Raw genomic sequence first — 144,179 nt, 5'->3', positions numbered from 1 at the left:
ATTTAGTTGGTGCAGCACACTAAATCAAACTATAGCTTTAAACCAAAAGGAGAGAATTTAGAAAAACATTTTCCTCCATGTTTGGAGATGCTCAAAAGACAGTATTTCTTTTTTTCTGATTACAGAAATTCCAATGTATAGACTTTCTCTTAGGTGAAACAATGAAGACCCTCTGCCCAACTGTAACATGTCCCTGTCTGATCACTCCTTCAAATCTCTGAAATATCCTGCCAATTATTGCTGCATTTATAGACACAGAGCAAAATCTGAGGTTAAGGTTGGGTTCATACAGCAGGGCAGCTATTCTCCTGCTACACATGGTTTCTGATAATTTTGGAGTATTAATAATTTTGGACTTATTAAAACTCCTGGGAAGAAAGCGGACACTTTCAAGTCTGTAATAAATTAAAGAGCAGGTCAGCAAGGTACAGAGAGCAAAAAAAAAAAAATGTTATTTCAAAGAAAATGCATCCCATAATGTCATATTTCATTAGCTGATTTTTGCCAGGAAAATCAGGCCTGATAAGATCACTTGGAAGGGTCATTTTTTGGCTCCAGACTCTTGTATTTTCCTTAGCTAGATTAAAGCTCTATGGAAATCAAGGAAGTTTTACCTCTCAGTGCTTTGAATGAGTACCCTGATGAACAAAATTCCTTTCTGAGATACAAACTATGCTATTGTTTGTTAAGATCAGCAATATTGATAAAATATTTCTTAAGGAGAAACTTTTTTCTTTAAAAAGCTTAGTGTTTTGTTTCTTACTGTTTTAACTAAAATGAGCTTTTTCCTTCCTACGCAATGGAAGGAGCCATCTCCTATTCTTTACATTGGCAGAACTAATGATGTGAACACACTCGACCAATCACATTGCCTTGCATTCCTCAAGCACTCGTGGGAATCTATTTCACAGTACATGCTGAAGTGTCAAATGAGGTCATTTGTTGCTTTAGTGAATACCTGTACCACTGCCATTAACATTATGTGTTGAAATGCTGAGTAGCACACTATCTGAAACACACTGTAGAATCTTTGTCACCTTTTCCTCAATCTGTCATAATTAAAAGTAACTATACGTAAGTAATAATAAAGGTTTCTGTAGCAACACTAACTCTCCCACATTACATGTCAAATATTTTGATTGTAGATTAAGTCTTTAAAGAGACAGTTGAACACACAGTTAGTGGAGAATGAAAAAGAAGAAGTCAGCATTAAAATTAACTAGGCTAGTCAGAAGAGCAGTGGTTTGCAACAAAAATATTAGCACAAGCTATATGTAGAAATCCTTGTGAGCTCTTACAAGAACCTGTCCTATTACACTCCAAGTGTCTCTTCACTGTCCATAGAGCCCTCTAACACAGATAGCAAGCTCCAACCTGTATTATTAAACATATATTGAAAAAACTTGTATAGAGGAAGACATATATCCACTACTTTAGTCCTGAACCCCAGTTTATGCTGCAGGATACCTAGTTAATGTACTAAAATAATACTGAACTTGAGGCCCATGAAGATGTCACTGGAACAAGGCTAACTATGAAACCAGAAGTAAAGAGCATGGGAACAATCTTAATGTCATTCTGTGGGGTGGCCCAACATTCACATTGCATGCCAGGGTTTACAGGTATTTTGGGTCTCTGCCATGATAAGGGATTATTTATAGAATCATAGAACCATAGAATGGTTTGGGTTGGAAGGGACCTTAAAGATCATCTAGTTCCATCCACCCTGCCATGGGCAGGGACACCTCCCACTAGACTGGGTTGTTCAAAGCCCATCCAACCTGGTCTTAAACACCTCCAGGGACAGGCCATTCACAGCTTCTCTGGGCAACCTGTGCCAGTGCCTCACCACCCTCTGAGTGAAGACAAAGAGTCCCTCACCATCTTTCTTGGTCTCCATTCTTCATAGGAGAGGTGCTCCAGCTCTCTGATCATTTTTGTGGCCCTTCTCTGGACACATTTTAACAGGTCCATGTCCTTCTTGTGCTGGGGGCCCCAGAGCTGGATGCAGTCTCAAAAGTGCAGTGCAGAGGGGAACAATCACCTCCCTCACCCTGGTGGCCACGCTTCTTTTGATGCAGCCCAGGATATGGTTGGTTCATACCGAGTTTTTCATCCACTAGTAGTGGATGTCCCTTTTTCATTTGCAGCCTCACTTATATGATACATGCCGATATGAAGGGTGGCCATTTAAGTTAAATTTTTATATATATATACATAAATATATATGTTTCTTTGGGTTACATTTTGTTTATACTACAATTTTTTTATAAGGTTACAGTCTTTTAATATACAGTCCATTTTTGACCATATGTAAATACTTAAATGGTTTAGAGAAAAGTGCTGCATAGCCAAATCTCATTTAGTAATAAGGTCAACTGTAGTTCTCATCTAACAAAATATTTAAATACTGGCAGTACTCTAAGCATGCAGTTATTTCTTCTGATGATGAAAATATTGTGCATGAACTTAATACTGAATTGAAGCTATATAATGTTTCATCTGTGCTTGTTGTCAAGACACTGTTACAGATGCTTTCCTGTAAAGGTTTTGGCACACTGCAAATTTGTGCTACAAGTGGAAACCAGTCCTTCTCTTGCCCTTTTCTCAGTAACCCTCCCCAAATCTAGTGTTGGAAAAGGCCAAGGCTTAGAGACATGAGAAAACTAGGATAATTAAGTCCTTGGGAAACAGCTTTGGTTAGGTGCCTCCTAACATTTGAGTGCCTAAATCCCTTTGCAAAAGTGGGTCTCAGTGATTTGCTGACTGGCTTTAAAGTGAACAAAACAAAATAAAATTAACTCTTAATTCGCTTTCCCTCTCGTCTTCCCAGCAGCCTGTGTTTAAATGCTGACATCTAAAACAAGATTTTTGGTATGCCAGAAGCCTAAATAACAGTTACTTTTTACACTTCAAAAATGCACCAAGGAATATAAAAGCAGATTTTTATTTATTATTATTATTTTTTTAAGACTGCAGTGCATTAGGTAGGAAGGATTCAAAGTTTGGCAAGATACTCATGTTTTTTTGTATCAGGGGAAAATAACAATAATCAGTATATGTTACCCTTAAACTAGCAAACAGCTTCAGTTTTATTATTATTATTTTTTTAATGTCAATGAAACCTAATGAGGAATTTTAACTTCAGCTCAAGATCCTATGACAGAGATGAAGTAAAGTTATATGATCCTGTGAATGTACATTAATAAGGCATTAAACAGTACTGGGCAATCACACACCTTTTATTTAAGCACGAGTAATGTTTATGTTGCTACTACAGCCAGAAATGACCTAAGAAGACCACATTTGGATTCAGTTCACGTTTGTAGTAATGTTTAGGCTGTTATCCAAGTCAGAACCAGAGATTCTCTTTCCAAAGGTTTTCCTTCTAGACTATTTCTCCTTGTACTGTAAACCTTTTTTAAGATCAGTTATGTTAAAACTGGGATGAGAAATTTTAAGTTTCTTCTGAGTTTGGGTTCAAACCACAGCATTTAGGCAGGTTTCATTCCAAAAATCCCATCTGTTAGTGGTCTTTCTCTCCTCTTCCCCAAAATAGTATTCCTTTTTATTAGAAGCTGAGAAATCTTGTCTGTGAGAATATATTTTATTACTTTATACAAGCTGAGTGAATACCTGGAAACGTGGCTTTTAATTTATCAGGTACAATAGCAATATTTTCCTATTTACCTGTCTGTTTAAAGTTCATATAAGCTGGTGAGAACTTCTAATGTAGAGCTTATAAGATTATTTTACTTTTATTTGTGTAATTTAAAAGACACAAACCATCTTACATGCTTATAGCTTGGGCTCACATTTGGTTTTAGATTGACACTAGTTAAAATACTTAAACTTCCTATCATGGACAAAGCTTGTTATAGGGAGCAGCTCTGGTATTCTCCTCAAAACGATATGTATGGGTGAGATGTTTTTTGCGAAGTATATCTCAATTGGAAAGAATTACTTTTCTCAGCATTTCAGAATAGTGATCTCTTCAGTCTTGCATCAGTATTCCACAGGGAAAAAAAAAAAAAAGGGAGAAAGAAAGAAAAAAAATATTTCAATTGCTTCCATTTTCCCACTACTTACTAAAAGCTGCGTGACACTCAAATGCTCTGAGGAGAGCCAGATTAATTAAATAAATATAAACAGCCCATTTTACTGACAGTTTGTCCTGCTAAATTTGGGTTTCTTTATGTTTACACAGTGGTCCCTGAATCATCCTGCCTTCTGGAGAACAGCATGATGCACTACAGAGAAAATTCTTAAACTGAAAATCACTGGAAAAATCAATGGACAGCTGAGTCCTCTAAATGTGTATGTGGAATGAAAGATTTTGAGAAAGAAGCAAGCTTTCCCAGGGCCTACTGAGAATATAGAACATTTATCTAGTATGATAACTCATAGTCAAGGCCAATACTCAAAAGATCAGTTTCTAAAGAAGCTTGCAAAACTCACTAAACTCTTTCCTCTTGTCCTGGTTCCAGTTAGGACAGAGTTAAGTAGCTCATAGTAGCTGGTAGGGTGCTATGTTTTGGATTAGGATGAGAAGAGCGCTGATAACATGCTGATGTTTTAATTGTTGCAGAGCAGTGTTTACACCAGGCCAAGGACTTTTCGGCTTCTTGCTCTGTCCTGCCAGCGAGCAGGCTGGGGGTGCAGCAGGAGCTGGGAGGGGACAGACCCAGGACAGCTGACCCAAACTGGCCAAAGGGGTATTCCATACCATCTGGCGTCATGCTAAACAATATATAGGGGTGGCTGGCCGGGGTGGGGGGCTGGCTGCTCGGGGGATAGGCTGGGCATCGGTCAGCGGGTGGTGAGCAATTGCATTGTGCATCACTTGTTTTCTTACACATTATTATTGTTAATACTATTACCATTATCACTATTATTATTATTATTGTTATTATTATTTTCCTGTCTTAATAAACCGTCTTTATCTCAACTCACAGGCTTCACTTTCCCGTTTCTCTCCCCCCATCCCAGAGAGGGAGGGGGGAGGGTGAGCGAACGGCTGTGTGGTGTTTAGCTGCCAGCCGGGTTAAACCACAACACCTCTGAACAGGATCAACTTTTCCACAGATCTTTTACTTTTCCTACTTTTTGCTTGTTTGTTTGTTTGCTTCTATTCAGATACCATAGAGGAATTCCAAGCTCCTTTTGAGGAGCTGCCTTACCTTGCAGTTTGCCAGGAACATGTATATTTCCATTCTTTTTTATAGGTCCTAAAGGTTCTTTTGCATGCTTAGATCCTTGCTGTCAATGGAGCAGACACTTCTGCCCAGTTATCCACAGCATTACTTAAGTTTTCTATTTTGTTACATACTTTTTTTTTTTTTTTTAATCAAACTGTATATATATAATTCATTTTGGCTTCCACTGGGTCATCCTATCTCCGTTGTTATTTTATAGGCCATTCATAGGGCAACAACCAAACAGTTCATTATGGAAACATCTTTTGGACTTTTATATGATTTTAACTTTTGAGATGGCTGCACTTCGAAGACTTTTGGAAAACCAGGCACATGATCCCTTTCCTGGTTGTCGGCTCAGTCTGGCTCAGACTGTGACCCCAGCCAATGGATTGATTGCTCGTTCAATACAACTGAGCATCAGTAAGGATGCTTACCCTAGGTCACTATTCCTTTCTCGCTGCTCAGAAAATTCAGTGAGATAAAAGCAAACAAGGTGAATTAACTAACTCACCTTAATCACAAGGGAGAGCAGAGGAGGAGGCTCTAACCTTTTCTCTCTGGTGACCAGTGATGATATCCAATGGAACAACATGAATCTGTGTCAGGGGAGGGTCAGGCTGGATATTAGGAAAAGATTTGTACTTTTTATTTTTTAAAGATTTGTACTTTATTTTCTACTTGGTAACGTATCACCAAGAACACATTGGGAAAGACACATATTTACAGTATTTCTCTTAGACAAGAATACTTTTGCTAATTGCTCTGTGTGGATGGAATTTGCAGGCACTGCTTTATTGTCATTGAAACTTAATAATTAGGTCTTGTCACAGTGAACATAACCCATTGACTTTTTTCACCAGATAGGTGATAGAACTTACAATCTCCTCCCTCCTTAATGTCTGTCCAATATAGCAGCCCTCATCACCTTCAATGTCAGCATGAACTGCATGTAAAATGAAAGGGAATTTTTTGCACACATGCAATACTGCCATACAAATGTTTGATAAAATGGCTAAAATAGTGAGTCTGGATTTCTGTAGGTATTTCTGCAGCAGTGTTTCTGGATTTTGTTCACTTCATGACTGGGGTTTAAATAACTGCTGTTCAGCTTTCAATGACAGGAACTTGCTTTTTTATGGAATTACTTTTTTTTTTGTGGTAAAAATCTTCTGTCATGTTTTTTTCTAGTCACCTTGTGCAAAGGTAGAGAAATAAGTCTGCAGTCTTAAGAAATATCTCTTTCAAACAATCATACCTGCATGCTGTAAAATATCTTTTGTGAATGTTAGTAAGTCTTATTTGAAAGTACTGTTTCTGCGAGCTCTTCAACCACTACACCTTTCCCCACACCTCCCTATCTCCCATCTGCATATAATTTGCATTTTTCTACAGCAGTTTCCATTCTCTTTGGCTTCTTAAAAGTAAAGGTCTTTGTTTCCCTGGTTCCATTTTATTCTCTGCAGTTTAGGTAACACTTACCACCTAAATCTTGCCCAGGTGTCTGTACTATTTTCTCTTGCTTTTTATCTAAAACCATCATCAGTACCCTTTTGTATTCAGAAGACTGAAACATGAAAGTTGTACTTCAAAGGAGATCATAAAATATTGTTGAAGTAACAATTTACCAGAAAGCTGGCAACTAATCTTAATAAAAATCTAAACTTTAGTAAAAAGATGTAGTTATCTGTAACAAGTAGCAGAGGATGGTAAAAACTCAAGTCTTTGTGGAGTATTATACTATATTATTCACTTATAGAAAACACTGTCGTTCACTGACTTCAGCTGGATTCATCTACATGCTCAAGTGAAGCACTCAGTCAGGTTTCATGGGTCCACAGTGGTCGATAAGAGACGTTTTGCTCCTCCTGACCTTTTAGCACAGAGCTTCTGTTGTGCAATGTGGCTATGGCTTAACCACAGACAGTACCACTCTATGATCAGTTATGAACCTCTCTAAATGTCCAGTGAAATTGTACAAATCAGACAACTATGATTAATTGATAGGGTTTAAATTTGGTCACGGAGTCAGATTTATGATCTCTATATTTAGGTGGTCTCTTTAGTTAACTAGTTGGGCCCAAATAACTAGAATAATTTCTTTATTAGTTCTGAAACAAACAAACAAACAAACAAAAACAACAGAAGCTTGGAAATTCAGTGCTCCTTAAACTGTAAGTAGAACAATTATTTGCTTTTGTTTCAGAAGTGAACTATATCCTGTAAAAGTTACATTGGATAGTAAGAATTGACATGTACAGCAAAAAGTGTTTATCCGAGAAGATGCCATGTCTGCTTAACTACAGTCTACAGATGTGCCCAGCAGCTGTCAGTCTGTTGGAAAAAAAAAAATGGGTGCATAAAATGCACTAAAAAGACCAGTCAATGTTAGCAGTGGGGTGGAATATAGAAAGGTTAGTTTAACGTACAGTGATAATTTCTTTTAACCCACTACCATCAGACCAGCCAACTCATTGAGCCCATCAGCTTTTATATAAATCTCTCAAATCACCATTCCACCCTAATTAGGATGACTTAGTTAACTAATAAGAGTGAAGAAAATGATTAATCTACCCTATACGTTTTGTATTGCAAGCACCAGTGAATGATCACTCTGTCCTCTCTCTGCATTTCTTTGGAAGTTCAGGTGGCAGAATATGTTTTTGGATTGCAATGAGTTTGCATGATGGGAAATATAAGCAAATGACCAAATTGTAAACTCACTGTGGTATTAAAACATCGTTTAGTTGAGTGAAAACTAAGATAGAGGTATGTTTACTTACTTAATTAAAAATAACGTGGGGCACTTTGAAACTGGTACAGAAATATGAATTTTGTGGGGTTTGTTCTACCTTCTGATCTCTCTTCTGGCTATAATTAAGAAAAAAAGTCAGTTGATAAAATGCAGCAGATGGCAGTAATGTACAAAGGAAACATGATCCTTTGCTTATCTCAGGATTACTCTGAGCATACAGACTTCACCGTTCCTCACATTGACTGGCTAGCCTAGGGCTGCTAAATGCCTCCATTTTACTTGTCTGGATTTCAACTGGCTTTAGTATATTTGTCAGCAAGTGTCTTAAATCAAGAACCAGACAGGAAGATTCAAAGCTGAATGCTTTTACGAGTTCAAAAGAACATCACTGAGATGCTGTCAGCATAAATAAATAACCTGAAAAGAAATAGCTGCTGATATTGAGACACACCTATTCAGAATAAGAACGTCGTCCTGACTTCATTTTAGATATATTTATAAAGCACCTGCAACAGTGATTAAAAGGTTGAATCAGACAAATCCAGTTTTCTGGGTTTTAAAGAGCAGTGTTCCAGGGATTCGTATCTTTTTGAAAGAGAGCAGTATGACTATCCTGAATGCCATTAGGATATGAATTTCATGACACACTTCCTGCAAAAGTCATAACAACATCCATCTAAAATACAGCATGCCTTATTGAGAAATGTTAAGTACCACCTATGTGTTTCAGGAGATGATATAATTTCTAGCATCCCAAGAATATATGGCTAAAAATAATAATAATATAAAATCCTCTGTTGTTTCATACTGCTCAGATGACCATTATGAGGGAGGTCCCCCAAGGACCACCTCTGCTCACCCTCTTTTCTGTCAGGTTAGTAATTTTGGGCTCTAATGTGCAGCCTGTCGGGTTTGTGCTGGAGTGGTGCATGACAGTTTGGTGTTATGGGCAGCTTCAGCAGGACTAGATGAACAGTGCTGAACCTGATTTTCAGCCATTGCTGTTCCCAGAAAAATATGAATCAAAATCAAGACCAGTGATGACCTGTGTCACTATGTTGGGCTGTGAACTGTAGCAAGGGGGTTGTGGCCTCTCTGGTGATTCTGCTGGGGGGTGGTGAGAGCCAGTATTGACAGGGGGCACAAGCTGCGGGGTGGTTCAAACATGAATTGTCAGATATCATGATTTATATATGCTCAGACTTCAACTACCCCAGAGCTACTTTTCAGAATGCACAATTTACACTCCTGTGAGTCACACGCAGCCAATACAATCCTTGCATATTCTACTGATGTAGCTGAAATCCTGGTGTAGAGATTTCTGTTTGTCCAATCCCAAGAGTGCAGCCATTACCAGTCAGTCTCCAAAAAAGTGTGAGCATGGATTTGAAACTAGGAGTTAGGAAGGGGGTGGTTTAATTGTATGCTTTGGTTTTCTTGCCTTTTGGCCCCATGATTTTATGTCTGTTACAGGTGGAAACGAACTGTTGTGAGTTGGTAAAGCCCGGATGCACAGCATGACTGCCGTCTCAAGAAGTAGAAGGCAGTAGTTAATGGAGAGTATTAAAGTTCCCTTGTTTTCCCCAGTGAATCTGGCCTTGATTTTGAGGGCGAGGAATGTGCTTTAAAAGAAAGGCCAGATGAGATCTACTGTTAGTCACAGCACTCATTAAAAAATGCACACAAAATGTTCATTTTTTCATTCTGTCTCAATTCGGCTTTCCTCTGGCCCAACTGCAGGGTTTGCTTAGGCTTTCCTCTCTCTCAGGGATGCCACCAGTGATCAATATTTGGGTAAAGCGTTTTAAAATGCAGAACTGATGCTGATATTGGATACTATACTTTCTTGATGAGCTGTAAATCTTCCTTCTCCTTTATCAGTGACCAGGTAAATAAATGAATGACCCAACATTCACTTATTAGAAAATAAGTTTCTCTCTCTCTTTTTTTTTTTTCTTTTTACATGACAGCTAGACTTCCTTTCTCACAAAATCACTGCCACAGCAAATCCCCTTGCCAAAAATAAATAAATAAATAAATTGTTGATAAAAATGACGGTTGTCTATTGAAAGCCAGCAGTGACTACAATATGCTAACAGAAACTATGCTGCAGATAGAACTTATTCTACAGAGCTCATTGTCTTTAGACCAGTAACACTAGCAGGGGAAATAGGGTTGAGTCTAAGCAGAAATATTTTGATGAAGAGAGGCTAATCTAGCAAGGGTATTGTAGAATTCAAGTCTCCAGATGGTAACTGTTGTATTACAGAAGAGAAAAAAAGCAGAGCTCAATGTATTTTTCAACACAGAAACCTGAAGAAAGACAACCTGGTATCTTTTCTGTCTGGGTGGCCTCAGTTCAGACCACTGACAATGATACTTCATTTTGGAGTGTGATGCTTTCCATGTCACAATGAAAAGATAGTGTTCGCAAAATTATTCTTACTATTCATAGACCTACATAAGTGGTATTTCTCCTCATGAAAAAAAAAAATTTGGAATAAACTAGTCAATGAAAACGGAATGATTTTTTTTTCATGATTTTAATGATAACTAGGAGGCCAGCCCATTAGAATCTATCTAATTACCTCATATGGCATCTTTTATTCTTGGGTGGGTATTTGCTTAAAAAGTATATCATAATGTTATTTCCACTTAGAGACAAAACAAAACGCTATTTTCTATCAGTATTGTGATGAATGTAAATGGATCCTACTGGCTGTAAAATAAATTAATTTAAATTATGTAAGAAACTGTCCTGTTCTGAGATGTATTTGGCATGAATTTCTAAGTATTTATGACTAGGCATCTACAGGTTTCATAGTAATTAAGACATCAGCTCTTTAGTCTTTAAAAGGAAGACATTACCACACAATAACACAATATGAAACAAACAAACACAGGGAAGATATAAAAATTACTAACAGAATCTCAGTTATCTTGGATATGTCCTTAACACGAAGTTGAATATTTCCATTTTGCCCAGCCAATAAGGCATATAGGATAGGATCTGTTACTGCTAGCTAAATGCGTAGATACCCTTTGTTAACAGAAAATGTTTCTTCTTCCTCCATTTTGTGGATCTTAGTTTTAAGCTATGCCTGTTACTCTACTTTAGTATCTTTTAATGGCCTATTTTCTGTTTTTACAAGGTATATCACTTGATGCTTTCTCAAAAACACACAACAATTGCATTAAAAGAGGTATCTGAATCAAATTCATAATCTAAATACTCTCAATTTTTGAAAAACAATTCTAAATGTAGGTTTTCCTTGAACATGGTAAAATAGAAATTATCTGTGATAAGCCATACTGCAGAGTTAGTTTTTGGGTCATTGTGTGTGTAAGAAATGAGGTACTGCTCAATTTCCTCTGCAGATGAATGGAGAGATATTGAAAAGGATAATTACAAGAAATAGTGACTCAATGAGGGAGAATATATTTTCTTTAAAATAGCAAAATGCCGACAAAATGCCAAAGGGACAATGAAGATAATTCAGAAAGAGGAGTTATGAAGGAAACAAATTTCAGTAAGTATAAAAAAACAAACAACACAACAAAAAACAATTAAATTATGGTCCTAGAGATAGGTATTCCTGCATGTAGCTGTATCTATTCCTGCTCTGTAGGAAGCAGGAAAATTTAATCAAAAATGAGAAACTCAATGAATTACACTAATTTGTTTTGTGGATGTAAAAGATGTGCAATTTATAGATTTTTTAGCTACTTATTTTATTACTATTTTAACCATTTTACTTTAAATCAAGCTATATACTAATTACGCAGACTTAAACAGAATATTAATTAATAGTGACAGTTAAGCCTGAATATAAATCAAGATGTTAAGTGAGTAGTCTCAGTGGACATTTAAAATTAGCATTTCAGTGTAAAAGTAGATCTTGATCGCAAGCTAACCAAAGAACTGCAGAAAAAAATATATATTTTTTTGAGTATGAAGGGTGTTGGCTTTTATATGGTTGCATTTAGTCATGCAATACATTTTAATATACATGGATTCTCTTGGCTCTCAGCTCTCTGTAAGTACCCATAGCAAGTAGATTTTCTTAATGTCTGTCAAGACGATGACTGTAGTTTTGTTTAGTTTAGTTTAGTTTTGGTTTGTTTTGTTTTGGGTTGTGTTGTGTTGTGTTCTGTTGGGTTTTTTGCCCCCATTCAGATAAGAACCTGGCTAGGATTACCATGACCTCAGGACTCTGGATGGCATTTTTACAAACCCCTCACTGACAGCAGCCGTGTATCTGCCAAGTGCGATTCCAGCAACATATTTCAAGAGCATTCTGCTGCCTGCACCCCTAGCAGACGGTATCACAAGTGCCCAAACAGAGCCTCGCATTTTCTCTGTCCCTGTCATCACATGGCATTGCTTACTGACAGTGATCTGAGCACTCTGTCTGCTTCACATACTGCTGCTGGTAGAAAGATACAGGAATTAGAATTTAGATGATAATTCCGTTAGGGATTTGCAAGTCTGAATAAAACCCAGCTGACTCTCCATCAGCTCTTCAGCTCTACAAGGCTAACAGTAAAGGGTCTAGTTTCATCAGCAGTGCACACATAAAAAGTCAGAGAAAACAAGAGATACTTCATGTAGTAAAGTAACTTTTTTTAAAAAATGTGAAAGACAATCCTTTGTATGTTCTAAATATACATCTGTTATATAGTAGTCTAAAAGTAATATTGTAATTGTGAATACAATTATAGTAACTGAGGCTTTTTTGTGAAAGTATCTTTATAATTTAAAACAAAATTACTATTTTTACATTGGTTTTGCCTGCACGAACAGAAATAAAAACAGAAAATAACACTCTTACTTAACTTAGCATTATTATTCATATTGCATAACTTGCAGTATTTTATTGTATACATTAAAAAGTACATAATCCAGAAGGAATGTACTATAACACACTATTCGACTTTCCTGCATGAAACAGTAAAACTGAACTTAAGTGAAGCTACTATGAGCATTTTTATTCTGATATCTAATTATTTTTTACTTTGATAAGAAACAATGATTGAAGTTAGACAACAGTAGAAAGCAGCAAGAAGTTTTAAGTGCAGTGAGCTGTGGATTTTTCCTTATGATTATTATCATTTCCTTGGGTCTTGTAGGGAATAGTTGGAAATTCTGAACTACTTTACTTCTTAAATATGTATTTATACTAGACAAAAATTACCCCAGGTGGCCTTCCTTTTGCACCTTGTAGCTCAAGTGATCTCTTGGCTATCCATGGACTCTCTAGACCACGGATAATTTCACATTTAGCAGAAGAAGTCTTCTGATATATTAAATAGTGAATGATCTGCTAATGCAATTAAGCAGAATTTTATTCCATCAATTAAAGACAGACTTTATGTAAAAGTTATTTGCATCATATTAACTTGGAAACTGGACTGGTTATGTACTTAAGATAACTGTAAAAAACAACACATATATTTGTGCTTGTGCCACTGCTTTAATAATTTTACATGTTATTGACCTGTTTCAGTTACCAGTTAAACAGATTATCACCAGTCTTGTTTATGTACAGAAGCACTTCCTTTAGTTTAAAGAAGAATTAAATTATACTCGGCCGCGTCTACAACATCTTGGGTTCCACTTACTTAAGCTTTGTCTTTTCTAGTTATTTTTGTAATATATTGTAGATGATTTTATGTCTTAGTAGATGTATGTGGATAAAGAATAATAATTGCATTTACAATAACTTACTTGGAGACACAGACTTCTCCAGCAGAGAAGTCTGCAGCACATCAAATCTTGATCAGATAGTTTGGACAGGCCAGGATGTGCATGCTGATGTGAGCGGCAAAACTCCAGAAGCCATGGACATACGCAAGTATGTTTTCTTCTGGGCTTCACTTATGATAATAATTTCCCAGCTATAAACTTTTCTCTATGTTACGCTTTTCTTAAAATTCTTTCTTGGGGTCTGGTTATATGACATTGAATTAGCACAAATTTGGGGCAATCCACTACTTGAGACTGATACCATACATATAAGGGCTTACGATATATGTCCTTCTCTAGTCACACAACCGCGAAGGAAAAGAACATTAGAAATACACTTTGCCTTACTATTTTCCATATTGTATTGAAAAATCCTAGTGCTTTCAACTGAAATGCTTAAAAAGGGATTATAATTGTATTTTTACAAAAAATTAGTACCTTCAGGTTAAGGCATATGTGCTGCACATACTTTTTAAAGGTGCCACTACAGCAATTGATCTGTTTCAGCCAGCTGCAATCCATAGTGAACTTGAAAGCTGTAGTAAATGTGGCACACATTCAACAAAGCACTTAAGCCTCCATGTAACAGATGTTGCTGAATAAGGACCTCTAACTTTAAGACTTCATAACGTGTGCTTTGTATGAACCTTCTTTAATATACACAAGTATATACAATCATAACTTCTGCTAAAAACAGCCTATCTGTAAAAGTAAGAGCCAAGTTTTGACATTGTTCTCTGGTCCCCTACAAATATGCATCTTTACATTTTTCTCCTGATCAATGTGGAATTAGCAGAGACAGCAGATTTCAGGATCTGGAGGCAAAGCTTTAGGCATGTAAGTAAGCTACTGGCTGGTTCTTTCAACAAGAAGCGAAGGCAAACAAACTTGATTTCATAATTTAAAAAGCAAATTGAAATTACAGATATCTGTTTCATCTTTCAATGAAATCTGACAGTCTACAATTGTTTTTAATCAGCCACACAGCAAATGTTGCTGTAATTTTGCTTTAAAGTATATACACTTTTTAAAGCAGAACAGCTGACCAGCTGTACTCCAAATGTCCTTAAGCTTTTCCAATCTATTACACATTTCATTACATATTTTGGATGTGTATATAATGTGTAGCAACAAGATAATAGGTATTGGTTCCTTCTTGGCTGTTTCAGACCTTTATGTAATCACATAATTGTAGTCTTGAAGCATCTCATTTATTTGTTAGGCTTGAACTGCAGTTCTTAAAAGCCAATCATAAGGATGCTCAGGCAAGATAAAGAGGATAACACATACATTTATCTACGTGTGGGAGTAAAACACAACAATAAACAGAAAATAATATCAGGAAAAAGTAGCTGAAAACCAATGATTAGAAAGGATAATCCAATAAAATAAGAACTCATTGAAAAATACCAGTAATTCTAAAGCTGTATCATCCATATTAAAATGCAGGACTAAGTACTCCACAAGAGTGCTATGTAATCTGTCAAAATCAAGGCTTTCAAAGTCTTATACCAGACTAGTATTTGTAACTTTTATTCTTTTCAATGATAGATGCTGTTCCTCACTCCTTTTCCCTGTGAAAAATGGTATGTGTATGGATTTACACAGTTGTGATAAACCCATCAGGAAATGGATCTAACAGATCAAATGCACTTGGAATTATTATAACATAAAGCCATTTGTGTGAAGAGGTTATTAAAAAAATCTTTTCCTTGGAAGACTTTACCATGAGCCATCCAAAAATCTCAAATAAGTTTTCACTTAAAAAAGAAATGTAAGTATTTTACTTAAAAATATTTAGGCAACAAACCACTGAAACTCTTGGATGAAATGAAGTGTCATATACTTATTATATAAAAGTCCCTATGAAGTATGAAGGAAAACAAATGTTTTACAGTGGATATAGTATGTTTGTTGGTTTCCAACTTTAGACATCTCATCTGACTGATTTTCAAAAGCAAAGCATTTGAAAACAGTCCAGAAAATGATTACAATTATTTTATTAAAAAAAAAAAAAGGCTTTATTAAAATCCGTCAGGCAGACACCAATAATGTACTGAATTTTGAAAGGTACTGAACTGCTGCACTATTATTGTTTTCTAGTGATAACACAGGTGCACAGTCCTTTCCAGAATTTGTCTCAGTATCTTTGACTTACAAATATAATATTTTATCTCCTTTTTATTTGTTTTCTTTTTTTTTTTAATTTGTATAATTCAAAATAACTTGTTCCTTTCATTTATTCCTCAAAATTATTTCTACAAGCAGTAAAATAGCAGATATGTTTGCTTACAGAAAATTTTGTTAACATTAAGGAATGAAAACACATATTTTTGGTTCTTTACAATGTTAACATTTTAGTCTATTCCATTTTAGATTTAGGCACACATTATTTCCTAAATTAGGATGCTGGCAGCTTATGAGGTATGACCACATTTCACATGTTGCTGCATGCAACATTAAATGAGCTTAAAGTTGGACTGTGATTAAATGATTTCATAAAATTTGAATTTAATATTTACTCTAGCACTGGATAAAAACCACAATGGCTATGCAACAACTGAACCAGAAACACTGACAAACTCTCTGATGGCTCGAATGTATTTACAGCCTCCAATGAAGAACTTTGCATTGGCAGGCTGTCACGCCAGAGCAGGTACTTTCTCTCTGAGCTGCTTTAATCTCCTCATGTCTTACGGGTCCTCTACCTCACAACAGCTGATGCAAGGTCTGCATAGAAGACACAGCCAGAAGAAGCGTATGCTCTAATTCAACAGCCCTGCGATCACAGGCCCATTCATGTGGACAGAGCATGCACTCACGAGGATCTCTGCGTCCACTTGTGATAGTAATGACTGAGGAACCACTGCTTCACAAAATATATAGTCAGTTCAATGGCCATTTTTCAGAAGATAAGATCACTGTCTTAAAAGTTTGCAGGTCTTTGTGCAAACTCTGTTGAAAGATTGCAGCACTAAGGAAATACAAACATATATATGTATATATATATATGTATGCACATACTTAAATATAGAAGGGAAAAAATAAGGCTAACTAGACACAATCTGTCTTGAGTGAAATTTTGGAAGAGATTTTTATCTGTCCTCCCCTGCTTTCACTTGTTATTATGTCAAACAGAATTTTAAAATAACAGAACAATTAAAAACAAACAAACAAACAAACCCAACCTGCAGAACTGCAGGCTTTTTCTACAGTCCTACAGTATCGTAATATTGCACACATAACATGGCATTGTAGATATTCATGAAGAAGCAAAAACAGGGCCCTCTATACTTTTTCAATTATACCTAACTATTAACTTTTATACTGATATTTAGCTTGTATACATATTATCCATTTTCTATCATCCTGGGAGTATGACTGAGCATTTTTCAATCTTAGGTTCAACACAACCTCTACTTTGATATTTAGGCTGTTCAACAATTGGGATTAAATCCTCTTCTGATCCCCTCCTCTGCTATTCTGTGAATAGTGCCTGCTTTGGTTTTCTTTTCTTTAAGTAAAAGTGAATTCTAGCAAGAAAATAAGACTTGGGGAATTAAAAAAGCTCAGAGATTAAAAAGGGTCAAATGTTTGAAATGAAACATAATACATTTCGTAGTAGCTGGTAAATTGGTGTATTCTACTGTCTATTTGCATTACTCAGAAAAGCCTTGACTTCTTTACGCACCTACCCTTTGTCATTTACTGAAACACACGAATTTTAGAAACATACAAATTTTTTGAAACATACAAATTTTAGAAACTATAATGTGATGCATAAATGGAAAATAAAGTGCTGTCATACAAATTCTTACATTGCTAATCCTATGGAAATGGTCAGGATTCAAAAATAATTTTACTGCCCTTAGTTATGGAAAAAGAATCCTGAATGATCAGATACTTAAGCTCTCCACTTCCTTCTGCAAGCTGTTTTTTCTTTAGCACACACTGCAGACTTACATAAGAATTTTGGGACTAGCTGTTAATTTGAAACACTCACATTTTCAAGCCATGTTTATTTGCAAGCTCAGTTGAAAATGCAGCTCTAAGATTGTTGCTACTAAATAAATCAAAATTATGTTCTTGGCAGACAACCTCAACTCAAAGACATAACTAGGTAGGTCTTCAGGTAGCAGCACAGTATTTATCCTAATATAGCTGGGAATATTTTGTAAATATTGTTTCTATCGCTCCTTTCAGGCAAATTTAATATCCAGTATTAAGCTCAGAAGAATAATAGTAAAGGTTCAGATGTTTCCTCCCTTAAAGAAATAAACAAAAGCAGACAACTCCCCCAAAAAATCTTTTTATTAATATACACTGCACAAAACCAGTTCAAGTCAAACTTTTCTTATATTCAGCAAGAGTATACAACAGTAGTCATCAATCATATTATAAAACTACTTTAGAAAGACGTCTTACCACTTAACTCAGGTCCCAGACTTCAATTTACGTATTACTGTGCATGATAAGTTGTTCAGATAATGAATTGTTAAATATCACACATTATTCAATGAATAACAACATGCCAATTAATGCAGATACTTCAGCAATCCTTAGAAAAGTACACATTTCAAAGCTCCTTTAGCAGAGGTGTTGAGAATCCTCTCATTAATAACTTTTTGTGTGTTGTTCATTTTGGGTTATGAGTAGAATTAAAAAAAAAATCCTATGGCATAGAATTGTTCTATAATTCACTAAAGCGTAATGTTAGCAACCACAAAATGTAAATATTAAGCTTCTACAGCAACATTAATTTGGTCACAATGTACATCTGGTTTATTTTACAGTACATACTAAACAGCAATATATAGCAAGCAATGTATTCAGTTAATTTTACTATCAAGTTGTATATTATTATTATGCACAGGTCTAATTTTATTTTTCCGAACAAGTGTGGGCAGTTCAGTTGGTTGGTTCCAGATGTTTATATCTTATTCTCAAAAATTGTGAAGCTTCTGGAGTTTGGGGCAGGTTCAATAAACCTGAGGAAGTGTAAGAAGGAAAACAGGAAGAGAAAGACTTCCTCCATTCACTGTAGCACAGCTGGCATAACAACATTAACTTACACATTTTCTGACTTACATTTTAACAGGGCAATTGTATGTGTGTGTGAATGTAGGGTTTCATTTTCATCTTTTTTTTTTTTTTAGAAGAGAGAGTACAAATGAAAACGCAAAGCCTTCTGTTTATGCTTTGTCTAATGAAGTTAATTTGCTGCTCTTGAGGTGGTACTTGCTGTATGTTGGACAAGTCACACATGGATAATTGTGTTTCAACTGTGCAGTTCACAAGAGCTCTCTGAATGTTCGATCTGTCTTTCAGATGCAACTTGAATCTCCAGATTAATAAAGTTTCTATTTACTGGCCTTCAAAGGTTCCTCAAAGAAACACTGTGCATACAATACATACTTGAGTTACAGCTCTGAGAATGTGTTAGGTTTACTCAAAGCATGAATCTAAAGCTACTCATGCTGGATATTCCTACATCACTGTACACACTGGTTTTAAACATGCAGCTTCTGGAATGAGGCTGGCAGTTTTCTGGTCCCCTGAGTGACATCAGACAGTGACAACAGAAGTGTTTGAGCTGGTGAAATAGATTTGGATAGCCATACTGCATGTCAATGGGTAGCTGTCAAATGGCAGCAGTTCTTTATATGGATCCCCTCTGTATTCACACTAATGTGAACTTCTCAACCCGTGACAGAAACTTCCAAAAGAGGCTTTATGAAAGACCACATGAGGTGCAATGGGTGGGTATGTATTTGACTTTATGCTGTGAGGAAACATGAGGAAAATTCGGTTGAGGGAAGTGATTGTCCTGCTCTACCCTGTGCTGGTGAGGCCTCACCTTGAGTACTGTGTGCAGCTCTGGGCACCACAGTACAAAAAGGATGTAAAACTGTTGGAGAGTGTCCAGAGAAGGGCTACAAAGATGGTGAAGGGCCTAGAGGGGAAGACATATGAGGAGTGGCTGAGGTCACTTGGTTTGTTCAGAGTGGAGAAGAGGAGGCTCAGGGGGGACCTCATCACAGTCTGCAACTTCCTCATGAGGGGGAGTGGAGAGGCAGGTATTCTCCGTTATCACCAATAACAGGACCTGCGGGAATGGTGTTAAGCTGAGGCAGGGGAAGTTTAGGCTGGACATCAGGAAGAGGTTCTTCACCGAGAGGGTGGTTGCACACTGGAACAGGCTCCCCAGTGAAGCAGTCACTGCACCAAGCCTGTCTGAATTTAAGAAGAGATTGGATTGTGCACTTAGTGACATGGTCTAAACTTTTGAGCAGACCTGTGCGGTGCCAGGAGTTGGACTTGATGATCCTCATGGGTCCCTTCCAACTCGGGATATTCTATGATTCTGTGAAAATTCTGAGCAAGGTGTAAGAGGTATGGGTTAAGGAGGCTGAAAAGCGCAGCATTTCCAGAGGGTAGTCCATTATCCTTAAAAATCCTATGCTCAAAAGTATTCACCAGGTTCTCATTTGGGCAAGCATCACTGTAAGGCCAAAGAACACATACAAAATGAATCATTCACATTTTGATTTACTTTCGTCTATTAATCTAGTTAAAGAAACAGACTGCAATCTGGCACCTGAATGCTGTTGGATGTACTTCTGCTAAGCTCCACGATCTATGGTAGATGTTGTGCCACAGCCAGGCTGTGACCTTTTGAAGATCTGCAAGAATTACATGCAGACAAGCATTTGCTTGCTGTATGGTGTAACTGACATGGCACACTGCCCTTCCTTATCTGAAAAGTTGATCCAGCTGTGGGCAATGTTTCTATCTCCACGTTTGGCCTCCTGAAACAAAGATGATGTGATTTAACTCCTACTTGTGATACTGTATTTCAATTTTGCATTCAAATCTTCCAATAAAGAATGCATTTCTTTAAAAACAATTTTACAAATTCACAAATTGAATATCAGTGACACCTTAACTATGGTAAGTCTGACCACTCTAATAATGACATCTTAAAACTTACTTTTCCCTTGGTATCAAAAATACTTTATAAATATTTATTAATCTTATCATCATTTTCAAAATGTGAGAATTAGGTACATGAAGTATAGTTGCCAAAAATGACAAACCAAATCAAAGGAAAAGTTAATCACATGTTCCTTATCACTGGACCATATACTTTTCAGACCTCAAGCTCCCAGCAATCAGTCCTGAACTAAAGAACGATGCTGAAATAACCCCTAAATCCTCTTATTTGAAATGAAGTATGTATCTTATAAATACTGTTTAGCTTTCTCTATCCAATAACACTGTTTGGAATTGGTGGTCAGAAGAATATTTGCCAATTTTCACCTGTTTATAAAACAGCTACTACCAGTAGCCCTGGAGATGAACACGTGTTTGGATTTAAGAGATCAACTAGAAGATTTTTGTTGTTTACTACTCAGATTGAAACATAGACTGATAACTCTCAGTTTTCTATAGAATATTTTTGCCATGTAAAACTATTTCAATAATAGTGGCCTTTGTTTACCTCTGGATTTAATCATTTTTGGCCTGAGTGGAATACCACTCTAGTTCTATAACAAAATATATAACTAAACCATGTATAAATAAAACATGTAGCTTAAATCAGAGCAGAAGCCACACAATTTGAACTTTGACAAAATTTGAACTTTGGTCTTACATCAGTGATTAATTTTGCTTATAAAGTCAGATAGCTCTTTTGGCTACATAAATCCACAAAAATCCAAAAATTTTTACTTTCTTTAAAGCCAGTCACATAGTTTAAGACATCCAAATCAAGCTCAAATATACTTGGAAAGATGGCAGCATATGCAGAATATCAGCGTTCAGTCACAGTTTGTTTGCCAAATCATGTCCTTCTCTGGAAGACTGCCATCCCAAACCTGGAGGATGTAAAAAGGAAAGGATTCCTGTTTTTTAAAGAATGGCAAAATGTTGTCAGATCATAAGGTACACCAAAAAATACTGGCAGCTGCTCAATTTACCGAAACCCTCTGAGAGAGCACAATGCAGATGAGCAGGCAAATTTTAGCTTAGGATCAGGAAATATCTTCTACTGGAAAAATCAGTTTACATGCAAGAAAAAGCCTGAAAAGCTGTAGGGTTAATTATGTAATATACATATGGTTCCTATAACCTCAGTTTTCAAATTCAGTGTAATTTACAATAATTAAAAGAATTTCCTAACATAAGTCAGGACATCAGAGTTGTTAAGATGCAGGTAACTACTACTGTTTGATATATTTTTATCTGAACTTTCATACTACTGTAGTAGTACCACATACTACTGGAAGTTATGGTCTTTTTTTTGTTGTTGTTACTTTTTATTTTTCTGAGAAAAAGGACAGGGCAGTGAAGGCCAGTGGGCCTTCACAAAAATAAATAAACAAATAAATAAATAAAACAAAATTAAGTATTTCAATAAGGAGGAAAAAAATGTTTTTCAAGACTCTAGATTATTTCTTTATATCTATGCATCATACCTATTATGTGATTAAATTTTAACAGCATAATGTTGACTCCTGTTTTCTTAATTGCATGCAACTGTGAAATGAAAACTGAAAATAGTGAATGATTTATATATGATAGAACAAGGTTTTATTCTGCTTTTGTTTGTGCTAGATAAAGTAGTAAGCTTTTAGGGTGCCAAAATTACTGCTAGCCTTGTTAACTACTTGGAGAAAACAAAACAAAACAAAACAAACAAACAAAAACAAACAAGCAAACCAAAACAGCTGACATAGCCAAATCTGTTCCTTTGTGAAAGTGCACCAAGACAAAAAATCATTTCATCGTCAGATAATTCTTCAGTTTGTATTTCACAATTAGATTTGCAATCAACAACAGATTTGATAACGTCACTTGTAACACTAATCCTGGAAGACTGAGTGTGCCTCTCAGGCTTCCTGACACCCGTGGACTGAAAGCAACCTGTGGAACAGTCGATTGTCCAACCCTGAGTTACACATATGCAACTGAAACCAGATTTTGTCATGTTATTGTTCCTTTTTTTTTTTTAATTTGTCTCCAAACTACATAACAAGTTTAGCTCTATTCTACATATATTAATATTCCAAACACTGAGCTCATTAGTCTAATCAAGAGATGGAAAGTCCACGCAAATGTACGGATTGTTCAGCATCCCTGACCCCACTCATTCACACACATGCAGTAGCCCTACCATTCATTCATGCATAGAAATGATCACAAAAGCAAACAATGACATGCTCACTCATTCACTTAATTAGTTAGTCGCTGTTTCATTCACTTGGTTGACTCAGTCCTTCATACTTAAATCTTTAGAATTTCATCTCATTTCACAATGAGATGCAGGAGTAGTGCCAATTAAATTCACTTAAGACTCACATAAATTGAGAAAATCAGAATTACACTGTCAGTCTGGTTGATACCAAACTTCATGAAAAAAATTCTCAATGTAACCTGAATGTATTTTAAGGTCTTAAGTAGAAATTCAGTGCTGCACAGGCCTCAGCTAACCATCTCTTTTTCTCCTTTTTATCTTGGCTGCTTTGAAAACAAAAGATGAGATTCTGCCTTTGGTACCATTTCTCTAAGTAAGCATTACTGAGAACAAAATGTGGTCTGCTGCATGTAAATTATAAACAAGAGTTTAACACTTACATATTTGTCAGCAATCTATCCTCCATAAAGCATTTCTCAGCATCAGTCTGTGCGGACACTCATTTATTTCAAAATTTTCTTGGCTACAGTCCAGTATATGTACTTGGTCACTTTAAGTTCCTTTAATTTCTCCTAATTGTGTGTTTCATATCCAGCATGAAGGATTCAGAGAGAAAAGTGATATAGAATATTTCTAAATTGTTACACCAATGGCCTTTTTTATTCTTTGTTACAAGTCAGATACAAATTCCAACTAGTGATTTTTCCATTAAATATCTGACCAGAGTATTCAGCTGACACCTAAAATATATCTTTGCCAAATCAACTCGTGACCAAGTTCTGCATTCCTGCGTGATGGACTCTGATGTACAGGTATGTTTGTTTTTGTATACATATATGAACACAAAATACAAAAAACTCATTGCATCCTCTGATTTTAGAAACAGAACATTATTCTCCCAGCAACAGCTTTCTCAAAAGCAGCAGTAGAGTGATTTTTGGTTTTACCATTTTGTTCTTCAGAAATAAATATATGATAAGGAACCATATATTTGACAAAAAGACGGCCAAATAACTACAAATTATTTCAACTAGTAAGTAAACTAATTGTCAAAAAGTCACAGTACTGAATGGGTCTGCATAATCTGTTTTTGAAATTTACATTTATTTGAGAATGCTTTTACCCAGAGCTAAGACTGAAAAACAAAAACACAGGGGGTGCTTTCTGTTGGAAGGGACTGGCATCAGCATCTCAGCTCACCACAGGCTCTTTACATGCATGGCAGACAAGGAACAAGGAGCTGACAACATAATATAGTTCCAAACATCATAGAAGATTTCTGCAACCGAGGCCCAAGGGATGAAATTTGGAATATGCTATCATTTGAAAATGCTTCTGAATCACAAAAATCGTCATCATAACACTAACATGTTATGGGTTGCCATAAGCATATTCAAATAACATACTTGTACTGTGTACAACTCCACAAACCTTTGTGAAGAACATCTTACTTTTATGACTTGCATCTGACAGTTTATTCAGTAGACGGATAATTACCTTTTTACTTTCAGTGTAAACTATTTACCATGTATCTTCTTAAATTGTCTTTTTTTTTTTTTTTGGACAATATAATTTACTAATTCTGGAGAGATTTAACAGATCATCAAATACACTTACAAAGCGCAGATATTCCCAGTCTTGTCCAGTAAATGAGTGTTTTCTTTTTTCTTTTTAAGTTTAATTGAGTTAATGTTGCTAAATGATATTTTCATTTTCAACTTTTATGAAATTACTAACCTGTAATATGTGAGTTTGTGTGTACATACACATAGTATGCATGATTATCATACTAAAAAAAGTTAGGTAGGGTCAGTGCAAACACCTTCTACTATTTTAGATATCATGATTAGGCAATTCTGGCACAGGACTGAGCCTTTAAAACAGAAGAGCTGGAAGTTGGCATACGGTAAATATCAAAGGGAGAATGAGAAGGGGCAAATGAAGCTTAAAATGGAGGCGTATGTGTGGAAAATACATAGATAGATGGGAAAGTGACTACGTTTGGAAGTAACGCTTTCTGAGAGGTGGAAGGATAAACAGAAGGAAAGAGATTTCACAATTGCATTTACTTTTGCAAACAGTCTCACTTATCACTACAAGTACCTTGTGCCTTGCTGTCTGAAGAAGTACCTTCTGCAGTTGAACAAGATTTGATTCTAGTCAGGGAACTCTGTACATCTGCTGCAGTGATTTAGTTACTGCCACCGAAGAATTTTCACCTCAGAAGTGGAATACTCAAACAGAGCTCAAGTTTTTAATCTTGGATGTGGCCCAATGGGATAACCATCAACTCTCACTGAATGCCCACCTGAACCACTAAATTTACAGCTCTTTCTGTTTGGGCAAATCCTCCCCTGTGGATGGCATTCCCAACAATATCATACAGCTACACTGCCACATACATGTGGAAATAGGGAAGGGGATCAGGAATTTAAGTTCTCAATCATATGCTTTCATGACAATTTTGTTAAGTTTGGCCATTTAGACCTTAAGATGGTTTTAATATATCAGTAAATACAGGTCAAGGAAAAAAAAAATAAAGTGAAAGGTAAAGAGCAAGCAGACAAGGATGGTGAAGTATTTTTCCTACAAAACTTTTCCAACACAACACAGCAGCCTCTGTGACCACAAAATAAAGAAAAGTAGATTCTTTAGAGTGAAACCATTGCTACAGATAGTTTTTAAAGTCAAATTATTTTTTAATTGAAGCCAGGGGAAGTCAATTAATCCTTTTCATGAATTGAAATAGATGATCACACGCAGTAAGCTTTATCTCTGCATGTAGAGAAAAACAGAAAGTCGCCTACACTGCTTCCCTTGTTGTATAAAAACATTGTAGTTTTCCTTTCAGCAACATTTCTTCTTAGCCAAAATGATACTATCCTGTATTTTACACAGTGCCATAGTTTGAGTTAATTGTGCTACTCTCACTTCCACCTTTATTTGTCTTGCATTCCCTTTCCTTAAATTGGATGTTTTGTAGTATAAATGTTCTGTGAATTCAATATGACAGAGCTGAGGTGACCAGCATGCTGAAAGTACTTATACTTCGTATAAACTGTATTACTTACCTGTATTATGATCCATGAGATGAACACTTAGTGAAAGGTCAGGTATCTTTAGTTACTCGGACGGAAAACTGATGTTCTCAAAGAGCTAAGAACCAGCTGCTTTCATTATCCTTCACAGCATCAACTTCGGACGGCCTGTAAATGGCACAGAATCTGCATCTTCCCCTAATAGCACTACATCAAATCTTTGCCACATTTAGCAATGCACTTACTGCTATAGCTTTTTTTCATGCACACATGCTACTCAGTTTTCTTGGTACTCTGGTGCTAGTACTTTGAGACAGTAATTACACCTGCACTTGCTGCTGTACACGTATATGGCACCCTGACTGTACACACCTCCCAACCTTCTTTTGGATATGAGAGTTTCCAGGTCCTGAGATAAGTGCATCAAGTCAAATGGCAACTACCAGTCTGGTCGCATGACAGGGAAAGAGTCTAAAACAGGAGCAATCTCCGCTAGCAGGGATGCTTTGAGCACGGGGCTTCTTTTGGAGGCATGTCTCCAGGTGCACGCCTGTGCCACGGCCTCTTTCCAACTTCTGTGCCCTACGCATTGGGCATGTTGGGTTCAGGAGCAGACAAGGCCACGGCGCTGAACTGCAAGTGTGTGGGAAACAGGGGAGGGCAGATCAGGAGGCTCAGGCACAATACAGTGTGCTTCGCAGGTCTGAAAAGCACTGGTTCAGTGGGGGTACGTTGTGCATTGCGGTGACTGTTCTCTTCATCTAGCCTAATGGCCACTGTGTCCAAAGTTACTATGGCTGATTATCTGAGTATTAAATTCAATTCTAATGGGGAAACATATAGTAAATGGAAAAGCAGAAGTCAGAAATGATTTGTGAAACAGGACATAAGGTTGCATTTCTTTCAGGGAAATTAGTCCATAAGTACCATTGAAATGTTATGGCAAAAAATAGTTGATCTCAAAATGGCTAGTTGCAAAACATGGTCATTAATTGTTACTAAAGGTTAACATACTAAAAGAGAAACTTTATTGATAATAACATAAAAATAGCCAACTCTTGTTGTGTACGTGCTGACTTGTACAGTGTAATTATTGCAGCACATAATAGTTTTATGCTGTTACAAATTCATCATTTCAGGCTGCGCTTTTAGTTCTGTACATACGTTTCCATGTTTGTAAAAAATTTGTAAAATCTTACCAAATTAACATGGTCAAAAATTCAGGATTTGATCCACAAAAGAAGCTAAGGTAACCAGAAAAGCATGGCTTAGTGTTAGGAGCTGAAGGAATATTGAATGTGAAACATATTTCAAAGCAGACATGGAATGCATTAAAAAAAATATACACTCAAAGAAACAAAACCTCAAAGAAACAAAGACCATACTTCTGAATGGCCTATCATAAGAAATATTATTTGCAGGCTTTGCTTGTAGGGCAGTACGGTGGTAGGTACAACAAGGAAAGGGTGTGCATTCTCTTTCTCTCCCCATCAAAGAGCAACTGAGTTCAAAACCAGGCAGACTGAACCTTTCGAACTGTGTGACTAATACGTGAAGTCCACCAGACTGCACCACAGAACAGACCCACCCAAAGTCTATGTGCAGCTTTGCTGAAGCTAGGTCTCGAAGGGCAAGGGAAAGTAACGCTGTGATAAGCAAATCATAAGGTTACCAACAAGAATTATAGATGCAGTCCCGAACACACTTGCTTTGGGTGGCTTATGGTGGGGGCAGCCTGGCTGCGCCTCCCCTTAACTAAGCAGGACAGACAACACAAAAACAGGCCAACATTTGTGGTTATTCCTGGCTAGGGGAGTTCTCTAAGTGTCTTGCTGGATCCCCCAGACAGATGGAAAAAATACCATGTCATTCTGACTGCAGGAATCAGCATATTATCAGGATAGTTATTTCAATAATAATACACAGAGAATAGTCTACGTTTTATAAATACGACCTTTTTAAAATGTCAAAATCTTTAAAAAGAAATCACTCAGCTGTTAAGTTTGCCTTTTAGTGCTGTATCTCTTTTTCTGTTTTCATATGTCTCTTTATCCAAACGGTGAAAGAGGCACAGAAGTACATCCCGATGCAAGCAATCATAATTAGGAATATCCTGCAACGTTGTTAAACAATTCTTTTCACGTCTAATTGATATTAGTGATCCAGCATTAACAAATCTTTATTCTACTATTTCAGTCATGCATAAAACATGAACAAACTTGTTTCATTAATGTATTGGAAACATGGAAAAAGCTCTTCCAGAATGTTATCTATATTAAAAAAAAAAAAAGGGAAAGGATTTCAACAAATTCCAGAAACAAGGTCCAAAACAAATTTGATACTTTTTTCCTGAGTCTGACTTTATTTTCATTGTCATGTCAAACATGTATATTTCTTTGGCATTAGCTACTTTTCTCAGAAGCACTATTACACACTGCCATCAGAATCGACTCCTTTCAGAATAACTCGTCAAAATACCAGATTTCATAATTCTTTCAGAAACCTTTGTAACATTTTAGCCTAGAGATCTGGTATGAATGTCTCTTCATCAAGCAGATCAGTGTTCAAGCGACATACTTTAATCATGAAAATACACAGAAACGGAAAACAATTCAGGTAGTTTACTTTGTGAAACCAGAAAGTCTATAAGCAGCTCATTGCAACATTAAACACCCGTGTGCAGCAAAAAACAAACAAACAAACAAACAAACAAACAAACCAGCTGTCAAAATTCTCTGGGTTGTTTGAAACAGCCAGGACGACCGATCAGAAAATCAGTACTTAATGGAGATCCTCACTGAGGAGATTCATCACTTTAAGAGTCTAGAACTGTGCCTCAGAGGAAAGATTGTTTAACTACAATGCAAAACAGAAAGAGTAATTCATTTCAAAATGTGTTTTGTTTTTCAGTAAGCATTAGCTTGTGATATAGCAGACGAATAATTTTCTGTGCAAGAGAGAAAAAGCTAGCTGTACTGCAGTCTAGTTCACAGCGTTGGTTCTACAACAGATTTGTCCACCTTGTGACTGAGGTACTACTTAAATCAAGGTGCCCTGTGCTTATTTAGTATTTTTACTTTTTGACCAAAACCAGATCTCATGAAAGGCAATTCTAACAATCAAAATAAATTACAAATTCCAAGCTGTGAAGAGACTTGGTAGCCATTTTGGTGGTGGCAGCCATCTTGGGGCAGAATAGATTTAAATAGCTGAATTTCCAGAAATGACTAATATTTTGCAAAGTTGACAGTCGTAATATAATCTTGAAAACTGTCAGCTATTCCATGAGAACTGGGGGAAGGGTATGGCAATCTATCACTCTGTGACATGTAAACATAAGAAGAAATTATTTCTGTTGCACATTTTTTACTCTTACCAAAAAAAAAAAAAAAGAATAAAATAAGCTCCTAGTAGACCCCCCTTTTAAAGATCATAAAGCAAATGAAGAACATACAATGACAGCTCGTGAGATTTCATTGCGAATGTAATATATGATGAAGTTTGGAAATTTTAAGTGCTTACAGGTGGAAAGACAGAGGATGTAAACGCACTCCAAGTTATCGCCTCTAAGAATAAGAGCCCCGAGCCCCGTGTGACTTGTAACCCAAGTGAATGATGTGGGAATGGGGCTGTGTTTTTCGAGACGGGAGTTTTGTCACTCAGGACCTCATCGCGGTGCGTGGTGCCCATTTTCGGAGCCTGGCCCACGGACGAGGCATGGTCACGGAGGGCGTCCCAAGCCGCTCACAGCAGAGGGGGACGGCGGCACCCGGTAACAGACAACGGGAAGAGACGGCAAAAGTGAGAACACGGCTCAGGGTTTATTCCACGTCAGAAACCGACACCGGGCGCGCAGGAAGGAGTTACGGTTACAAGGGGAGGTGAAAGATCGCGGGGCTAACTTGTCCCTGCAATTTTATTTTCACCAGTGAAGACACAGAAAGGTTGGGCCGGGCAAAGAGGGGGAGCGCCATGCCCCGCTCCCGAGGAGGAGCACGGGAGGGCTGCGAGGAACCGCGCTGGGTGCCGGCCGGGGGGCGAGGGGCGGCTGAGGGCTGGCTGAGGGCTGTGCCCCCGCCCCCTCCCCGTCCCGCGCACAGCAGCCGTTAGGGCCGTTACCGCTCCCACTTTCGAACTGATTCAAACCGGGGCGCGGCCCCGCCCCGGGCCGCCAATCCCCTCGCGCCCCCCGCCCCGCGCGGCCCCGCCCCCCTCCCACCGGGGGGGGCAGCGCGAGAACAAAGAGCTCCCCCTCCCCGCCCTGCCCCCCCGCACGTGGGGCGCGAGACCTCGCCCCCCGGCCCGCCCCGCGCCGCGCCTGATTGGCGCGGGGGAGCCCCCCGTCCGCGCCCGTCCAATCGGGGCGGCGCGCGGCGCTCGCCAATGAGCGCGGCGCCGATTGGGCCGCCGCGTTTGGCGCTCGGTGCGGGAGGGTGAAGCCGGCGGCCGGCGGCGGCGGGGCGGCAGAGCGGGCGGGAGGGCGGCGCGGGCGGAGCGGGGCCGGGCTGCCGGCGGCAGCGGCGAGAGGCCGGGGCGGGGGTGAGTAAGCGAGCGAGCCGCACGGTGGGGCGGGAGCGGCTATTTATAACCGGGGATGGGGGGCAGCGGGAGAAGGGGAGGGGGCGAGGCCCCGCGGCGAGCCGCCCCTCGGCCCCGGCGCCCAGCGGCGGGGAGACGCGGGCGCGGCGGTGGCCGGAGGAGGCGTGCGCGGGGCGCCCTTTGTGTGCTCTGGCCCCGGCCCAGCGCCGCCGTTCCCGCGGGGCCCTGCCCCAGGCACGGCCGGGGGTCCCCCCCTTCCCTCACCCCTCTGAGATCCCCCCCGTGGTGCCCGCCGGGCCACGACAGCCCGCACGGCCCCACCGGGGCAGCCACGGGGCTGGCACGGGTCCGCCCGGCCGCGTGTGTCGCGCCGTGCCGGAAACCGGGGCAGCGGGGCTCCGCGCGCTATTGTCCTGCGGGGCAGCTGCTGCCGGGCGCCTCCTCTCGTCGGGATCCTTCCCCTGGCCTCGGGGGGCTCGGGGCGCCTGCTGGGCGGTCACCCCGGCGGGCTTCCCGGTCCCTTGGGACTCCGGTCTGCCAGGGCGCTGCGCCCCGGTTCATAGCTGGGTGCCTGGGGTTAGCTCTAACGCGGCCAACCACGGGCGCACAGAGCAGCCTCTGAAGGCAGGAGGTGTGAAGGAGGGTGCTGGACAGGGCTGTCCTCGAGCAGCACGCGTGTGGTCGGAGAACGACGTAGAAATCGGTGTGTTGTAGTAGCATCGTGCGTGTGGTTTTCGTGTCACCAGGTATTCGCGGTGATTCAGAAATTACTAGTAGCGGGCTGAACGTAACGCAGCAGGAGTGGAATAATGGGCTTGTGCCTCGCTGAAGTCACCTACGCAAAGTTACAAAGCGCTGTCTTTATTTTACTGGAACTGGAGAAAAGTTTTTTTTTTTTAACTGTGGGGCTGAAAGTTCAGATGCTTTGTCTCTAAGAAAAAGCATGTAACAATTTGAATGAAGCTGTTCAGTTGTTGCAGGATAGATTTGTCTTTGTAAGTCTGGCGGCTGCAGATCCAGCTGTTACGAATTTGGTTCTTATTAACGTGTGTTTCAGTGAAGGTTCTACCAGTACTTTTAGTGAAAGCTTCACTTCTAAACTGGGATTTCCTCACAGTTAGGTTCTCTCTTTCTCAGGGGTTGGCACATTCAGATTCTTTATGTGATTTACAAAAATTTATAAGTCTTTATTAAAAAAAAAAGTCATTCTTTGTTTGTCCCCAGTGTCTATATCAAATTGAGAATCCGGGGAATGTTTATTTGTGGTAACAATAAAGCATCTTCAGAAGGGTGAGTATTATTTGTCCACAATGTACAATAGCTATTCTTGCTTTAGATTAGATTATTAAAATATGACTATTAAAGATGTGCAGTATCTTTCAGAAAGCATGCTTCTAGTACTTCAGGAAATAGGACTGAAAAGTTTTATGTGATGTGTCGAGTGTTTGAACTTTGATAGGTAGTGGTTTATCACTTACTTGCTTTAAGTTTATTACATCAAAATGTTACGCGTCTTGTTACAGAGTATTCCTTTTAAAAAAAAAAAAGGGAAAAGTACACTTTTTTCTTCCTCTATTGATAGCAGGGATTGAAGGGTAATTAAAGGCTAAAGAACATATGGAGAAATCTGTGATAGTAAAATGTTCTATGAGGTGTCAATAGCTATTTTCTTCTGGATCATTGTAAGAATTCAAGATTGTAATTTAGGACAAAAACTGGGGAGAAGAAAATTAAGACAGTTTTAATATGTAATGTTACCATGAAAAGTGACAGACACTGAAAATCCCTATAATCAAAAGAAGGTAAAATGTCTTTGCTCAGTTTAAAATGAGCTAAAACAGTAGTCTTGTCAGCTTAGGCTGGAGACTGGAAATTCAAACTTTATTTTCCTTGTATTTTTCCTCTCTAGTAGCTAGAATTGCCAACAAGCTGAAATATGGTAAGTGATTTCATTGAAGATATGTCTTTAAATGGATTTATGTTTGTTCTGTAACATTGCAGCATTCATAGGTGAAATGTAAATATATTCCTGCGCTTCTGCTTATCTGCAAGGAAACTTTGGCTTCATGAGCAGGGAATTCGTGTAGTACATTAGTGAATGCAGTGACTGTATAAATGGAGAGTGCAAGCTAACTGCTACTTTCTGTAATCCCTGAATAGCTGGTGCACTCTAAAAGTCCTCTTGAAATTAGTAAAAAAAATAAAATAAACCTCTCCTTGTCACTGTTCACAAAAAGATTCTGCCTCTTTAGCTGTATACGTCATGTATTCATTCTAATAAATTCACAGCTGTAATGTGAAAGTTGAACAACATTTTTAAATGGCAACACTACCGTCATGGGGAAAAATTATTTTAAAAAATGGCTGCAGTACTGTCAGAAGGTATATTTAACAAATGTTTGCTTTATGTTGTTCTTGAGCAAAAGTAAGGTGGAAAACTTTAGTGTTGTCTTATGAATGTTCTGTAGTTCTGTGGCTAGCTGCAATGCATTGTAGCTGACTTGGAGAAATATCTGAAATTTTAGGGGGAATAAAATTTTCCCCAGCAGAGATCCTGAAAATCTCAGGAACAGGATGTGGCCTTTGCTAAGCAAGGAATATTCAGAAGTTTACTGAATCAAGTAGGTCATCTTCACAGAATTACGCACCCAAGGAAAATTCATTGTACCAGATTTAAAAAAAAATAATGTTGAAAAAATGGACTACATACTGTGAATATAATTCTTAATGGTTTCATAAATTGTTTGAATAGCACTTACCTTAGGAAACAAGACCACTGTTAACAGAAGCTGTAGGACAATAATAGGAAGATTATTTTTAACTGTAATGTTCTCTAATGGTAATGTTGCTACCAGCCTTCTAGTTTGCTGATAGTATGGAGGTGGAGAGTGGTGCTAAGCTCATTGAAATGATGGCTGACAGCATCTGTGCTGTCTATATCTCTAAATGTATTTTATATGTGTATCTGTACATTTAACATGACTTGCCATTCTGGAATATTTGTGTTAAATCAGTCTTTAAATGGCTGAATTAGTCTAGTGATGACATAGCTCAGGTGGTAACTTCAGTTAAGCTTTGTGCTTGGGAGAAGGAAAGGTGAGATGAAGAAACAAAGCCTTGTGTAAAACGGAAAGATGTTTTACAAGGGAAAAACAAGGATGTCAGTTCCAATTTAGCAGATTGCTTGGATTTGGTTTTTAGCTCTAAGTATATGCTCAAGATTTTTGTTGAGTTAAAGATTGAAAAGAAAACAATGTAAAGAACTATTAAATAGGTGTTCTGTCTGTTCCCACAGAGATCAGTTAAAGACTCTGAGATGAAGCTGTGTATTGCTTGCTATCTGTGCATGAGGTGAAACTCAAGAGTGAAATTTTGTTAAAGGAAGAAGTAGGTTCTGTTGAGGTCCAAGCAAGCAGCACTGAAGTTTTCTAAAAACACAGCAGTAGCAATGCAGTTTTCTGTAACTGATAATAGTAGGTAGGTAGTTTGTTGCAGGCTTGTACTGGCTGTGCACCTAGATTCCCATTAAGACTGTGGGCTTGAAGTCTGGGTCCTCAAATGACAGTGAGAAAACTACCTCCAATATTGGAGTAAGTATTTTAAATTAAAAAGGTAAATTTGGGTAGCGGCAACTCTAAGGAAGGGGAGTGAAAAGTAAGATTTTCATTTGCATATAACACTGACAATTTCAACATAATTTTAAAAAATAGTGAAAAAGAAATTCTTAAATATTACTAATTATTTAACCACAGACTTGTAAGTTGGTTTCCATTTAAAGAAAAAAAACCAGCAGAGGATGTCTTTTAGACGTCACTACTGTGTCCATAAAAAAGTATAAAAAAATAGATTATTGTGGATTCCTTATTTTAGGAATCTTTTGGTTACCTGGCTGAAGTGTGGATGTAGAGTGTTTTGGTGATTGTACCTCTGTTCAATTGGTGAAGAGCACTATTGTCATGGAAAGATTCATAATGCATACAGTGCTTCCTTTCTAATGGTAAAATCAGGAGTACTTTTAAGGTGAGAAGACCATCTGGAAATGTAGTTAGATACCAGGCATGTTCTAACTGCTGCAGATAACAATAACTATGCACTGATGTGAGTGGATCAGTGCAATGTTGGCAATTGCTTGAAAATGTGATGTAGTACTTCAAAAGCTTGTCTTTCAGATACCTCACTTGTTAATATAATCTTAGATAAAGCTGTCAGTGCTGCTGTCATTCTGTATGCAGGTAAAGACTTCTTTGATATGCCATTTCAGGAGTACTTACGAATTTGCTATTTTTTCACCTTTTATATATGCGTATGGTGCTGGCTTAAATGATATATGTGTAGCTATGCAAGCAAAGTGGTGCACATTGCAGTCCACACTCTGGGCTTTCTAATATGTGAACTAAAAATATATTTGCAGGAGAGTGTGATTTCCTTATGTGTTTATTTTATTATTATTTTTAATCTAGACCCAGGCTGTTTCCTTTGTCAATTTCTGTTGTATCTGGTTCCTTCTTTCATTCTGCCTTTTTCATGGTTGGTTCTGTTTCTCTGCTATGTATTCTCCCTTTCACAGCCTGTGTTCAGTTTAAATCTCAAAGCCATTAGACATAACTTAAAGAAATAAAGTATTTGAAAGGAAGGAAACTCAAATCTTACTAGTAAGTGTGTGTGTATTTTAATTGTGAGCTGCTTTCCTTTCCATGTTTCTTAGGGTGAGTGGATCTGGTAAATTGTGTATTTCTGCTGCGTAGGTGTCTGATCTTACTTTTAACTAATAAGATGAAATGTTAGAGATGGAACTTAGTTTGCTTTTTCTGTGAGAAATCAGGTTTGTTTTAGAAAGACCTGATATACCTGCAAAAACTATACCATGGCAAACGGATTAGAGTCACTAAGTTATCCTCTCTGATTTTATGATACAATTTATAACTAGGAAGAATATAAAGTCTGTCCATTGTGATAACTTCTTCCAGCAATCTGCCTGCCAATTTATGACACGTTTTTAGCATTTTTAACAAGTGTTTAGTGCAAAGTTGAATCCATTGTTTAACTATTGGAAGAGAAGATTGACATATGTTGTTTTAGTGTTAAAATAGTTTGACCATTACTGGTGTTCAGTATATCATTGATTTGAAACCAGGGAACATAACTGGTTCCAGAGCCTTGGAACTACTCGTAATTCTCATCTGTAGCCTAAGGGAGCTGAGTTTTCACTGGAGTGTGGTTTTTTAAGTTAAACTGTTTCTCATTAATTCCCTTTATTCTTTAAATAAATATTCTAGAAAAGTAGGATCTTTATTTTTCCCCCTTTATAAGCAATATTTAATCTGCTGATGGATTAATCACTGTATGCTTTTTAGAATAGGGATGCTATGCATTAGACCCAGTTATTTTGAGGGCTTTAAGGATGAGAGTTGGCTAAGTAACTCTTTTGGTTGCTTTCATTGTTTGAAGTTTATTTTGGAATTTCTCAGACAACTTACAAATATTCTAAATACACATTCAGCTCCAAAATTTGACACACTTATCTGCAATAAATTCTATATGAACTGTCTGCATACATGGACATGTAACGTCTTTGAAAGTTTAAGCTATTTGCCTATGCAGAGGAAGAAGTATGTTATAGCTGTTGAACTGCTTAATTGTTGTGTGGCAGGATTTTTTCAGTTTGGAGTGTGGTTTGCCTTTGTGTGTGTGAATTGAACTGAATAACTTTTAGATATTTTAATGTTTTTAGAGTAAAAACAAAAAAGGTGTGTCCGCAAAACTAGTTAGGGTGGAATAGACACTGAACTCCAATTCACACCCAAAATTATTTTGCCTGTGTAGACATGCCTTAGGTGCTTGCAGCAAGTGCTATTTTTTCTGCCAGATTTATCCAGGGTATCAAAAAGGTTTGAATTTTAAGAGGTGGAGGTGTTAGGCAGCAGAGGTTATTTGGAATGTACAAGGGAGTCATCCAACTCATCTGGGCATCTGAATGAGTGTGAGGGGAAAGATTTGGAGGTATGCATTTGAGCAACTAAAAGTTTAAGTTTTATGTCTAAAACTTGACTGTCTCTTGACAAACAGCCAGGCTTCATCTTATGTTAGAGGTGTGGAATGGTTTTAATGGTGACTTATAAAGAACATGATAAAAATCAGGCTTGAAACTCATTGCTGTTCTTCTATTTGGAGTTTTACTTTTTTTGGGGGGGGGGGGGGGGGATCCAAATAGTCTCACTTGTGCCTGCAAATATAGTTAAAAACATAAGAGTAGATAAAAATAAAAAAAGCTTTATTAGTTGATACATGGTGATTTGCTGATATTGCCTTAACTGAAGTGAGATTTCACTTCCAATTTTGGTTTGATCTTTCATAAAATAAAAAAAAAATCCCTGGTGGTTATAATTTCCCTGTTTTCTACTCACCTTCCCCCACATCCCCAAGTACTTAAGCTTGTCATTTTCATTTCTCAAACAGTATTTTCCTAAAAGTATCATATGTTTAATTGTTCTGGGAGAAATATCATTGAAATGATTGCTTCTTACATGGTATTAATTAATTACATTTTGTCTTTTTTTAATTTTATTTTTTTAATCCTGAAACTGTTGGGATACAGAGGAAGGAATTCATTTTTGAAGGGAAGCTTTGAAAGCTACAGGTTAGCACGAGCGTACTGCTTCAGAAATCTGGTAAAGATTTATATTTACATATATTTAATGGCTGTCTGAAAACAAATCAAACTTTTTTGTCCTACTCATATTTAAGGAAAAGTATATTAGGAACCTACTGAAATTTTATATTAACAGACTATTTGTTTTCTTTATTAAAGAGAATGAAACTCTCTCCATTGTCTTTACTAGTAAATGTCCTAAATGAAGGACTTCTGTCAAGTGAGATGGTTTAAACGTAAATCCAAAGGCAGTGTACTACTGGAAGAAAAAAGTCCTCAAACCGATGTCTTCCGTCCTTATGGTTGGTGGAAAATATGCAATAAACTGCATTTCTGGTACAGTTCTGTTGTTGGATTTTACTCAGGTGCTTCATGTTTGATCAACCTGTAGTTGGCATGAAAAGTTTTAAAAATAACTGGGGAATTTTGTCAAGACCATGTGCATTCTTCACTGTTTTGTTTGCCCTCTCTTAAACATGTTTGAAGTAGATTGATTACAATTATTTTAGATACTAAAAAACCATTTGGGATAAATTTTATGAAGTACTTACAGAATGTTTGGGTTATTTATAAACTCCGAGTTTAACATCCTGGTGGATAAAGATAAAGAGATGTTAAATAACTGGTTGTTACATACCTTTGATAGCTTTCTAACACAGAAAATAAGATTCTAATGTAAAAATAGTAAAAAAGGTATAAATTAAGATTCCTCCCCTTTTTCCAGGAAGGAAGAGGGAGTGGAGGAGTGTTTCCTCCTCTTTCATATTCAAGATCTCCTCGTTCTTCTCTTTCCCTGTTCCATGCCTTGGTAAAGGTGGCAGTGTTTTTCTTTTTTCTTCGTTTGGGGTTTTCTAATATCTGCCTAGTCAGTTTATAATAGTGGTAGAAACTCCTGAAAAGAATATAGCAACATATAAAGCAACATAGTGTTAAACTGTGTGAATGAACTATTAGACAAAAGCAAGAGAGAATGAACTATTAGGAGAAAGCAAGAAATAAAATACTATGGGAGGCAAGCTAATACATTTAAAAAAAAAATCAGGGGGGAAATGCTTGAAGAAAATGTCAGTTCTTAGAGCACTAGAACTGACTTGTTTCCTTCCTGTCTTGATTTACTCTGATGTAAGCATCTCAGAAAATAGTGGTATGAGTTTTAGTATGAGTTGAGCGCATTCAGAAATCAATGTGCAGTCTTAGGTGTTTAGCGCTCTCAGGAGGAGTTGGAAATTGAATGTGTAAGGCCAGAGTTTTACAGTGTGGTTAGGTGGGGACAGTAGCAGTGGATGCTCACTTTTCTTCAGTCAAGAGACGTGAGGTGTTTTCAGCCAAAGGACTTTCTCGCTTCTGTCAGTGACTGGCTACAAAAATACTCATGCTGTCGGGAGGGAAATGATAGCACAGATGCAGGAACAAGTGGCAGGTAAAAGTCTTTTTGTAGCAATGCCAGCAGAAAGTAGCGGTGACACTTGAAAGTCCAAGCCATCTGTACAGGTTTTGTCTGGTATAATCTTTGGTCAGTGATGAGAAACCTTTTTTGAAAAGGTTCACTTAAATGTTAAAAATAGATGAGAAATGATGATTGATTAAAGACAGCAGATGTGCCCAAAGCAAGCAGAAGTCATGAGTTAGGCATGGGGATGAAAACAGGGTTTTCTAACCGGTTGGTAACTGGACTGAAGGTTAGAATTCCTAATATCTAAAATAAAAGCATATCCTAGCAAGGTCTAGGGATGCAATGCAGGACTAGCTACTGTGAAGTAGCGTATATAATTACGTTATGTGGCTGTGACAGAGAACAGGCATGTCATGTCAGTGAGTCTTCTGAATTGTGGTTAACTACAGTGGCATCTCAGTGAATCTGCTGCTAGGTTTGATAAGTCAGTGACTGCATGTTTTTAATGATTTCTGTTGTTTCTTCTGTTTTTCATAAAATGAGAATTCGTACTGCAACTTTTCATAATGCCAGGGCACTTGCAGACCTTTGAGTACGTTGCAGAAAGCATAACTAACTTAGTTATCTCTAAGCAATGTCACACATGATTTATGTTTGCCATTTGTATCAGAAGTTACAGTAAAGGATGTATGCAGAATGAGGCCGTCAGCCTTATTCTCATAGGAAAGCTGTAATCAGCCATTTAAAGGAAACTGATTACATCGATCAGCTCAGTTACAAGGTTTTGCCTATGTTATAGTGAATTAGTAACTACTCCCAACTAGTCTTAGCTTGGGGAGTAATACTGCAAATAAACAAGTATGCATTACAGCTAATTACTTTATTCAGCATATGGTCATGCAATTTCTAGACTAGGACACAAAAGGTAACAGTATGAACAAGTGAGTGAACGGCGGGCTGGCAATTTTGACAGAAGTATGTAGCTTAATTGGATTAAATACATCATGAAACTGTATTCGTAGTTCAATCATAACCGTTCATATAGCTGTAAGAAAAAATGACGTGTATAGTAATTTTGTGTATGATGGCTATGTGGATCAAGACAGCATGCCAAAATAGTGAATATGCTGCAAAGTAGTGTTTTTTTAAAACCTCTTTTGAAAGAGTGATGAGATGTAAAGGATTATTCCTAATAAATGAATGTGAAAGGGTGAGGGACCAGTTTAACAAAGAGTAAGTAACTTTAAAACTTGAAATGTAAAATTGATTTTTTTTAATAAGAAAAATTGCTGTTGTATGTTCTCAGAATTACTCAATGTTTTTAAAGCTATAAGGATTTACAAACGCAGCAAAAAGAAGCTGGTGACTTTAGCATCAGACTGAATGCAATAGGACTGGAAAGATTCTGGAAGTGAAAGCAAAAAAATCAGTTGCTGACAAGGTGAAAATATGCTCCTGGATGAGTAATACCATACAGGTAGCTGTAAAAGGGTGAAAATATTTTCAAGTAGCAAAGAAAAATGTTTTTGAACTTTGAGCTGAAATTCTTGCTTAAAGAATATAGAAAAAATTGTGAATAATCTTGAATATCCTGAAGTATCAACTGGGAACTATTAACTTAAGGGGCTGCTGGGATAGTAACAAGGCCCAGAGAGCATTGTGTTTGGGAAGAATAATTGAGAAGGCACAGCTTTTCATTTGCAGGGAAGCAGGTCACAGCAGTTGCTTACTGTGCACATGTACTCCTTGCTCATTGATAGCTTCTAGAATACGTTTAGGTTTTATTTAAAAAAGAAACTGAAATAAAAAAATAGTATTTAACATTCCAGGGTAAAGATTGGGCTTCTGATCTTAACCACACCAAGAACAAAGTAAAGCTTTATTCGCTTAAATTACAGTAAATAAAAGGTTGGCAAAGAATGACACTTCAAAGGCACAGAAGTTGGGCTATAAGAAGAACTCTGTTAGAATATGAAGAAGGCTCACTTGAAAAACCAGCCCTTTACAAGTCTTTCTCAGCTAATTTTCCCTCTACTTTTTCATTTTCCTTCATTTCTCTAGTCCTGCTCCCTTTGAAAAAGAAAAACAACAACAAAACACCTTTATTTGGAGTTGAGTGAGAGCCTGTTACTCTGATACATTAATTCCAACAGTGAATGATGGTTTCTTGAAGTAGAACTTGCGAATTTACTACTTTGACTCTGTTCTGGTTTTAGAAAAAGTGATCTTTTTGCTTTGTCTGGCTTTGAAAGGAACACTGCATCTTAACTTCTTTATTTTAAAAACGTTGGTAAGTTTATGGAGAGTGTGAAGCATTGTGGTTAGAATACATTTCTTAATTAGTGAAGAGCTTTCTTTGCCTTTTATGTTTTATATGAGGAGGAGCTAAAGATTCCAATTGCTCTGTTAAGCAGAGACAGACTCTCCAAATGAACAAACGCAATCTTGTAGTGGGAAGGAATATGTGAACTAATGAGTTGATGGAGTTGTTAAAGGAGACTCTAGCACAAGGGGTGTTTACACTGAGAACAATCAGTGATAACATACCAAACTAAAGATTGCAATCTGATTAAGCTCCTAAACACTTTAATTCAGAAATTACTGTTCCCTTAATGTTGTTGTTTCCCAAATTGTACATGTAGCTGACTGAAATATCAATTTTAGAGTGTAGTGGTGAATATTTTCATCTTCTGAAATATTAAATTGGAATTTAAACAGCAAGCAAGCTCGGTAGCATCAGCTTTAAAAACAGTGTGGCCCTTGGTTTTGAGATGGCAGGCCCAATTCAGAATTTTGTTGGCTCGTAGAATAGTTTAGGTTGGCAAGGAAATCTGGAGGTTATCTGATCCAGTCTCCTGTTCAGACAAGGCCAACACTGAAATTGCATCAGGCTATTCAGTGTCTTTTCCAGACCACTTTTAAAATGTTTTTGCGAATGGAGATTCCAGAATCTCTCTGCTTAATGTGTTCCTGTGCTGGACTGCACTCGCTGTGAAGTGTTTTCTCCCGATGTTGAAGTGAAATCCCTCACTGAGTCTTGCTTGTTGCCTTTTGTACTTTTGTTTAGCACAGATTATCATGTCTCCGTAGAAGGGCTAGAGCAGTACTCAAGTTCTGTGGTCATCTGGGTTTAGTGCTGATTTGTATGAGACAGCACACTGTTCGTGGAATTCCTATGTATTTGTTTAAATTTGTGAAATGACTTCCAATTTTGATAAGGCCTTGAAATAGGCGAAAGTGTAACATGTTTAAAAGAGGCTGTTTAGGAGTTTGGATCCCTCTGTAGTTTTCTTCTATTTTTTTAAGAATAGACAGAAACATATCTTGAAGCCTTAGACTTGTACTAATAATAGGAAATGGAAAATAACTTTTGTTAACTGTTGATTTGAATATAGAGAGTTGTTGTGAATGGCTGTCATGGGATGTATGAGGCAAAACTGAACTGGAAAGCTTGCACTAACTTCTCATTTGTTATAGACATCTTCTATACCTGTCCTCCACTGGCAGCTAACAGAGGCAAGTTACAGACTGTTTTGCCACTCACTGCATCTTTTTCAGGGCAATCTTTAGCTGATAGAGTGAGAGCGGGAAGCACAGTTCTTGAAAACTACTCACACAGAAGTACTTTGCCATGTTAACTGCTTTGATTGTGCATAGACTTGTAAAGAAAAAAAATTAGTGTGAATAGTATGTTACATGTGGTATGGAAAATAAATGTTCCAGTCTAAGGCAAGTTGGGGAGATGCTCAAGCAGTTTACTGGTATTGACAGAAAGAGGCTTTGCTTCATAGCTGTGACCCTGCCTGCACGGCTCTTCCCTGCCAGTTTGTGTGCTAGCCCTGCCAGCATGAGTAATTTTGACTTTTTGGTCCAGTTCAAGACCAGTCAGTGTCTTCTGAGGGGAGAAAAGGTCTGATTTAGCAGAACTAATCATCACAATCAAACTTAGCGTATTTGCCCTGTAAATTCTATCAGAGGTGCAGAGGTAATGTAGGCAGATAATGAAGAGAAGAAATGTATGCCGTTTTAAGATTTCATTGTCCTTCCCAGTTCTAGCCAAGAAGTACATTAGGATATATGTCATCACCTTCCAAAAGCAAATGGATATGTGAATGTGCTGTTAAGTCGTGGTTAAGTTGGAATGTTCTTCCTCAAAATTAAATTGTATTAGGCAACTGTTAATACATTAGTAAATAGTGATTTTGCATGTTGGGGAGGAGGGAGTGCACTGGCCTTGAATGTGACAACTTTTAAGCTGTTATCTCAAAGAAACAATACTGTAGCAACAGACTGCCAGTTTTGAAAGGATTTCACTACTTAAAATGTATTCTTGTGTTGCAAATGCTAATTGCAAGTAACTGACAGTACTATAATAAATAGGAGCTTAATTGCGATGAGACTGCTCATAAGAAAAATGTCTTTTTATAGCAGCAGACCTGCTTTTGGTGCTGCCGTATTACCTGGAAGGTCTGTCTGTGGCTGTTACCCATCTGTCCGGGTGTTAGGGCTGGTGCTAACATGCGTTGGTGCCCATGCTGCTATTGAAACACAGGCTTTTAATTCTACTTGTAAACCAGGGGTGTGCTGCGAACTTTAAGGTAGAGGGAAAGGAGTCATTCTGAGATTGGGATACTTACTTTCACATACAGACATTCCTCTTTAGTTCAGGGTTACGGCATTGGTATATCTGAAGAAGTTAATGGTTCTTCTCCATACGTTGTTAAAATTAGTTTTGTATTTGATGATAGCTTTTCTAAGAGTTTCCATCTCTTGAGTAGTCAAGAAGGTTCTTGCAGAAAACGGAATCTTACTAGAATTGGTCACGAGTGTTATATTAGCCTACATCAGCCACAGCCGCTGTCTGTCAGAGTGAGGAAGGACAGATGAGCTGTTTAGAGTTACCTACATAGCCTAGATTCATAAATATATTTCTTTTAGATATTGTCAGAGTGCAATAGAGGTTAAGCCTTTGTAGGCAATGACAAGCCTCTTGGCTTTTATGTGGCCAAAGAGTGGCAGGTCTGGCATGGGTGTCTTACTGAATGTTTCTGGTTGGCAAGGATAACACTTAAGTACTGGTATAACTGTGGCAGTGATACAGTGTGGCTTGACAAACACTTCTGTTGAAGGCAGGCTGGCTTAAACTCCTAGCCTCTCCAATTTCAGTTCTTTGCCTCTTGTTCCTACCCCTTTCCCTCGTGTTGATTCAAGTATTCCTGTGGCTGCTGAACAAACCTGCCTGTGGAATTGATTTTGTTGAAAATTTGTATTTGAAAACCTAAGTGTGTTTATTTTCTGGGCTGTTCAGCCAGATTTTTTTTCCTGACCTAGTTTGATTAACAGAATCATAAGCACTTAGATCTTACAATAGAGAAGGCTGAGTAGAAGTGGAGATGAGGTGTGTGGGGCCACTGATACAAAGGATAAATGATGTCTTTTCTAGGTGAAACTGACACTGAATAATGTCTGAGGAAGATAGTTTAACTTGATGATAACATTTAATAAAAGTCTTATGCCTAAACTTAAACATTCTCAATGATAAAGATCTTCAGCATATGGAATAACGTAAAGTATGTTTTAAAACATAGATAGGAATTTTTAAGTATTTCTTGGTTAAACAAATTGAATTGCACTATAAACTTAAAATACCATGTTTCTATAAGATATTACAGTAAAAAAACACTACAGTTTATTCTCATCTATCACTGTGACAAATTTTGTAGAGTGAATGTGCTGTAGTGGAAGATTATTAATAAACTATGCTAATCTTTCCAATGTTGTATTTGACCCAGAGATTTTAGTTAGTCAATGTGGTTTGGTGTCTGAAATGCAGAAGCTGACAGTGGAGAGCTGACAGCCTTGAGAGTATTTTTCTTCCCATGGAAATGAGAACATGCTATTTTACACAGATAAGTTTGAAAGATAACTGTTTTTGTATTGCTTTAGAAAATGCAGAAAGTAGAGTAGCAAGCAGCTGTAAATCTTCTAGGCATAGACAATATGCTACGAGCACATGTTGCGTGCTCGTAGCACAGGTAAAAAGGCCATTCAGGTGCTGGGGTGTCTTTTCCCCTCACCCTTTAACTTGCATAACTTAGTACAGAAGAAGTTAGCAGCTTTGAAATCACAGAAGTAAACATTTTTTCTTAGTTTGCCTGAGAGAGTAATACTGTTTCTTGACCAGAGTTTTTTCGTGAATATCTACACGGTTAATAAAAGTTTGGAATAAATGAAGGATGCAGATTACAGCAGTTACTTACAATTAAATTTGACATCATTTTTTGAAGTCTGGCAATATGTATATGTTGGTTTATTTTTAGGTGCTTGATAATTGTAATAAGAGTCTGCTGGAAACTGCTTACTCTGAAGGCCTTTAGAATAGGTTCATAAATAGTATTGGCTTGTTTTGCATTTAGACTGCATGAAGTAAAATACTAAAAATACATTTCCAAGAGTTTCTAAGTAATAAAGTTTGGTTTAACATAGCTGATATATACTTGGCTGTAGCTGAGCAATCATTTAGTAGTATTTATATATTATGTTGTTATACTACTTTGTGCTGTATAAAATCCTGTAATACGAAGATCATTTGAGTTTTTTATTAGATGGGCTTGGAAAGTTAAAAGTGCTGTGAAGTTAGACCTTTAGGTATACACTGAATGCATTGATGTTGGTAATTGACATTTATTGTCTTGTTTCTTTTCTAGTGAAGGTGAGGCTGTGGTTTTTTGTTTGTATGTTTAGGCTTATGGAGAAGTCTTTAATCCTTTCTCCTTCCTGTTGCTAAAATTCTGCTTTTTGGGTTGAACATGAATTGTCTTAAATCATGCTGTCTGAACAATTTTTTTCTAATTTGAAGAAAATAGCATGGAAGATGTGGCTTTTGTAATCGAACCCAAGTTTTGTAGATGAGTGAAGAAGTTCAATAATGACTTCAGATAGGGTTTAATATACGGTAATTTTGTCATTAGTAAAACGGAATATGCGTAGTCTGAGGGACATGTGTGCTGTCTGGATCTGATAACAGCTTACAGCTAAAGAGCATGTCTGCTACTCCAGAGCAAACTGATGTATAAAACCAGGGCCTCTTTATGGTATAATGGCACGCACTATTTCCTCCCCTGTGGCCCCAGCATTGGCCAAAGTTCCTCGCAATTCTCTCCTGATTTGTAGCTGTGCACAAGTTATGTAGGGCTCCAGGTGGGGTCTCAGGAGAGCAGAGTAGAGGGGGAGAATCACATCCCTCAACTTGGATGAGTATCTTCGTCATGTAGTATTGAATCTAATAAGTTTATGCCATTTGAAGTGACAGTTCATGAAGCTAGCTGAGATGCATGCTTTGAGCTTACTAGTGCATCAGTCCAAAGAATGTAATGACAGTATGTCACCGCGTTCATGTTGTCACTGAGGTGGGAGAGGTCTGGATGTGGGATGTAGTTTGCTGAGCAGGTCTGTGGAGTTCAGTAAGTTCCCCTACTTCTTGAAGTTCTGAGAAGTAAATGTGAAAGCTCTCACATTTGGCTTTATGTGAGGTTCTAGTAGTAGTATTTCCTCCCACCCTCCCCAAACTGAATTATTTTATTCTTTCATTACTCTAGGCAACAAAAGCATTATGACTTGATTGTTCATTGGTTTGCGTCAAGTTGCATAGGCACTTTGTCTGTTGGGTTTTGTATTCTCTTCCCCTCACCCTCAGCATTGAAACTGTTGGTTAAGAGTGCTCCTAAGTGCATTATTGTTTCAGAGTATACATACAACTGAAGTATATGAATAACATTTTGAGCATATATGAAATTCCAAAAAAAAAAAAGACTTGGAAGTTGCGCTGTGCACAGTATGTTTTAATTCTTAAATATCTCCAAAAAGAATTTCTGAGTTGTCAGAATATAATGTAATATTGTTACAGCTTAAAATATTGTGTAATATTAAGCATAGTTACAGAATTAATAATATTCTCTTATAAGGGCAGACTCCCCTCACTTATGCTGTCATGCTTTACAATTTCTAACTTTTTTCCTGAAATTTGGCAGGGTAGCCAGAGGAGCTTAAATATAGTCTTTGACAGCAGTATGACTGCTTGAATAGACTGCCTAATTTAGAGCATTATCCACGTGATTGTTTATTACTGATGGGTATTGCCAAAGCGATTGAAGAAAAATAGGATGTTGTTTTTAAATAAGGCTATTTGTATGTTCTGTAGGCAAAACAGCAATATGAATGGATATTTTTCTGTACTTGTCTCTTGTTGTGAATTCTAGATGTATTGTATGTACTTTGGCTGCTGACATTTAGTAGTTGTCTGATTTAAGCTCATGCAGTTTTTAAAAACTTACTGTAAAGCATACGGATCTTGTACAAAATTTCATTATGAAATGCTTAATGGAGTTTATTTAGTACAAGCATGCATGCTCTAGGACACTTGCATATTTTGTTGTTTTTCATTTCCAGCTAGGCAAGCATGAATGGAAACAGAAAAGAACACCTCTGTCTGTTCTTTTTTTTTCTTGTATGGTTTTTCTTGGTCATGTTTAGGTGGGTTTGGTATATCTCATTCCTAATACCATAGTTAAGGCTCCTCATTGGTCAAAAAGAGGCATCATTTGTGTTACTTTTTCTTTTGATGATGCTCTGCTTCAAATTGTGTTGGTCCTTCCATTAATATAATTAACACGCAATTCTACCCACCTGCATAGTTAATACTATGAAATTGCTATAGCTCAGGGAATTAGTTGTGATATTATTGGTAATGGGAAAAATAGCGATGGTGTGAGAGCTGGAGAGAAGAGTGTAGGGACACTGCTATATGGAGTAGGCAGTGTGGGGTCACCTGAGTTCTGCAGTCCTGTGTTGTGGAAAGACTGGATAGCTTCTGCTCCGTGTCGGACCTGAGGATTTTGTTTAGGTGTGGCATATGCATCTCCTTGCTTTCTGTGGTGTCAGGATGATTGCCCAGTCTGGAATGGGAGAGTTCATCCATCTTTGACATTACCAAGCTGAAGCTAGAACTCCTTTGATGTCTCACTGCATTTCCCAGTGCTCCCTCTTCTGCAAATAGGTGCAGGGAGCCCTGGCAGGGCTTTTCTCTGTAGTGTGAAGCCAGGTATGATCAGGCAAGGTTAGCTCAGGTTCTGCAAGGAAGTCATTCTCTGCTTTGGGAAATGAGCTTTCTCTAGAGACAAGATAGAAAACTGCTTTAGAGTTGCGCTTTCTCCTTTTTTTTTTTGGAGATGAGATAATCTGCTTATAAATAATGAGAGAGTTGACTGTATAGTCTCTTTCTTTTAGAAAAAAGTCTCGGGACTGAGATCTTGAGCAATTACTCAGTTTCTGCAGGCTGTTTCATCAAAGAGGATGAACAAATGGGAAAGAAAGATTTTAAGCAATAGAAATAGCAGGATTTGGAAAGGAAAATTGAGAAGGACTCGATTGGGGGCTATCTGAATCAGACTCTTGCACAAAGATGTTCCAGAATCATGTTTTTATTTGCTAAATGTAAATTGTTTAACGTTACGCTGTCTTAAGACAGCTTTAACTATTCTTAGATGAAATTTAGCTTGTGATATTGTAGGGAATATTTGGAAACTTTTTAATGAAAAGTTGAGTAGTTTTTACAAATCAGTCTTAAAAATCCCTAGCTTTTCTGTTGTGCAACCTGAGCTGCAAATCCCATACAAAATCATTTAATGAAAATGTACAGGCTTTTTTCTTGTGTAGTAAAGTGCAGTTTGTTGCAGCTCAGAGTCGCATACAAATGTGAACAGCAGAAATTGTAGAAGAAGGTGATTTGGAAAAGGTTTTCCTTACACAGAGGTACTAGTGCAAATGAATGAACAGTAGGTTTGAGAGAGCACCTTTACAAGTCCTGGATTTGCTCCAGAAACGAAGTTTACATTGATGTTTCTCCGAAGTCCTTTAGTTCTCTAAATTACCTCCATCCCTGAAAGGAAGTGTCCAGCATCCTTCTGTAAGAATCCATCTTTGTCTGATTTTTTTCCTCTCCTAGCAATGACCCAGCGTAGGCTGTCCTTGTCTGTGCAATTTATTAGCCCAGTTTCTCAGGCTTAGTTTCTGCATAGTTGTTTTTTTTTTTTGGTGGACCTTCTAGTTGGTGTTAGGAATTGTCTATGGCATTTTATTATAGTCCTAATATGAAGATGCACCATGGGAATTAACTCTGTCCTCTATGAAAATGCATTAAGACTTTCTCCTGAGACATGGGGACAAAAAAACAAAACAGTGTATCTGTTAAAATGTAATGTAATACTACTTTGGTAATGTTCAACTGCCCAGAAACTTACAAATATGGTTCACTTGGCTTGCAAAACTGCTGCTAAAAAAAGCAACAATAATTGAAAACAGTTTTTTCAAAATTGATATTATACAACCCTGTATCCATAACGCTTTGCATTTTTCTTAGCTGTAATTTTTGTTTAACGTATACATGTGTATTCTTCCTCTCTACTCAGTGCTTTTTGTCTTACTATGGACTTGCCATTTAAAGGATGTTTCTAATTTTTTGTATGCATTTGACTTAATGCATTGCGTGTATCCCAATGATCTTTGCACACTAACATTATTACTTTATCTTGAGTTGTTTCCTACTGTTGCTTATACTAAGTTGTAGCGTATTTCTTTATTTTCTAGGATTTTTTTTAATCTGTACCTTCAATGCTAAATTAGTTGTCCATGTTGTGCCTCAAATAGCAGCTTGAAATGTGTTTTTATAACTCATTTGTTATCAGATGAATGACCTGAGTGTGTAGTATTTTAAAAGGAAGCATTTGTCTTGTACATTATGAATTACTTTTCTCCCCATTTTAGCACATCATGTAACCATGATGTTCATTACTGAGTAAATTGAATATACTTGTTTTGTTTACTAGATGGAGATATTTCTCTCTGGTCTTAGACTCCAATTTTGGGGTCTTCTGAGGCAGTATTTCAGATCTGTGATAGAATAATGGGAATTCTGCTTATTTTATTATTATTATTAACCTAATCATGTAAGTTTTCCATGCAGGCGTACTTTTGATTAGGGCTTAGCTGGCAATTTAATTTTAGTTGAGAATGCTTTTTTTAGACCTGAATCACTTATCATTTTCCAAAAATCTAAAATTAAAAGGACTGTGCTCAATGCAGCATTAAAGTAAACATAAGCTGTGCTTTGTTCTGGTTTTAATGGGATGTGCTACTTTAGTGTTGTCAGCTGGTTTCATTTATCTTTTGAATTCCTTCATACTTTTTACATGTCTTTTGGCTGAACCCTGAGATGATTTTGATATTCTATATTACCTAAAAATTGAGATTGTCTTTCTATTATTTATTCCGTTTTTGATTTATTTCCAGTTAATGGGATGTTTTTCCATATTTTTCCTTTGCTTAATTTAGCATGTAATACAATGCATTTGCTTTTTTATAATATAACGGCTTTTATGCCGTTCTCTAGTCAATATCATAGTGCATTTTGAATCACCGATTCTTTTTATTGTACTCTAACATGAATGGATTGTGATTTTTCATTTTTATTATCTTTAATCTTTCTCCTGTAATCACTTGTGTTGTGGTAAATGAAATACAGGTAGATTCTACCTGCTGCCTTGAGGCATGGAAACACATCAGCTGTGTTTGACTCCTTTGCTTTAGGCTGACCTCTCCCTGCTAGTTTACTGGCCTTCCCTTTGTGTAGTCAGATTCTCTTGCATTATGGGAAACATCATGTATGCCTTGCCTTTTTTTCCCTCAAAGGATACTTCCCATGATTTGGGTTAGCAATTTTGCTTTTTTTTTTTGCTGTTTTCGATCTCAACCTGAATATCCAGCATGTTTTCTTTCAAAATATTAATGCCTTACATACAAATGTGTGAGGCTCTTAGACTATTACTTTTTGTTCAATGATTACATTGTAATCATTGTAAATTGATGTAAATTATCACAGTATCACAGATTTCTAGGTTGGAAGAGACCTCAAGATCATCGAGTCCAACCTCCGACCTAACACTAAGTACTCCACTAAACCATATCCCTAAGCTCTACATCTAAACGTCTTTTAAAGACCTCCAGGGATGGTGACTCCACCACCTCCCTGGGCAGCCCGTTCCAATGCTTAATAACCCTTTCAGTAAAGAAGTACTTCCTAACATCCAACCTAAACCTCCCCTGGCACAACTTTCGCCCATTCCCCCTCGTCCTGTCACCAGGCACGTGGGAGAACAGACCAACCCCCACCTCTCTACAGCCTCCTTTAAGGTAACTGTAGAGAGCGATGAGGTCGCCCCTGAGCCTCCTCTTCTCCAGGCTGAACAAGCCCAGCTCCCTCAGCTGCTCCTCATAAGACTTGTTCTCCAGACCCCTCACCAGCTTGGTCGCCCTTCTCTGGACTCGCTCGAGCACGTCCATGTCCTTCCTGTAGCGAGGGGCCCAAAACTGAACACAGTACTCGAGGTGCGGCCTCACCAGAGCTGAGTACAGGGGCACAATCACCTCCCTAGTCCTGCTGGCCACACTGCTTCTTATGCAGGCCAGGATGCTGTTGGCCTTCTTGGCCACCTGGGCACACTGCTGGCTCATATTTATCTGACTATCAACCAATACTCCCAGGTCCTTCTCTGCCAGGCAGCTTTCCAGCCACTCATCTCCCAGCCTGTAGCTCTGCTTGGGGTTGTTGCGCCCCAGGTGCAGGACCCGGCACTTGGCCTTGTTGAACTTAATTATGACATAGTATTGAGAACGTGACATAGTATTATGACATAGTATTGAGAACAAACAGGTTCTGCATTGATTTTTCTTTTCAAGATTATCATGATTTCTGGTAGAACTCAAATCCACTTGGTACAAAACTGCTGAAAATTGAGCTCTGCCTACAAAGATCTTTAAATTGAATAAGTCTTTACTCATGACTGCCAGGTGTGGTGTGGTGTGGCAGAAGTTGTGGCACTGGGCATTTGACTCAAGTCTGAAGAGTACATTTTTCATCTTTACTTATATTGTACCTTAATAAAGGCTAGAATTGTTTCTGCTCAAATTGATTATGTGCGTTTGAGAAAGCATTTTTTTTTCTTGGGCAACTGGACACTTAAGCCTTTCAGCCTCTGGCTATTGTGAGCTGTTCAGTGAAATATCATAGGTTGTTACAGTGTGACTCTGGAGTGGAAGCAAGTCTTCAGTGTGGTAGGGGCTTTGTTTATGAATGCTGTCAAAAGAATTGTCAGTATGGGTGCAGTATATGGTCCTTGATTTTGAAAAATGCTGAGCAGATTTACATGTTCTAACAGTTTCTATAATATAAAAATACAACTTCAGTGCCAATGGTTGTGAAACATAAAAATGAAGCACTTGGTACTAGCTGGGTGATCAGTAAAAGTAGAATCTGTCTTGTTTGCAAACAGCTGGACAGTTTAGTTGTTCATAGAATACCTGAGAAAAGAGCGAGGTCTGTCTCAACTTCTTATGTATGTCTGAATTTCTAGAACTCCTTGGCAATTGAGTGGCTGACTAGGAAGACTGTACTTGGTACATCTGTGCGCTCGAAATCTACTCTAGAAGCCTATTGCAGGATTTACAATCTTAACGACCCTTCCTGTGAGGAGGGGAAGATTTGTCTGTCTTGAACATTGCTGCCCAGAATCTAAGAATCTAATTTGCAAGACTGCTTGTATGGATTCTAACCTATCTCTTTGCAGTGGGGGTTTTAATTTGTTCTGCTTTACTCCTTTAAATACATCAGATACTCCTAATAGCTACATAAAAAAGTGCTTAAACCAAATGTGAATGGTCCCCATGATTTGTAACTAAAATTACTTTTCTTCAGTGTCTATCACTGATTCTTAATTAAAATTACTTTTTCAGTGTCTATCACTGAAGTATGGATGGTGGTGGTTGTTGTTACTTAGACTGGGATGGTGTTCCAGGTGTATGATTGAAAGGAATTAGGTATGATAGGTATTAAAGGAATATCTCTATCCTGCATTTCCCATCACTCTAACTTCCTTTGTAAGCAGAGGGGAAGGGTTTGGTAGTATTAATGACATTGTTTCTTGCAGGATAATCATGGGTCAAACCGGAAAAAAATCTGAGAAGGGACCAATTTGTTGGCGAAAGCGTGTGAAATCAGAATATATGAGGCTGAGGCAGCTCAAGAGGTTCCGACGTGCAGATGAAGTAAAGGTATGTTATCTTTTGGTTCCATTGTTTAAAAACTGATATCAAAATCGATTTTCTTCTGAAGTATGAGTTGGATTGACTATGAAAGTTGTCCCACAGTTAACAACTGCAATAACAGTTTCATGAAGTATTTTGTTAACATACTGAATCTTGTCTTAACTCTGATATTAAAAGTAGGTGTGATACATTTGTATGTGATTGAATCCAGTGTGCTAAGTATCAGAAGAGACTGGAGAGCAAGTATGGCAATTCCTTTAGCCACCTACTCTTTCTAATTCTCTTTAGAATTTAATTCCATGTTAAACCTGTAAGGCTCTATATGTGAGAACTTGGTTTTAGTCAAAGAAAGGGATAACAATCTATTACAGAGCCTGACTGACACTTAAAACTGGGACAGTTCAGTGTTGAGCCACTTCTAAATTTTTTGGTTTTAGTATATGTTATGATACCTTAAGATGTTAGCAGATGAGTTCATAGTCTTTGATTTATTTGTAATGTTTACAATTGTGATTAATTTTTAGAGTATGTTTAATTCTAATCGTCAGAAGATACTGGAAAGAACTGAAATATTAAATCAAGAATGGAAACAACGTAGGATACAGCCTGTACACATCATGACTTCTGTGAGCTCATTGCGCGGGACCAGGGAGGTTGGTTAACATGTGTTGTGGTAATTCCCCTTACAAGGTTGTTAGCATGTTTTAATTTTATTACAGGAAATTTGGCTGTTCTTTTAATTTTTTTACCAGCTTGATATGACTTTGCAACTAAACAATTTTCTTACAAGTAAAGGAGTTATTTATTACTTACTTCCATCAGATTTCTGTCTGGAAAACGCTAAATAGCAGGCTACTTAGCTTTGAGTGTCCCATGAGACAAAATTTCTGATAATACGTGGACTTACTTCAGCATCCTTTAATCATTTTGTCTCACTGATATTGGGAGTCTAATGTTGCTTCCATCAAAGTTGTTCCCCTGTGGTACAAATGACTAGTTACTTTAGCTGTTATTGAGTTAAAACACATGAAACCTGTGAACATACTTATTTGAATAAGTCTTCTTTATACTTACAGTTGTTTAAACCCAGGTCCTGAAAGGAGTTGGTACACCCTTCTGTTGCATATTCAGACTAAATACTAAATTTGTGAAAAAAGCTTCCATGATTCTGATGCTGATTTGAACACCCAAATTGGCTGTCATGTTGGTAGCTGAAACAGTGGTTGAAGTCCACTCCAACTTCCAACATTCACCCCAGCTTAATTTATCTTGTTTATCAGTTGCTCTTTAGACACTTCAAACTTAGCCAGTTTGAGGATGCTTCATGTGTAATTATCTGAAAACCTAACTCTTTTCATTAGGCTGAGAATGAAGACATTACTGTGCACAGGTTTATAAAAAGAAAAAAAAACCTTCCTATTCAAGGAAATTTGTCAGGCTTTTTTTCTCAAATTTTAGAGGGAAGCTGATATTCTCTATATCAGGTGCATTTTGTGTGCCTGACTGTTTTCCTCTAAGCATGATTGAATGTGCAGCTCTCAGGTACAGCTCTACACCTATTATATGGCACTGTAGGATCAGAACTTCTCATAATAACTGAGAGGTATACATCCAGTTTTCATTTTTTGATAAAGATCATGTCTCACCATTCCTCGATTGCTCTTTTTTTTGTAGCTTGATTTACTATTCTTTTATTTTACTTTTTTTGCCTGAATTGATTTCCTGCCTGAATTGATGGAGCACACTAATTACTGCATTCAAAACCAGTCTGTCTCCATGAATTAGAAGAACTCTACTACTTGACTTAAGATTGCTATAATTTATAGTGGGAGAAGTGAAAGAAAGAAGTAGTATGGGAGGTGTTGAAAGATTATTTAAGTCTTTTTCTTTCTTAATATGCTAAATTTCTTCAGAGTTGTATAGGGTAATGTCTAGAAATTAAATTACTTGATAGAAAGGATTTTAGAAACCTGATGTTCTTGATGAAGTCTGTAGGGCCTTGCTGATGACGTAGGTTTCTTCCAATGCCTAGTGCAGTTAGCATCAACGAGAGACTATAATGTGTGGTAGCCTAATAAACATCAAGCTGAGTTTCATACCTAAACAATGGGGGAACATAACTGAGACTTTGTACTAAACACCTTGAGTCATTTTGACACAGTCTAAGATTTCTAGTTCCAAAGATAAAAGTAATGATTTTCTACTTTTGTATTTTTCTTTAAACGAAAAATTTGCTAGAAGGCTGCTAGCTAGAAAACTAAATGTTAACCTGAAATGGCAATAAAGCACTATCATAGCACAGTGTCTTGAGTATTGATATACAGAGCAGAAATCTAACTTCATTGCCTGTGTATTTAAAAATAAAATAAAAAACCTGGCTTGTATCATTCTACTGGGGTACTGTCTCTGTATACTGTTTGTTATATTACTTTGTGTATTTCTTTAGAAATGTGAAGCTCTGTTCATCTTTCCCTTCTGGAAAGGAGAAAGATCTTTTGTCTCCACTTCCTTTTTTCCTTTCAGGTAGCTATGATAGCTGTTCTACATTTTGTTTTACTTAACTCCAAAGCTTCCTTGTTGTACTTTCCCTAGCATTGTATTTTCCTATCTGCTTTTGTCTGTAACATTTTTTAGGAGTTTTTCATCCTGCTGTTCAACTACTTGAGAAGAGCTGATCCGTATCTGTTATCTGTTGAATTGATGGAAGAATAACCTAGAATGTGTTTGTATTTCTGTGGCATGTTTATCCTTTGGAGGCTGCATACACATTAAAATTTCCAAAAAAACCCCAACTCATTGACATGTCCAGAGTTGCATATTAAAATGTTAATTTTTCCTCTGCTCTTTGTAAACAGTGAGCATAATTAAAGGTTTGGGTATAGTATAAAGATATGCAGACAGTAATGGGTAAGCAGGGCAGGAGTTAACAAGACATAAGTATCAATTTCCATAAGATGTCTTGCTGTCATTAAAGTAAAATTTTATTTTTTAACATGTATCATACATGATTTCTGCAGTGTATTGATCTAAAGCCAAGGGAATTTTCATCTGCCTCTCTGGCTTCAGTAAATACTCTAAGACCAGTGTAGCAGCAGCAGGTACTAAATCTCTTCTGAGGTACAAAAAATGGTTTATATGACAGGCTGAATAGTCTGAATAAAATACTAAGTATCTAACACAGCCACTTAGTATTATGTGGAGGAAAAAAACACGTTCTATTGACAAAGGTATTAAAACATAAATAATTCCTGCATATTTTTCTTGCTAAACCTGTTCTTATGCCATACAAATCTGAAGCATTTCTCAAAGGCAGGTCTAGCAAATTTTGACAAACACCATTTTGTTTGTTGTAGAGTGATTTTTGTGATTTTTTTCCCTGAAATTGATATATAAGTGTAACTTCAACCTTTTATTTCAGTGCTCTGTTACCAGTGACATAGATTTTCCAAAACAAGTCATCCCACTAAAGACTCTCAATGCTGTTGCTTCTGTGCCTATAATGTATTCTTGGTCACCCCTTCAACAAAATTTTATGGTAAGTTTAAAAAGGTGGTGCTAGGAGAAATGTATGGTGAAAAGAGAGGGGGGTTAGTTTTAGAAATAAAACACTAATAAAAGGTATTACCAATTGCAGAGTAAACCTGTGTTCTTAATGGCCCTCAGTATCTCTACAACCTTGCTGTAAGTAAAGCCTTACAGTATTTAATTTCATCATAGGATGGTTTGGGTTGGAAGGGACCTTAAAGATCATCAAATTCCAACCCCTCTGCACTTCTCACTAGATCAGATTTGTTTTGGGCCCCCATTCAACCTGGCCTTGAACACTTCCAGGGCTGGGGCATCCACAGCTTCTCTGAGCAACCTGTTCCAGTGTCTCACCACCCTCTGGGTAAAGATTTTCTTCCTAATGTCTAATGTAAATCTCTCCTTTCTTAGTTTAAAACCATTACCCCTTCTTCAATCACTACTCTTTGACAGAACTCCTGTGCAACTTTCTTATGGGCCCCCTTTAGGTACTGGAAGGGAGCCTTCTCTTCTCCAGGCAGAACAACCTCAACTCTCAGCCTTTCTTTGTAGGTGAAAGAAGAGGTGCTCCAGCCCCCGATCATCCTCGTACCCCTCATCTGCACTTGTTCTGAAATGTCCATGTCCTTCTTGTGCTGGGGACCCCAGGGCTGAACATAGTATTCCAGGTGGGGTCTCACAGGAGCAGAGTAGAGAGGGAGAATCACCTCCCTTGACCTTCTGGTCATGCATCTTTTGATGCAGCCCAGGGTACAGTTGGTGTTCTGGGCTGGAAGTGCACATTGCAGACTCATGTTGAGCTTTTTGTCAACCACCACCCCCAAGCCCTTCTCCCAGGGCTGTTCTCAATCTATTCTCCACCCAGCCTGTGTGCTTGGGATCGCCCCAGCCCAGGTGCAGGACCCTGCACTTGGTCTTGTTGAATTTCGTGAGGTTTGCACAGGCCCACCTCTTGAGCCTGTCCACGTCCCTCTGATTGGCATCCCTTCCCTCCAGTGTGACAACAGCACCACACAGCTAGGTGTCACTGGCAGACTTGCTGAGGGTGCACTTGATTCCACTGTCCATGTTGCCAGCGAAGATGTTAAACAGTGGTTGTCCCAATACTGACCCCTGAGGAACACCACTAAGCACTGATCTCCATGTGGACATGGAACTGTTGACTCTCGAAGTGTGACCATCCAGCCAATTCCTTACCCATTGAGTTGTCCGTCCATAAAATCCATGTCTCTCCGACTTAGAGACAAGGATATGGTGGGAGAGAGTGTCAAATGCTTTGCACAAGTCCAGGTAGATGTCAGTTGCTCATTCCCTGTCCATCAATGCTGTAACCCTATTGTAGAAGACCACCAGATTTGTCAGGCATGGTCTGCCCTTTGTGAAGCCATGCTGGTTGTCACCAACCACTTCATTTTTCGTGTTTCTTAGCATAGTTTCCTGGAGGATCTGCTCCATGATCTTTCCAGGCACAGAGGTGAGACTGCCTGTCCTGTAGCTCCCCAGGTCTTCCTTGTTTTCCTTTTTTTAAAAAGGGTTACGTTTCCCCTCCTCAGTCACTGGGAACTTCACTGCACTACAATGACTCCTCAAAAAGGATGGACAGTGGCTTAGCAGCTACATCTGCTGGTTCCTTCAGGGCCTTTGGATGCCTCTCGTCATGTCCCATGGACTTTTGCACTTTTACATTCCTTAGATGGTCTTTAAAGTGATATTCTCTTACAGCGGGCAGTTCACAATTCTCCCTGTCCCTGCCTTTGCCTTCTGGAACATGGGTTGTGTGGCTAGAGCTCTTGCAGGTGAAGTCTGAGGCAAAGTCACTGAGAGCCTCAGCCTTTTCCATATTCCAGGTAACCAGGTCTTATGTCTCCTTCGGGAGAGGGCCCTCAATTTCCCTAGTCTTCCTTTTATCACTGACATACCTATAGAAGTCTTTCTTGTTACCCTTGATGTCCCTGGCAAAAATTTAATTTTAAAAGGGCTTTGGCTTTCCTAACCTGATCCGTGGCTGCTCAGATGATGTCTCTGTATCCTTCCCAGGCTTCCTGTCCTTGCTTCCATCCTCTGTAGGACCCTTTTTCAACTTAAGTTTGGCCAGGAGCTCCATGTTCATCTATGTAGGCCTCCTGGTGTTTTTGCCTGACTTCCTCTTTGTTGGGATGCATCACTCCTGAGCTTTGCGGACGTGATCCTTGAATATTAACTAGCTTTCTTGGGCTCCTCTTCCCTTCAGGGCTTTGTTGCATGGCACTCTACCAAGCAGACCACTGAAGAGGTCAAAGTCTGCTCTCAAAAGGTCCAGGCTAGTGAGCTTGCTGTGCTCCCTCCTCACAGTCCTCTGAATGCAAACCTGCACCATTTCATGGTCATAGTAGCTACGGCTGTCCTTGATCTTCATGTTTCCCACCAGCCCTTCCTTGTTGGTGAGAATGAGGTCTGGCACAGTGCCTCTCCTCCTTGCTTCCTCTGTCACTTGGAGAAGGAATTTGTCATTCATGCATTTCAGGAACCTCCTGGATTTCCTGTGCTCTGCTGTGCTGTCCCTCCAACAGGTATTGGGGTGGTTGAAGTACCCCTGAGGACCAGGGCTTGCGAATGTGAGGCTGCTTCTATCTTGTCTATAGAGGGCCTCATATGCTTGTTCTTCCTGATCAGGTGGCCTGCAGCAGACCCCCACTATTTTGTCCCTGCCCTCCTGTAATCCTGCCCCACAAGCTCTCTTACAGCTCCCTATCTGTCCCCAGGCAGAGCTCCTTGCACTCCAGCTGCTCAATGACGTAGTGTGGTTCCCCCTTCTTGTTTCCCATGTCTGTCCTTCCTAAAGAGCCTGTATCCTTCAGAGCCATCCCACCACATCCTTGTATTGCCAGTGAGGTCATGGCTGTGCAGGCCTGTGTGCCTAACTCCTCTTGTTTGTTCCCTGCGCTATGTATTAGCGTAGAGGCATTTGAGTTGGGCCCCTGATGAAGCTGACTTACTGGCTGGAATTTCTTTTGCTGCTCTTCAGGTGCTCTCCTGCTGAACCGTGACCCTTCTTCAGGCTCTGGGCATCTATTGCTGACATGAACATCAGACTGGGGAGGAGCGGGATGGGCTGAGGTTCCCCTCCCCTGGCAACTTTAGTTTAAAGCCCTCTTCACCAGCTTTCTCAAAGCCAGTCCCATGCTCCCCTGGCTGTAGCATCAGTCCTGTAACTATCTGTTGATTTGACGGATTCAACTGGCCCTTTCAAACCACTTCCCTCTGATTGGGAGGACTGATGAAAAAGCTGCCTTTACTCCTGAGTCCTTCACTGCTGCTCTCAGGGCTCTGTAATCCCTCTTGACGCTCCTCAGACTGCTCCTGGCTGCATCACTGATGCCTGCATGAAACAGCAGCAGTGGGTAATGGTAGTTAGTGTCCAAGGCTTGGCAGCCTCTTGGTGATATCCCTGATACGAGCCCCTGGTAAGCAGCAGCCTTCTCTCAAAAGTGGATCAGGTCAGCAGATGGATGCCTCTGTACCTCTCTCTCGGAAGAGTCATCTGCTACTATCACCTGTAGTCTTTTCTTAGGTGCACTATATTTAATATAATGAGAAATATTTTCTGAGGGATGTGACTGTCCTTACGTAAGACAAGTGGCCAACATACCTGTAGCAGAATAATAATTCTTATGTACTAAAGAGATCTCAGTCCTGAAATAGTTTCCCCATGTAATGGTGATCTCATATAGCAACTGGAGTTCAGCCTTTTTTCTAATTAGCTTTACTGTATATGCAAACTCTAATGTTAGATTTCTGATAAAGGTGTTTGACTTACTTGAAAAGCTTAGCTTATTACAAATCTTTGTCACAGCATTTTGTATACAAAGGCTTTTGCTAAAATGGTTATGATGGTAATCACAACAAAGCAATTTAAATAACTAGTTTTATCAGTATAAGTACAGAGTTCTTCCACACTTTTTTCTACTTGCTTTCAATTTGTCAGTATTTGGGTATTTGCACTGCTGCAGAATGATGATCAGCAGGAAACTTTGCATTGTCTATTTTCCTAACAATAGAAGGCTCTTGAAATGCTGGAAAACACAGCTGAGTATCAAGGTCTGTAAATTCTACTGATAAAACTTTAGGTTATTAATGTGGTAATTCTGGATATAGACAAAACAAATCTGAGAATGGCATTTGGATTAAATAGTGTGAGGCATGTTTCTGTGCTATCTGTTTAGACAACTTGAATTTAGAGGCTTTCTGTATCATGTTTTCTTATCTCTAACAAAGGAATGAAAGGGTGGTTTCTATCACATGTTGCTGAGAGAAGCAAGGAAGAGAGAATGAATTTAACAGTGCAAGCTTCCTAAAGCTAGTTAGCTTATTGTGCTTCTATAGTAGAAGTTTTGTTGCAACACACTGCTGACCTTAATGTTAGGAGTTGTTGTCAGCATCTTGAGCCTTTCACAACTAGTGCAAAAAGTTCTTAAATAAAGATGGTTTTGTTTTTAGTTAACTGTGAATATGCTAAGTGGTGAAGCCAATTTAACTGTTATCTAAACAGTTGTAGATTATGAAAACAGCAGTGGCCAACTGAACATGCAATTTAACAACGATTATGATCAAACGATTTTACTAGGTAGAGGATGAAACTGTTTTACATAACATTCCGTATATGGGAGATGAAGTGCTTGACCAGGATGGTACCTTTATTGAAGAGCTTATCAAGAATTATGATGGGAAAGTACATGGAGACAGAGGTGAGCCCAAACACTCAGGTATACTAATCACTTCTTTCTACATAAATAATTTCTGTCAGTTTTATTTGTTAAGGCCTGATACTTGATTGTTACAATAGTATCTCTAGAATGCCTGTGCTGTGTAAATGTTGGATAAAATAGAAATCCTTATATAAATATAGTGACTTTCATTTTCATAAGGCTACAAAGTATTCAAGTATGGAGAAATTAAATGCATTTTTTTTCCAAGACCATAGAGTGATTCATCATAATGCCTAAGCGAAACATGGAGAAGTTTTTGGTGTTCGATGTTCAGGGCTTTTGAATATAATAGTGTAACATACAGATGTGTGTCCTGCTTAGCAGAAAGTGGCAGGAGAGGCATGCAAAACTCTGATTATTACAACACTTACAAATTACGTTCAGTAGACCAACCTTCTATGGGTTTTGATTTTCTTCCCTTACCTTCAAGGTGTAAATAACTTTTCATTGGTTATCACAAATTAATTGTATCAGAGAGTCATAGAATGGCTTGGGTTGGAAGGGACTGTAGAGATCCATCTAACTCCAACCCCCCTGCTATGGGCAGGGACACCTTCCACTAGACCAGGTTTCTTAAAGCCCCATCCAGCCTGGCCTTAAACACTTCCAGGGATGGGGGGAGGACAGTGTCAAATGCTTTGCACAACTCTGGGTAAATAACATCAGTTGCTCTTCCCCTATCCATCAATGCTTTAACCCTGTTGTAGGTGGTCACTGATTTGCCCTTAGTAAAGCCAAGTTGGCTGTCACCAATCACCTCATTTTCCACGTGCCTTAGCATAGTTTCCAGGAGGATCTGTTTCGTGATCTTTCCAGGCAGACATGAGACTGACTGGCCTGTAGTTCCTTGGGTCTTCTTTTTTTCCCCTTTTTAAAAATGGGAGTTATTTCCCTTCTTCCAGTCAGTGTATATGTACCTATCTACAGTATGTATAGGTATTCACATGTATAGTTTTTTCTTGAATCAGTAGATCTGCTTGCTCTGGGTATCCACTCAGAATGGCTTATACAAGCCTAATTTTATAGTTGTAAAAGTTTCTCTGACTATTCTGCTTCCCCTTCTCAAAAACATTTGTCCTGTTCTGCTCCCTGCCCACTCTGTCCCAAGCAGAATCATTTCTTGCAGTGCTGCTTCTTACATTCCTGTTAGTGCAGGAGTCACTAAGGAGGAAAACTACATTTCTGAGTATATTCTGTGTCACTCATGAAAGTTAAGCCTGTGATTCAATAGTAAACGTTACTCAGTCCTACATCAGTCTTGCTAATGTCTTCAGGATAGATGGTGCCTTTATATTTCTTGAAGAACATCACTGTTTTTTGCCTTTGGATAATTTTACAAATTTACTGATTGTTGTTGACACTCTTGTCAGAGAACTGATTAGATCAAAATGTTGACATTACTAATAAATGTATTATATTACTGATTTAATTTATTATTGAGTCCAGCTTTAAAATTAATCTCCTTTCACTGCCTTGAGTCCCACGTTCATGATGGCAATAATTCAGGTCCTTTGTACCTGTATATCAAAAGTCAAAAGAATGCTTTTTATTTTTCAAGTAACTATTTGTTTGTGTGGCTATAATGAAATTTAAATGCTATGGAAATCTGTAATCCAGAGGCATTTCCTTTTATTTATTTATATTTTTATGTATATATATATTTGTGTATATATAATGAGCCATAATTATAGAATAGTTTTGTAGTTGCACTTTTGGGAGAGAAATTCTTACTAATCTATGTGGGTATGTTGAGAGTCTGTTTAAAACATCCAAATACCTGCCTCTTTCCATTATATGCATATTAATAAATCTATGAGCTTCCTTCAAGTTACAGTGTGACATCCACCCCTGTTCAAGTTCAGAAGCAGGGTGAAAGCACTACAGTTGCCACATGGTTCAGTTATTTTTTGAGAAGTAACAGCAGTATGTCAATGTACAGTTTTCCTCTCTGCAAAAATGTCTGTTTGGGCATCTGTGCTGCCCTTTGAGTTTCACAGCAGAATCTGGGCTAAAAAGCAGATACACGGCATTGTATCCTTGAGTTTTCTTGTGAAATTGTTGTTTATATTTCCTTGCCAGTGACATCTACAGTAGTGGAAATAGATGCTAAAAACTACCAGCCAAAAGTCTCTCTGGGGATTCCCTATCTGTCTAAGGATAGTTTCATAGTCTGTTTGCATGCATTGGCTGTCTTTGCATGCATAAGGCTGGCTTAACCCAACCACATTGGAACTGGGATTCTGGTATAAAATCTCTTAAACAATCTAGCTAGTAACTCTACTCTTTAAAAAAAAATCTATCAAGGAAGAGAGATTTATTCTTGTTTACTGGCATGAAGAATGGGGAGTTGAAAAAGAATTTTCAAAAATTTTTCTCCCCATCCTGGTTCTCAGGTTAAAAAATGAATACCAAGTATTTTTAATTCTTCTGAGTTCATACATTGAAACGAAGAAGGAAAAATACAAATTTGTTTTTCATAACTTACAGCTTTTGCCATAATTCAAGTGTAGGGAGGATTAAAAATATTTCATATATACCATGTGCTTTTCTGTTCACTCCCAATTTTGCTGAATTTCAGAATGTGGATTTATCAATGATGAAATATTTGTTGAGCTGGTCAATGCACTTGGTCAATATAGTGATGATGAAGATGATGATGATGGAGATGACAATCCTGATGAAAGAGATGACAAGCAAAAAGATCGGGAAGGTAACAGGATGGGTATGTCTGTCTGCAGACTTTAAAATTTAAGACCAAAAAAAGCTTTTCTTTAATCACTTGGTAAATTTGTTCAAACCCTTCAACTTAATAGTTTTCAGATCTAAAGTAACATCATTTTCTTCATCATTTCCTTTGCCATATAGTTCAAGAAATTTAGAGAGAATACTACAAAACATGCTTTTGTCAGCTTTTGTTTCTCTCCAAATTGAGACAATCAAATGCTCAAAAATCAGTTGGGAATCTTTCTAACAAATGCTTTGGTAAGCCTCAGAAAATGAAATAATATTATTCTTAAGTAGACAGTTCTGAATTGCCATCTCCATCTGCTGGTGAAATAATGTTTTCTCCAAATTTCACTAGTACAGTTCTGTCAGCAGGAAAGATCACTAAGGCGTTTAATTTAAATTCTCAGTAATTTAGAAATAAAAACCTTTGTTTCTTTTTTTATTAGGATTTTGGCGAAGTCCCTCTTTGAACACCTCCTTGAAGTAGCAAAGGAGCAGAAATATAATTTTTGTTTTTGTTTTCCAAAATTTTGCTTCTTTGACAGAGAAAGAAAGTCATCCACCTCGGAGGTTTCCTTCTGACAAGATATTTGAAGCCATTTCTTCAATGTTTCCAGACAAGGGTACAGCAGAAGAACTGAAAGAGAAGTAAGAAAGTATTTCTTAGTATATATTGCTGTGTTGAATTATGAAACAAAGATTCCTTGACTTCATTAAGTATTTGTTGATAAGGAATGGTCCCCCTAGCTTCCAGGTTCTGTGGCTGTTGTGTAACTAGTGCAAGTGATATTTGAAGGTAATTGGCTGTTCTCTCCAATTGAGCCAAAAAATAGAGAGGTTTATTAGCTTTCTTTTCAAACTACTGAAAAGTGGGTGCTTGTGTATGCTTAATGCCATTTTCTTGAAGTGGTAAAATAAAAGCTGTTTAAAAAAAGCTACCTTTTTCGTATTAGTAATATATATATGAAGAGGTGAGTTTCAAAGTAAATGCATGCGTTCCTAGCAATTTTATACTTGTGTTAATGAGTATAGAACTAGCGTGTCATATTACTTGCTGATGAACCTTTCTAGCTGACACATTACCTACAATTTTTTGTAAAAAAAAATTGTCACTGAAAACAGAGCGGTAATTGTAAAAACTTGTTTTTCATTGTACTGAATAAACAACTTGTATTTCTTTTCCTAAGATACAAAGAACTCACTGAGCAGCAGCTTCCAGGAGCTCTTCCTCCTGAATGCACACCAAACATTGATGGACCAAACGCTAAATCTGTTCAGAGGGAGCAAAGCCTACACTCTTTTCACACACTCTTCTGTAGGCGCTGTTTTAAATATGATTGCTTCTTGCATCGTAAGTACAATTGTATTGTGCTTGTATCTCTTGCTTTTTGCAAGTCAGAAAACTTAACATAAGATGCAATACAGAAGGAAGTAAAGAGAGATGAAAGCATTATTATCACTAAAATTTACAAAAGTAATTTGTCCATGTTGACACTATTTTGTAGGGAAAACTATACCTCAGAAAATTGAATGCACCTGCTTGGGGTTTATGCTTTTTGCATTTAGGAATGCTTGTAGAATTGCAGGCTTAGACCAGCCTGTGATGTTATTTCTATTTATCTGGTCTTCAAGAGAACTACCCTTTTTCCCACTATTTCTGTGTTACACCTTTGCAGTTTGTGCAGAGAAACTGAGAATGGAATATGATTCTGTATAAAAATATTTGGTTATTCAACAGACTTGCTTTGTCTTCTAGGAGGGAGAATGAATATCCATCCACAAACAGTTTTATCTTTCATTCTCTCAGGTCACTTGCACCTGCCTGATGATTTGAAAAAGAATAGTTTCAGACAGTTGAATTTTAGTAACTGTGATATCCTTTCCACTGAATTCCTTTTGTGTTGACCCCCACTTTTGGGGAATTCAAAAAGTGTTAGCAATGACATTAGTAAGAGAAATTCGGAACTGCTAATTGAGACAATTATTTCTCTGAGAATGGAGTCAAAGGTGAAGGGGAACCTAGTGGTCAAATATGAATTGGTTTGGACCTTAGTTAAATACTACGATGCTCTTTATTTCAAATACTTTTTCTCTTTTGACTTAACTGCTCATACGTATGTTAGACTGTAAGTATAAATGCATATTCATCTGGAAATCTTCATGCTTTGTCAGCAGCTCCTCGTGCAGCATGCGCGCATTCTGCCTGTATTTGTACTTCATCCAGAAGGCTTTACACAGTGCTGGTGCTTTTTAGTATCCCTTAGTTGCCTCTTAGTTTGAGGAGGAAATGGCGTTGTCCTTACATGGGGAGGGGTGGGGAAACTTTTAGTTTCATCAACATTTGTGGCTTTTGGAGTTAGGTCAGTTAGTTTCACTTTCTCCCTGTATTCTTTTGGAAGGTCTTGCTTGAGAATACATGCAGAAAAGCTCTTACCTCTCAGTGTTTAAGAAAATAAGTTTTTGTAGATATAGCTGCTGTCTTGTCTTGTCCAGCCAGCTTCAACATTGTGTGTCCTGTGAAGCTATAGGTACTGTTTAAAAGTGCCTTAGTTGCCTGAATGACTCATTTCAAGAAGTGTTCTGCTTGCAGCTGTAGTCTGTAGGACAGGGAAGTGAAGCTGTATGCTACCTCTTGGCAAATATATTAGTCAGGAATTTCTTTTAAGGAGATTTGACATTGTCAGTAGTCTCAGGGAGTTTGAATGCCATTATAGTTTTCTTTTTCCAAAAGCATTTTGGTTTTTAAGTCAACAAGAAAGCACTGTTCAGACGCTTTGAGAACAAACTTTTTACAGTAGTGCCCTAGAAGATTTTAGGTATTTCTGCAGCAGTGTTTTTTTGGCCATTTTTCTCAGTATCTTGTATAAACTCGGAAGAGTTTTTCACCGAAGTTATGGGCTCCTTTAAGAATATGCATATACTCAATTATTAACATAGATCATGTAGATCTGCTTTTATATAGATATACCTTTCATAGTAATTTTTGAAGAATGTTAGAAATAGAACTGAACAAACATACATATGTAAGTCTGTGGGCCCTTCTGGGATACACCTGTGAATGCTGAGTGAGCTGGCAAATATTGTAAGGCCACTCTCAATCTTTGATCAGCTGTGGCATATTGGAGAAGTGCCCAGAGACTGGAGAAAAGCAAGTGTCACTCCTATTTTCAAGAACTGCTAGAAGGAGGACCCAGGGAGCTGACCCAGGTCAGACTCACCTCGATTCCTGGAAAGATGATGAAACAGCTAATCCTGGCAAGTATTTCCAGGCACGTGAACAACAAGACATCTTGGGAGTTGTCAGCATGGATTTACTAAGAAGTCGTCGTACTTGATCAACCTGATAAGCTTCTATGATAAAATGACAGGCCTCGTAGATGATGGGAGAGCAGTGGATATTGTCTATCTGGACTTCAGTAAGGCCTCTGATACTGTCCCCCATAAGATCTTCAAAGAGAAGCTTTTGAAGTATGGGCTGGATGAGCACACAGTGAGGTGGATTGAAAAATGGCTGAATGATGGTACCCACAGGGTAGTGGTCAGTGGTGCAAAGTCTAGTTGAAGGCCAGTAAAGAGCAGAGCACCCCAGGGGTCAATACTGGGTCCAGTCCTAGTTAACATCTTTGTTAATGATCTGGACAATGGGGTAGAGTGCACTCTCAGTAAATTCGTGGACAACACAAAACTGGGGGGGAGTGGTTGACCCATGCATCCATCCAGAGGGACCTTACAGGCTTTGCAGGAGAGGTGGACTAGCAGGTGTGCTTCAACAAGAAATGCAATGTCCTGCACCTGGTGAGGAACAAACCCATGCATCAATATTTGCTGGGGGTCACTCAGCTGGAAAGCAGCTTTATAGAAAAGTCCCTGGGGGTCCTGGTGGACACCAAGTTGAAAATGAGCCAGCAATGTGTCTTTGCTATAAAGAAAGCCAATGGTCTCCTGGGCTGCATTAAACAAAGTGTTGCCAGCAGGTCAAGGAAGGTGATCCTTCTCCTCTGCTCACCCTTGGTGAGACCACACCTGGAGCAGTGTGTCTAGTTCCGGGCTCCTAGTACAAGAAAGACATGGGCATACTTCAGAGTGTTGTGGATAATTTCCTGGTTCAGGTACTAGATAAACCAACCGGAGGAGAAGTGTTACTGGACCGGGTGCTCACTAATGTAGATGAACTCATTAGAGAGGTCAAGATCGGAGGCAGTCTGGGCTGCAGTGAACATGCCCTGGTTGAGTTTGTGTTCTCAAGGAATATGGGCTTGGCAAAACCCTGAACTTCTGAAGAGCAAACTTGCAGTTGTTTAAACACCTAGTGGGCGAGATCCCCCTGGAACCCTCTAAGGATGCTTTTCTTAGAGTGCAAGATCTTTCCATCCCTTTCCATCCCCATGTATAAGAAAGGAAGAAGGGAAAGCAGGAAATGGGCATGGCTCAGCAAGGACCTGCTGGTCAAACAGAGGTGTGAGAAGGAAATGCACAGGCAGTGGAAGCAGGGACATGTGGTCTGGATGTACAGGGATGCAGTCCGGATATGCAGGGATGGGATTAAGAAAGCCAAGATACAGATAGAACTAATCTTGGCAAGGGTTGCAAAGACTAGCAAGAAAGGATTCTATAGGCACATTGGTCAGAAAAGAAAGGCCAAGGAGAGTTTATGCCCTCTAGTAAACGTGAAGGGAGAACCGGTAATAAGAGACATGGAGAAGGCTGAGGTACTCAACTTTGCCTCAGAATTCACTGCCAGTCAGGCTTCCAACATCTCTTGAGTCCCTGGTGATGGCTGGGTGAGCAAAGTCCCTCCCACTGTAAGTGAAGAGCAGGTTTGAGACCACCTGATGAAACTGAACAGATAAAAATCTATGGGGCCTGATGACATGCATCCCAGTGTCATGAGGGAAATGGCTATGTAGTAGCCAACCTTCTCTCCATCGTATTTGAGAAGTCCTGGCAGTTAGGCAAAGTCCCCTGTGACTGGAAAAATGAAAACACCTCATTTTTAAAAAGGGTCAAAAGGAGGACCTGGGGAGCTACAGGCTGGTGAACTTCACCTCTGTGCCTGGCAAGAGCATGGCACAGATCCTCCTGGAAGCAATGTCAAGGTACATGCAAGACAAGGAGGTGATCAGAGACAGCCAGCATGGTTTCATCAGTGGCAAATTGTGCCTGACCAATCTGGTGGCCTTCTGTGATGGAGTGACTGCATCAGTTGACAAGGGAAGACCAACCAATGGCATCTACCTGGACTTCTGTAAGGCCTATGACATGGTCACACATGACATCCTGATCTCCAGATTGGAGAGACACGGATTTGAGGGGTGGACCTTTCAGTGGATAAGGAATTGGCTTGAAGGTCACACCCAGAGAGCAGTGGTCAATAGCTCTATGTCCAAGTGGAGGCTGGTGACGAGTGGTGTCCTTCAGGAGTCTGTCTTGGGACTGGTACTATTTAATATCTTTATCAATGACAGACAGTGGGATTGAACGCACTCGCAGCAGTCAGCAGGTGACACCAAGGTATAGTTGATACAACAGAAGGAAGGGATGCCATCCAAAGGGACCTGGACAAGCTAGAAAAGCAGGCCCATGTGAGCCTAATGAGGTTCAACAAGTCCAAGTGCAAGGTGCTGCACCTGGGTCAGGGCAATCCCAGACAGGAGTACAGACTGGGAGAAGAACTCATTGAGAGCAGCCCTTCAGAGAAGGACTTGGGGGTTCTGGCGGACAAAAGGCTCTGCATGAACCAGCAGTGTGTTTCGACACAGAAGGCCAACTGCGTCGTGTGCTGCATCAAAAAATGAAGTGGCCAGCAGGTAGAGAGAGGTGATTGTCCCCCCCCCAGCCCTGCTCTGCCCTTGTGAGGCCCCACCTGGAGTACTGCGTCCAGGTCTGAGGCCCCCAGCACAAAGAAGATGTGGAGCTGTTAGAGCGGGTTCAGAGGACGGACATGAAGATGATCAGGGCACCTCTCCTGTGAAGAAAGACTGAGAGAGCTGGGGATGTTCTGCCTGGAGAAGAGAATGCTCTAGGGAGACCTCATTGCAGCTTTTCAGTACTTGAAGGGAGCTTATAAAACAGATGGAAAGCAGCTTTTTGCTCAATCAGATAATGATAGGACAAGGGGGAATGGTTTTAGACTGAAAGAGGGGAGATTTAGTTTAGAGGTTAGGAGGAAATTCTTCACTGAGAGGGTGGTGAGGTGCTGGAACAGGTTGCCCAGAGAGGTTGTGGATGCCCCATTCCTGGAGGTGTTTATGGCCAGGCTGAATGAGGCCTTGGGCAGCCTGATCTAGTGGATGGATCTTTTAAGGTGCCTTCCAACCCAAACTACTCTATGATGAACTTAAATTTCTTCAGATTTTCAGGGCCTTAACAGAAGGAAGAATGTTTTCAGTGTGGAGGCATTCAGAACACAGCAATGTGTCAAGACAGAATGTGAAGTTACCTGTAATGATTATGCTTTTCATGACAGCTCATGCAGCATGTCCATTGTTGCTGACCTTTTTTTAAAAAAAATCTAGTTGATCATTGCAAAGAGACCTTTTGAAACTGTGTTTGCTATGCAGTAAACCTGACTGGATACTGGTGGAATAAACTGATGCTTCTGTCACCATTTCCTGAAGACATAATCCAAATCCTACCTCTACAATAAATCCCACCTCTACCATGATTGATCACTGCTTTGGATGCATTGCTTCCTTCTGCTTTTTTTCTGTAGTGACAGCAAAGGAAGAGGATTTATTTTTTTCCCCTGTGTGTGTGTGTGTGACTAGAGCTAGGAATTTGTCTGTTAAGAACTGAGAAAATTCACTTGTATGACCTCTTCGCTTTTTGTGAAGTTTTAAGACTGTTAGTCTAAACATGTTGGATTCACTCGTGGGATCTAATTTGTAAGCAGAAATCTCTGGAGAAGGCATAGAGAATTGAAAAATAAAAAGTACAAGAATTCTATTAGTTCTGTTTTTGATCTTATAACTCCCATTCTTAGAGTCTGTTTTTAAGTTTATCCTTATTTTATATAGTTTCAAATCTTCATTGTAGAAAGTTTGAGTTAAATATTGGAAAGTTTATCATTAGGTTTCTAATATGTCAAGTCCCCTTCATGAGCTGGCAATCCCTTTATGTGCAGGTGATGACATTACTGAAAAAAACTTGTGTACCGACTTCATTTGCTGACAGCAAGGAATTATGCCTAAGTGTCTGGACTAACAAAGAATTTAGAAGAAGGAAAAATATCAGGTAGGGAGAATTTCCCAAATAGCTTGACTGTGAAGCAAATGTACATTTCAGGTTAAGCTATTGCCTGTGTGCTTTCATGAAAAAGTTGAGAATTGAGCCTGCTGGGGATCACAAAGATGGAAAACATTCATAGTGGAATAATTTTAGAATTAATTTAAGGAAATTATTAAAGAAAATGAGTTTAGTTATTTAGAAAATTCTACAAAGTCATCTGTTTTGGAAAAAAAAAAGTTTGCAATATTCAGAATACAGCTATAAAAAGTTTTATATCTTGCCCTGGTCCTTTCTTTTGTAATAAGTCTCACAAATACCTTGCAACAGTTGTGGTAGATTCTGGTTATAGTGGTCAGTACTATATGCTGTTGTGTGCTTTGGAAATAGCAGAATACAAGATACAATTCGAAGATTAATTTTAAGGTATAGCATATTTTTGGTCTGGTTGGTTTAAAAAGTCTAAGGATTTGATTCACTGCATTACAAATGAGAAGGATTTCTTTATCTAGTGGAAAAGAAAATTTTAATAAGTAAGCACTTGTTTTAAATTTTAATAAATAAGCACTTGTTTTAACTTGTTTTAGGACCTCACAAACTTGGAAGAGAAATACTTGTATTGCCAAGTGGCATATGTAAAAATAGTTTTGATTTCTGCATGTTGCAGTGGTTTGACGTGGATCGTGGCTAGCAAATATTTTACTGTTTTTGCATTTTTGCAAAATCATTTTCCTTGTGGTATGAAGAGAGTGTAAAACAGTCAAGCTTGAATGAATAAAATGGTATACGATGCAAATTTAAAGATTCATTGTTGAAAAAATGTGCCTTTTCCTTTCTACTTTTTGTTGAGAAACTCCCATCATCTCATTTCTCAAAAGCTGGAAAAGGGTGGAATAACTTGGCATTAAATTGCACGGTTTCTTATTTAAATTATTTTAACTACAGAACACATGAACTCTTCAAGGATATATGAAACATGAGAAGTGACATGCTACATAAAAGATTTTAACTGAAATGTGGGGGAAGAGAGGAAGAAATGCTAATAGCAGCAATGTGCATAAATTACATCCATATATTTGTGTGTAAATAATTTTTACATATCTATATGTCAGAAAGTGGTAAATTGAAGCTTTTTTATTTTTCCAAATTTATAAAATGTAATATATATCTGTGGAGAAAAAGATGCAATATTTAATTAGTGAAATATTTGTATCCTTTTATACCTTTTTAAGCCCAGCTTTGGGAAAATACATTGCTTCCCTGAAATCCCTATGTACTCGTCATCAATACAGGCATAAAATTACAGAATTTACAATGAAATTTTTACCACATCATCCCTTATGGGAGATGGGAGCATGCAGTGATGGTTTTAAGATGGAGTGATTTCACCAGAGGAGCTTCCTGAAAAAGCACTCATTAGCTCACCTTCCCTGTGGGTGCCAAATCAAGTGCTTGTGAAGCTATGTTGCAAACCAGATCACTGAAACATGATTTCCTTTTAAAAACCTTCTTTGAAGACACATGTGAGCTCTGTCCATAACAGCTGACAGATATTCTTCTTTAACAGGGGAATAACTGCATTTAAAATGTTCAATCTTGAAGGCATAGTGGATTATTATAAAGAGAAGCCTCGTAGAATCTAGAAATGAGTAGGAAAAGCTATGGTGGTGATCTGTTGAAGAAAGATGTGAGTTTTCTTAATACAGAAGAGCCCTTCGTATGGATTAATATGGGTGAGGGGGAGAGATTTGTTCTTTCAGTTCATACAGTAGCACTCTGTATTCACTAAGTGATGAAAAACTTAACTGTGACTTACAGTTGCTTAACTTTAACTGTGGTAAAACTGCAACATGAGTTCTTCTGCAGTGCTTGGGAATCAGTATTTTCAAACAGGAGTCTCTTGTATGCCTTCATGGAGCATTATGAAACAGGAAAGCTAGAACTGAGTCCTATATGTTTTTTAAACTTGAGTACATTCTCCATTTTTGTTCCTTGAAGGTTGTGTATGTCATTGTTACCACATTTAGGGGAAAAAGCTATTTCCTGTATTAAGCTATTTATGTGTATTAAAACAAACAAAATCTTTGAGGATAGTGTTTTTTTTTTTTTTTTACAGAAAATTGCAGAAAACTAAGGATAGTGTTTTTGAAAAGCTCCTAATACAACAGGGAACAACAGAGATAGAATAACTTGGGAACTTAAGTATGTGAGTCTGGCTACAGGTTTCCCAGACTTTACTTAAGTAGGGGATACTGAAGAGTTCCTGATGCTTCCAATGAAAACGGGAAAATCAGTCTCTCTGGTAACATTCTGTTGGGAAGCTGTTATCAAGTGAGGGAAGAGCTGGTAGAGACAAGCTTTACCAAAGGAATGGCTAGGGAACTTTGTTACCCTGTTGTAAAGGTGGTAATGTGGCATCTGCAGTGTATCCAGTTCGGCTTCATTGTGGCTCACCATTCTGCAACTTGAGTGCTCTACAGATGCCATCAGGATACAAGAAGAAATAGTTCTCTGCAAGTTGCAGACTTGACTGTGGCTGTTCTGATCTGTAGTGACTGTGTGCTGTTAACTCATTTTTACCTTGCAGCTAGGTTAGAGGAACTGGACTCCTGCTGCCTGTTGGCTTAGTTGTGGTGCTAGTAAATACTAGAGTAAAAATGCTTGTAAGACCTTCTCACTAACCAGAATGAAAAGTGGGTCTGTCACATTTGTAAAGTGCATGGCTTTTTTTTTGACAAGATAGAAATGGAAAATGTGGTCCTTACAGCTAGAGAAATGAACACCTAATAGGAGAAACTCTGAATAATTCTGTTTAACTTGGTAATCAAGTTTCTTTTTGTTGGGAAGGGAGATAGAGCAAGTCTTCCTTGACATGTGAAACAAATGTGGTGATTGTCTTCACTGATAGAAACAGGCATATGCAAAACTTACTCATCTGCTTTCCATGTGTAATTAAGTGGTAAGTCAAATGTCAGTAGATGGAGTATATTTTGTGTTTTTCTAGTTTATATCATTTTTATGCTTTTTTTGGTGAAGTCTCAGTAAACCTTGTGTTTTGAATATTGTTTGAAGTTACCTAATGCATTTCTTTTAAGATTTAAAAACATTATTTTTTGATTCAACAGCATTCCATGCAACTCCTAATACTTACAAAAGAAAGAATACAGAAACAGCATTAGATAATAAGCCTTGTGGACCGCACTGTTATCAACATCTGGTAAGATTTCAAATAAACTAAGAATTCACTAAAGCAGAAATACTTACGAAATAGCAAGCTGCACGTAATGTTAGGACATGCTAGGTATGCAAACATGCCTGTATTTGTGGGCCACTTGGAGTCAAATCTGTTGTCTTCAGTTTTTGTGAAAGTGTTAATCACCAAATGAAAGTCTGAGTATGAATAACTTCGAACTCTATTAGATGTAGTCTGATACAGTTATAGGGAAGCAAGATCGTTACCTCCTAATGACACATTGCTGCCGTTGTGTCTAACTTAACTGGGTGTTATAGACTTAGCTCTCATAAGTTACATATCAACTAAAAATTGGACAGGTTTAGTTTACTGAAGGAGAGTTATATCCAGTATTAACGTTTTTAAGAAACAACCTGATAGAAATTAAGGGGAAAGTGTTAATAATATGATTTCAAATTTCTCTCATACTTGCCCTAAATTTTTTAATGTGAGAAACTACATATCTAGTTTTCCAATCTGAAAACGTACTATTGTCGTATCCTTTTTCACTAAAAGGCAAATTGCCACTGATTGTATTTTGAAAAATATAGAATGTGTACTGTTTAGGCAAGAAAAGTTCTTGTTCTGAAGGCCATTCTCAGTGGGAAATTCTCATTCCTTCTGTCACCTAGGAAGATGGAAACTTACTACTGAATTATTTTTCACTTAGCAGCCAAAATGAAAGTAGAATTGAAATAAATACTTTGTAAATGTAGATTTATTCATGGTAACATCAGAAATATTCATGTTCATGATAGAAAACTTGAACACAGAGACATTAAAAACAATTTGCATAATTGGTATGAGTAAATTAACTGGAATTTATGTATACATGATTAAGGTACAGAACAATGTAGAATAACGCAAGCCTGTAGAGTATGTAAGTAGAATCTGTTATCTGCCAACCCCAGGCTAGAGGTGAAAACACCTTTAAACTCTTTACTGAAAATTGTAGTGTTTTGTGTTTAGGAAGGTGCAAAGGAGTTTGCAGCTGCCTTGACTGCTGAGCGTATAAAGACACCACCAAAGCGCCCAGGTGGCCGCCGAAGGGGAAGACTTCCAAACAACACCAGCAGACCCAGCACACCAACAATAAATGTATTGGAATCAAAAGACACAGACAGTGACAGGGAAGCCGGAACTGAAACTGGAGGAGAAAACAATGATAAAGAAGAAGAGGAAAAGAAAGATGAAACATCTAGTTCCTCTGGTAAGCTTCTTTAATTATTTCCAGTGCTTGAGAGCATGAATCCAGATTATGCCATGCAATCTTAGAAACAATGTATTTGAAATGTATGGAAATCAGAGAAAAAAGAATATAAGTTTAATAGAAACCTGTAAAAAAAAAAAAAAATGTACAGATTGTCTCAATTATGTATAGAAGTTAGATGTGTAGTTTGAGTAGCCACAGTTACCTAATTTTAATCTTTTCCAAGAGCTGTGTGAAAATTGCTGTTTTGTTATAGTACTTAAATAAAAGAAACAAGCCAAAATGCAGGCTATTTTAACTACAGTTTAATAGGTTAATAGTTTGATGTTTGTAAAGGCTGTGGAAAATTTTTGAAACATAACCTTATATTGATCCATGCTTTCAATAATTATTTATTACAGAAGCAAATTCTAGGTGTCAAACACCAATAAAGATGAAGCCAAATATTGAGCCTCCAGAGAATGTGGAATGGAGTGGTGCAGAAGCCTCAATGTTTAGAGTTCTTATTGGCACTTACTATGACAACTTCTGTGCAATTGCTAGACTGATTGGGACCAAAACATGCAGGCAGGTAAGGAGGGGGGAAACTATTTCTAAGGATGATAGTATTTTATTTTCAAAAACTGAAGTACAGAAGTACTAGCACTGAAAGAGAAAATTAACTAATTTTCTTGTTTTTCCTAAGAATGCTATGATACAGAATATGTGACACATATAAAAGTTAGTTTTAAATTTTTTTAATTAAATTTACAGGAAGTTGTAGTCAGACTATCTGTTCTTAAGGAGAAAAATAATAAACTTTAAATATATTGAAAAGAGACTATGACTGGATATAATCTGTAAGATGTTGTTTGGAGGAAATCATATTAACTTAGAAAATGAGCAACTTTCTACTAGTGAGAGATTTATCGTGGATGTATTATGGTATCTCTTGTTAGGTGTATGAGTTTAGAGTAAAGGAATCTAGTATTATTGCTCCAGTCCCTGCTGAAGATGTTGATACTCCTCCCAGAAAGAAGAAAAGGAAACACAGGTAAATTTGTTACTAAATAACCTTAGCATAACAGTAAATTGGAGATGCAAGGGATCAGAACAGAAATTATTTTGAAAGAAAAATCATGCAGCTCCTCTCCTTTTCTTTTCAAAAGCAAAATTTGCAGCAATAAAATGAAAGTGTGCTGTTTTCAGACAAAAGCACTACCGTGTAGGCAAGCGTAACCCTTCCACTTCCCTTCCCTCCCCCCTTCTTTTTAACCTCTTAAACAGTCAGATTCTGGGTAGGTTTATTGTTGCAAATAATCAAGTTTTAATTTAGAAATACTCATCTATACAGATGGTTAAAACATTCAGAATATTTCAGTATAATTTTGTTTCAGCAATAAATAATAAATTTGCAAGCATGATTGTGGTATTCAATAATGATTGTTATTTTGCAAATCAAAATCTATGGTTTTATGTTGAAATATATTTCATCAAAATTCTATTCAGATGATCAGTAAGAAAAATGTTTCAGGAAACTAGGATTGCCTTTTTGGGAGGGGTGGCAGTGGGAATTCCTTTATTGCACCCAGCTTCATTACCAACTAAACTTCAACTGAAGAAACAAGTTAATGAAGTATTATTTAAAGTGTGGCTGCAATTAAGAACCTTCAATTAAGTACAAAATAAAGCTATTTGCTGGAGCTAGAAAGACCACCTAAAATAATTCCTGTTTAAATTACAAACTTACTGTCCAATGTCAGTGAAATGTAATCTTTGCTGAGAATCCTGAAGTTTGAAAAATGTGACAACTTGTGTGTTGTGATCATTTTTATTCCCAGGGATAAGAAAATAGGAAATAAATAAATAAATAAATGACTGAAAATTAGCAAGAACATTTCTTTCTGCAAGGAATAAGTACACTTTTTTTCCATATTTCCTATTTTTCCCTTTAACTTTCCTTATCTTCCCCCCAAGTTCATTCTTCCAGTTCTCACAGTAATTCTAGGTATATTTATTATTTTCAGGGTTAATGAAATTCCTAATGTTGGTTCAAAAACTACTGTTGGAGTAGAATGTTTCTGCTTTGTAGCACAGAAACAGCTGATGTAAGCTAGGAAAAAAATTGGTGAGCATCTGGAAGAGATTCTGTCTGTTCTAAGCAAAACCTACATTGATTTAATGTTTTAGGCATAGCTTTCAAGTTTGTGGGCATTTTTTGGGCTTGGCTGTTTAAATCTGGAGTTATTAGCCACAGTGTAAGTTTGGAATATTCAGTTGGGAAGCTTGCTTTCAGGTTCATGCAAATTGCTATAAAAATAGTGGCACTACGTTTATTTGGAAAGTGCAACTAAAAGTACTCAAATTAATTTTAAACTGAAATGGATTGTATGGTTAATGGATTGACATTGTTTTGGAGGAGTTTGAGGACTTTTTTGTTTTAAATAAATGAAAGAATATACCAGTACGTGGGGTTTCTTGATGTTCCTTTCTTCCTAGTAGTTGCCGATAAACAAAAAACAAACAAACAAAAACCTTGTATGCCAGTGATTTGGTTTTGAAATGCCTTTTAATTATTTTTTAGCCCTAAGTGAAGGAAGAAGTTAAATTTTTCACTTGATTTCAGAGAATGTGGCAATCAAGCAGTCTCCACTCTATGTGCAGCAGTCTTTCAAAAAAGGAAAACCTTTTAGTCCATCTACGTACAAGTGTAATCTGAGCACTGTCTAAAGATGGCACATGATCCTAGTGATTGGGAAAACCATCTGAAGTCTTCGTCTGGTTCTTAGGCTGAGTCCAGTTTGATTTTACTCAGTCATCGAGTAAATCCAGTCCTAGAGGCAGGATGGTTCTTTCTCTTCTCTTTGCACTTCCCCATTGCAAGGGACTTGCTGGTTTGCAGGTTTTACATGTGCAGATGTGGTACACAGCCTTTAAGGAAAAGCAGCACTTACCAAAGAGAAAAGCAGTGGTAGAGGACTTAGTGACATTTTCTATCTGATTTGATAGCAGATTCTCTTATAAGGCTTTTTGTTGAATTTCTTTTTAAATATCCACATAGTATGATAAAATAACAGTTCTGTCTTGTGAGTGGAGCTGCCATTGTTAGCTGAACGGCGTATTTCCCATGTGGCCTTGTTTGTACTCACGTAGGCATACTGAGCAACTAGCTGGCATGACTGCACCCATTTGGGATAGTAAAAGATGCTCTCACCTTCCTTCCAGTGTCACTTTAGTTAGATAGCTGTAATAAGACTGATCAGTGACAGGAGAAAACTTTTTAGGTAGTTTTTTTTGGAGAGCTGGTAAATGTTAGGACTTGTCTTATATATCAGAGATTAACTTGGCAGTTTGTGACAACTCTGCTTTGCTAGCAGAATAAGTACTTTGCATAAGAAGCAGAGAATAGAAAAATCTGAATAAAGAATTCTTCAGTACTGTTCATTCTCTTATGTATATGCTTTCTCCCATTGTGGGGAACTGAACTGCACTTGCTTTAATCAGCACTCTTTGCATTGTTAGGGATCTGTTATTGATTGCCATGTAATGCTGCTGCTTGATTTTATTTTTTCTCCCTTCCCTTTCCCATCCTCTATTCAGATGTGAGCTTACTTTCTAAACTGTATTTGAAAGTATTTTCTTTTTTTCCCATATTTTCTCATTTTCATCCTGTTGTCCCTAGACTACTGTTCACTCACTACATATGTTTGAGTAGCTAATGCAGTTCTGCCTAGAGTTCATGGTGTAAAGATACATGTTAGCAAAGAAGAAAACTCATTTTGACAGCTGATGTCATAATGCTTCTGGAAATGCTTGTTTTCTAAGCTGGCTATCCTATAGATGTGAGCAACCAGATGTATAAATCCACCTGCTTGTTCAGAATTCTGCCACTGAGTTTCCAATTTATTTTTTTCTGATACCTTGCGTTGCGAGTGCTTCCTCAACTTTGTCGTCTTCAGTTCTTGGTGCACAAGGCCCGATCTTGCCTTATATTTCTGGTTTAGATAGCAGATTATAGGGCAGATGAAGGCATCAATATGCCTCTGATAGGGTACTCATTCAGGCTTCAGTTCTGTGTAGTACTAGTAAGGGGAACTTACAGTTCTGGCAGCTTTTGAAACTTGCAAGAAAATGAACACAATACTTGATTGTGCTAATCAAACCTCCTGTCTAACTGGTCAGCGTTGGCAGCTCCATGCTGCTGCCTGTCATTGTCATGGTCACACAGGATGCCTTGAGATCCTTTTTTGCTGAGGTCTCTTAGCCTATGACACCAGTCTCTGTTACAAGTGTGACAAAACTGATGCCTTTGTCATTGTGACTTCCATGCAGAATTTTCTATCCATCTTGAGTTGTTAGTATTCTGAACTTTTGGTTGATAATGGCAATCTTTGTCATATTCAGGTAGCCATGTCAATACAATCCACTTTCGCATAAAACCAAAAAGTCCCAGCAGGCAACTAGTCAGCAAGTGGCATTTTATTGTAAGGTATTAGGATAGTGCTTAACTTAAATATCTGTATCTATAGATATTCATGCTAATTGCTAATGAGAGAGTTTTTTAAGGAGTGTATCCACACAGAAAGCCTTGAAGGGTTTGGTATGCTGCTAGGTCCTCATTACCTTAAGCTGAGACAAGCTTCTGTGAAACAGTTGTTCAAAAGTAGTATGTAAGTTATACTTGCCAAACACCAGCCAGGAAAAAAAAAAGGTAGCTTATGCATTAGAGTAACTTAAGGCAAAATCATACTCCTTCCAATTATATGGGAATGGGATTCTTATATAAAGTCAGTGTTTCATAATTCAAAAATATATGTTGGCATCTTTTTTTCCCTGTTCTTCTCTTCTAGAGTGAGTCATTCTTAATAGGAATGTCATCTATTTATTATAGTGTTCTGTAATTCTGATAGTCTTCGGTTCACTGCCCTCTCCTCAACTGCATTAACTTGAATAAGTTTGCCTCTGGATGTTTCTAACTTATATGGGTTTCTACAAATGTTTGGAAGAAAGTTAGCTGTTGATAGCTCAAGGAAGTCAAACAGTAAAGCTTTGAAAGGGCAATAGCACAGAGAATCTTGTTTACCTAAAACTATTCCATGCGACAGGAGGAGGCAGCAAACAACTGAATTAAAGCAGAAATTGAGACAAAGCTTATATAAAAGAAAGTACCGGGTAAAAAAATCCTATTTGGGTAGGTACAGCAGAGGATAATTTTTCAGAACACAGACTTTGGACTGTTGTGTTCACTGAAAGGCAGTACAGCTGTCTTAAGTATTCTGTGCTGAGGAATTTGAGTACAGGTGTTTACTAGTATTTCAGACCAGTTATAAGAAGTAAATTTGCACAAAGTAAAGTTGCTAGATGCAGCTAGCAGCATATTTGATAGTTATCTCATGGGGGAGTGAGAGTTGTTCTATATTCCTTTGATGTTGCTATATAATGTACTAATAAACAGCAAGTATCAAATTTGGAAAATCCTAACTCCAACTAATTTAACTTTTTAAAAATTTCTTATTCAGTGAAATTCAGCTGCTAACAAAAATGCATAGAATTGAACAAAAACTAAAACAAAAAACACAAAACACATGTATTTCTACTTTTAATTTTAAGGCTGCTGAAATTTTCTAAGTGTGTGTTTGGTACCTGCGGTACAGACAGATATTTTTGTTTGATTATGTCTGACTCTGCTATTCGTGATAATATTTTACTTGCCCACAAAATCTGCAACCTGAAATGGGTACAAAATAAAGAAAAGGGGTAATCGTAACTTGCAAGAAATTGCAAGTGTAGCAAGCTATGCTGTGATAAACAAAAATGTGTTATTCCAACAAACACACATTCCACAAACACCCCAACCTCCTGCCCCCAAGCAAACTTGCAAAAGCATTGCTTAGGTAAGGTAACAGAGAAAGAGGACACTGAAGAAAAACTATAACTATGTCAGAGGAAGGCATATAATGCACATAAAGTTTGAAATAGAAGGGAAATGGCTTAGCAGTGTGATCTGTTGTCACATATTTGGAGATTGGCAGATGACGGGTAATACCTGGTTGTGATCTGTAGGAGACTACTAGTGTGGTGCTGAGCCCAAGTCCTGTGATGCAAACAGCTGACAGACTTTCACTCCCTTATTTAGATGTGCCCCTGCATATCTGCAATTTGATACCTGCTGCTGCTGTTTCTGCCCACTAGAAGCAGTTCCAGCAGTCACCTCGTTGCAGGGTTCCTTCAAGGCCATCTGAATTTAAATCATCTCTAGCCTGGGCTGGGTGGGGGCTTCTCGTGTACAATTCTGGGAGTAGAGTAATGCAGTGGTGTGGGGAGAGGGAGGGATTAGCCTGCGGAGTGTTGAGTTTTGTCAGCTCCAAGAGACTAGAACAAGGTGGTTCTGCTGCAACCACGTCTGATGTCTGTGCAGTTAGCGGATGTTCATGTTACCAGAAACTCGCCCATTTCATATCAAGCATGGGTGCAAGATGCAGATATCTTTCCCAGCCCACTGCAGGAAGAGTTCCTGTCAACCTTCTTGTGTTTTTGTGTTTTTGCAGGTTGTGGGCTGCTCATTGCAGAAAGATACAGCTGAAAAAGGGTTAGCATCTTTCCATTCAATTTATGTCCTGAACTTTTAAGACTCTACTATTGCTTTTATGGTTTGCTTGTTTATTTGTTTGTATTTTTTAATGCTAGGTCATTATATACATTCCATGGGGAACTAGAGATCATAGGGGAAGTAAATAAATAAATCTCATTACAGACATAGTATGGATATAAAATATACTACATTGTTTAAATAACTTATTGGAAATACTCCATGAATTAATGAAAATGGTAGGAGGCTTAATTTACAATTTTTTAAGTATGGTGTCATTAAAATACATAAAACAGTATCAAAAGTAGGAGCTGCAGTAAAAAGCAGCATTTGTTTCTTTAAAAAACAGCTTATTTTAGAAATTGTTTTCTGAAAAATTGTTGAGAATGGTTGGGACTTTAGCAATGAATAATCAGTTTGTTTCTCTCACCTTTTTTGTTACTGGTTGAGCATTTTTGCAAATATATGCAAACCCAACAAAAGCTCACGAGTATTAACAGCAAATGTGATTTATATTGCACCAAATTCTCCTAGCTGCTCTACAGGTAATGCTAGATTTTCCACCAGTAGTCCCTCCTAGCCTGTAAGATGTTAGCATTGTCTGTGTTGGAAAATTGACTTTGGAAAGCACAGTGGTATAATGACCAAGTATTATTTTGCCCAGTGTTATCTGTTTTAAAATTGACTGTTGCTCTAGTGTAAAAATGATCTGGGGGTGGTTAAGCAAATTTACTTTGAATAATACCAGGGTTACTCTACCACATATTTACGCAGGGAATTATACCATTGTAGTTTTGTTTTTCAGTTTTCCACAATAGAAAGCTTCCAACTTTGAATACTTTAAGTAGCTAAGTAACGGGAGGAATGAAGTGCACAAGGAAATAAGCATCTGATGGTGTCAAACACCTTACTAATGTTATGGTTCTGGTTTGGTATCTTTTTTAAAAAAAACTACGCTGCTTTGTAGTATTGGGCTTGTTTGGTTTTGGGGTTTCTTAGTTAAGGGACTTAAAGGGAACTTACACTGAATGAGGGGAACTGCATCTTGTTTGTTTATACCTTTCACTATTACAAAATGTTGCTATTTTTATTCAGATGGGTCATCAAATCATGTTTACAACTATCAGCCATGTGATCATCCACGTCAGCCTTGTGACAGCTCATGCCCATGTGTAATTGCTCAAAACTTCTGTGAGAAGTTTTGTCAGTGCAGCTCAGAATGTAAGTAAAAATATGAGCTATCTATAAATTTTTTTCACTGTCCCAATGTCTCTGTACTAGCTCTCTGTCCCTACTGCAGACAGTGTTTGCAAGAGGAGCAAATAGTGTTGAACAGTGTCTACAAAAATAAATAAAAGCAGCACAATATCCAGTTCTATCTTGCCCTCTTGTTAGCCACTGAACAAAGTCAAAGTCTTAATGCTTAGAATTGAGGAAGACTGAAGTAAAATCAGAGAAGGCAAGAATTCTTAATACTTCCACATGTCCTATAAAAAGATCAGTGGTTGTTTTTTTAATGTTCTGATATGCTATAATCCCTATTGTCTCTTTTATAATCTCTTTTTACCTGGTACTTTTTTCATACTTGCCCTTTTTGTTTTTCTTATGTTCCTTTGTAGGCCAAAACAGGTTTCCTGGATGTCGTTGTAAAGCACAATGCAACACTAAGCAGTGTCCATGTTACTTAGCTGTACGTGAATGTGATCCTGATCTCTGTTTAACATGTGGAGCAGCTGACCACTGGGACAGCAAAAACGTTTCTTGCAAGAACTGCAGCATTCAGAGAGGATCCAAAAAAGTATGTAGATATACAATTACATGCCTATTGCCTTGTTTTTGTTTTTTTGAGGCATTTTCATATTTTCATATCAGAATATGGAATTTCTTTGTCTTTATGCTATCAAAAAGGAAAAAAACACAACTAAAATCAAACAAAAACCAACCAAACAACAATAAAAAGCCAAAAAAAAAACAAAACAGAAGGGGAGGTAGCTGTCAATTACGTTATTTTGCTTATGTGCTGCTGTTAACCTTGTACGTTTTATCATATACCACTACCCCGTTAATGTTTTCTGTATGTAATGTTCTCTGTATAATACTGTGGTAGATCTCTCTTCTTTCTCCCAGTCAGATTTCTCTTGTATTTTGCAAACAGTCTGCTGTTCTAAAGTGGTAGCTTGTAAGCCTGTCTCTACTTCAGGATAAGAAAACTTGGCTCAAACATAGAGACTGCTATTCTCTGTTAAGTTGTTGATTCTGTTGATTCTAATGCAACAACTTATACACAGTCTACCAAATATATCTGGAAAGCCTGTTCAGATTTCTTTTTTTTAAAAAAAGAACAAAACAAAAACTTAATTTCTGCTCTGGAGCATCTTCCCACCAACTAGGCTGTCAAATGGTGAACTAATTAGTATTATACTCCTGTCAGCAGACCTTTCTAGTTTGAAGTCCTTAGTGCGTATGTTGTCTAAGCTTTTTTTTCTCTCCACCCTGCTCCCACAGCACTTGCTGTTGGCACCTTCAGATGTGGCAGGCTGGGGAATATTCATAAAGGATCCTGTACAGAAGAATGAATTCATCTCTGAATACTGTGGCGAGGTAAAGAAGGTTATGTATAAACTTAATTGGTAAAGTTGCATGTTGGCTTGGAACCAAAAGATTGCCTATAATGTGATGTGATATTCTTTAGAGAGACAAATGTGATTAAGTATGTATTTATTGCTGTCAGAGACTCCAAACCCAGGAGTCAAATGGTTGAAACGTCACAAAAATAATGACATAGGTTCTTGTGAGAATGAGTGCTGAAGTGTCATTTTTATCTTTGATATAATTTGAATTCAGACACACCTGAAACTTTGTGCAAAATCATTTAATATAGTACTAAAATTCAGTAGGCACTTTCATTAACTGATATTCCATAGTAATAAATAATAATAAAACTGAATCATATATGCAGTCTTGATTTTTGAGATAAGAAGCAATTCTGGCTTTCTTCCTGTTCTGAAAGAACGTCTTTATGCTTAGAGCAAACCATGATTGTTTGATAACTTCAGAATACTGAAAAGAGTATTTTGTTTGGGAATATTTTCAGTGCCAGAGAATAAATAAGGCCTCTATTTTTTCCAACCTTAAGTTCTTACGGTTACAAAAGGGGAGAGGTGGTCTACTTTACAAATGCTGTTCCTTTCAGATTATTTCTCAGGATGAGGCAGACAGAAGAGGGAAAGTATATGACAAGTACATGTGCAGCTTTCTGTTTAACTTGAATAATGGTAAGTATTTACAAGTCACAATCCTTACAACATAAATAGAATGTATGTTCACAATAACCTTCAGCCCTGCTCTTTTGCAGGCAGCTGCAATTTTTTCTTTTCCTTATCTTTTCCCAGTAATTTTCTTGGTTCCTAGTGCTGATAGTGTTTAATGTAAACACTATTCAAATAGATAGTAGTAATAAAGCCTATTATACAAGCCAACTATGCAAGATGTGTAGGGTAGAAGTAGATTTTTAAGGAGTAAAATTACATGGAAGCACTAGTAAACTAACCTGAACAGTAAAAGTCATGCTAGCTATTGTTTGAAATAATTTTACTATGACTTAAATTAGCAGTAAGTTATGAAGGTAATTTGGGAGGAAAAGGAGAGGGAGCTACACAAATGTACAGCTGCTGATGCTTGAAGAGGAAAAACACTGACTGTACTGTGACAATTATGGAATACTAGAAAATACGTGGAAGAAAAAAGCTGCCTTTGTAAATGTTAACTTAGTATATTTACGGAACTTGTCCTTGTGGAGTAAGTTTAGAGAAGCTTCAAATGAGAAACTAAGGTATTGCTACTGGGGCAGGAGATAAATGGGCTGCTCAGTGTTGGGCAACAGGAACATTGAGTTGCAGGACAATAAAGCTACTGTAAGAGAATGTGCAAGCTCTTCCACATGGGAAGCTGAGCAGTTATCTTTCCAGCTGCTAAAATCTAAGCACACTAGGTATTAAATAAACATCAAAAAATGTTTGTAGGTGACCTATCTATCACTTGTGGTCTTTTTTTCCTAGATTTTGTGGTTGATGCAACACGCAAGGGCAACAAGATTAGATTTGCAAACCATTCAGTAAATCCCAACTGCTATGCAAAAGGTAAGTTTTAAATTCACCTTTAGAGTAACAATATATTAAATGCTGTGGGATGCTAGTTCAGAATATGTTTTCAGTATTTGTGTTAACATGAGTTTATATTTCTTTTTAACAGTTATGATGGTTAATGGTGATCACAGAATAGGAATATTTGCTAAAAGAGCCATTCAGACTGGTGAAGAACTGTTCTTTGACTACAGGTTGGTAGATGTTTTCTGTAACTTCTTCCTATCACACATTGGATTATCTAGCTGCAGTTCTTGGCCAGCTCAAAATTAGCTGCTGAGACCTGAAGTTGCAAGGGACAGTAATTGAGAGACAGTCCTGGAGCATTTTTTTTTAAAGTTGAATAACAATAGTAAGACTGACTTAAGGAAAGCAGCTGGCCAAGAGCCTTGCAAACCTTCAATAGCAGCTTGTATCAAGAAAATAAATGATACTTAGGGGGACAGATTTGCATAATGTTCTCAGGCAGACAGGCATTAAACTTTCTTTGGGTAGAGTTCCCTAGGTAGCAGTACAGGTTGTCTACCATCATTCAGAAATGGGCAAGAAATATTTCTGCTTTATTACTGAGAAGTGCTTGCTAAGATCGTGTTCATACTTTCCTCTAAAATCATTACTAGAAGAAAACTTATCTGTCCAGTGAAAACAATACGATTTAACTGCATTTCTCAAGGTTGACTTAATTTCCTTCCATTAGCTAAAATGAACTTTCTCAGTGTGAGATGCAGGATGAGAAGTGTGGATTTTTCCCCCCTCTTTGGATTATGCTTTCCTTAAAGCAATTTCTTGAATGTTCTGCATTGTTCTGTATCTGCAAATTCACAGAGGAAGCAAAGGCCCCAGTAGTGGGAAAACTATGGCAAATCTGAGGGTATTCCAGGCTGAGCTGCTGTGCTGTTAGGTCAGAACAGTGAAGTTGAAATGCTCAGTGTTAATGATTTTTGTTTTTATTTTTATTTCAGATATAGCCAAGCTGATGCCCTTAAATATGTGGGCATAGAAAGAGAAATGGAAATCCCTTGACACCAGCTACCTCTTCTTTTAAACATACAGCTGCCTTATCTTCAGGAATTTCTAGTACTGTGGGCAATTTTTAAAAGATAAAATGATGCAATTTGAAATTCTGTATTTGCAAAGTACTGTAACAGTAATTTATAGTAACAAATTTTAAAAAACAACTTTTTATTGCCTTCTCACCAGCTGCAAAGTGTTTTGTACCTATGACCTTTTGCAATAATATGGTGTGGTACATTTTTCAACCTTGAATAAAGGATACTTGAACTTCTTCATTTTTACTGGAATGGAGTTGGAATTCTGTGCTAGGTGGTTGAAGAAGCAAACTGGCAACTTGCTTTCAATTTCTGAATAAAGGCAGCCCATATTTGCCTAGTTCTGTTTTTGTTACTTCAGGTCACATTTCCATTAAATTCTTTACATACAATCATCTCTGACCTGTCAGGCTAATTGTAGGAATTTCAACTATAGCACTTAAGTAAAAGAGTAGTAGTCCTCAGTTTTCATGCACTCTTAGGGTGAAGCTACATTCAGGTTCTCTAATGTGATGGTTGGAGGCCATCTAAGCTGATCTCTTGTCATATTATCAACTGTACTTAATCATTTTTCCTCTACTTTTGCTGTATCCATCTCATCAGTCTTAACAAGAGACTAAGTCCTAACAGTTCATTAGCAGCAGATGGACACTAAAAGGGGGAGGGGACTAAGTATAGTTGTGATTATTTCTGAAGCAAAGTGTTTTCAAGACAAATGTTGAGGTGTGGTGCCTAATGTTACAGTTTTCTTCTAGACACGTACTAGCTTAATAGTAACCCAGCTCTCCAAACAGGTGCCATGGATCTCGGTGTAGAAAAAACACTGAAGAGGCCATGTGTCATCTGATAAGGGAACAGTGTTCTATTAACTCCAGTAACTGCTACCCTGAATTGTGGCTTCTCTTAAGCTGCAACCGGAATGATGCAGCAGTAATGATGGACAGATTTCATGTGCATCAACCAGCCCAAGACCACTTAGGTTGCATCTCTTAACTGGCTTAGATATAAGTAACAACTGTTTTGCTTATTGGTACAAATGTCTAGCTCTTATTACAAATGTCTTATATGGTTTCATCCAAAATTTTAGATTGCAGATAGTCATCTGTTTAAGTCTTGTACAGAGCAGTCATTTTTTTTTATTTTCCAGCAGGTCACTGCTAGAACATGATGCTCTGATATATAGTCAAAACAGCTGGGCTAGGAAGGCACAGACATGAAAACAGTATTACAAAACTGATTTCAAGAAATCCTGTCAGTAATGACGAACTGCATTCTGGCCTGAGGAGGTTCTACCTCACCGATCCTTTTCAGGCAGAGCTGAAATATTGCAGTCTGGTATCAGGTGCTCAATACCATCTTGTTCCACAGTGACCCAAGGAAGAAGAACTAAGACTTCATACCCCTCATCTTACTGATAAGAAAAATACAGCTTGAACCATTCAAACCTTTAGGGGAGTTGCGAGGGGAGAAAGTCTCTTTTGCTGGTCATTTTTGCTTTCCAGTCCCCATCCTTCCCCATGTTGTAACATGGGTGACCAGTCAGCTATTCTACTTCTGCAAGGTCAAAACTTATTTTCACCCTGCTTAGCTAAAGCATTTCAATTGCCTAGAGCTAGACTGAGAGCAGATGGGCTTTTTAAAATAGAGCTCTGCACAACATAATATACAAACTATACAAAGCAGTACTGCTTTAACCAGTGATGGGTTAGGCTGCCCAACAAGGCTGTGAAAGGCAGCTCACAGCAGGTTATTTCTGGCATCCCACATGACCATTTGGTATGCTTCTCTAGTGCCATACCACCCTTACATCCACCTGCAGAAAAAAATCTTGTGAACTTCAAAAGGCAACTCAAAAATCAAGCAGCAAGGTGCATTTAATCATGCAGGCAGTCTTCAGTGCAATTAAAGGTCTTTCAGTACAGGAATAGGAAGCTTGAAAAATCTCAAGTTCATAAGACTATCCCTTTTCCAAACAAGTTAGGATTTTTTTTTTTAAACCAAGCATTTTTGTAGGTCAAAGTCTAGTTATAACCACAAAACTTAGATTCCCAGAGAAAAATATTATCTACACCAAACCTGCCTTCCTTTTCTTGATGCCACATAAACAATAAACTGATCATTTCTAAGGGGAAAAAAAGGGTTTGGCTACAGAAGCAAATGCCTTTTCACCATCAAGAATGAAAAAATATAATTAACAAGATTGAGTTGTGTGAGAATGGTAGCTTTTTGCTTGTAACATACATAAGCCAGTTTTCATTTCACATGCATATGATGAATATACAACATGAAAATAATGGAATGAAGCTTGGTCAATCAATGTATGTATAGGAACAACTATTTTATTCCCATCACAGGTTGCATTTAATATGAATTAATCTTTAGGAACACACTCAATTTTCTGTTCTATTCAAAGAAAGGGCCAGACTAAACCTTATTCAAGGCAATACTTAGGCGAGTGTGATGGGATACATTAAAAATATGTCCCAATTTCAGATGACCAAGTATTTCTGCATATTTCACATTTTCTATTCCGCTTATCTTGTGAAATCACAGTTTTCTTCTCTTTTCAAAGCAGGCATTTCCTCTTAAAAAGAAATAATACTTATGTTTGATTACAGATGAAAATTAATCTCTTCAGAGAACAAAGTATGCTTTAAATCACTGGCAAATGGGAAAGGAGGAAAAGCAAAACAAGTTTCTATAGCTTTCATAACCATTATACCTTTTATTTACATTTAGAAAGATAAGTCATGAAACTTAAAACAATAAAACCAAATGCAACTTGTACAGAAATCTTTTCATTTTTTTTATTTATCACATTAAAAAATGAAACACACTATACAAATGGTTTTTCATAGCAGATTACACATGGGTCCATTCAGACTCGCTCTCAAAGTGCTGCCAACATTTATAAGTGCTGCCTGTGATGGCAGCTGTTTATCATATAGCCAATGTATTGATTTAAATGCAGTAGCATGCAACCCTTAAAGGAGAAGGGTTTGATTCCTTTCTGTTCTTAAATTAGGTTAAATGGCATTGGTGTCCATATTTACATACTTGAAATGTATCAATCCTGAGCAGTTCTGATGTAAGTCTGAGACTGGCTGATGGGAGTCCTGGTCTCAGTTATTAAAAAGGGAGGTCCAAATGGCAGCAGGGTAGCTGCTATGAAGTTCCGTTGCTTTCATTCTTTCCATCACATACCTATTTGCCGAGTGTCACACAGTCAGAAATTTTGCTAATAAAAATGTTAAGCCAAGTAACTGTAGGTGTCCTTCTCACCATCAACACGTTCCAAGTACTCCTTCTCAATCAGAATGTCAATGCATTTCTGTGAGGAGAAACAAAGGTAAGTGGTGGGACACTTAACAGAAACCCTCCGTGGTTGCTACGAGCTTTGAACAATTTTGGCCTTTGATTTTCATGCCAATTAGAAGATGGGAGTAGGCAAAGGGCACAAACCAAGGCAATTCACTCTCCTGTTTCTGACCACATCCATGTTGAAGACACTCCACTAGTCCACTGAACTGAATTATGCTTACTTGATGTCATTCCATGGTAGTATGCTCAGCAACTTGGTAGTAAGACAGCAAATAAAGAATTAAACCAAGATGTAGAATGCTTACTGTAACGTTACTAAAGATTGTTAAGGCAGTAACTAGTGGCCTGTTTAATGACTTGTCTATATGCATCTGTTTCAGCACTGGTGCCTGTTCATACGGTGGCTCTCCACTGGCTGTTCCAAGCTGCACTTGTCCCTCTGGGTTTTGGATGTAAAAACAAAAAGTGGCACCACTAAACCAACCAATCGGGAAAACAATTAAATATAATGCCCCCTTCCCAACATTTTTATTCTAGAAGAGATCAGGAAACTATTACAGTAAGCAGGTCTGTAAGCAGTGGTACTCTGAGAAGTGTGAGAGCAGGAACAAGAGGTAAGCCTACAGAAGGGGTTGCTGTATGCTGGCACTGGCGCATAAAAAAAAATAGAAAAAAATAAAAGCACTCAAGCTACTATTTTACCATTGCAAACAATACAAAATATAAATATTATACATTAGAGAAACCATATAAGAAATCTATTTCTGGTTAAAATATTTACTGATTAGTTACAACTTTGAAGCTCTGTCCCTACTCATCCCATCTTTAGTTTCCCTTTTTAATTCAGAAGCATGCATTTTATCTTCCTCGCTCCCAGAACACTGGTTCAGAGCAATGATTTTCAGATACCTTAATTACTGGAACTCGTGGCTTGAACCTTGAGGATAGCTGTGTTAGCACTTCTCCAAGCAGTTGCTGGTGTTTTAGAACCTTCCTCATTTTCATGATTCTTACAATAGCAGCCTGCCAAGCAAAGTCAGAAAGATGTGCTTTAGTGCATACAACTGGACTTCTGCATAGAATCACTTCACTTCCCCAGCAGATGTTTGCTAGCACAGAAGCATCACTACTTCAGTAGCAGATGGGGAGAAGTGTACCTACAAGTGCCAACTACTCAGATTTCATAACTCATTCTATATAGCATACAGTCATCAAAAGTGCTTTTGACACATGAATTTTTAGAACTACTCTGCTTAAGGTCAGTAAGGATGATGGTACCAACAGCAATTTAACCTTACAAAAACATTTAACCTTACTGTGACATTCTCTTAGTAGTACATTTATGTGGCAGGCAGGTGATTGATGCCCCATGCCTGTCACTGTTCAAGAGGCATTTGGAAAACACCCTCATTAATATGCTTTAACTTCTGGTTAGCCCTGAAGAGGTCAGGCAGTCGGACTCTAAAGGTCCCTTCCAACTAACTATTCTATTTTATCTCCTTCCCCTGCCCTCCTTGCTTCTCAAGTGGATTCCAAATGAAGTGATAGAAAAACACCTTCTAGTTCATTATGCCTATATATTACTGATTTTCACCCAGAATAGAGGTCTGGTGAGTGTATGCCTCCATGGAACCCAAACACTCACCAACATGTTAAAACTATGTGAAGGACAGTATGCTATCATGTCTTTCACTGGAAGCACCTTCAAGAGCTTTGTAAATACATTTTTAGCTCCATTCCACTGCACTGGAACTACACATTGTCTTTTAATAAAAAAATAAGAAAATCCCATAGTATGTTTCAGTAAAAGACTACAGGGTTAGAATTTCAAGTGCACTGTGTGGTAATATTCTGCAATAGTCACCTGAATCAGTAGTTTCCTATCTTCCTCTATATTTTTGTGTGTAGTTTCTTGCTCCTGCTTCTGTTCAGTCTTCATTGGCACATTGATGTTTACCCTTAATTTTTTGCTGTAAAGAAAAATAGAAGTTATTCAAACAATTAGCCTGTTCTCAAAACAAAACAAAAAACTCACCAAACTACCCACAATTACTTGAACAACAAAAGTAGACTGTCAGTTCCAAAAGATTTAAATAATCTCATTCAAGTTAAAAATAAATTAAAAAAACAATAACCAGAAAAATGGTGGGCCCATGACTATGTGCAACATGTATCATGCTGTGTTACGAGCGGGAAATAAGCCACAGCACCAGGGCACTCGTGAGTCAGTGTGTCCCAGTGCTTAGCCTGTCAGTCACACTTGGAAGTGCTGCAGCGGACAGATTCCATTACCTACTTAGCAGTCCTGTGAGCTGTAATTTGGGAGCCTACAATCCACACAATGCAGCAACACTCAAGTGTTTCCATTACTACACTGATGTAGCCGACAATGAATTCTCAAACCTTTTTTTATTGGTCAAGAGGAGAAAAAAAGCAGATGAAGAGGGAGGTACAAGGACAAGTTTTAAAATAAATGTTTCCTTCACTTAAGATCTGATCTTCAGGAAGTACTGAATTCCTCACTGAACGTGTGTCTATGCTCTGGTTAACATGATAAGAAGTCAGCACAGTGGTGAGAACAGCTTAAAATACACAAACACTGAAAACAACACTGGTTAAAGTAGGTAAGAAAAACTACTGTGAATCATGTTTAAGTTTTCACAGCACTTTCAACTCTGAAGTTCTAAAATGAGCCTGCTGATCTTCTCATGTTATTATGACTGGATGAACGCTTAAGTCTCTGGCCTTTGCTGTCACTGTACATTACTTTATAAAATGTAATGTCCTTTGCGGACTGCGTTTAGGTTATGCACCCCTGTAAAAAACAGCACAATTATAACTGGCAAGCAGCATATCTTGCCAGAAATAAATTATACAAGAATTAGATAAGAATCAAGGAACAAAATGGAGATCTGAAAACATATTAAGGCTTTGCCAGACTTTACGAGAAAGTCAGAGAGATGAAATCTTCTCCATCCCCTTACTAGCTGTCTTTAAGGCTGGTATATGGATCTAAATTTGTACTGGCACTTGAACCCTGGAGCTTTCATCCCGTGTATATATTTTACCCAAACTTTGAAAGCAGAGAAGCAGGATGCTAGCCATTCTATAAAATTGAAGTAGGTAGGCAGCTGAAGGTTTTCCTTACTTTTTATAACCAAGATACAGTTTTATTAAGGTATCTGGTTTTAACTCCACCTCATCAACATTTGCATTTTCATCTTCCAAAACCTGCAAGAAATAAAGTAAACAAACATTAACCAATACATTTTGCTGAATGTTAGGCATATCATAAAAAACAAGGAGTACTTACAAGTAATTTTGATTTCAACAGTATCTGTAGAACTTGTGCCAAGATATCCTACAAAATTACAGAAAATATTATCAGACAGACAGCTCCTTTCCCTAGCCTTAAATCCTCTAACAACAATACAGATTTACACTAAGAACTATTGAGTGCAGAGCACTCCAAAATGAACCTGAGAAGCAGTAAAAATGTAGTTAACATTAAAAAAAGTAGTCAGGTCCTTTTTGGGTGTTAGGACACATTCCTCTGTAGTAGGCAAATACCATCAAATTCTTTATAAAGACTAATTCCAAACAAAAGATCTTTGTAGTTGTTGTTCTATAAATCTGCTTACAAAATCGCTTCTAAGTATTAGAAATATTTTTCCTTTAAACCATGCAAATTTAAGTACCATGCCAGGCTTAAACCTCAAAAGTAAGCACCCTCTGTTTTCTGATTAATGTATTTTTCTCATCTTCAATACAGAAGTCTGTTCTGGTTACTGTCACTGGTCAGACTCCCAGATGGCTACACTAGTCAATGCTCTGTGCAAGGTTGCAAAGCTGCTATTTTAACACAGTGAAAATCTTCTGGATTTCATGTTGTTAAGTTTCATGTGAATGAAGAGGTTTATTCAGGTCCAACCATGATCTGGGCCAAATACTTATTTTTTAAAAAAAAAAAAATATATATATATATATATATATATAACAATGTCCATTTGCATTTATCTATCTGCAGGTATCTGCAAGCAAGCGTCTGTAATAAATGGTAACCCTGCAGCATACATAAGACTTCTGAATTTGTTGTAAATCATCAACAGCAGTAACTTACTAGATTCGCATTTCTGAAATCAAAATGTAAAAAACCCCACTGACTAGGTATTACCTAACTTTCCAGAAGTCCCAGCAGACTTGATTCAGAACTACTAGGAAAAGACAAAAAATGCTAAATAAACTGTGGATTATAAAGGCTACTTGGAAAGAAGAAGAAACCTTTTTCACAACAGATAGTGAACCTCTGATATACAGACGTTACTACGTTCATGTATATAAGCACTGAAATGCAATGAAAAACAGAAATGCGAAACACAATCATTTAGGAAATAAGATGTTCTCTAGGAAGAACAGTATTTAATATTAAAGATTTATGCAGGGAAACTGTGAAAACTTGATATGACAATTCAGCAGGAACGTACACAATTCACTCTAGTGATCAGACATGCTAAGATTCATTAGAAGATTAAGCAGTTATGATTACAGGAAAGTAAACCAGGAAAGTTAACCAAGAATAGAGCACATCTGCTCCTTCAGGACAGAAATCAACTCTGGCTTCAAGCATATCTAATCCCAGTTTCTTATGATAGCAGAAGAGCCCTGAAGACCAAAGAGTGCAGTTAAATGTGCAAAATCACTACCATTTTTATTTGGGTACTGTCTGTCAACTGCTGCACAGTGTAGGCATCTTCTGTGTTGTACTGCAGTAAAATTGCCATCTGGAATGTGGATGCCTACCAGAAACAAAAATCAGAAAATGAGAATGAACATACTTACTGAACTTGAACAGCTTGGAATTCACTAGCGTGAACACACATACTCGAATAACTGGACAATGGAAAATAGCCAACTAGCACTAATCATTATACAATACAGGAAGTCTGACTCTACTTATATAACCAGAACTCTACCTTCCAGCATTATCTAAACATAAACCCTAAGATAATGAGCACTGAACTAGCTACAGATACTTAATATCTTCTATTATGATGTCAAAGCTTTATCTTTTCACTTGTTAATATCAATCTTTAATTATTTTCCCATCACTCTCTGACTCTTACTCATTTAACCTTCATTAAAAACCTACACAGACTACTGAATTCATTCTCACAACCCTCTCAAATCTAACAGAATAATGAAAACAAATTTATAAAGAAGCAGCTATCAGTGGCTTATTCATGTCTATCACCGTTGGGTTAACATATGCTGATTACACAAGTTCAGAGTCTGAGATTATCTTGTTTCTTCTCACTGTTGTGAACTCCCCTCCTCTGCCTACTTTGAGAAAACGCAGACAGAAAAGCATGACATGCATGAGATCTTCCATAATACAGTCTGTTGTATCACATAACCCAGTTCAACAACCATTTAAACCCCGAGTAATATATTCACTTTTCCAAATCAAATTTCTTTTAAACAAATCTTAAGTATCATTACAGTAAATAAGTCAAACATATAATAAAGGTTCTATTTACCATAACACCAACAACTACCTGTGGAGAGCTAGTATTTGTTCACATTAATAATATCCAGAATACCTCCAATCATCAGATCTTACCTGCGTTTTTTTTTTCAGCCAGTAGCATTGTACACAAGTAAAGCTAATGAATGCTTAGTAGCTAAACACATACATATGTATACATGTACATGCACACACAAATGCAACAATTAATGAACCAAATGATTTAAAACACTTGCGATATATCATTACATACTGTTAATGAATATTTTGACATACAAATAAAACAGAGCTTAAGTCTCTGTATTATCTTTTAAAATTTGTATGGGTGCACAGGTATTCACATGAACTCCACTATTTCACCATCTACACACCTTGCCATTTTAAACACATTTATCTACACAATTATCCTTTAATGTTGGGAAAACCAGTTATCTCCAAATGAGAAGAGGTTGTACAGCTCATCTACAATACATAAAAGCAGTGGAGTAGAGCATGAATGCATGTCTCCAAAGTGATCAGCTGCAATCAGCCCTCTAAAAATGCAAACATCACCAAGTGTTTCTACCGGCACAACCTTATTCGTACCTGTAACGTGTATCTATTTTTGAAACAGTTGGTAACCAGTTCCCCTTTCGACAGCTGATACAACCACGTTAGTTTTCTTCCACTGTGACGACTGGCATAAAATGCAGTGAATCTCTGATAGCTCCGTTCTAACTGTATAAAAACAACAACATAAGAAAACCAAGAATATTATTTTTCTTCATCCTTTATTAGAATATGCTCTGTAACCAACACATGAGAATCAAATCTGATTGCCCTATACTGCAACGTTGTCTGAAATACAAAATATTCAGGTTCTTCTGATTGGATGGAAAATTTCCCTTTGTAATGAGTTTCCCCTTTAAAATGTCATTAACAATAAAACCCTTAACAAGCATCTAAATTTCATTCTTCCTTATGATATATTAGGTAAGACTAGAAAGGTGATTAAACTACCTTGATCCTCCACTTAACAGCAGTTGCTTCTCATGTTAAGTATTCATTTCTTGTCTAGTTTTCTGTTGAGTGCTTATCAAAAATAATGATTACAATATCCAAAGAATTTATCGGACAGAACTGAAGCAACTGCAACAAGAAGTTTCTTACATAAAATTATACAAAAAAATACGCTAACGAAGACTTGTTTCAGTTACTGTGGAATGTTTTGAAGAAAGCTTCATTAATTGTCTTTCTACAGAAGAAAGAATTTAGGTATTTCACATAATTTTCTCCCACTACCTTTACTCGCTTATCTTATTCCCAATGTCCTTCAGCCAAAAAGCCAAACCCCACATCCAAAACTTCTAGACAGAAAAGAACCTTTCAGTCCTCTCTGACACGCAACAAAACACGCACACACACCAGCCTTGTTCTTGTTTAGTAATCTCATTGCTCTAATGAACAAAGTGCAGCACCTTACCTCAGAGGGCAGAGCAAATGTGCAAGACTGCTGAAATGGCCATGATCCAGAACTCAGCACCTGTATGCTGAAATCCACTGAAAGAGAAGAATGCACATAAATAGGCTAGACTCCATTATCTTCCTTGCTTCCACTCACTGCTCAAACACGCAGTTTGTGTTCTAACACAAGAAATAGTTCTGTCTTGCTCAAACTAACACAATGAAAAGTCATTAAGCAATATACATTATTAATATTCAGACCACAGAACAAAGGAATTCATGAAGGATGACAGTACAGCTGGATAGGTTTAGGTTTGTGACACTCAATTTTCTCTCATTTGCAGAAATTGCCCTGCTTCTATCAGACTCCTCATTTAACATGCAAGTATAAAAAACTTATAAATGCACATTTCTGTGTGTAACTAAAACACAACACACAGCAAGAATAAAAATTATACATTTATATTTGTAAGACATATCACATAATTTGGTAAGAAATAAAAATACGAAACTAATGTAATCCAACAAATAATTATCAATTTTTGAAAGAATTTGATTCAATGCGCTTCAAATTAAAAACAAAAACAAAAAAGCCATAAACACACAAAAGAAAGTGATAAGGCTTTCTAACAATGTAACACAGTATCCTTTTTCTTAATACTCTTATAGAATTACATTTACTAAGCCAACATGTTGTGTTCAAAAACAAAACAGAAAATCATCTTTTAAATTTAAAAAAAAATGACAGCATTTAACTTACTTTCATTACATACCCAAATACAAGCTACAAAAAGCTATGAAATGCTATTAGAAGACAAAGTACAGACACGGAAGACTAATTTAAAAATCCTAGCTATCTTGGACAAAATAGTAACTCTAACCATTGGGGATTATGATAAGTCAACTAAATGTTTCCTTTATATAGTTAGCACGTAAACATACTACTTACAATCTAGTGGTTCTGAATTCGTCAGGTGCTTTTTAAATTGCTCATTCAAGTCCTTGCTTACACCAATATCTTGGAACATCCGTTGCAGCTTGGACGTATACTCGAAACCACAAGCTTGCTGTATTTTAAAAACAGGTATGTCAGCACAAGACAACACATTTGACACTGAAGAATGAAAACAAAGCATAGGAGCCTGTTTTCTTAAAAGGTGTACAAAGTTCAGTATTTCCTTTACTGAATTATAGATCCCAACTAAATGTGTTCTTCAACTTATCAAAAAGTGAAAATTTAGTTTAAAGATGAAACAAAGGCACACAATGAAACAGACTACCAAAAGATCACTAAATCTTATTTTGCTTGACATTGTACTAACAAATGAAATTAAGTTAATGAAATTAAGTCCTTCACTTGGACAACAATATCCATGTTATTTTTCAGATTAAGAATAAACTTTAACTCCATTAAACATACATGCATTACAAGTTCCTAAGAGGATAAAAAAATTAGAAATGGATGAGAACTAGGTTGTGTATTTTTCTGCTATACATAAAATAAGTGAAAAAACAAAGTGAAAGTATATACAGCAGTGATATCCAAGGTACTGTGAAGACGTGCAATATGGTAGATCTTGGGACAATCAAGGAATACTCACTTTTAGTTTAGAGATCATGCTTGCCTCAGCATCATCACTAGCACTGTTCTGATGTACAAGTCTTTTTGCCAGCATTTTAGCATAGAATTTTTGAAATACATCTTTATCTTCAATGTACTTGAAGACAACCATCTGGAAAAACCAAGGTAATTTGTAAGAAAGAAAATTAAGCATTTGTTATGAAAAGCTTTAACAGGACCTACTTCAATAACACTTCAAATTTCACAGCGTTTTTTTTTTGTTTTTTCTCCTTTTTATTTTTTAAATGTGAATACAATTTCAAATACATTAATGGTATATTCCACATAAACAGTTTTATTATGCATTAATATACATAGCACATATATATAACTATATAAAAACATAGTGTAGGGGCTGTTATGCGTATATATAAATCAACTAAACTAAGTGGAAATTCTACCTTGTCATTTTAAATACACTAAGTGCTCTGTATTAAAAATATGTACAGCGAAATACCATTAACAAGTCTCAGAGATAAAGACCATCACTGAAGAGCAAATGACATCAAACATACAAAGTAAAAGGTTTGATCTCATCTGACTTATGTGACAATTTAATATTACTAAGTTGTCAGACCTAAAACAGAAGAGAATTAACTATTTACAGATGTCTTACCACTTGATTGAGTGTATCTTCCAATTCTGCTTCTTCTGGATTCTTTGAGCTGTAATGAAACAAGTGAATTTTTTATGATTCCCCAAACTGCTATATTAGGCCAAAATAAAGAAGTATATGGAAATTTATTTCATAAACAAAGGAAAACAAACTGAATAGTTTTGGAATCAAAGACTCTCAAAAGAGGAAACAGCGTAATGAAATGAATGCTTTTCTCTTTACTCCACAAAATACACATATGCAAGCACTTCTAAAGTATGTGATTCTGAAACAATAGGATGAACTCCTGTACCATTAATTGCATGCGATTTCCTGATAGCCTGATACTTCTCAGGATATACAGGCTTAAATGTGGATCTCTTTCTTCCTGCTTTCTTTTCTGCTGCTAAATGCTATCTTCACTTCTTATCTTAGATAATACAGTGAAAAGGAAACAGCTCAGATAGCTGGGTCATGAAAGCTAAGGTGGCAACACATTGTTTTTCTCCATATCACGCTTGTCCATCAGGCATAACCCAAATCTAAGCTATAGAAGGGTTGTATGGTTTGTATCTATAAAAGGGAAAAATAAATCCTTTGCAGGAAGAAAAAAGGGATGGATGGGAAGTGAGAAGTGAGCAAGTTTTTCTGGTTTTGTTCCCTCCCACCCTAAAGTTGCCAGTGACAAAAACGACACCAATCCAGTATGAACTGGACTGGTACCAACTCAATTTATGTGCCGTTTAATTATTTGAAGCTAAATACTTTAATTAAGTTATGAACTATGAGAACTTAGAAGGCAATTTCTGTCCTCCTCAATTTCTGCCCAGATGGAAGAATACAGAGAACAACAGAAGGAAAGCAAGAACTTTAATGGAAAAAGGGATTGTGCTTCGTTTCTTTGCCACATGTATGTACTTCACCACTCAATTTTATTGGGGGGGGGGGGGGGGGGGGCACCTAGGACTTAGAATAGAACTTAGAAAAATTAGAACTTCATTTTCTATCAGAAAAAAAATCTTAATTCTTTTCTTATTTCCCACCCTCCTGCCATTCTTTAAAAAAGAAAAGTAAACTACATATCATCTTTAGGAAAGGCCCTACTAAGTTTTTGGTTGGTTTCTTTAAATTCAGGAATTGATATAATTAATTTTTCTTCAAATGTTATGTTCTCTTTCTGAATACACAAAAAACTTCACAGTCTAAATCGTTTTAAAACAAAAGCCAACCTGGAATAATAATTTGTCTTTGAAGACGTACCTTTTCTTTAGCAAAGAGTCACAGTATCGTGCCAGTAGCTCTGGGGATTTACTGGATGATTGAGCCATTTTTGTCACTGCATTATTATTTATAAATCGACCACAAGCCTATAAATCACAAAAGATAGTGAAATTTTGGGGAAACAAAATAAAAAATGGAGAGAAAATGGTTACCATATGCCATTACATATACTTACTTTGTCCAGTGCAGCCACAAAACCAGCATCATTGTTGAATGCAGACATGACTAAAGCATTGTATTTCTTATGGACATCCAGCACTGTCTGTACATACATTTTTGGATCCTGTAACAGAGAAAAATTGTTTGCAACCCACTGACTTTCTGCTTTCTACTTTCTCCTTCCTCTAAAAAGAAGCTACTCATTGGCAAGTTTTTATGGCAAAATGTCAGAAATATTAGAAATATTTGATGTAGCATTAAAAGTTTTAGATACTATTAGAGGTAGTATCTATCCAGACTAGTTTAGTCTCTGCTTCCAGGACTGACAATTATTACTGCAAGCTTTCATTTACTGCAACCAATGCAGAGTGTAACTATATTATATAGTACAAAAAACAGAATCAGTTATAAAACCAAAACCAGTAATTCTGCCATTGCAAATACTTTCAGGAAAGATATTTCCAGAGACACGAGCTTCATTCCAATCAGACCTGAGAGCTGGATAATCATAAAGTGGCAATTGTTGGAAGAAACACTCAAAAAAAAAAATCTGTAGCAAGAACAGTAGTGTAGTGTATCGCCAATAGGTACAGCTTAGTGCAGAAACCTCAGTTGTCACTGATAGTTAAAAAATTATCAGCTCAGCACCCAGTGGCATTCAAATGCCAACAAGCATCCAACTTTCAGCACTCAGAACAAGTCCTGCAATTACTGACCTCCGCATCTCAAAAAAGATGTAGTGGAATCAGTAGAAACAGTGGAAGGCAACTAGAACACCACGCAGACAGGACATCTGCTTTACATGTGTCTAAAAAGGCTAGAAGTCTTCAATTTGGAGATCTGAAGTTTAAAAGTGCACACTGAGCCAAGGTTTAGAAAATCGTGAGGATGAGTGAAAAGATGAAGGTTCACCAAATACCACATTTTAAAAGTGCAGGGTACTTGATGAAATTAATAGGAAACAAGTTTAAAACAGGTAAAATATGTAGTATCATTACGTGTAAGGTAGTGAACTTCTGTACCTTGCTGCCACAGTAGACTGTTGGAAGCAGAGATTACAAGGGGGTCCAAAAATGGATTAAACAAACTCAAAGGACAGAGTTTGTCATAAATAAAAGGATTGGGCATGGAAGTACTACTGTTAAATCCCTACCATAAGAGTTCTGGATGCTGGGAACAAATAGCAAAAGATGGGCAGGGTTACATCAGGATCCTGAAAAACATTTCCTACTGCCACTGAAGACAGACACAGACTATGCAGACCACCAGTCTAAGCCTGTGCTTAAAACATAGAACTGACAGGTTATTGAGAATCTCGTCAGCAAGAAATTGTGAAGAGAACCTGAAGGACATTCAAAGAGGAGTGTCCTGTTTACAAATCCAAAACAGATAACCAAAAGGAACTAAAAACAGTAGTCCTCTGATTGAAGAGCAGTCTGGTTAATATAGTTAATGGAGTTTAAAACACAACTCAATCAGCAATAAGAATCTAAAATACGTCAGATGAGTCAACTTGGTATGGCCATTAACCCCACTGACTACAGAGAAACTGAGACACATTTGCTCAGCTGTTAGTGTGTTTAGACACAGTACAGATAAATGAAGTTAGACAGAACCAATCCTACCTAAATGCGACCGAGGACAAACAAAACAATGATTCAAGTAATACAGTGGAGTAATGGATATTGGAAGAAAAGACAAGATGGTTCCCAAGGAAAACCAGCCAGAGTTACGAAAATAAAGAACAAATATACAGAAAAGGAAAAAAAGATAAAGGTAAAGCACATACATTTAAGAAACAAGAAAAAGTGCTGTGATAGAGGTTTTTTTCCCTCTCTCTCCTTTAAGTGGCTGGAGTTAGAAGAATACATATAAATCTCAGGCTTCCTCACTCTCGAAGACAAACTGCTGAAAAAGAAGCTTTTATTTTTCTGGGAACTTCAAGGTCCAGGTAAAAAGAAACCTGAGAGTGACAACTTTTTGAGGGATATGTCTACTATGGAGCATATCCAATCTCAAATTTTAAGTTGACATCTATGAATGAAACTGAAGACTCCTTAAGTTGCTTCATGGTTCATAAAGCATCACTACTGCTAAAAAGCTAGGCGCTTAGAACTACAGAAATGAAACTACAGACATGTAAAACATTTTAATCTCTGCTAAAACCTATAGTTTTTACTGCTGTCCATGCAGTTATTACAGACTATTGTTTTAATATTTACTAGTATGTTCTATTGCTAGTACTATTTCAAGAATATCTGTGACCAATAACTGGTTAAAACTGAACTATGTCCGAAATCAAAACTTGAACCCAGTTTTAAACAAAATTTACCAGAAATCTATGTTCTATCCCAATTTTGCTTTGTGCAATGCCTTTTTTTTTTGTTTTTTGATAGTTAGTGTCATATTGTCTATGTTCAAAAGGGTTAAAAAAGGTTTTAAACAACTTCTTAACATTGCTGAGATCAATACAAAATTAATCCTGGAATTGTAATGTAACAAAATCAAGAGGGCCAATTATATGGCTAAATGAACACAGTGCTGTGAAAGAAGTGACCTGCTTCTTACATTGCACCCTAACCAACCATTTCAGTTGTCATCTTGTTTCTTCCTTTACCATTTCTCATGCTTTTCCAAACAGAATGAAATAATTCACCAAAATACTAAAAACATACTTTCTTCGAACTGTCCCATCCAAGTCAGAAGTCTACACAACAATGAAAAAATAGAGTACACTGGAAACAATGCTTCTTGTAACAAAAATACTACACTTAGAGTGGACTTCCAAGTATGTTGTATTTGCACAGCCAGCTTTCTGAGCAGTATGACATCCTGACAGAGCCAAAACTCAGAAAGAAAAGAAACCCCAGAAACAAAATAAAAACACAGAAAAGTAGTAATAACAAGTAGTAATAACACAGCAATATAACTGTTGTTCTAAGCCTACCATAAACATCTGAGAATTGTCTATTCTTCATAAATTTTAATGAGTGAGAAGGAAAAAACATGAAAAATGAAGATTTACACTATAGGAGGGTTTCTGATGTAAATTGGCAGTAACCATATACAGACTTATTTTAATGGGATACTTGCGTTTAGAGCAGCTTCTCCACATTTTTCTATTGCAGCTAGACCTTGATTATGAATGTGGGTTTCTAACAGCTTTTTTAGCTCTCCAAGGCCATCCTGGATTCGAGATACAAGGTTATACATACGTCCCAAGTCTGAAAAATAACAAAACAAAGCCAATATCTTTTATTTGTACTAGCTATGACTCCAATTTTTCATTTATAAATTGCCAATAGGAGTTAAACATTCATTACATGCAATTGCCATTGTAAAAAGTCAGAAAAAAACAGCAAAAAATTCTGTATAGTAAACTTTTCCACTAACCTGGAAAGCTAAGAGTTCAAGAGAAAACAATCTGTTAAATATTAAGACACATTTTACATTCACAGTGACATCAATAAGAAAAAAAAGGAAACTTCAGTTACAGAAATACATTTACTTCTGATTTCTAGTCTCCATACATTTAAATAGGTGTAATGGTTTAAAAATGGAATTAAACGTTCTTATTTACATGAAGTTTTGAAGTGATGCCTTTAATTAGGACTTGCATTAGAGTTACTGCTAGCTGTGCCAAGAACACAGAATTCTCCACTTGATCACCATCCCTTAGATCTTATTTTGAACAGGACTGTTTTCAGAGACATGACATCACTTGTAGCCTATTCTATATTAACATTTCTATTTGGGGCAGCAACAGTGGAAATTGCAGGAAATTTAAGGCAAACCATCACACACCGAAGAGACCTCTGGCAGATACTCTGTAACATTAGAAACCAACACTAACAGTGTTTAACTATCTGATTGCCAATAGAATATTTAGAATTAGATTAGAATATCAATTGATTTTCTTTTACCTCAAGGAAGAAAAAAAGGTTTTGAAAATCATCCCCACAGTATAAAACTACTGAGGGTAGAAAGAAAATCGGGCATCATTTCGCACATATCAAAGCTTCATATTAAATTATCATCAGTTTTTGGCCAGTCACTTAGTAATTTTGGATATCGTCATTAAAGACGGCATTGTTCTTACTCCTTTTAAGCAGGGCAGATTCTTTGTGCTTTCTAAGTGCAGGACTCAACTTCTCCCCATCCCCTAACCACCTTTTGTTTCATTTAAACAAACAAAAAAAACTCTCAAAACCTTTATATTGGCAAACCAGGTACACAAAAACACTTGGTATTTCTAGTGAACTTGCCCTTACTGAACAGACACTTTAGTAAAACAACAAACCATCAAATGAGTTACTATAAAGAAATATGGATATTTCACCTCACTGAACTGATCTTAAGGTTGTCAGCTACATCTAGCTATATTCTAAAAGTATAAGGGGTTCTCTTGAAGGCTTAGGAGCAATGTATTACCACCTTCAGATTATTAAATATAATGGAGCAATCAAGTAGCGGTATTGCTACCTAACACTGAAATATAACACAGAGCTTGATACCTTTAATAGAAAAGCAATTACACCTCTATTCAGAAGAATTTCCATATAATGCTTTCAGTTCCCTAGAACATTGTGAAGTTTTTAATTTTTGTATTGACCATTTTTGAAAACTGAACAGTTTTTCCCCCCTCTGAAAAATCACATTCTCAGTGTGATGTTAAATTTTTATTACTACCCAGGAATGCTTTTCCTTTACCTACAGAATTTTATAAAAGAGATAGGAAAAACATGCACATGTTTAAGTGTAACAAACTGCTATCCTGCTCAGGGGTCACAGGTTGCTCTATCAGGATGTCTGTATTGGGTGAAATATGGAAGAGATGCTACAAAACAAAGGACCATTTACAATGTAATTACTCCTAAATTATCTTAGGGTCTGTTCCCAATAAATATAATTATTTCCTATAGGTGTAATACTGATTTGAGTAGGTTAACACATGAAAAATATGCTCTTACAACCTAACTGGCTGCACAATGCAATTAAAAAGTTAGAGAATACCAACAGGTGTGACCTGCAATACAGCATGCTTAATATACTTCGCTTAGGAGGACCTCAAAACCTGTATGCTTTCAGGAGCAAAAAAACATAAAGAGTTCATCAAGAGCAATCAGGATTTTATTATGAGTTTAAATAGCCTATTGTAGATTATCCTAACCATACCACAAAGTTTAGGTCCAGTGCTTTAAGAGCGAACTGATTAAAAATTGATATTTCGTTCTTTAACCACTATCAAAATAAAATGTTTCTACTCATGAGACTTCAATAGGGCCAAGGAACACTACTGTCATTTGAGTAAGTGAAGCCCGAAATGAGAAAAGGAAGCATTTTGAAAATGAAGAAAATTCAGGCATTTTAAAACACTTCATCAGTCTTTGATATAACTCAAGTGAAAGTTAAAGAAACACACCAAAAATAAAACATAAGATGGTACCCAAGACTCAAGATATTTTTTTTTTTTTTCCTTTTCACACCAGGAAGGCTTCCTGAGTCCCGACAAGTTTTCTTCTTGATTGAGCTTCTGCTATTTCTATTGTCAGAATATATTTATGATGCCATTTTACTATTCAACACCTATCTATATAAAAAAAACTCTCCATTATAGATTAAGGACATTTATTAACAAACAAACAATATCTGTCCTTCAACGACTACTACAGGACAAAAAAATCTTCTATTCGCATCTGTAACAGGTAACTTCTGATCTACTCATCATGTTTAATTGCCCTGTTTTGAAGTGTCTCTTAGTTATAAACATAATCATAGTAATTATGCACAGTTGCTCTTTAAGGTTGATATGTAGAGTCATAGTTGCAATGCACAACTGTCAAACCAACAGTATTATCAATACTAACTTACTACATCTCTTCAATTCTGTCATTTCTTTATAAGCAATGTTTCAGCTATAGAGCCTTATCTTGATTTCCTATAGTTTTAATTAATTCCTCTATTGCAAAAATTCCGAAATACCATTCTTCTTCATCACCTGCATTATTTGACCCTAGTTTTGACTATTTTGTGCAAAGCATTAACTCCTGAAGAAACTCTTAGTAATCAGTGCAAGTGATAATTTCTTAGAGATAACCAAACTCTTAACTTATTTTAGAGGAACTACTGAAGAAACCTTTATGCTGTTTGTTCTCTGTGAAGGCATAAACTTAATTCACTTGATTTTAGCTGTGAAAATGAGTCTCATCAAGTAATAATTTGTACCTTTGTGCTCTATAAGCAGTTCTATTTAATATTTTAGAAGCTACTTTTTATTTCTTCTATTCCTTTTTTAAATTCCATACAACTTAGATTTTAGAATTCTCATTGCTGACTCAGGAAGATCCATGTAATAAACTGAAACAGCTGGTGAGACTACTAATCTGTTTTCTGTCTCAAGACTCGTGAAAGCTTCCGTTCCTGCTGGAAGAATAGCTCAAGTGCTCTTGAAGCCATTCCAGCCAAGCTAAAATTAGTGCTGTTTTGCCTTAGTATTTAGGATTGGAATGGACTTCTTGAGGCAATATCCTGAACTGTCCCAATTTAATCAGAAGTTGTTTGTTATCAATTTGATGTCTATCTTTTATCTTAGATTAAGGAAAAAAAAAAAAACACAAAAAATCATGTTTAGCTATCAACAGAATTTATGTCATTCACAAACCATCAGGGAAGAACTCTCAAGGCTAAAACCAATGTCTTAATTGACCTACCTTCATTTTTGTCAGCATCCAACAAATTCTGAAACTCTGTATGAAATATTTCCAGGTGTTTTTCAATAAGTACTTGCTCACATTTCCGTGCTAATTCATCTTGTGTGCTCTCATGGAGATATACTTGAACTCTACGCTGTTCTTCAAGAAGACGAGCTTCAGCCTACAGGAAAGAAAGATAGGCATGAAACCTGTATGTAAGGCAAAGATCCAATATAGCAGAAAACAGATGTCTATTTAGTAAATTAATCTACAAAACAAACAAAAAATGCCTAATCTCTCATGAATGCAGTGCTATGGTACCCTCACTGTAAGTATTATTTTTCTGAGAATCATAACATGATCCCTTCCACACTACACTATATATGTATGGAATCAATGTCGATGTTGATGATAATATCATATACTGTTGAAAAGGGGGAGAATCACAATAAAATTGTCTTCCCTTATGATTCTGAATAAGAAGTTTTCAGATGGGAATACGTTGTCAGAGAAAGCCGCTGGCATGCAATTCTTGCAGCTTCAGCATCATCAAGCTCTCCAGCTACAGTTTGTGCCTGCACAAAACTACAAGGCACAAAACTAGAATTTAACAGTACACCCGTTATAAACTTATTTGAATGTTCTCATATACATTCTTAAACAGAAAAGCTTCCTAATAATCTACAATCACTTTAAACTGTGTTAAAATTCTAAGTGTCATTTGAGAAGCACTACTTTATTCCAAAATGTAAAACCGAAGGGTTTTTATATAACAATGACCTCTACTTTGTTTGTAAAAGTGTTAAAGATTCCCTTTGGAAAACACATGTAAGAGTAATATGCTATTATAAGGTATAATATAAGGATAAGGTACATATGTCCCTTTATCAGCCCAGATTATTTAAATTAACGTCACCAAGATACTATTTATCCCCAATCAGAACTCAATGCACAGTGCTTCCATGGGAAAGTCAAGTGTAACATGTAAAGTGTAAATAACAGATTACTTTTCCTAGTTTATACTTCCAACAGATGACTTAAGATGCTCTTATTCCAGGATGACACGTGACTGATTGACAACTTGCAGCTTTTCACATCAGTGTTATTTATTAATTTTCATAACAGAAAAGAATTGTATCAGGACGTTAGTAATAATTATGGAGAGTACTATTCTGTTCTAGGCATTTAAGTGGCATGCATGATTACAACACCCAAACAGAAAAAATTACGACAAATATTGTAAGACAGTTTTGTGTAAGTCAAAAAATATGTTAAGAACTCCTGACATAGTGAGGTAAGAAAAACTGAAGAACAAACCTATCTGAATTTTAAATAAATAAATAGTTCTGATAATTTGCATGACCTTTCCAGTAGACCAAATAGACCAGATAAATCAGTCAAGACAATTTATTCCAGTAAATAAATTTTTAGCTTCAGTAATTCCCCTTTCTGGAAGGTCATATCCCTTAGTTTGTATCATTTTGCAAGCTTTTACCATTTTTGCTAGCTCCATTTAAAATGCTCCAATAATGACATTTACTATAGAGTCTATAATACATCTTCTTGAGTTTCATCAGTTAAATCCCAAATCAGTTAGAAGACACTAAGATAGACAAAACTTCTTATACATATATACAATATACATATACACCATATATTAGTATACGACTGATCAGACTTGCAAGGCTACATGCATCCTTGCTGAAGATTTCCCTTGCCTTCCAATAGCTTTCTATACATTTTCAGCATCAACTGAAAAGCAAACATTAAGCTTCAAGCAAAGCAAGTTGCTCTTCTGTGCATTTTTCAAGTTTTTAAGATCGCTTGAGGTACTACTAAGTTTGTTCTACTTGCTACTAATCCCTACTTCTTGAAATAGCAATGACCTTCAGACAGCTTTTTACTGCCCTGTACCAAGAAACCCTGGATGAGCCATTCATTCACATTATGAATGACTAAAATTCCCTTACTCTGTTTTTGTATCTATACCTGTATCTCAGAAGATAAAACAGATTGTTAGAGGATGAAAGTAAAGACAAACTGAAAGAGAAGCACCAAAAATAATGAATTCAACATCAACAGAAATGTAAATACAGAAATGCCTGAGAACAACTGATGCCAGGCAACTCTCCCAATACACTGAAAATGGGATTCGTTATACTGTAATATTTCTAGGAGTTCCCCCCCACACACCCTTTTTTTTTTTTTTTTAATTATTCAGGAAATCATTAACTAATGCCAAGAATCAGACGTTTCTTCTGTGGCAAAGAGCTCCACAAAGATGTTACAGCAAGAGACATGACTGCTACATGTACCTGCATACTGCATATTCAAAAAGCTCTGTTTTTTAATTAAAAAAAGGAAAAAAACCTCTATTCAGAAAGCAAGGAAATGTACTAAATATATATATACATACATTTTTCAAATTCACTAAGACTGACCCAATAACCAGGCTGGAAATACAATTTGTTTATCCAGGTTGCTCTTAATCACCCTGTCTGGAATCCTCCAAACGAGAGAGACCAAGAAGAGACCAAGAATTTGAACCTTGCTTCTGTTGACCAGAGTGACTATGTAGGGTTCACTAAATGAAACTATTCTGAAAGAACGAATGCTGATTAATGATCTACTTCCTCTGTGGAGGCCAGCTTGCTCAGGAAGAGATTTCAATAATGTGCTAACACACAAAGTTCCTGGTACAGGAATAGCAAGCTTGCAGATCTAAAGCAAAATGATTATTCTGGTGTCAAATCCTCAAGTCTAACAAAAATCTGTATTTATTTTAACTTCCTTTTCTGTTTTGCCGATTAAGAAAGTTTCAAATTTTTGTTTTACTTAATGAAAATCACTAAGGAGACAAACTTCAGACCAGATAAAAAGTAAAACATAGAAGCATATCACCTCAGGGAAAAGAGCTAAATTGTTTTGCTTCTGTAAAATAATTGGCATTTAAGAAACTAGTAATAAAAGTCAAAAACTTAGTATTGCTTTAACTCTAACCAGAAAATAACCACAAAGCCATTAAATAACCTACCTTCTTCATGTACTCTGTGACTGGGTTCTGTTGCAAGAATTCAGTACTTTCTCGTGTATAAAATCTCTCCGTGTCAGCAAGAAACTGTGATTCAAATGATTCTTTATAGACTGTTAATGTAGGTCCTTTTGCAAATGCATCATCTTCATTCAGTCCCAGCTCCACTACAAAAAAAAAAGAGCAAATATTAATAAAATTGTCTTTTATTAAATCGCCCTTTGCAAGTAAACAGGTAGTCTCCTAACTGACATGAAGGTAATAAATTGGGACAGTATCAGCACCACTTTTTTTTTTATTTTTAAAAAAGTAGTATATATTTATAGCATTTAAAAGCAGCACAAGGACATAAACTCCACTCTCTCAAAATATAGTTCAAATCCCCCCTTCCATATTTTCCCCTCTTAAGAGTTACACGTTATATGCATACTTATTTTTAGTTATGAAACCGGTCATTAATCTGCATGGCAAAACTCTCAACTTTATGCAAATGGGGAAAAAAAATCCCACTCTGCTCTGTAAACTGCTACACTTTCACCCTTCTGTTTTTTCTCTAAAACCGATTCATATGCAATCAACATTATCATTTTTGCTTTCAAACTTTACAAATATTTATTAACTGTAAATATGCATTCAGTGTCTCTACATACATGAAGTTAAACTTCATATTACTGTATTTATTTTACTCTAAAACGATATTTACTGAACATCCAAGGAGAAGAGACAGGAGTCTACTTCTGAGTTCTGATAGGGGATTATCATCACTATTTTTCATAAAGAAAATAATTAAACCTTAAAGATATCTCATTTACCATAAGATTGTACAACTCCACTGATCAGCCTGGTATTGATAGTTTCACCATTTCTTTCCTTTTCAATCAGTTTCAACACAGCATTTGTTACCTTTGAAAAGAGGGATTAAAAGCAAGTCAAACAGAAAAAACAGCTGGTAGGTCCAGAAGGGTATTTAATCAGGAACGTATTCTTATGTTAAAGACAAGTCAAGATCCTTGAGAACAAAATTTAAGGATACCTGAATATATAAAATTTCTACAGACATCACTGAGAGTATGCCACACCTGTAAGTTCTACAGTGTGATTACAGTACAATTAGTGGTGAGCTATAAAAGGGTATGAATGTGCTTAGGCTTTTTTGTTTGTTCCCTTTTATTTACTTCAAATGTTCCTTTTTTTTGTTTGGTTTTTTTAAATTCAAAAAGCACCCAAACCAAACTTCTGTTTGCTTTATACCTGAAATACAAGAAAACATTGCAATAAGAGCTAACTAACCACCTGTACTTTAAAAGAAAGCTATTGTTCATGCTGATGGATACCGTGGTATAACTGCTGCTCCTTTACACTGAAATACAACTAATACTTTCATAATACAGTACATCTTTTCATCATAAAGAACTAGTACATAAGAGTGAAATATACATAAACACAATATTTCATTGTGATAGAATCATCTTGTTTTATATTGTACTGATTCACTAATTAAAAAATATTTGTTTGACTTGAATCTCCCAGGCATCAGAGTAAGTTAAAAGATCCATAGTAACATGAGATCAAAATCTGGATCAAAATCTCAGCCTCCTCACTATCTGTTCTCTCAAAATCCTGACTTTCTCAAACCTTAAGGCATCACTGTCAGTATGTACTCCTGCCTGTCCTGCAAATATTAGAAGTTGTTACTTCATTTAAGGCTAGCTTCATTAAATAACACCAAGGATCCTCTAAGGAAAGAGATAACGGAGCAGTGTTGATATCAAAGTTCAACTACTAAAAACAAATAAATAAATAAAATTAAGGCAAGGTTAATTCCCTCAAAATATTTTATCTTCCTAACATCACAAAAAAGGAGCAGAAATCTATTTTATTTTCTGGGGCTTTTTTGTGCCCCTAGTTCTCCTTGGAGCAATCACCAAGAATATATAAAATTAACCATCTAAAATAATGCTATAGTCATACAATCTGTACACACATACATGTATGTATATAAATATACCTGCTTATTTAATGGCCTGAATAAGCAGTCTCTCCAGGTCACCAAGGCAAGCTAGAGGAAGAGAGGTGAAAGATGGAGTTAAAAAAAAAAAAAAAAGTACTTGTACACACACACAGAGTGTAACTCTTTAAGGAAAATTGACATAGTACACTAAGTAATCAGGACTTATTTTTACGATTATGTTCTGGCACACAAATTTCTCATGCAATAAAACTGTTTCACAGAAAAATTACCTTTTGCTTTACTGCTAACTCTACTTAAGGTAGAGTTACCTAAGGTGTCCCCTTTTCTGACAGTGATCCACTGCCAGCTCTGAAAAATAACAAACCTTGCATATTACTTTGACGTTATACTGCTTTTTCTGTTAATGATTTTCAGGCTGGCACAATCCCTTAGTGCTAGACTAGTGAAAGGTAGAAGAGTGGAGAAGGAGGTAAGTAAGGATATCAACTGTTTTTCTACCCTACACAAAGTTATTTTAGTGAAACAGTAAAACAACACATTTCCTAATGCATCTCCAGCAAGGAAAATACTTATCCATTATAAAAAAAATGTACTTTTAGCAGAAAATCTTCATCTTGGATAACCATGTTCTTCTCTTATTATATTTGAAAAAAATTAAAAAAAAATCAAGATCACATATCAATCTTCCAGACTGATATTACAAACCAAATGTTGTCTAAATCTTAACAGTTTGAATGCTAAAAGATTTGTAGAGATGCATTGAAGTTAACAGAAAAAGGCAATTCTCTTCCTGGTCTTGTATTTCAAACACTTGACTGAATTCTAAGTGGAAAGACAAGGCTATGTAGATACATACAGATAACAGTACAAGCAGCAAATATCAAGAAGGGACAGCTCTTGTCAGATTGATACTGGTAGTCCCAATAGGTACCAAGTGGATTATACATCCTCAGGTTTAGACCCATCAAACTTTTATAATATAATGGTGTGGGGGATAAGGGAAGAGGTGCAATTTCTTTTAACAAATTCTATGATGCCCACTTCAAAACTTTGGTAAATGTCCTACAAATAGGAAGTTTCAAGGAGTGATTTGTAGGATGAGAGTGCAAATAAGACAGACAAAATGGACAAATCACTCACTTCAAAAGGCTACCTACCGAATAAATTTCATATATTCCTTTACGACCTTCATCGCACTCACGACGAACCCAATGTCGATTGAGGTAGGCACATATCCCATTCAGTACTTTGCTTGAAAACCTATAGTCTTCCCACTGTTGAGTGTAGAATTTCAGCACACTCTCATCCATCAAATCTTCACCGTCCTAAAAAAAAAAAAAAACAAACACAACCAAAAGTTTGCCAGTAGTATCGGGCAAAATTAGTAGTATTTTTTATAAAAAAAGTAGTATTTAAGGTAAAAAGACATAAGGGTATACAATAAATGTATGCCATGAAATAAATTTATAGGAAACAGGGCTAATAATTTTACTTTTGCAATAAAAAAAAGTACAAAACAAAACACAATACTCCCGAAACAAAACAAAAAAATCAAACAACACAAAAATCATGAAAGGAAAGCATAGACAAAGACGCTCTCTCCTGAAAGAGAGAGATGGCTCTATATTAGAAACAGACAGCTGCACTGATGAGTGTGCTAGGGTGAGGGAGAAGTACTATGCAGAGATTCAGGTATCTTTCCAAACTGGACCAGTACAGTTTGAATTGACATGGAAATAAAACAGAAATGCATTCTGAATAAAACCTTGAGACACCTTCATGCAGCCATGTAAATTAATTACAAGGTAGACTTCAAGATTAAGAATTCTTTTACTGTTGCTCAAAACTAAAATCCTAAAAATCAAAAGCATGGTTCCTTAATATTGAACCCTTTTCCAAAAACAAATAGGAAAATTTTCTCTTACAATGCAGCCCATTGCTCTATTAGTAATGTATCAATTATAATAAATTAAGGTCTACCATCAGGCATTTTCAACGTTACAGGCAGCCATTTTTTCAGCACTACTAATATGCTGGTTAACAGCTTAGAAAGTCTGGCTATACTTGTACAAGTTACAGGACAATTTAAGATGACATATAACGTTACTTTTATAACACACATACACACCCCTTTGGCAGGAAGAGGGGGAAAAAAAGCTTATGCCGAGGTAAAGCCTACAATACCTTCTAATGTTTAATGTAATGCTTGAGATGAAAGCAGATTTCAAGATCATTCAATTTACTTCCAATGACTGCACACGGTTCCAGTTTTGTTGGTACAAGTTTTTCCTCAAGTCAGCCCATATTACTACAATCACCAATTGATCTAACATTCCATCTTACCTTAAGAAGATTTGTCAAGTAATTCTTCAGAAATTCTTTTAGGCGTTTGTACAACTCCAAACCCACAAACTGAGCACCTCCAGGTGTTTGGCCCTTTTTTGATTTAGAAGGAGGTACTCCAGCTCCACGTGCTTGATTAGACTGGTGTACACTAGTACAGTAGTTATAAACGTGACTGACAAGGAAGTTAAGGAATATGTATGTGTGAGCACAGGACATTAAGAATACAATAAAAAAAATCAAGTTAATTTAAAGAAACTATTTTTGTATTACTGTAAATGACTTCACCATATATTACATTAACTCACATAAAATAAAATCAAAGCTAAGAAAAATAAAGTAATTTTAAGCAGAACTATCTGTAGCAGAAGTGTGCACTGTGGACTGCACTGCAAATACTGATAGGAACATTAAATTTACCTAACAAGACCACCAACAAAATGAAGTAGTGGAATTTTCTGAGAAGGTTGTTTTTAAGGTTTGAATTGAATTTATCTGATGAATTATAATGGCTTTCTAAACATACATAAGCTTTCATATGAAGAGAAAGAAATTTCAACACCTTCCTCAACATAAAGAGAACTTCATGATGAGATTCAACGAAACCCAATTTACAGCTAGAAGCGTAACTGAACTATCTGCTTGCAGTATTTTTTCCTCTCATATTAGTACAACCTGGAAGACTTATTGTATCTGTTAGCATGACATTTCAGGAGAACATTCTGTTTTCTGGAAGAAAAAAAAAACCACCACCACCACCACACATTCAAATATTCAGAACTCTTCCAAAGTAGTAAGTGGAAATCACATTGCTTGAAACACTTCATGTAAGAAAGCATCCTAAAAGAAACTGCACTCCACAAAGAAACAAGCTAGGTCAGTAACAATGAATGCAACTGGACATTGATGATGTGACAACAAAAGTTACTGTGATGACTCACTCAATAAACAATTAGCCAGCAAGAAGAAAGGTACTGAGCAGTCATGCTTCTACTGATAGTCTAAGGGCAGGCTTTTGAGTCACATCTCTCATTAGAGCAATGTTGTAATAAGTGATCTAAAAGGTCTAATTTAGCTTTAACTTGTGTTTTAACTATTGGGTCAAGCTTTAACCACTAGACAGGCTTTGCCCATGGTATGCCGCACATTAGGAAATTAGTATATTGCCGAGATTTGGCTTTTTCGTTCCCTTCTGAAAGACCAGCACAATAAAATGAAAGATATCAGTGTGATTAAATACCAAGGGAATTAGAAACCCAAAATACACAGTCCATTACAGTCATAACAGACTTGCTGCTGGTATTTAAACAGTAAAGCTCAAGCAGAAAAAAATCTGAAAAATACTCAGTTACCTCCTTTGCAATTTCTTTAAGAAATATTTCATAAACAACTCAGAATCTTAAACTGGGTTTTCAGCTTCAGAGTGTACTCTACACCACAAGGAAAGAGACTCAATTTTTTTTGATGAATTTCAAAAGAAAAATTTTTTTCTATCCTATACTCACATGCTTGCTTAGAAAGTCATCTCATTCTACCCAAAACGATAATGCTCTTTGCCAAAAATTAATCATTTTTGAAAATGTATATTATAACCTCAGTCCTTACCTGTGTTACCTCTTCTAGGTGCCAAATAATGATAGCAAACAACAGTTTGAAACCTTTATTTGTGCTTAGTAACCAAAGCTTTATCAGCTTCCTAATCTCTTATCAGCCACTTATTACCTGAACATTATCGATTTCTTTCAGCTCCTAGCTACTTGTTTGTTCAACTTTCCTGGCACTGTCACTGCTTTTATCATCTAGACTCAGATTTCAGAATTCCCCATTCAAGTGAGCAATGCTATACAGTACAACAAATCTTCTCTGGATACAAAACATTTCCCTCCCACGAAGAAGAAAAGCAGGGCTTATTTCACAGTTTAACTTTAAAATATTTAACCTAAGGTGCTCTGGATTGTGTATGGGAAGTCCCTCCATAATGATGCAAGGAATTTAGGGTTTTGATTTCTAAATACTGAGCTTGGAGTTCTGCCTCCTCCTTCTCGTAGCTCTCCTAACCCAAGTGGCTTTGATCAAGCCTAAAAATACAAGGAACCCAGATGGTGAGTAATTCTTATGTTTTTTGTGAATACAGCCTGATGATAATAATACTCTTTCTGCTCTTCTCCAACAATCATCCCAACAGCCTTCAGAAAAATAAAAGACCAAGGCTAGAAGACATAAGCTTTTTTTCAGCCCCATACATTTTACTGTTAAATCCAGGACTTCCTGTAAAGTAAATGCTGAGAAAGATTTTGAGATCTTTTGTCCATTCCTTACAGTAATCACCTCAGAGATGAAGTAAAAATATACCAGTAATAGCCACCTTTACTTGTAGTTCCAGCTTGAGTCTCACTAGCCAAAGTGTCCAAGATGGCACTTTCCAAATACTCTATTTTAGTTGTTCTACGCAAGTCAAAATGAAGTTACAGTTTGCCTGTGCAGAAGGCAGTTTGTAAGTGCAAACAACTCTTTGACATATTATGCATAAAAGAATACTCTCTTAGGCTTTGTTTACAATCTGCATCCCCGTCTGGTAAAGCCAACCACTGACAGAAAGACTGACATATGCAAAACAAAATCAGAGATGTGCTGCCTGCAGCAAAGTACATGCCAGTCCATCTGAGAATCACAAGAAGAATGCTATAAAAATATTTCTTGGTTGCAGAAAGCAAACTAATCTCCTTCAACTGCCTCGTACTTTGGAAGTCAAGTACATACCCAAATGTCTATTAGGAAACATTTCTGTGGATGTTTGCACAGTTCTGCATAGTGATTAACATATTACAACAATCAGAGAAATTAATTTATCAATAGCTTACACTACAGTGAAGTTGCATTGTGCCCAAAGCTTCTGGCTTCTAAACTTCAAGCTTGGTTCAGCAAGGGGACAAACCATCTTAAGGATTAGATGAATCTTTATGTCATCTTTGTAGTGAAAGAGGAATTAGATTTATTTATCTAAAATTAAGATTTGAGGTAGGAGACGAAAAGCAAGTTTGTAAATTTATTCAGTATTGTGTAAGTTGAGATGAAAAACCTTTCAAAACTTTATTCTTCTCTAAAACTCTCTAAAATGTGATTCAAGAAGCATCCAAAGACTAAAATTAATTTTACCATCTTTGTCTTCAATACAATTTACACTGCTTTTAAAACAACCTTTACCCGGTTTCTAAAGCTAAGCAGCTACCATTTCATAATGAATTCATGGCTTTGTACAACATACCTACTGAAGGAAACAATCCTGACAAACAAAATGCACCTGGAAGGCTTAATCTCCATCCTTGCCACCTACTTTTCTCGTAGGAAAGGAGTTCATGCAGACATTCAGTGTGGATTTGAGGAAGCGACTGCCATGACAACTAACCATTTTTCCTTTTCCCAGATCATATGCTTGAGAGGTTCTAAACTTCTGTGTCAGCACGGGGGAAGTGAAACAGTCTTTCAGCAGTACTGCATAAACTTTTTGAGCAAGTACACCATGAAAACAGTAAGCTTGAGAGTGCTATGGTCACCTCTAAACTAACCCTTTCCCCAGAAAAGTACCAAAATACTTCATGAAGCTTTTTTTCCTCAAGGAGCAAGTGCAGACAAAATATGGGAGACAAGTATCAATTTTGTAATTGAATACAACAGGAAAACACTCAGATTTTACACCAATGGGTGTGAATTACTTAGTTTCATGAGTCTCTAATTTTAAATTTATATAAAGAAAGCTGTGCTTCTGAGGTAATAACTGATTCCCCTTTCAGTAGCACAGCTGGGTCCCCAAAGTTCTCCCATATTGCTATGAAAATAGCATAGCTGGAGTACAGATATGTAAAAATAAAAGGAAGTGAAAGGTAAGCAGAAATAATATAATTTAGCACAAAGCTACGTTATTTATGGCAGTGAAATGACCACAAAGCTTTTACAACAAGAAGACAAAGCCAAACCACCTTCTAACCAGAGTTTTTCTGTTATTGCTTTCAGTCTCTTTATAATGAAGATAAAGCATAAATTTGCTATTTTACATATCTAAATCAGTAATTAACTCTATGCCAAGTGCTGTTACCTTAAGAGTAGGTCGACACAAACAAGTTCAGATTAGTTATAGATTTGTCAAAAATTTGCATTTTCCTTAATTATACCAAAGTAATGCAAGAACATCATACAGAAAGTTATTGAAAACATCAACAACAACAAAAAATTGCTAGGAAAGGCTATGGAAATTTTGTATTCTTGTAAAACCACTTTCAATAAAACAGTTCAGCTTACCATTTTCAATAGAGAACTGCTTTACGCATTTTCTTCAGACAGATTAAAGTCACTTCAACTCACGTGTCCAGATTATGTCGGGTGAATTTCACAAAACCATCTCGTGCATAAATAGAAATTCTAAGAGAAGTATACATGTCTATATGACTTTAACACCTCGTAAAACAAACAGATTAATGAAATTTTGCACAGGTTTTTGAAATGACGAGGTTGCCAAGATCAAGTCACTTTTCAGAACAAGTGCTTTAAACCTGAAATTCAGCTTTCTGAGGAATAGCAATGGGAAGGAAAAAAAAACAACATACAAAAAAACAACCGACCAAAAAATAAAACCAGAAGCCTTAATTCTTTTCAGGAAGGTATCAGCAAGAGCCCATTTTTAAGCTAATTCAGTTAGGAAAGGTTACAGATACCCCACAAAGCAGTTCAAACAAAGGTCAAACAAAAAAGACATCGGCTCCAGCCCCACACATTCTCCGAGTTTCAATACAATTTATTCTATGATCAATTACACATTTAAGTCTTTATATGACATACTACTGCTTTGTTAAGCTATACCCATGTTAGTCAGGGAAAGACTGAGGCAGTGAATGTAGGACCTATTACAGAATCAGCCATGCATGCTGCTATGAGAATCCAGGCATAATTGAATTCACATACATTTATGTAAGTCTGAGATTGAGAAACTTCCAGCAAAAGCCATCTAAAGACTAATAGACAACTTCTTGTTTCCATCTGCGTGGCATAAAACCAAAAGAATAGCAGAGAAGCACTGAGTTACAAGGAAAATACAGATTTTCAAACTCAAATAGCTACACGAAGTGTAGTCTTTATGTCAATGTGTAAGAACCACCATAACTGAGGTTAAGTTTAAAGTTCTGTGCATTGACAGAAGTTGATTTTGTACAGAATATTCTTGGTTACTACAAGCAAGTAGAACAGCAAGCGATCAGCATAGAGATAAAAATAAAGAAGGAACTGATCACACTAATATAAATATATTCTGCACTTCTTTAAAACCAAAGCAGCAATTTTTATAAGTATACACAAGACTGCACCATTATACCTACATTTCTGCACAACCATGTGTACCCTTCAAAAAAAGTAAACAAATTCATTTACTTCTACCACAAATGCATTTACTTCTACCTTCACATTCCACATAAGCTCTAACTTTCACACAAGAAATGCTAAGAAATATTGTATTGAATGTAAATAGGATTACTACTAGCACAGTGGAGGCTGCTTTGATGTATACAGAGCAACCTCAATTTGCCATTAACGTGAAAGGATAGCTTAGAATCTCAGAAGAAAGTGGAACTGTTTCTGAGGTTTAAGAACTGCATACCCTAGCATCCCAGTATCTTTTACTGTACAGAAAGAATAAGGTCCGTTAAGAAAAAAACAACAACAACAACAAAGATGCTGTACTGCCCAGTAACAACAGATTCGTGGGATCAGTAAATAAAAGATTCTTACAGTTTTAACGTACTTCTGCTTATTAAAAATCTTAACTAAAGAATCTTACAAGAATTTCAGTAAAAAGCTATCAGGACAAGGGCTACAAAAGAAGCAATAACTTCATGATTCTCCTTGGGCAAAATGTTCTACTGGTGCTGAATCTATCCACAGGCAAAAACATGTTTCATGTATTTATATATTTTATTTTATGAACATGGAGATTATCCTGAGTTGTCTGGCATTTTTAGAATGTAAATATACTACAATATATATAATAATGTTTTTCCCTTATTGCGTGCTAAAATCTGAGAAAAAAACACAATAACCTTTTCTGATGTACAATTACTTGATGCAAGGGATAATCAATAACTACTACTTCATTAAAGTAAGTTTAAAAAGTTGAATCACTGTAAGCAAATTTAGAAGCAAGGGAAAGATGTTCATAAAATAATGAAATTAGACAGAAAAGCCTAACCTTTACTTATCCTTACTTTAAAATACCTAATACAATTCTTTTCAAAAATAATTGCCAAGTTGTTAATAAAGGGACAATAATATAATAACGTTGATTTGGACACTGTAGATGCACTTTTCAGTAAAATAATCAAACCTTCCATAGTACTCTTCCTATTACCAATTAAAACATTTTAAGCTCTCTCTCTCTGCTTCACGTAGACTGAAATCTTATTCACAGTAAATTAATGATGCCTAGAATCCTTAAACAGTTCTTCTCCCCAGCTGAACACATTCCTTACATATTACAAATGAACAAAAAGGTTCCTCTGTTCAACATACGTATAAAATAATTACACTGCCTAAAAATAATCTATAAACGCTTCCCAGATTATGTTTTGTGAAGTAAGACAGTAAGAGCATGAGTTTATGACAAAAAAATCTTGAGTTTTCAAATAAGAAGTGCACAGGTATGAAATAATGGTGAACCACTGAGCTTTCCATTCATCGATCATTGAAGACTTCTTTGAGGAAGAGAAGAATAACTTCAAGAAGTTATTCAGCTTTTTGGGTAAGCCACTGTGAAAATTCATGCTAGTTCAATATAGCGCAGGAAAGTTTTCTGATAGTCTAATACCTGGTCTGAGTATCTGTTTAGGATACATAAAACAGGGCAAGTTACCAAATCTTTTCATTCCCTCCACTGCAGGATTTAAATCTGAATGTGCAGAAATCCCAGATCATCTGAGGAAAATAAATCACAGACTTATCAAATAATTAGTTTAAAAAACTGTCAACAGCTTCTGTAAAAAAAAAAATAGTAAAATGGAAGATGTACAAATATTTTACCATTGCCAGATGGATGTTGGGAAGAGATGGCCATGAATGTAAGTGACTTATTCAACTTGTTCTTATTTGTATTGTTATAAGAGTAAACAAAGTAATAGATGTTCCATCAAGAGTTCAGAAGCTCACAACTTGCTTTGCAAGGATGGTGCTTTCTTGGACAGACCCACTGCCAGTTGTGTCAAAATAGATCAAATGACATGGAGAAATACTCTGCATACATTGGTAATACTACTCCCTGACTTATTGCAACAAGTGAGGTTCCTCTTTTGTTGTTTTTGTTGCAGAACGGTGGCTTGAGCTCATTTTCCCTTTGTATAAGGGAGACAGAACAACTTATCAGTAAACTACCCTCTCATGTGCAGCGATATCAAAATTGTCCTGTGCAGTGATATCAAAATTTGTTGGTTTTCTCCCGGGTTCCACAAACTTCATCACTGTTACAGAACTGACTTTTACAACCTAGTCCTTTTCCTAACAGCCTCCAAACTAATTATTGCTAAAGGAAAAAAAAAAGGGAAAACAACAAGCACCATTCTAAAGGAATTTTGTTTCTATAAGAAAGTTCTCAACAGGAAACAAAGAACATATATCAAAAAGTAATTACAGTACAATCCATCATAACTGTGCAAGGAGCAGTAAATAAAAATATCACACCTTCTCTAAAGGACTGCTCTTCTGGTTAGGTGCTTTGACATAGGTGGTGGGACAAAAATGAATCACAAGAGTATGTGCTGCGCTAAAAAAAACATTTGGTCATGGTCTCATTTGACCAAAAAAAAAAGTACATCCTGAAATCAGAAGCACAAAGGAATCTGAAAGAGTAGGGATTGAAGTCTTTAGAATTATCATTCAGAAACAAGATTTCTTGGTTCACCTCTTCAATATTCTCTGATCTAGAAAACACTCCGATTTAGAAAACACCTGCTCTGAGATTATGCATGCAGAAAACAAACATTTCTGTCTCCTTAGAAAGTCCAGAGAACCACAGAACTAGTTGACTTATATTGCCTTGCACTGTTGTTTTTTTTTAAGCTGTCTCTTCAAATAAGTTAACAAAAATAGACTAAATTTTGAGGCACAATTCCAAATAAGTGCCAACAACAATTTTAAGATTAATTTATGTATCAGAAAAATAACCTTTAATAAAAATCTCCAAAAATTAAGAAAACTATCAAAATTACTTGAAGTAAGGAAATGCATACAACTATTTAATTTCTTTTGTCATATGTCTATACACTTTGCTGTACCACAATCTTCTTAAACAGTACTTAAGTCTACTGGGCAGTAGAAGGTTCTTAGAATGAATACTGACCAACAGATGCAAAACAGAGAACAGGTGAGAGATTTCATCTTACTGTGGTTCCTCGTCAAATCCAACTGCCTGTCACTTTTTACAAAAGGCACAAAAGCAGGATTTATCACTTTCCAAACAATGTACTTAAGTTAAACACTGAATCTGTAATACAGGAAGAGGCACATGTCTCTTTAAAAAATCAGTGATTGAAGATCATAGAATCACAGAATGGTTTGGATTAGAAGGGGCCATAAAGATCATCTAATTCCAACCCTCTGCCATGGGCAGGGATGCCCCCACCAGACCAGGTTGCCCAAGGCCCCATCCAACCTGGCCTCAAACACTTGCAGGGATGGGGCATCCACAGCTTCTCTGGGCAACCCATGCCAGTGCCTCATCACCCTCAGAGTAAAGAATTTCTTCCTTATATCTAATCTAAATCTATCCTCTTTTAGTTTAAAACCATTACTTCTTGTCCGATCGTTACACTCCCTGACAAAGAATCCCTCTCCAGCTTTCCTGTAGGCTCCCTTTAGGTACCAGAAGGCTGCTGTAAGGTCTCCCCAGAGCCTTCTCTTCTCCAGGCTGAACAACCCCAACTCCCTCAGCCTGTCTTCATAGAAGAGGTGCTCCAGCCCTCTGATCACCTTCATGGCCCTCCTCTGGACTTGCTTTAATACAACCATGTCCTTCTTTCTTGTGCTGCGGTCCCCAGAGCTGAACATGGTGCCCCAAGTGGGAGGTCTCACAAGAGCAGAGTAGAGGGTGGGAGTTACCTTCAACTCCTTGACCTCAATCCTGACACACTACCTGACAGAAACAAGTTTCCTGAAGTTTTCCAAGTAGTAGTTCAGTATACACATACAAGGATGAACACAGCAACAATCTACAGAATAGGAGATGCTGGAAAACTTCAACAGCTCTTGGATATGACTGAGCAATTCAAGAGAAATCCATTGTGCACATCCTCACACCGGCTAGAAAAATCATAAAAACAACTCAGATTAAAGAACTATTTTGAGGTTCAGAAGAGAAAATTTTTCAAGGTAACTGGACATTACAAGTCAGACCCACAAAATAATGCCAAAATCTAACATATAAAGGAAAAAAAGTTAATTAATAAAAAGTTTAAATATGTGCTCTATCAAACAATCACAATCAAACCTGAAATTCGGAAGTATACATAACTAAGAGTTTTCCAGAACAATGAATCTTTCTGCTTACTTGCCAGTAAGAGTAAACAGAAAAGGCTGATCATTAAACAGAAAAGGCTGATCTTCAAAATAAAAATATATTCTTAAACATTACTAAATCAACTTGTTATGAAGCAATTTTGAATTTAAAAATGTAAAAAATTATTTTTAATCTACCAACAGTGAAAGAATGAAAGTACTAATTGGCTTAGATGCTAGGATACGTGTAGAGTTCCATGTATCTGGATTTTGCCATACTTTGTCTGGTGTAAACCTGTTGAATTCCAGCTCTTAGGTCATCCCATATCTGGTCAAGACCTATTTGTTTAAGTCCGTGCGGGTTCTGACTCCTATTAGACGACATTTTGTATTTCCTGCAAAGTCTTCCAGTGCAGCAGCCTGAGATCTGGTTATTCCTCCATCAGAATCAGAAGTAAAGCAACATTCTAAACTCAGTTGCAGTAACTCTAAGATATTCTTTATATGCAAACAGCAATGCTTCCCAGGAAGAAAATCTGCAAAAGGAAAAAAAAAAAGATGCATATATTACAAAACAGTCCAATCAAATTCATTAGTACTAGAGTAAAAAATACAAAATTAGTGATCTCTTTGGAACATTTTCATTTACACAGATGAGAAATCCATGATCCAGAACCAAAGGAATTTAATTTTGCAATTCAGCAATTCACTACAACATGCAACTGTTAGTATCCAGATCTGTCCAAAGCCTATAGGTACCTCTGTCAGCACAGTTGACAATAAAAACCTAACACTAATAAAAAATGTAACAGAAATAATTGTTCCAAGCAGCAGACACTATCCTGACATGAAGTGTTTGCTCCCTACACAACAGTGTTTCCTCCCTCCACTATTTCACACCAACTCATGGTTCTGTGATAACTCATGGTTTAACAAACACCATGATACATATCCAAGATAACCACAAGATATTTAATATCATTATTTTTCTTCTTTTATCACTAAACTCTTCTAGACTCGAGATTCTATCACAGGTAATCTGAAAGTCCAAGGTATTTTGGGAGCAGAGAATTTTGTGTCTGGTAGATACATGCTTACATTAATTTCTGTGTTAAGTAAAATAACATCACTTCCTTGAATGTCATTGTATGAGCAAGAGAACATGCAGCCAATAATGGTCAGAAGAAAGAACAACTAATTGAATGCACAGAATAAAGATCCATTTTTACAAGTCCTCCAAATTTATTTGCAATTTTAATATGGCTCATCCTCTGTAGCAACCAAATTAAGAAGATTTCCTAGAGTGACAAAGGAGGTAACATGATTAAAAAAAATAATTCACAATAATCAAGTTGTAATAAATCAGGATCAACTTACCCTTGAGTGCATTCACTGAAATGTTGTAATACTCAAAACACAGTGAAACATATCATTACTCTTTGCCATGCTTCTACAGAAAAAAAGAATACAGCCCTACGATAAACCTGTCCTGTTATGGAGTCTGCTGGCAAAGGGCCATGTGAATCCTTCTGTAAGTTCAAGTATAGTATGTGCCAAGACCTGATAAACCCTGTTATTTGTTTTTGACCTCTGAGCAGTGGAAGATGAAGATATACTTCCAGGATCCAAAATACATCATAGGTACTTCGTCACAGCCACTTCTAGACTTTTTATGTTGCACTCCAGATTCCACAGTTTAAGATTAAAGATAATATTATACCCTACCTGTCTGCTCCCCCTGCAAATTATTGGGAAAGGGGAACACACAACATTCAGTTTTTTCAGTCAGCAAATCAGTCCTTACCCAAATAACACATAAGCTAACATTCCTCATAGTCATTTACTATCCATCACCCACAAGTATTTAAATCTCAAATTCTAAGTAAAAAACATGTAGAATTATTTAGATGATGTAAATCTGCAAAATGAGACAGTACTTGTTGCAATCAGAGAAACTGCTTCTGTAGCTATTTTTTCTTTTAACATGAGCAACAATTACTTGGAAAATTAGGAGAGAAAAAACAGAATACAATCAATATATGTATCTTATAAAATGTACATTTAAAATTTAACTTTGCTGTTTTGTGCTTCTATAGTTACAGCAAACTGATTGTTAGAGACACGTGAATCACCATGCTGCACTGTAAAACAGATCACACCTTATTTGTATTTCATTTCTGGAAAACAAACTTGCCACAAAACTAAAAATGATGGGATTTCCACAACTTAGCAATGAACACCAGGAAGAACAAAGGTCCACAAGTGGCCGCTCGCCTCTTACTGCATGAGAATGGCCATGGTCTGAAGTGCATGTAACACACCCACAACCTTGAACCCTAGGTCAGCACTGCAATACAAAGCAACAAAATTAACTTTCTCTCTTGAATCCATGAGAAAAGAAACTTTTTGGTTCCTTAAACCTAGTACTATTTCAACTCTCCACACAAGCAAGAGAGGACACAGCTACCAGCCTACCAACTCTCCTTGTCTATCAGAACCTGTAAAATGCAACTGACCCTGACACTTTTACTAATCTGTAAAAAGCTAGCAGCCTGGAATTAGAATGTATTTTAGTAAAAATATTTTGGTATAACTAATACAGAACACTTCACTCATGTATAGAAGTTCACAAGAGAAGACCAACCCCTTATTAGGTCAAAGAAAGTACAGTAACTATTATTATCATTCATGAGTGGGACAAGGTCCCTTCCCAGGCAGGCTGCAGAGAGAAGCAACACCCAGGGTTCTTACTCTGGTGTCTCTCTAGGTGCCAGTAGGTCCATGCAAGCCTGTTGTAACCAGTGGCCTAACAGATGCAGTTACATACGTATGACAGAAATATGTAACTTCTCTAATGAAGCACCTCCTAATCTTGCTACATACCCTGGTGCATCTACAAATGCTGCCTTCTTCAATAATCTTGTAAAATCAATGTGTTCCTCATTCACACTGTACTGATTTTCCCTAGCATCCCCCTAAAATAATCTGTGTTTAAGTCAAGATGTAGCCATTAACAAAAAATGCCATGAAGAAAGAACTCAGTTTTGATTTTCATTTTATTTTCTCATCCAGTCCACTACATATATTTTCTTTAGAAACAGTAATTTCTACCGTATGTGATATTACATTACCATCCTTTGGCTATCTTTCAATTTGAATTTTACAATTAAAGGCGTAACTACAGAATGTTAACATCATATCACTAACTTCCTATGGAATATTACCATATTACTAACTGCACAGATTCAAAACATTTACTTCTTCTAGTTACTAGTTAACACAGTTGGTAAATAATGCAACAGATGAATAATGATACAAACTACTTTTTTTTTCCAGATTCATTCATATGCAGAAAAATGGAAAGGGAATTATTAATATATTACCATAACAGGAGTTTCACTGCATAAGAATAGTTACAAAAGCATATTTATAAAAGCAGATGTTTGCACTTACTTGTTCAACTAAGATGGTGTTACATGTATAGAGAGAAAGGGAAAACGAGGCTTTGTTGCATAGCACAGTTATTATTACACACAAGCACCCAGGGAAAATATGAAGTTCTATTTCACTGCTACGGATAAGTGTAATTTTCAAAATTAATTTTGTGATTCTTGCACGCAAAACCTCACCAAGTCTGGTCCACACTAGTTACGCTGTGTCTCGTTACCCATGGTCCTTATCACCAAATTTACAAGGGAGAATAAAGAGAAGGGACAATAAGACATCTATAGCACTTCTGCAACAGCTCTCATTAGCTAAAAAGGTTTCAGCTTTTAGAACTTACATAACATGACACCATGCACGCCACCTGCTATCATACAATACTCTGACTTTCAGCATTTTACAAAAACAACAACAAAAATCCATTGCTGCAATCCTCACTGCTTTGGGGGATAGAGAAAACAGTAATAAATGCAGAGACTATAACAAAGAACAGGAGTTTAGAAGTCCACCATTTCCCAGAGCTCAGTCTATGTGCAACCTCCAAGAGCAAGGTGCCCTCCCAAGAGCCAAACATGGCTACGGATGAATTGAAAGCTCAACTTTAAGTCATAACCTTTTCATCAGTAAGATTTCTCACCTTTGGAAGTGATGTTAGCAGGAGTATGTACAAGCCAGACTTGAACTGACTGTCACTGTACCTTCTCGCTCAACCACAAAGCAAATGGACTGTTGATGACCAGGTCACAGACAGGACTACCGGCCCAAGTTACATCACCTGCTCAGTAGCTCTGGACCAGTGAATTCAGATTGCATTATGTCTCCAGGACCAGCGACAATTACATAAAAAATTACTTCTGCAGTTTCCAGCTGATACAGACAACTTCATGCAGCAATATGACAGTTTTCAACAGCCCACTTCTTAACCCTGCTTTCCAGCAACATAACTGAAACAGGACTGTCAAATAACCTTGTCGTTTCTGCCTATGCCAACATCAAAAAGAAGTAATATTTCTCCCCAAACTTTAGAACAATGCCCTCAAATGACAGAGGGAAATGTTATTCTCCTCTTCTGTTACTGGGGGCTGGAGGAGGAACACACCTCATATGCAAGGCATGAAATCTCACTTTAAAATGGCATCATTCGTTTTTGCTGACCTAAGAAACTTTCTTTTAGCTACCCCATATAAGGGAAACAACACGTATGTTGAATGAGGCCTATACAAAGAAAGTAGGGTTAATTTTCAGAGATTATCTAAAAAACACAATAAAACACACCTGACTACAGCATCTCAAGCTATATGCTGGAGTTGCTACCTTATTTTGATGTCTGAATACACAACAGCTTTCTTCTTCACAGCTACACAGCCTATGCACCACCCATTGTCTCTTATAACCATGTATTTCTAAACTACAGATTTAAATGTAGTTTACTTCAATAACAGTAAAAACAAGTACAGATAGAATTCAAAGTTGATAGCTTCTTGACTCAGTAAGAACTTACAAAGAAAAAAAGAGCTATCAGACCTGTAAAGAGACAGGACCTAAACTCAGTCATGTCTAAGTAATAATCCCTTGTCTATTTCTAAATCAACCTTTGTCTAATTCCAGTAATAAGCTATGGTGAAACAAATGCCACTAAAATCATCATAGAAAATCCTAGTTGGAAGGAATCCACAAGGATCATCAAGTCCAACTCCTGGGCCCCCAGAGGACCACCCAAAAATCAGACCACATGTCTGAGAGCGTTGTCCAAACACTTCTTGAACTCCATCATGCTGGGTGCCATGACCGCTTCCCTGGGGAGCCTGTCCCAGTGCCCGACCACCCTCTGGGTGCAGAACCTTTCCCAACACCCAGCCTGACCCTCCCCTGTCCCAGCTCCATGCCGTTCCCTCGGGTCCTGTCGCTGTCCCCAGAGAGCAGAGCTCAGCGCCTGCCCCTCCGCTCCCCTCGTGAGGGAGCTGCAGGCCGCCATGAGGCCTCCCCTCAGCCTGCTCTGCTTGGGGCTAAACAAACCAAGGCATCTCAGCCGCTCCTCATACGTCTTGCCCTCCAGTCCCTTCACCATCTTTGTTGCCCTCCTTTGGACACTCTCTAACAACTTTATGTCTTTCTCACCCTGTGGTGCCCAAAACTGAACACAGTACTCAAGGTGCAGCTGCACCAGTGCATAGCAGAGCGGGAGACCACTCTGATATCTTAAAGTTCAAAGACTTCAACGTTATTGAGGTTTCCAAATTTTTCAAATGTATACTGAAGTCAAAGTTTTCCCCTGTACACCTCAAATTCATTTTCTAAAGATGAAAGAAATTTTGCCAGTAACAAAAGTACATCACAAGTTCATTTGGACACTAACTACAGTTTGTTATCGTTGGTAAAAACTGGTGCAGTGACCACATTCACTTAAATAACCACTAAAAGCAACAGAACAGCCCTCTGTGCTCAAAGGATAAAGCATAATAAACATTTAATCTTTGGCTTCAAAAGACAAGAAAAAGTAGTAAGTTTAACACAGCCACACACTTAAAAATTCAAAGTGAAATTCCTCTTGCCATCCTCTTTCATCCCCATTTTTCCAGCTCAACTTCTGTCTTATCTTACCCTGCTCTCCTGTTGCCCTGTTTTATTTCAGCACATCTGATCCAGAATTTCAACAGATGTTTGTTGAAAAGAAGAGCAGCAACTCTCAAAAAGGTTCCCAACCAGTTCTGCTCTCCTAGAGTCTCTGCTACCTCTACACTGAGCTGAGGCAACTATTTATTTACCCAGGATACGCAATACAGCTGAACAACATACGAAGTATTTTCAAAAGACACAATCAGAAGGACATTAAACACTACCTTTATTCTAACATGGTAGTTATTTGCTTGCTCTTGTACTTATTTTAAAAATGATTTAAGATATTAACTCTAGCTACAATAAACTTGAAATCACAATAATTGAAGCGACCCTGAAGTATTACCACATCAAACTACTTGGCAAGGCTTTGCCTTACGATAAGCATCCACATGCACATCTATTGCTTTACACCAAGGCTAAACTTACCAAAAAATAAGCCAAACCCCTCTCATAACCAAAGCTGTCAATTTATTATTCTTATATCCCTCTTACCAAACATGGGCAGTTCCACAGATAGGACGTTGCAAAATCCTACAAAGAAGTCTTAGGACTCCTTTTGAAGTCACGTACGCACAAACTCCTTGTAAAGACATGAAAATGCAAAGCACAGAGCTGAGAACAATATACAGATTAACTAGAGGTAGAGGGAGGTAAGACAGAATCTCCATTGTGAAATAGACACAAGCATTGGCTTGTGTGGAGGGAGGACAGAAACTTACAAAATTCTTTTCACTTTCACCTTTTACTTCTGTCTTTAACAGTTATATAAACTGTTTCTTGGACTTTTTTTTTTTCAAGTTAAACATCTCAAATCCTATAGGACACAGCCTCCACTCTGGCACATATTAATATTTGATGTGGTGGAAAGAGGAAGGAGAAATAATTCTATTTTGTCTCTATGATCACTTGCACTCACAATTTTTGACTTCAAAGACATTTTCTATAACCATGTGCCTCCAAATGAATTATTTTGTGTTTACCTGACTTCAGTGGAGGTTACCATTCTGAGCTCAAAACTATAATGTAACATAGCTTAGTTGAACCATGGTCCTGCATACAACATTTTATAGTATTGACATTTCTGTCCAGAAGTATTTTAGGTCACTAAAATAGGCAGGCAGTTTACACATGTAAAATAACTCAATCCCTACAGCAAGACTAGGAACAAGCATAGTGTCCTTAGCACATCACACACACTACAAATGTGTAATTAATCAAAATCTGGAGAATCTGTCTACAGCAGACATTTCCACTGTGCTCCAGCAAAATGAAACCACAACAACTGAAAAAAAAAAGTTATAGGTTATTCCAAAAATTACGTCAATACCAGAAGAGAAACATTAAAATATTCTAACACACACATGCCATGACAGACAACATGTATCAAATTACATTTCTTGAATCAGTCTGGAAGATGCAACAAAGGGAAACGAGGGTGGAGAAGTCAAAAAACCACAATCCTAGGTACTCAACATGCTTACAGAAGACAGAATAAGGCACCTTGTTTTTCTTACAAAGAAAAATCAGCAGTGGGAAGTTGTAGCGAATTCTATTTAGCACGAACAAGCACAGAAGACTTTGGAAACTCCGAAATATCTTGGGCCAGCCTAGAGACCCTAATGACCTTGTACAGCCAATTCTTACATAAAGTGATTTCCTGAGAGCTCTTGCTTACCATCAAAACTTTACCTGAAACCAACTGAATAAGCTGGTTTTGGTGATCCTATTTATTTTTGGTGATTTTATGGTGATCCTATAGATCTCCATCCAGCAAGTCTTGGGCCCAGAAAGGCCACTTCAGTAACAGTATCCCCTCTGTCAGAAGGTTCAGGGTGAGTCTCTAAATGCCAACACAAATCCCTCTCTAATGTAACAGAATTTGGTGCACCACAGCAAATGATTTCATACTGACCTGTTAAGAGTCAAATAGCAGTTTTCACTTGTAATAACGTTTGTATACAAAGTTTTCATATTGCTCTTGGACAATGGTGATTCTTATCTCTAATTTTAGCAAGGGCTACTGTTAAGAAGTGTCAGCCAGTTCAGGGTAGAATCTCTTCCCAATAGCTTATTAATTTCACAGCACCTTTGATCTTTTTACCTTTGCAAGAGCTCATCTAATCAAAGTAATGCAGCTTGTAAGTTCAGTTTAAAAATAATTATGGCCACACTAATTTGTCTTACAACAGTCTGAAGTTTTCAGATGACCAAATATATCACAAGTGCATGGCTTAAATACTGAAAAGCTTCCTCCTACGTTAACCTTCCTACTAATCTTTCATTCAGAAGCAATGAGAATTCCAACTCATATAGTTACAATAGTCAACAAAATGAAAGAACATTGCAATTACTTGCGTTTATTTCCTGCATGTGACAAAAAACACTGCTGTGAAAAAGATGTTCCCCCCATTCATTTTCCCCTCCCATTCAGGCTTACATTCTACATTTGAATTCCGCCTAACCTTAAGTCCACGTTATGTGCACTGATGTATCTGCTAGCAATGCACATTTCCAACAGCGTACAGTGCTGTGAACGCTGTTCACAAAAAAGAGTCAAGTTCCTGTTTAGTTCATTCCAGGTGCCTAGAAATTGACAAGGCATAGCTACTTACTTCCAGAGACAGCAAGAAAAAGACTGAGAATGCTCTCATTAAAGCCTAAAAAGGGATTCATACATGATTTTTCTGGTTCAAACAACTTATCTGAACTGTGAAAACCCTAAATCTAATCTCCTCATAGCAAAGAATTTTTACTGTACAAAAAGGGAGTTCCATATAAATTCAGCATCGTCTTGAGCTATTTTTTAATCAGTTTTGACTCCCAATAACTGCAACAGGTATGGCTGGTACAGAAGTGAAACAGTTTAACTTTGTAGAAGTTAAAATTGTTGTGCACCGCTAACAGCCACACTTAAATCCCACTTCTTGTTGATTTAGCTCACACCATGAAGTCTTTTTTACTAGTACAGGCTTAGCTTTAACAAAATCAATTTTAATTAATTTGCTTAAGCACATACATTTGGGTGTTTTGCTACTCCTCTTAATGATGGCACTTTCACAAAGGCACACTTTCAGAGACAGCAAAACTTTGGAAAAATACCTGGGCAGTAAGAGAACAGACTGTTTTAAAAATATCTGCATTTTCTTAAGAAGAGTGTTTTAAATTGTACGGTGAAAAAAAAAAAATCTCCCTTGACTACCCAGAAGCAAGCAAAACATTTGCCTGTGACATTATTACCACGAAAAGCAATATGGAAAGACTAGTGCCTAACAAAACAAAAACAGTTTCCCTAAAACCCTTCTTCTTCCCCTATCTGAAATTAAGTCCTCCAAACTTAAGATAAAATTTCCAGATGATAGTTTCCACTGCTGTGACACTAGAGGAGCTTGCAAATTTACATATGAAATTAAGTTTAAATTACAGAGCAAAGCAGGGTGAACTAAGGTCACACCATTAGCCTCGTTTCTGAATTCCAATCAGCATCAAGACATTGTCCAACCTTAAACACACAACAATAAAAAGCCAAGTTACATCAGCTGCAAATTAAAAATACAAACAAGAGGTTCTCAAGTTCAGCTATGGCTGAAATTCAATTCCTAACAACCCAAATTCTCATACCTTCCTGCTTTATTTTTAAAAAGGATCCTGGCACTAATTTTTGTCTACCTTGTATGCTAATGACTCAAACAACTGAGGCGACCAGTACCTTCACGAAAACGGGAGAAGAGAAGCACATCTCTGTTTTCCAAATATCACTACATTACCAGAGCAGAGTGAGAAGCTGCCCACGTGGCAAAAGCCTTCAATCCTCAGTGTCCTGTGCGAGGATAAAAAAGTTTCAGTTTCTCCTTCACAGTAACATGAAGTCTGAGACATAAAGCAACATTAACCAGAGCCAATCTAATGAAACCAAGGTCAACAAGCATTTTATACCACCTCTCGGTATTTCTAATTTAATAAAAAACAGATGTCAAGGGTATTGAAGTGCTATTGGAACCTACTGCACAACTAGGAAGATCTTACAGAGAAAATATGTATTTGATCCTTTGTTCTTAGTAGTGATTTCAAGCAATGCCTCATACCTGCCAGACCAACCTACAACAGCGAACCTCCTGACTGCAAAGCCAGAATAATCAAAGGGAAAGAAGAAGAAAAAAAAAAAAAAAGGAAAGAAAAAAAAGATCAATCTCCTCTTTTTTGTGTTAGTTTTTGGAAGAGCACCACATCAAAATTATACTGTTTGTTCGAGAAAGGTAGGGCCATCTTTAGAATAAAATACAAGAAATCAGAAATCCCAACTCTTGCACAAAGTTGCCACAGGATATGATTCTCTATCAGTTTCCTGAACCACAAAGTGGAGTCATTATTTTCTTATTTTCACAGTAGCTTCATTTTTTTTTTGCCATTTTTTCAAGGTTCTTAGATAAAGAATGACTTGAGAATTGTTGCATTAAATAAAGGGGAATGTAATAAATATTTGGTTAAAAATTGCATATATTTGACCTTGACCAGCGTCATTTATAAGAAGAGGTCACATCACAACGTGAACCAGTTCACTGTTGTGACTTTGTAACATCAGAGGTTCTGTGGGTAAAAAGAGAACTCTGAAAATTACCCACTGGAACATAGATTATGTCCTAAAACAGTGTTTTCCCACAAGCTGCACTGCAACTAATCCCCGATTAAAACCTCATATATCTACTCGTAATGCAGAAAGTGTTCAAATCTAACAGTGTTCCAACCCTGTAGTTACATTAAAGTAAGGCTGTAAGTTACTGCACCATAGTGGTGCGTATCAGGTCAGGACAGCTTTATTACCACGTTATTTAATCCTGTCTGTAAAAGGCTGGAACTGCATTCTTGTAGAACCGTCAACAGTCAATCTGTAGTAGTTCTTCCATTTAAAAACTCTCTTATAATAAAATTGCAAGTGACTTAAAAAAAATCCAAATGAAGGTATGTTTTACAGCTCTCTTTAATTTTCCAACCATTAAATTTTCTTGATTTTCTTGTCTCTTCCTTAATCAATGTTCCTCTTTAGCAAGTAAGAGAAACTCAGTGGTCTCAACAACAAATTTTAAAAATTTGCTTGCACCCTATAGAGGTTACAACTTTTACCTAGGCCTCTAAATGTTGGTTCCAACAACCATTTCCTTACATGGAGATTACCTTGAAAAAAATACAATAATTAGGAAGTTTATGAGTTTGCTCTTTCCAAAGAAAACAATGCTAGTACATACGTAGTCAGTTTAAAACAGGTTCAAGCATTCCTAAAGCACACAAAGAACATCCAAGTAAGGCTACAAGTTAACATAACAGCTGAACTTCCAAGGTTTCCATGCTCAATCTTCCTTCGAGCTCTGTGGAGCACGAAGACTGTACTAACCTAGACACTGCTGGTGCTGCCCATGCACGTCCTCCCGACACAGACCTGCTGAAGTTCAACACCTGCCCCTTCCCCTCAGAGCAGGCAAACCAGGTTAAGACAACATGGTAAGTACAGCGGCACGGACATGATCCAACCACTTTACACTTTAATCTGCTTCTGCCCTCAGCGAGTTAGAAAATCCTGGTTGAAAAGTATAGTACACATGACATCATTATCCACCTATAGCATACTGGCAATCCTCAGTCTTCACATTCACGATGCATACTTTGGATGTTAAAAGTGGTATAACAGCAAGTGAAACATCTTTAAAGCTGCTTCTTCTGCTAGGAAAATTAGAAAAAAAAGTTTCAGTGTCAGAAAACTCCAGGTATACCCAATCCACATAACAACTGACACCCAGGATGTGACTCATCATTAAACTGGGCTCTACTGAAATAAGTGTGACTATGCAAAACTAGACACTACTTGACAAAGATAACAGATGAAAAGCAGTATTCAGAGACCTTCACATATAAATTGTAAGAAAACACTTTTTAAGCTGAATATCTGAGATAACTTCCTCAAAGGACCCAGTATTATCTTCATAACAGCATAGCTAGAATGTAAGACATTACCCCAAGACTGAGAATAAGCTAAATTCTAGAAACCTACCCTCAAATCAGTATCCAACTAAGGGTGTACATCAATTTAGCTTAAAATGATTTAAATCAGAGCAATGCAATTTTCTCTTGCCCATAGTTTAAATAACAGGCCCAAAGTATAAGGCAAGTTTAAACCACTGGAAAAGGACTGTGGTAAAAGGAGAGTAATTTAGTTAAAACAGTGCAACTGTTTTGTCAATCGAGCAATGGGGTGAGTATTGCCTAATTAAGGTGCCTAAACTATGAAACCATTCTCTATATGATCCCTGGATCAACAAATCGAAAAAGTTTCCTCTAGAGGGGTAGTTCAGATCAGAAGCCTAGTTCAGTTGCTTTGAGATGTTGTCAAGTTACTAGGATTTGTGTGTACGCAGTTGAGAAAAACAAGAACAAGCTGTTAACATTAGACACCAAACCTGGTTTCTAAAGTTAGTTGTACAAAGTACTCACAAGATTCAACGTATTCACCACACCTCCCTGGGGCAGCTATATTCGGTGTTTAAATCGCACCTCAAATATATTACGACAGTACGATCATGAAACGTAACCAGTCTTAACCAAAGCAATTGAGACAGACATAAAATAAAAAATTTGGCAAAAAATACTGAGAAACAAGGGAAATCACAAAGCAGAGGGAAAAGCCTGTTTTCCAGTAGTCACCACCAGACACACCAAGTTTAAGTGCAACACAGACTCCTAACTATCACCACACAACATTGCAGCTGTTCACTGCAAGCATATCTGGGGTCAAAACTACATACTGTGGTACTTAAGAAGTATCTTACCACTTCCCCAAAGCAAATGCTTCCCAAATGCACACCATATCAACCAAGTACCAACTCACAGTACAGTACTACAAACAATATTTGGCCTAATTTAAGGCACACAAACACTGGATATCTCTGGTCCCCATGGAGAGCCTTTTGGCAGGACCGAGAGGAACGAACGGCCTATGACAGAAGTTTTTTCTAGACTAGCATTAGGGTATGTGTGTATTAGGGTGAAGACACGTGACTATATATGAACACTATATAGGAGAACAAGGTTGTTAAGGAAGCCAGTAACAAACAAACGAGAACAAAAGAGGTAAAACAAGTAAGTAATCTGTGTCCTCCTAGTGCTTACTGACAAGTGTACAGATAATCTAGGGTTAAATTCCTTTCTCCTCAAAGGCACAGCTGGAGGATTTAAATACAAAGTGGGGGAGACAGCATGAGAGTCTACAAAGGAAAGGAATATGTCAAAGGGAAAGAGTATTAGGTGAGATCAGAAGGAAGGTTTTAATGACAGGAAAATAAGATCAGAAGAGCAAAAAATCATGGTGCAGGAACAGTTACTGAGGGGAAGAAAACTGAAAGAGGAAAAGCAATAAGGGAACAATGATGATTAAGGAATATAGGTAAGAGGAAATAAGAAGGATTGGAAAGTATCCCAGTGAGGACACAGTCAGCTTTCAGTGGCAGACAAAGTTACTGGGAGATGAATGAGGTGATTAGTTGCAATGGCAAAAGACTGCAGGACTAGCCATCCGGATGGAGGCAATAAATACATAAACAAGCAAACAGATAAAAGGTTATCTGAGGGGCACCCTCCCTGGGAGCACCACAACAGCAGGAGGTAACAAGGGAAAGTCCAGCACACAGTCCTTGACTGCAAGGGGACCTGGGGAAGGTGATAAGGAGGGAAGCACTCCGAGGGAGACACCACGGCGCTGGGGACACAGCAGGGTTTCTCTGGGCACAGCCAACAGCTCCTGGGCAGCCGCGGGCGCCGCTATGGCTGCGGGACGGCTGGGCTGGGGCACGGCGAGAGCAGGTTGCGCGGCGAGGACCGAGGAGAAGGCGGCTGAACGCTGGAAAACCGCGGCGGGGCAGCTCGCAGGAGGAGCCCAAAGGGCTTCGGGACGAGCGAGCGGAGGCCTGGGCCGAGCCCAGCACGGCACGGCCGGGGCCTGCAGGAGGGCCCGGCGGGGCGGCCCGGTCCCCGCAGCTCCCCGCCGCCGGCTCCGCGCATTTCAGCGCCCAGCCCGAGGCCTCCCCGCCCGTCCCGGCCCGGCCCGGAGGCCGGATCCCCGCGCCGCCGCCTCCCTGCCTCCCTTCCTCGCTGCGCGCCGGGGAGAAAAAAGGCGGCCGGGCCCGGCCTCCCCTGCCGCTGCTCCCCGCGGCGTGGCTCGTGGCCGGGCCCCGCTCCGCCTCGACCCGGCTCGGCCCGGCGGGGCCTCCCTCCCTGCCGGCCTCCCCCCTGACGGCCCGTCCCGGCCTCCCCGCCGGCCTCGCTGCGCCACAGCGGCGCGGCCTCCCCGCGCTCACCAGCATCGCGCGTCCCGCAGAGTCAGGCCGCGGCCGCCCGCCCCTTCCGCCTCCGCCGGGCCCGGATCCGCCGCCGCCTCCCCCCGGCGCGCCGCGGACCGGAGAGCGCCGAGGCGCCGCCCCGGCCCGCCCCTCCGTGCCCCGGCAGGGCCCGGCCGCAGCCCCGCGGTGGAAGGAGCCCCGCGGCCGGGCCCTGGGCCCGAGACCCGCGTTCTTCTCTGGGCTCACCGTGCGGGCCCCGCCGACACAGCACCGGCCTCTTACTTCTCAGTCTGAAGTGTCAGGACTCTCACCCGTCCACGACCAAACGGCTGATGCTTTTGTATTTATTGGGAGCTCTGGTTCCTAGCTTGTCCTAGGCGGTACTGAACTACACGGTACCCAAAGCTCCAATGACTGCTAAAGTTGTGCCAGGCAGAGTCCTTGTCTAGCATTATTAAGCTAAACTGAGAGGCTCTCGTCTGTATTGCATCAAGAGTCATTAGCTTCAGTGAAGTGATAACTTAGACGGCAATTGAAGTGCGACTGTCATAATGACTAAAGATAGCTAGAAATCTTTCTATAATCATGAACTTCAAAAAAAACTCAGAAAACAACACTGCAGAAAGAACAAGGTAGAAATTCTTTGAAATATATATATTTTTCAGTTGTGAGCTGGTTGGGAGGTGTGTAAGGCTGACTGATGCAGTTTTAAATAGTTAGATGAACTTATTTGCAATCTATGAACAAATTTAGCATAGATAATTTTAATGCAAAATAAAATACAAACTCCTAGCGTTTGCGTCACCTTCGTCTGGACTGCAGTTTTAACACCATGAAATAGGTGATGCAAAATCATACCAAATTAAGGCAAGTTTCAGAAAAGTAATGTTTTGGACTTAGTCCTGTCCTACAATTCCATAGTCCTCAGGAATAAATATTTTTGGAATTGTGCTGCAAGGAAGAATGGAATTGACAAGTCCTCAGTATTTTGCTTATTCAAGGCCATCTGTACTGTACCTCACAAGCCATGCAGATTTTCCCTGCCAAGATGAAGTCAAATACTGATCTGAATTATACCTGAAGACATGTAAAGCAACTCGACATAAAAAAGTCTTATCATTTACATTAGTTTTAAGAAATCAACCCAGAAAACACAATAGCTTCATAGGAAAAAAAAAAAAAAAGAGAGAGAGAGAGAGAAAAAAATGGGGAAGCAATCGAAACAAAACATTTGTTTGCACTGCAAAATGCTTCACTTGCATCCTGGCTCCACCAGCTTTACACCATTTTCAAAAATTGGCCTTCTCAAAGCTAATGGCCTTTAGTCACCTAAGTGCTTGAAAAAGTATTTCTCTGTATAATAACGCCTTACTTCAGCACAGCCTAGTGAAGTGGACATAAGCTAAGTCATTGACACAGCTCTTCTAATGAAACAGTTCTGGCTAAGCACTTGAGAAGCACTGTCTGAGGAACTGGTTTAATGCAGAGCGTGAACACTGTGTCAGTCAGCTGGGTGGCATCGCAGCACTTATATTAATTTTGCCCATGTAGACATAGTTTGCAAATACCATTCCTAGGCATCACTAAATTCCTGGCTTGCTAATGTGGTTTGTGCTAGAGGAGAGTCAGTGTTAGTCATGCTTTGTGCTGCATCAGCATGGCCAGCTCTGCACGATACAATAAAGGCCAGGAAGAGTAAGGGCAAACGAAATAGTCTGGGGGAGACAGGAACCAAATCCAAAGGAGAATGGAGTGGTAAAAAAAAAAGGGGGGGGGGGGGGAGGAGGTGACGACTGATTTTTCAGTCTTGGAAAGTAAGTTTTAATGATGTATTTTCAAACAATTATATTTACACAGAGGTAAAACCATCATTGGTTTAAAATCCTAAAATGAGGGGAAGATAGGGCCATGGAGAAGCAAAGGAAGTGGAAAATAAATGGCAGAAGGTGAAGAAAATATACACTAGACTTTTTTTTTTCTTGAGATCTGAGAATTATGAATGTGTAGCTTTGTTTGTTTGTTTATTTTCCAAGAGCTTCATTATGATTTGTATATACTTTAAGGAGGCAAGGTACAGTCCTCTGATTTTATTCATGATTGCTTGCTTGGCACTCTGAAAAGGTAGGCCATGAAAAAATCCTCACTAGAAGATTTAGACACCATGCACAACGTCATTCATTCATACATCCATTGAAAAAAATCCAATTTCACAATAAGTGGTCACAGAGATAAAAGTGAATTGGATGCCAAAGTAAATATCACCAATTTTTTCACAGCAGGATGGCTAATGCACTTTAAATTGTCCAGTGGATTTTATGTACTTCACATGAGAGGAGAGATACCTCCCCTAGAGAAAGAGGCAGCCAAAAGTTCAAGGACAAACTTTATGGGAGAAATCAAATCAGTTTTTACCGGAATGAGTTCACAAAGCTGCTGAGGGGGGCCTGTTTTGAAGGTAACTTGCAGGTTTCTCACTTGTTGCATCAGCAATGAATTAGCAGGCATCAAGCAAGAACCATGACAATGTGTGCTGTCGGTGCAAGCAGGAAGCGCCGTTTGCAGTTGGCTTCTTAGCCAAGAGGAAAAGCCTGAGTCACTCCAAGACGCAGAGGAGCAGTGCCAGTTTATTACTACTGTGAGGAGGTTGGCTGCCTGGGCAGGGATACTTTCCCTGATAGTGATATCCACAGTGGTTGTCTGAAAACAGCAATAGTATCATCCTCTCAACATAGCCAGGGAGACCAACTAAGGTTAGAAGATAACTAGATTTCATGACACATTCTTGCCAAATACGAGTTCTGCTTTGCTGCCAGTGCACCTCTACCTTGGGCTAGCAAAACCAAAAAAAAAAACAACAAGCACCAACACCAAAAACAAAACCACCACCACCAAAAAACAATACTGCAAAAATGTTTACCCAGCCAACATGACAAATCTGACAAATTTGCTTTGTGGAATTGAATGAATCTGTAAGATATGCAAAACTGGTGAATGCGGTCGAACATACTGCATTACAATGTCTTGTAGAAACTACAGCTAGATCCTGAATATAAATATTTCTTTGATTATGATACTGACCCAAAGTAAAAAAAAAAAAAAAAAAAAAGCACTCTATTAAATCTTGTAAGCAATAGTTTTTGAAGAGCTAGCTGAAATGAGCGGACGTGTATGACAGTAGCTAGCCTGGATGCAAAGGTCTACTAGACACCGAGACTGTACTACCGCTCACAGAGAGTATATGATGAGAGGGCAGCTAACAGCAGAGGCCACTGCTAGGTTTGCATCTATCATAAAAGTTAGTGTAGAGAATAAGCATATTCATACTTTTTAGTCAGTGAGAAGCTCGTTAGTATTTCAGACTGCTTTGGCTACACTCAGTGTGCTCACAAAATGGGACACAAGTCTGAAAGTCTCCCTCAAAGACATATTCCAAAACCATGCTAGATAACAACATTTTGCACTCCTACTTATGTTACAGGGGTTATACTTAAACTAAACAGTGCACTTTTCACTAACCAATACATTTATTTGATGAATTGTAGTAGATTTTTTATACATTACAAAATGTAACTAAATGTAATTACTAAATATTTTCAGTCCTCAAAGTGTTTGACAAATTTGTATGTGAAGTAGAACTTTAACCTGCACATCTGACTAGTCTTAAAGTCTGAAAACATTAACTAGTATTATTTTCATCTAGGTTACTTAGTCCAATGCTTTCTAAGCATGCAACCGGTCAGTGAAAATGATGAAGGGAGCCTGCTATTTACTTTCTGCCAGAAAATTCCTTCAGATGCTGTGGGCACTAAGAAAAGCAACGTTAATATGATTTGCTTGGAGCAATAATGTAATAGAGCTGGAAAAATAAGTTATTAATGGATAATTTGTCCTTCGGAATACATCTAAACAGAGAAAATCACCAGGTCTGTACAGCTATAACTCACAGTTTTGCACTTTGAAAGGTCTGGGGAAGTCATACTCTGAGGGGATGGCTAGTGAAACTAAAATGAATTTGTTAAATGGGATCTGTTAAATGTGAAAGAGTTTATCAGGATATGCAAGCTAGGTAGAGAAGGGAGGGAGGAGATTTACCTGAAAAAGTCCCTCAGGAGTAGACTTAGCACTAAGCTGATGGCACAGGCTTTGCTGCGCACAGGAGTTTGTAACGTGTGACCTGAGCAGTCCTGCCACGCTTGGCAGTGTTAATGGGAAGGGGACTGCAACTGCCTCACTAGCCTGATAAATCATCCAGTAAACATGAAAATAATATATATATATACATATACATATACATATACATATACATATACATATACATATATATATGTTTGAGCAATTTCCTAATAGTTAGAGGGAGTTTTGTTTTATTTTTCCTCAATAACATGATGCCTGGTACGGTTATTTCATTCCATGATGTGGAGGTGGGCCTGCTAGCCTCTGCTTTCAAGCCTGTGGGTTTTAATCAAATTTGATACGAGTGTGTTGTGATTATTTTCCTTCTTTGTGGAAAAGTACTCCCTGAACTACAGGGTGGAGGTTAATCACATCTGACAACAAGACCCTGTCAGTGATGTAACTGAAATATTCTGACCTAGAGGTAAAAAGTTATTATATTCTAAAAGCAAACTGCTTTCTCAGAACTCTCATTACATCTCGATCCTACAAGTGTTTTGTATTTGAATCTGGCATTAACAATTTCAAGGAGAAATGCTTTGAATTACCTCTTTTTGATGACATTCCTAGTAGTATTTTTTTTTTTTTCCCCAAGAGAAAGTCTGTGTGGATAATTGATTTTATAAATTGTTGCTCATGTTGATCATGCAGATGTAAATTTTCACAGATTTCTTTTTTTTTTTCTTTTTTTTCTGATCAAAACAACTCTCCATGCCTTTCTTTTCTTCCCCTTTCTGTTCCCCTTCCTCTCCTCGATCTTCAGTCTGTTTGACACAAAGCATGTAATTTGACCTGAAAGGAAGTAGTTGGTCTGTGAATACCAGATACAGAGTTTGTTTTCCTTTCAGTCAGAGTTAGAGTATTGCCCAGTTCTTTTTCTCTCTCTGAGAGACCCATCATTTTGTCTTACCAGGAGAATGCTCTTCCCAGCTAGCATTAGGCTTTGGTTATACTAGCCCAAGCCTTTCTCAGGCTCACCACATACTGAATTTTGTAGAAGTGAAGAAGGGTGGGAGAGATTCTCA

The 144,179-nt window shown here is 37.5% G+C and overlaps 2 protein-coding genes across 14 annotated transcripts; one reads left to right on the top strand and one right to left on the bottom strand.

Moving 5' to 3' along the window:
- The first annotated feature begins 30,350 nt into the window (after positions 1 to 30,350).
- On the top strand, positions 30,351 to 87,430 carry EZH2 (enhancer of zeste 2 polycomb repressive complex 2 subunit). Of its 10 annotated transcripts, none has more exons than XM_083825654.1 (20): positions 30,351 to 30,469; positions 52,551 to 52,674; positions 53,193 to 53,321; positions 56,087 to 56,203; positions 60,797 to 60,917; positions 63,517 to 63,660; positions 64,211 to 64,313; positions 64,853 to 65,016; positions 74,015 to 74,106; positions 75,091 to 75,331; positions 75,733 to 75,902; positions 76,270 to 76,364; positions 81,859 to 81,899; positions 82,995 to 83,120; positions 83,519 to 83,697; positions 84,405 to 84,500; positions 85,093 to 85,174; positions 85,958 to 86,038; positions 86,151 to 86,235; positions 87,004 to 87,430. In XM_083825654.1, the coding sequence occupies exons 2-20, from the start codon at positions 52,558 to 52,560 to the stop codon at positions 87,062 to 87,064; spliced, it is 2,244 nt and encodes a 747-aa protein (XP_083681780.1). In that variant the 5' UTR covers positions 30,351 to 30,469; positions 52,551 to 52,557; the 3' UTR covers positions 87,065 to 87,430. The 10 variants fall into 10 exon arrangements, with proteins under 10 accessions (XP_083681780.1, XP_083681779.1, XP_083681775.1 ...); XM_083825653.1 differs by having other exon boundaries at positions 60,797 to 60,935; XM_083825649.1 differs by lacking the exon at positions 30,351 to 30,469 and adding an exon at positions 30,567 to 31,759 and having other exon boundaries at positions 60,797 to 60,935.
- A 2,355-nt stretch (positions 87,431 to 89,785) lies between these two features.
- On the bottom strand, positions 89,786 to 139,250 carry CUL1 (cullin 1). 4 transcript variants are annotated; one of them, XM_083825656.1, is made up of 23 exons: positions 139,000 to 139,025; positions 134,367 to 134,477; positions 124,843 to 125,133; positions 115,073 to 115,247; positions 113,887 to 114,054; positions 112,766 to 112,816; positions 111,570 to 111,660; positions 110,761 to 110,924; positions 107,745 to 107,907; positions 104,128 to 104,258; positions 101,051 to 101,158; positions 100,855 to 100,961; positions 99,616 to 99,664; positions 98,980 to 99,111; positions 98,328 to 98,445; positions 97,398 to 97,474; positions 96,521 to 96,652; positions 95,115 to 95,207; positions 93,725 to 93,772; positions 93,560 to 93,642; positions 92,276 to 92,381; positions 91,321 to 91,434; positions 89,786 to 90,421 (listed from the first exon to the last, which is right to left on the bottom strand). In XM_083825656.1, exons 3-23 carry the CDS (start codon positions 124,980 to 124,982, stop codon positions 90,341 to 90,343), a joined length of 2,331 nt encoding a protein of 776 aa, XP_083681782.1. In that variant the 5' UTR covers positions 124,983 to 125,133; positions 134,367 to 134,477; positions 139,000 to 139,025; the 3' UTR covers positions 89,786 to 90,340. The 4 variants fall into 4 exon arrangements, with proteins under 4 accessions (XP_083681782.1, XP_083681784.1, XP_083681781.1 ...); XM_083825658.1 differs by lacking the exons at positions 134,367 to 134,477; positions 139,000 to 139,025 and adding an exon at positions 139,228 to 139,250; XM_083825655.1 differs by lacking the exon at positions 134,367 to 134,477 and having other exon boundaries at positions 139,000 to 139,152.
- Between the last annotated feature and the right edge of the window lie 4,929 nt (positions 139,251 to 144,179).

The sequence above is a fragment of the Anser anser genome, assembly GCF_964211835.1.
Source record: "Anser anser genome assembly, chromosome: 2".
Lineage (NCBI taxonomy): Eukaryota > Metazoa > Chordata > Aves > Anseriformes > Anatidae > Anser > Anser anser.
This window is presented reverse-complemented; position numbering and strand designations above follow the sequence as displayed.

Excerpts from the sequence above, each read along its gene's own strand:
- CUL1 (XM_083825658.1), bottom strand. The coding sequence starts at position 124,982 with ATGTCGTCTAATAGGAGTCAGAACCCGCACGGACTTAAACAAATAGGT. Across the intron at positions 91,435-92,275 it reads ATAGGAAACTACTGATTCAG|GCTGCTATTGTAAGAATCAT; the intron begins GTGACTATTGCA and ends TTTGCTTGGCAG. Across the intron at positions 90,422-91,320 it reads CACGAGTTCCAGTAATTAAG|AAATGCATTGACATTCTGAT; the intron begins GTATCTGAAAAT and ends TTCTCCTCACAG.
- EZH2 (XM_083825649.1), top strand. The coding sequence starts at position 31,722 with ATGTTTATTTGTGGTAACAATAAAGCATCTTCAGAAGG. Across the intron at positions 56,204-60,796 it reads CCCTTCAACAAAATTTTATG|GTAGAGGATGAAACTGTTTT; the intron begins GTAAGTTTAAAA and ends CGATTTTACTAG. Across the intron at positions 83,121-83,518 it reads TTGTCAGTGCAGCTCAGAAT|GCCAAAACAGGTTTCCTGGA; the intron begins GTAAGTAAAAAT and ends GTTCCTTTGTAG.